Genomic DNA, 123741 nt, shown 5'->3' on the forward strand with positions numbered 1-123741 from the left:
TTTCAAAAAACGATGGGCTATAACCCATGTTTTTTTGTTTTCATTTTTTTCAAAACCTCAAAAATGATGAAAAACGGCGTGCTATAGTATGCCGTACGCTATGGGATATAGCCCATGGTCCAAAATGATGAAAAACGAGGTTAACTTTTTTTTTCAAAAATTAAAAAAACGATGGGCTATAACCCATGTTTTTTGTTTTTGTTAATTTTTTTCAAAACCTCAAAAATGATGAAAAACGGCGTGCTATAGTATGCCGTACGCTATGGGATATAGCCCATGGTCCAAAATGATGAAAAACGAGGTTAACTTTTTTTTTCAAAAATTAAAAAAACGATGGGCTATAACCCATGTTTTTTGTTTTTGTTAATTTTTTTCAAAACCTAAAAAATGATGAAAAACGGCGTGCTATAGTATGCCGTACGGTATGGGCTATAGCCCATGTTCAAAAATGATGAAAAACGAGGTTAACTTTTTTTTTCAAAATTTCAAAAAACGATGGGCTATAACCCATGTTTTATTTTATTTTTTATTTTTTTTCAAAACCTAAAAAATGATGAAAAACTGCGTGCTATAGTATGCCGTATGGTATGGGCTATAGCCAATGTTCAAAAATGATGAAAAACGAGGTTAACTTTTTTTTTTCAAAAATAAAAAAAACGATGGGCTATAACCCATGTTTTTTGTTTTTGTTAATTTTTTTCAAAACCTCAAAAATGATGAAAAACGGCGTGCTATAGTATGCCGTACGGTATGGGCTATAGCCCATGTTCAAAAATGATGAAAAACGAGGTTAACTTTTTTTTTCAAAATTGAAAAAAACGATGGGCTATAACCCATGTTTTTTTTTTGTTTTTTTTTCAAAACCTCAAAAATGATGAAAAACGGCGTGCTATAGTATGCCGTACGCTATGGGATATAGCCCATGGTCCAAAATGATGAAAAACGAGGTTAACTTTTTTTTTCAAAAATTAAAAAAACGATGGGCTATAACCCATGTTTTTTGTTTTTGTTAATTTTTTTCAAAACCTCAAAAATGATGAAAAACGGCGTGCTATAGTATGCCGTACGCTATGGGATATAGCCCATGGTCCAAAATGATGAAAAACGAGGTTAACTTTTTTTTTCAAAAATTTAAAAAACGATGGGCTATAACCCATGTTTTTTGTTTTTGTTAATTTTTTTCAAAACCTAAAAAATGATGAAAAACGGCGTGCTATAGTATGCCGTACGGTATGGGCTATAGCCCATGTTCAAAAATGATGAAAAACGAGGTTAACTTTTTTTTTCAAAATTTCAAAAAACGATGGGCTATAACCCATGTTTTATTTTATTTTTTATTTTTTTTCAAAACCTAAAAAATGATGAAAAACTGCGTGCTATAGTATGCCGTATGGTATGGGCTATAGCCAATGTTCAAAAATGATGAAAAACGAGGTTAACTTTTTTTTTTCAAAAATAAAAAAAACGATGGGCTATAACCCATGTTTTTTTTTTTTTTTTTTTTTTCAAAACCTCAAAAATGATGAAAAACGGCGTTCTATACTATGCCGTACGGTATGGGCTATAGCCCATGTTCAAAAATGATGAAAAACGAGGTTAACTTTTTTTTTCAAAATTTCAAAAAACGATGGGCTATAACCCATGTTTTTTTTTTTTTTTTTTTTTTCAAAACCTCAAAAATGATGAAAAACGGCATGCTATAGTATGCCGTACGCTATGGGATATAGCCCATGGTCCAAAATGATGAAAAACGAGGTTAACTTTTTTTTTCAAAAATTAAAAAAACGATGGGCTATAACCCATGTTTTTTGTTTTTGTTAATTTTTTTCAAAACCTAAAAAATGATGAAAAACGGCGTGCTATAGTATGCCGTACGGTATGGGCTATAGCCCATGTTCAAAAATGATGAAAAACGAGGTTAACTTTTTTTTTCAAAATTTCAAAAAACGATGGGCTATAACCCATGTTTTATTTTATTTTTTATTTTTTTTCAAAACCTAAAAAATGATGAAAAACTGCGTGCTATAGTATGCCGTATGGTATGGGCTATAGCCAATGTTCAAAAATGATGAAAAACGAGGTTAACTTTTTTTTTTCAAAAATAAAAAAAACGATGGGCTATAACCCATGTTTTTTTTTTTGTTTTTTTTTTCAAAACCTCAAAAATGATGAAAAACGGCGTTCTATACTATGCCGTACGGTATGGGCTATAGCCCATGTTCAAAAATGATGAAAAACGAGGTTAACTTTTTTTTTCAAAATTTAAAAAAACGATGGGCTATAACCCATGTTTTTTTTTTTTTTTTTTTTTTTAAACCTCAAAAATGATGAAAAACGGCGTGCTATAGTATGCCGTACGCTATGGGATATAGCCCATGGTCCAAAATGATGAAAAACGAGGTTAACTTCTTTTTTCAAAAATTAAAAAAACGATGGGCTATAACCCATGTTTTTTGTTTTTGTTAATTTTTTTCAAAACCTCAAAAATGATGAAAAACGGCGTGCTATAGTATGCCGTACGGTATGGGCTATAGCCCATGTTCAAAAATGATGAAAAACGAGGTTAACTTTTTTTTTCAAAATTTCAAAAAACGATGGGCTATAACCCATGTTTTTTTTTTTTTTTTTTTTTTTCAAAACCTCAAAAATGATGAAAAACTGCGTGCTATAGTATGCCGTATGGTATGGGCTATAGCCCATGTTCAAAAATGATGAAAAACGAGGTTAACTTTTTTTTTCAAAATTTCAAAAAACGATGGGCTATAACCCATGTTTTTTTGTTTTCATTTTTTTCAAAACCTCAAAAATGATGAAAAACGGCGTGCTATAGTATGCCGTACGCTATGGGATATAGCCCATGGTCCAAAATGATGAAAAACGAGGTTAACTTTTTTTTTCAAAAATTAAAAAAACGATGGGCTATAACCCATGTTTTTTGTTTTTGTTAATTTTTTTCAAAACCTCAAAAATGATGAAAAACGGCGTGCTATAGTATGCCGTACGCTATGGGATATAGCCCATGGTCCAAAATGATGAAAAACGAGGTTAACTTTTTTTTTCAAAAATTAAAAAAACGATGGGCTATAACCCATGTTTTTTGTTTTTGTTAATTTTTTTCAAAACCTAAAAAATGATGAAAAACGGCGTGCTATAGTATGCCGTACGGTATGGGCTATAGCCCATGTTAAAAAATGATGAAAAACGAGGTTAACTTTTTTTTTCAAAATTTCAAAAAACGATGGGCTATAACCCATGTTTTATTTTATTTTTTATTTTTTTTCAAAACCTAAAAAATGATGAAAAACTGCGTGCTATAGTATGCCGTATGGTATGGGCTATAGCCAATGTTCAAAAATGATGAAAAACGAGGTTAACTTTTTTTTTTCAAAAATAAAAAGAACGATGGGCTATAACCCATGTTTTTTTTTTTTTTTTTTTTTTCAAAACCTCAAAAATGATGAAAAACGGCGTTCTATACTATGCCGTACGGTATGGGCTATAGCCCATGTTCAAAAATGATGAAAAACGAGGTTAACTTTTTTTTTCAAAATTTCAAAAAACGATGGGCTATAACCCATGTTTTTTTTTTTTTTTTTTTTTTCAAAACCTCAAAAATGATGAAAAACGGCGTGCTATAGTATGCCGTACGCTATGGGATATAGCCCATGGTCCAAAATGATGAAAAACGAGGTTAACTTCTTTTTTCAAAAATTAAAAAAACGATGGGCTATAACCCATGTTTTTTGTTTTTGTTAATTTTTTTCAAAACCTCAAAAATGATGAAAAACGGCGTGCTATAGTATGCCGTACGGTATGGGCTATAGCCCATGTTCAAAAATGATGAAAAACGAGGTTAACTTTTCTTTTCAAAATTTCAAAAAACGATGGGCTATAACCCATGTTTTTTTTTTTTTTTTTTTTTTTTCAAAACCTCAAAAATGATGAAAAACTGCGTGCTATAGTATGCCGTATGGTATGGGCTATAGCCCATGTTCAAAAATGATGAAAAACGAGGTTAACTTTTTTTTTCAAAATTTCAAAAAACGATGGGCTATAACCCATGTTTTTTTGTTTTCATTTTTTTCAAAACCTCAAAAATGATGAAAAACGGCGTGCTATAGTATGCCGTACGCTATGGGATATAGCCCATGGTCCAAAATGATGAAAAACGAGGTTAACTTTTTTTTTCAAAAATTTAAAAAACGATGGGCTATAACCCATGTTTTTTTTTTTTTTTTTTTTCAAAACCTCAAAAATGATGAAAAACGGCGTGCTATAGTATGCCGTACGGTATGGGCTATAGCCCATGTTCAAAAATGATGAAAAACGAGGTTAACTTTTTTTTTCAAAAATAAAAAAAACGATGGGCTATAACCCATGTTTTTTTGTTTTCATTTTTTTCAAAACCTCAAAAATGATGAAAAACGGCGTGCTATAGTATGCCGTACGGTATGGGCTATAGCCCATGTTCAAAAATGATGAAAAACGAGGTTAACTTTTTTTTTCAAAATTTCAAAAAACGATGGGCTATAACCCATGTTTTTTTGTTTTCATTTTTTTCAAAACCTCAAAAATGATGAAAAACGGCGTGCTATAGTATGCCGTACGGTATGGGCTATAGCCCATGTTCAAAAATGATGAAAAACGAGGTTAACTTTTTTTTTCAAAATTTCAAAAAACGATGGGCTATAACCCATGTTTTTTTTTTTTTTTTTTTTTTTCAAAACCTCAAAAATGATGAAAAACTGCGTGCTATAGTATGCCGTATGGTATGGGCTATAGCCCATGTTCAAAAATGATGAAAAACGAGGTTAACTTTTTTTTTCAAAATTTCAAAAAACGATGGGCTATAACCCATGTTTTTTTGTTTTCATTTTTTTCAAAACCTCAAAAATGATGAAAAACGGCGTGCTATAGTATGCCGTACGCTATGGGATATAGCCCATGGTCCAAAATGATGAAAAACGAGGTTAACTTTTTTTTTCAAAAATTAAAAAAACGATGGGCTATAACCCATGTTTTTTGTTTTTGTTAATTTTTTTCAAAACCTCAAAAATGATGAAAAACGGCGTGCTATAGTATGCCGTACGCTATGGGATATAGCCCATGGTCCAAAATGATGAAAAACGAGGTTAACTTTTTTTTTCAAAAATTAAAAAAACGATGGGCTATAACCCATGTTTTTTGTTTTTGTTAATTTTTTTCAAAACCTAAAAAATGATGAAAAACGGCGTGCTATAGTATGCCGTACGGTATGGGCTATAGCCCATGTTAAAAAATGATGAAAAACGAGGTTAACTTTTTTTTTCAAAATTTCAAAAAACGATGGGCTATAACCCATGTTTTATTTTATTTTTTATTTTTTTTCAAAACCTAAAAAATGATGAAAAACTGCGTGCTATAGTATGCCGTATGGTATGGGCTATAGCCAATGTTCAAAAATGATGAAAAACGAGGTTAACTTTTTTTTTTCAAAAATAAAAAGAACGATGGGCTATAACCCATGTTTTTTTTTTTTTTTTTCTTTTCAAAACCTCAAAAATGATGAAAAACGGCGTTCTATACTATGCCGTACGGTATGGGCTATAGCCCATGTTCAAAAATGATGAAAAACGAGGTTAACTTTTTTTTTCAAAATTTCAAAAAACGATGGGCTATAACCCATGTTTTTTTTTTTTTTTTTTTTTTCAAAACCTCAAAAATGATGAAAAACGGCGTGCTATAGTATGCCGTACGCTATGGGATATAGCCCATGGTCCAAAATGATGAAAAACGAGGTTAACTTCTTTTTTCAAAAATTAAAAAAACGATGGGCTATAACCCATGTTTTTTGTTTTTGTTAATTTTTTTCAAAACCTCAAAAATGATGAAAAACGGCGTGCTATAGTATGCCGTACGGTATGGGCTATAGCCCATGTTCAAAAATGATGAAAAACGAGGTTAACTTTTCTTTTCAAAATTTCAAAAAACGATGGGCTATAACCCATGTTTTTTTTTTTTTTTTTTTTTTTTCAAAACCTCAAAAATGATGAAAAACTGCGTGCTATAGTATGCCGTATGGTATGGGCTATAGCCCATGTTCAAAAATGATGAAAAACGAGGTTAACTTTTTTTTTCAAAATTTCAAAAAACGATGGGCTATAACCCATGTTTTTTTGTTTTCATTTTTTTCAAAACCTCAAAAATGATGAAAAACGGCGTGCTATAGTATGCCGTACGCTATGGGATATAGCCCATGGTCCAAAATGATGAAAAACGAGGTTAACTTTTTTTTTCAAAAATTTAAAAAACGATGGGCTATAACCCATGTTTTTTTTTTTTTTTTTTTTCAAAACCTCAAAAATGATGAAAAACGGCGTGCTATAGTATGCCGTACGCTATGGGATATAGCCCATGGTCCAAAATGATGAAAAACGAGGTTAACTTTTTTTTTCAAAAATAAAAAAAACGATGGGCTATAACCCATGTTTTTTGTTTTTGTTAATTTTTTTCAAAACCTCAAAAATGATGAAAAACGGCATGCTATAGTATGCCGTACGGTATGGGCTATAGCCCATGTTCAAAAATGATGAAAAACGAGGTTAACTTTTTTTTTCAAAATTAAAAAAAACGATGGGCTATAACCCATGTTTTTTTTTTTGTTTTTTTTTTCAAAACCTCAAAAATGATGAAAAACGGCGTTCTATAGTATGCCGTACGGTATGGGCTATAGCCCATGTTCAAAAATGATGAAAAACGAGGTTAACTTTTTTTTTCAAAATTTCAAAAAACGATGGGCTATAACCCATGTTTTTTTTTTGTTTTTTTTTTCAAAACCTCAAAAATTATGAAAAACTGCGTGCTATAGTATGCCGTATGGTATGGGCTATAGCCCATGTTCAAAAATGATGAAAAACGAGGTTAACTTTTTTTTTTCAAAATTGAAAAAAACGATGGGCTATAACCCATGTTTTTTTTTTGTTTTTTTTTCAAAACCTCAAAAATGATGAAAAACGGCGTGCTATAGTATGCCGTACGCTATGGGATATAGCCCATGGTCCAAAATGATGAAAAACGAGGTTAACTTTTTTTTTCAAAAATTAAAAAAACGATGGGCTATAACCCATGTTTTTTGTTTTTGTTAATTTTTTTCAAAACCTCAAAAATGATGAAAAACGGCATGCTATAGTATGCCGTACGGTATGGGCTATAGCCCATGTTCAAAAATGATGAAAAACGAGGTTAACTTTTTTTTTCAAAATTTAAAAAAACGATGGGCTATAACCCATGTTTTTTTTTTGTTTGTTTTTTTCAAAACCTCAAAAATGATGAAAAACGGCGTTCTATAGTATGCCGTACGGTATGGGCTATAGCCCATGTTCAAAAATGATGAAAAACGAGGTTAACTTTTTTTTTCAAAATTTCAAAAAACGATGGGCTATAACCCATGTTTTTTTTTTTTTCATTTTTTTCAAAACCTCAAAAATGATGAAAAACAGCGTGCTATAGTATGCCGTACGGTATGGGCTATAGCCCGTGTTCAAAGATTATGAAAAACGAGGTTAACTTTTTTTTTCAAAATTTCAAAAAACGTTTGGCTATAACCCATGTTTTTTTTTTTTTTTTTTTTCAAAACCTCAAAAATGATGAAAAACGGCGTGCTATAGTATGCCGTACGCTATGGGATATAGCCCATGGTCCAAAATGATGAAAAACGAGGTTAACTTCTTTTTTCAAAAATTAAAAAAACGATGGGCTATAACCCATGTTTTTTGTTTTTGTAAATTTTTTTCAAAACCTCAAAAATGATGAAAAACGGCGTGCTATAGTATGCCGTACGGTATGGGCTATAGCCCATGTTCAAAAATGATGAAAAACGAGGTTAACTTTTTTTTTCAAAATTGAAAAAAACGATGGGCTATAACCCATGTTTTTTTTTTGTTTTTTTTTCAAAACCTCAAAAATGATGAAAAACGGCGTGCTATAGTATGCCGTACGCTATGGGATATAGCCCATGGTCCAAAATGATGAAAAACGAGGTTAACTTTTTTTTTCAAAAATTAAAAAAACGATGGGCTATAACCCATGTTTTTTGTTTTTGTTAATTTTTTTCAAAACCTCAAAAATGATGAAAAACGGCGTGCTATAGTATGCCGTACGCTATGGGATATAGCCCATGGTCCAAAATGATGAAAAACGAGGTTAACTTTTTTTTTCAAAAATTAAAAAAACGATGGGCTATAACCCATGTTTTTTGTTTTTGTTAATTTTTTTCAAAACCTAAAAAATGATGAAAAACGGCGTGCTATAGTATGCCGTACGGTATGGGCTATAGCCCATGTTCAAAAATGATGAAAAACGAGGTTAACTTTTTTTTTCAAAATTTCAAAAAACGATGGGCTATAACCCATGTTTTATTTTATTTTTTATTTTTTTTCAAAACCTAAAAAATGATGAAAAACTGCGTGCTATAGTATGCCGTATGGTATGGGCTATAGCCAATGTTCAAAAATGATGAAAAACGAGGTTAACTTTTTTTTTTCAAAAATAAAAAAAACGATGGGCTATAACCCATGTTTTTTTTTTTTTTTTTTTTTTCAAAACCTCAAAAATGATGAAAAACGGCGTTCTATACTATGCCGTACGGTATGGGCTATAGCCCATGTTCAAAGATTATGAAAAACGAGGTTAACTTTTTTTTTCAAAATTTCAAAAAACGTTTGGCTATAACCCATGTTTTTTTTTTGTTTTTTTTTCAAAACCTCAAAAATGATGAAAAACGGCGTGCTATAGTATGCCGTACGCTATGGGATATAGCCCATGGTCCAAAATGATGAAAAACGAGGTTAACTTCTTTTTTCAAAAATTAAAAAAACGATGGGCTATAACCCATGTTTTTTGTTTTTGTTAATTTTTTTCAAAACCTCAAAAATGATGAAAAACGGCGTGCTATAGTATGCCGTACGGTATGGGCTATAGCCCATGTTCAAAAATGATGAAAAACGAGGTTAACTTTTTTTTTCAAAATTTCAAAAAACGATGGGCTATAACCCATGTTTTTTTTTTTTTTTTTTTTTTCAAAACCTCAAAAATGATGAAAAACTGCGTGCTATAGTATGCCGTATGGTATGGGCTATAGCCCATGTTCAAAAATGATGAAAAACGAGGTTAACTTTTTTTTTCAAAATTTCAAAAAACGATGGGCTATAACCCATGTTTTTTTGTTTTCATTTTTTTCAAAACCTCAAAAATGATGAAAAACGGCGTGCTATAGTATGCCGTACGCTATGGGATATAGCCCATGGTCCAAAATGATGAAAAACGATGTTAACCTTTTTTTTTCAAAAATAAAAAAAACGATGGGCTATAACCCATGTTTTTTGTTTTTGTTATTTGTTTTCAAAACCTCAAAAATGTTGAAAAACGGCGTGCTATAGTATGCCGTACGGTATGGGCTATAGCCCATGTTCAAAAATGATGAAAAACGAGGTTAACTTTTTTTTTCAAAATTTCAAAAAACGATGGGCTATAACCCATGTTTTTTTTTTTTTTTTTTTTTTCAAAACCTCAAAAATGATGAAAAACTGCGTGCTATAGTATGCCGTATGGTATGGGCTATAGCCCATGTTCAAAAATGATGAAAAACGAGGTTAACTTTTTTTTTTCAAAATTTAAAAAAACGATGGGCTATAACGCATGTTCTTTTTTTGGTTTTTTTTCAAAACCTCAAAAATGATGAAAAACGGCGTGCTATAGTATGCCGTACGCTATGGGATATAGCCCATGGTCCAAAATGATGAAAAACGAGGTTAACTTTTTTTTTCAAAAATTAAAAAAACGATGGGCTATAACCCATGTTTTTTGTTTTTGTTAATTTTTTTCAAAACCTCAAAAATGATGAAAAACGGCATGCTATAGTATGCCGTACGGTATGGGCTATAGCCCATGTTCAAAAATGATGAAAAACTAGGTTAACTTTTTTTTTCAAAATTTAAAAAAACGATGGGCTATAACCCATGTTTTTTTTTTTTTTTTTTTCAAAACCTCAAAAATGATGAAAAACTGCGTGCTATAGTATGCCGTATGGTATGGGCTATAGCCCATGTTCAAAAATGATGAAAAACGAGGTTAACTTTTTTTTTCAAAATTTCAAAAAACGATGGGCTATAACCCATGTTTTTTTGTTTTCATTTTTTTCAAAACCTCAAAAATTATGAAAAACGGCGTGCTATAGTATGCCGTACGCTATGGGATATAGCCCATGGTCCAAAATGATGAAAAACGAGGTTAACCTTTTTTTTTCAAAAATAAAAAAAACGATGGGCTATAACCCATGTTTTTTTTTTTTTTTTTTTTTTTTCAAAACCTCAAAAATGATGAAAAACTGCGTGCTATAGTATGCCGTATGGTATGGGCTATAGCCCATGTTCAAAAATGATGAAAAACGAGGTTAACTTTTTTTTTTCAAAATTTAAAAAAACGATGGGCTATAACGCATGTTCTTTTTTTGGTTTTTTTTCAAAACCTCAAAAATGATGAAAAACGGCGTGCTATAGTATGCCGTACGCTATGGGATATAGCCCATGGTCCAAAATGATGAAAAACGAGGTTAACTTTTTTTTTCAAAAATTAAAAAAACGATGGGCTATAACCCATGTTTTTTGTTTTTGTTAATTTTTTTCAAAACCTCAAAAATGATGAAAAACGGCATGCTATAGTATGCCGTACGGTATGGGCTATAGCCCATGTTCAAAAATGATGAAAAACTAGGTTAACTTTTTTTTTCAAAATTTAAAAAAACGATGGGCTATAACCCATGTTTTTTTGTTTTCATTTTTTTCAAAACCTCAAAAATGATGAAAAACGGCGTGCTATAGTATGCCGTACGCTATGGGATATAGCCCATGGTCCAAAATGATGAAAAACGAGGTTAACCTTTTTTTTTCAAAAATAAAAAAAACGATGGGCTATAACCCATGTTTTTTGTTTTTGTTATTTGTTTTCAAAACCTCAAAAATGTTGAAAAACGGCGTGCTATAGTATGCCGTACGGTATGGGCTATAGCCCATGTTCCAAAATGATGAAAAACGAGGTTAACTTTTTTTTTCAAAAATTAAAAAAACGATGGGCTATAACCCATGTTTTTTGTTTTTGTTAATTTTTTTCAAAACCTCAAAAATGATGAAAAACTGCGTGCTATAGTATGCCGTACGGTATGGGCTATAGCCCATGTTCAAAAATGATGAAAAACTAGGTTAACTTTTTTTTTCAAAATTTAAAAAAACGATGGGCTATAACCCATGTTTTTTTGTTTTCATTTTTTTCAAAACCTCAAAAATGATGAAAAACGGCGTGCTATAGTATGCCGTACGCTATGGGATATAGCCCATGGTCCAAAATGATGAAAAACGAGGTTAACCTTTTTTTTTCAAAAATAAAAAAAACGATGGGCTATAACCCATGTTTTTTGTTTTTGTTATTTGTTTTCAAAACCTCAAAAATGTTGAAAAACGGCGTGCTATAGTATGCCGTACGGTATGGGCTATAGCCCATGTTCAAAAATGATGAAAAACGAGGTTAACTTTTTTTTTCAAAATTTAAAAAAACGATGGGCTATAACGCATGTTCTTTTTTTGTTTTTTTTTCAAAACCTCAAAAATGATGAAAAACGGCGTGCTATAGTATGCCGTACGCTATGGGATATAGCCCATGGTCCAAAATGATGAAAAACGAGGTTAACTTTTTTTTTCAAAAATTAAAAAAACGATGGGCTATAACCCATGTTTTTTGTTTTTGTTAATTTTTTTCAAAACCTCAAAAATGATGAAAAACGGCATGCTATAGTATGCCGTACGGTATGGGCTATAGCCCATGTTCAAAAATGATGAAAAACAAGGTTAACTTTTTTTTTCAAAATTTAAAAAAACGATGGGCTATAACCCATGTTTTTTTTTTTTTTTTTTTTTTAACCTAAAAAATGATGAAAAACTGCGTGCTATAGTATGCCGTATGGTATGGGCTATAGCCCATGTTCAAAAATGATGAAAAACGAGGTTAACTTTTTTTTTTCAAAAATTAAAAAAACGATGGGCTATAACCCATGTTTTTTTTTTGTTTTTGTTTTTCAAAACCTCAAAAATGATGAAAAACGGCGTTCTATAGTATGTCGTACGGTATGGGCTATAGCCCATGTTCAAAAATGATGAAAAACGAGGTTAACTTTTTTTTTTTAAGTTTCAAAAAACGATGGGCTATAACCCATGTTTTTTTTTTTTCATTTTTTTCAAAACCTCAAAAATGATGAAAAACAGCGTGCTATAGTATGCCGTGCGGTATGGGCTATAGCCCGTGTTCAAAAATTATGAAAAACGAGGTTAACTTTTTTTTTCAAAATTTCAAAAAACGATGGGCTATAACCCATGTTTTTTTTTCTTTTTTTTTTTTTTTCAAAACCTCAAAAATGTAGAAAAACGGCGTGCTATAGTATGCCGTATGGTATGTGCTATAGCCCATGTTCAAAAATGATGAAAAACGAGGTTAACTTTTTTTTTTTCAAAAATTAAAAAAACGATGGGCTATAACCCATGTTTTTTTTTTGTTTTTTTTTTTTCAAAACCTCAAAAATGATGAAAAACGGCGTTCTATAGTATGCCGTACGGTATGGGCTATAGCCCATGTTCAAAAATGATGAAAAACGAGGTTAACTTTTTTTTTCAAAATTTCAAAAAACGATGGGCTATAACCCATGTTTGTTTTTTTTTCATTTTTTTCAAAACCTCAAAAATGATGAAAAACAGCGTGCTATAGTATGCCGTACGGTATGGGCTATAGCCCGTGTTCAAAAATTATGAAAAACGAGGTTAACTTTTCTTTTCAAAATTTCAAAAAACGATGGGCTATAACCCATGTTCTTTTTTTTTTTTTTTTTTTTTTCAAAACCTCAAAAATGTAGAAAAACGGCGTGCTATAGTATGCCGTATGGTATGTGCTATAGCCCATGTTCAAAAATGATGAAAAACGAGGTTAACTTTTTTTTTCAAAATTTCAAAAAACGATAGGCTATAACCCATGTTTTTTTTTTTTTTTTTTTTTTTCAAAACCTCAAAAATGATGAAAAACGGCGTGCTATAGTATGCCGTACGGTATGGGCTATACCCCATGTTCAAAAATGATGAAAAACGAGGTTAACTTTTTTTTTTCAAAAATAAAAAAACGATGGGCTATAACCCATGTTCTTTTTTTTTTTTTTTTTTTTTTTCAAAACCTCAAAAATGTAGAAAAACGGCGTGCTATAGTATGCCGTATGGTATGTGCTATATAGCCCATGTTCAAAAATGATGAAAAACGAGGTTAACTTTTTTTTTCAAAATTTCAAAAAACGATAGGCTATAACCCATGTTTTTTTTTTTTTTTTTTTTTTTTTTAATCCTCAGAAATGATGAAAAACGGCGTGCTATAGTATGTCGTACGATATGGGCTATAGCCATGGTCCAAAATGATGAAAAACGAGGATTAAAAAAAAATCTAAAATTCAAAAAACGATGGGCTATAACCCATCGTTTTTTTTATTTTTTTCAAATCCTCAAAAATGATGAAAAACGGCGTGCTATAGTATGCCGTACGATATGGGCTTTAGCCCATGGTCAAAATGATGAAAAACGAGGATACATATTTTTTTTAATTCAAAAAACGATGGGCTATAACCCATGTTTTGTTTTTTTTTCATTTTTTTCAAAACCTCAAAAATGATGAAAAACGGCGTGCTATAGTATGCCGTACGGTATGGGCTATAGCCCATGTTCAAAAATGATGAAAAACAAGGTTAACTTTTTTTTTCAAAATTTCAAAAAACGATGGGCTATAACGCATGTTTTTTGTTTTTTTTTTCATTTTTTTCAAAACCTCAAAAATGATGAAAAACGGCGTGCTATAGTATGCTGTACGGTATGGGCTGTAGCCCATGTTCAAAAATGATGAAAAACGAGGTAATTTTCTTTCTCCAAAAATTCAAAAAACGATGGGCTATAACCCATGTTTTTTGAATTTTTGATTTTTTTTTAAATCCTCAAAAATGATGAAAAACGGCGTGCTGTAGTATGCCGTACGATATGGTATAGCCCATATTCCAAAATGATGAAAAACGAGGATTTTCTTTTTTTCAAAAATTCAAAAAACGATGGGCTATAACCCATGTTTTTAATTTTTAATTTTTTTTTCAAATCCTCAAAAATGATGAAAAACGGCGTGCTATAGTATTCCGTACGGTAGGGGCTATAGCCCATGTTCAAAAATGATGAAAAACGAGGTTAAAAACAAATTCAAAAATTCAAAAAACGATGGGCTATAACCCATGTTTTTTTTTGTTTTTTTTTTTTAAATCCTCAAAAATGATGAAAAACGGCGTGCTATAGTATGCCGTACGGTATGGGCTATATCCCATCGTTTTGTTTTTCTTCATTTTTTCATTTTTTTCAAATCCTCAAAAATGATGAAAAACGGCGTGCTATAGTATGCCGTACGATATGGGCTATAGCCCATGGTCCAAAATGATGAAAAACGAGGATCATTTTTGTTTTCAAAAATTCAAAAAACGATGGGCTATAACCCATCGTTTTTTTCATTTTTTTCAAATCCTCAAAAATGATGAAAAACGGCGTGCTATAGTATGCCGTACGATATGGGCTATAGCCCATGGTCAAAATGATGAAAAACGAGGATACATATTTTTTTTTATTCAAAAAACGATGGGCTATAACCCATGTTTTGTTTTTTTTTCATTTTTTTCAAAACCTCAAAAATGATGAAAAACTGCATGCTATAGTATGCCGTACGATATGGTATAGCCCATGGTCCAAAATGATGAAAAACGAGGATTTTCTTTTTTTCTAAAATTCAAAAAACGATGGGCTATAACCCATCGTTTCTTTTAATTATTTCATTTTTTTCAAATCCTCAGAAATGATGAAAAACGGCGTGCTATAGTATGTCGTACGATATGGGCTATAGCCATGGTCCAAAATGATGAAAAACGAGGATAAAAAAAAATCTAAAATTCAAAAAACGATGGGCTATAACCCATCGTTTTTTTAATTATTTCATTTTTTTCAAATCCTCAGAAATGATGAAAAACGGCGTGCTATAGTATGCCGTACGATATGGGCTATAGCCCATGGTCCAAAATGATGAAAAACGAGGATCATTTTTGTTTTCAAAAATTCAAAAAACGATGGGCTATAACCCATCGTTCTTTTTCATTTTTTTCAAATCCTCAAAAATGATGAAAAACGGCATGCTGTAGTATGCCGTACGATATGGGCTATAGCCCATGGTCAAAAATGATGAAAAACGAGGATACATATTTTTTTTAATTCAAAAAACGATGGGCTATAACCCATGTTTTGTTTTTTTTTCATTTTTTTCAAAACCTCAAAAATGATGAAAAACTGCATGCTATAGTATGCCGTACGATATGGTATAGCCCATGGTCCAAAATGATGAAAAACGAGGATTTTCTTTTTTTCTAAAATTCAAAAAACGATGGGCTATAACCCATCGTTTCTTTTAATTATTTCATTTTTTTCAAATCCTCAGAAATGATGAAAAACGGCGTGCTATAGTATGTCGTACGATATGGGCTATAGCCATGGTCCAAAATGATGAAAAACGAGGATAAAAAAAAATCTAAAATTCAAAAAACGATGGGCTATAACCCATCGTTTTTTTTAATTATTTCATTTTTTTCAAATCCTCAGAAATGATGAAAAACGGCGTGCTATAGTATGCCGTACGATATGGGCTATAGCCCATGGTCCAAAATGATGAAAAACGAGGATCATTTTTGTTTTCAAAAATTCAAAAAACGATGGGCTATAACCCATCGTTCTTTTTCATTTTTTTCAAATCCTCAAAAATGATGAAAAACGGCATGCTGTAGTATGCCGTACGATATGGGCTATAGCCCATGGTCAAAAATGATGAAAAACGAGGATACATATTTTTTTTAATTCAAAAAACGATGGGCTATAACCCATGTTTTGTTTTTTTTTCATTTTTTTCAAAACCTCAAAAATGATGAAAAACTGCATGCTATAGTATGCCGTACGATATGGTATAGCCCATGGTCCAAAATGATGAAAAACGAGGATTTTCTTTTTTTCTAAAATTCAAAAAACGATGGGCTATAACCCATCGTTTCTTTTAATTATTTCATTTTTTTCAAATCCTCAGAAATGATGAAAAACGGCGTGCTATAGTATGTCGTACGATATGGGCTATAGCCATGGTCCAAAATGATGAAAAACGAGGATAAAAAAAAATCTAAAATTCAAAAAACGATGGGCTATAACCCATCGTTTTTTTTAATTATTTCATTTTTTTCAAATCCTCAGAAATGATGAAAAACGGCGTGCTATAGTATGCCGTACGATATGGGCTATAGCCCATGGTCCAAAATGATGAAAAACGAGGATCATTTTTGTTTTCAAAAATTCAAAAAACGATGGGCTATAACCCATCGTTCTTTTTCATTTTTTTCAAATCCTCAAAAATGATGAAAAACGGCATGCTGTAGTATGCCGTACGATATGGGCTATAGCCCATGGTCAAAAATGATGAAAAACGAGGATACATATTTTTTTTTATTCAAAAAACGATGGGCTATAACCCATGTTTTTTTAATTTTTGATTATTTTTTTTAAATCCTCAAAAATGATGAAAAACGGCGTGCTATAGTATGCCGTACGATATGGGCTATAGCCCATGGTCCAAAATGATGACGTTCTCTCTACCGCAACATACTTAAAAGTATAGCGGTGTATGAGAATGGGTGTTGGGGAGGATGAGAAACATTAGCATGTTTTGCTACAACAGAGAAGCCTACATACTTACACCTAGCAACCCCATTCTAGCCTACTTAGGTTCATCTTACGGTTGACATGTTTGCCTGAAAAGGAATATTTGAAATGTTTCATAGTTTTAGAAATATAGTGCTTTCAAATTTACTATGGGGCTCAATGGCAGACATTGGCACGTCAAAAATCACTTTCACCTAGAAACTCCATTCACACTTTTTATTATTCAGCTTACTGTGGAGACACATGCTGGAACTATTTTACTTTGAAATGTTTTGTAGTTTCTGAGTTATTTAACTTAAACGCCCAATGCATTCTCTATGGCAATAGCACAAACTTTGGCATGCTACTAGTCCTACATACTTAAACCTACCGACCCCATTCTAGCCTACTTAGGTTCATCTTACGGTGGACATGTTTGTCTGAAAAGGAATCTTTGAAAGGTGTCATAGTTTTAGAAATACCGGTATAGTGCTTTCAAATTTGAGACTTAACATGGGGCTCAATGGCAGATTTTGACACGTCAAAAAATCACTTTCACCTAGAAACTCCATTCACACTTTTTATTATTCAGCTTACTGTGGAGACACATGCTGGAACGTTTTACTTTGAAATGTTTTGTAGTTTCTGAGTTATTTAACTTAAACGCCCAATGCATTCTCTATGGCAATAGCACAAATTTTGGCATGCTACTAGTCCTATACATACTTACACCTAGAAACCCCATTCAAACCTATTTAGGTTCATCTTATGGTGGACAGTTTTGCCTGAAAAGGAATCTTTGAAATGTTTCATAGTTTTAGAAATATAAGGCTTTCAAATTTGAGACATTTATAATGGGGCTCAATGGCAGCTCTATAGGCACGTCAAAACTTTCACCTAGAAACTCCATCCACACTTTTTATAATTCAGTTTACTGAGGGCACACATGCTGGAACCTTTTACTTTGAAACGTTTTGTAGTTTCTGAGTTATTTAACATAAACGCCCAATGCATTCTCTTTGCCATAGAGAAAATAGGAAAAGCGAAAGTCAATATAGCCTTTAACTTTTCCGCGATTTTCACTTTCTTTTCAAATCCTCCGAAATCGTAAAAAACTATGGACTATAGCCTTTCGACACCATGGACTATAGCCTTTTCCTTGATTTTCACCTTTTTTCAAATCCTCAACAACGATGAAGAATCGCGCACTATAGCGCGCCGCTCAATGACCTTGACCAATATCAATGACCTTGAGCATTATAAATGACCTTCATAAGGCTAGTAAATTACCTTGACCAGTATAAATGACCTTGACAAGTATAAATGACCTTGACCAGTATAAATGACCTTGACAAGTATAAATGACCTTGACCAGTATAAATGACCTTCACCAGTATAAATAACCTTGACCAGTATAAATGACCTTGACCAGTATGCGGTCTGTGACCATGGCCTTTCGCTTTTCCGCGATTTTCACCTTTTTTCAAATCCTCAACAATGATGAAGAATCGCGCACTATAGCTCGCCGCTCAATGACCTTGACCAATATCAATGACCTTGAGCAGTATAAATGACCTTCATAAGACTATTAAATGACCTTGACCAGTATAAATGACCTTGACCAGTATAAATGACCTTGACCAGTATGCGACCATGGACTATAGCCTTTCACTTTTCTGAGATTATCACCTTTTTTTCAAATCCTCCGAAATCGTGAAAAACGACATACTATAGTATGCCCTCCGAGACCATGGACTATAGCCTCTCGCTTTTCCGCGATTTCACCTTTTTTTTCAAATCCTCCGAAATCGTAAAAAACGATGGACTATAGCCTTTCGCTTTTCCGCGATTTTCACCTTTTTTTAAATCCTCAACAATGATGAAGAATCGCGCACTATAGCGCGCCACTCAATGACCTCTGAGACCATGGGCCAATGAACCATGTAAATACAACACATTGAGCAGGGCACTGCAGGGAGTTGAACCCCGTTCCGGTAAAGCAGAAGTACGACACCAGTGCCTTAGTTTTTGTGTTGTCATTTACAGGTCCTTTCGTTGTTGTAGCAATTATGCCTGATTAATTATGATATTTATAACCACTAAGAATGAATTGATAATGGTTACAAATACACAACGTCTTCTGGTGTGGCCAGGCAAGATTAATACTTAGTTCTTTGATCATTTGCAGTGTCGCTTGCTTATATCAAACATTAGTACAGTAACACAATCATATAACCATTGATTTCCAACCAATTCTGTTTATTATATCGAGACTGATACAAATGAAATTTACTTTAAAACAACAGGTCGTGTATAACTTGGTATTGAAAGAGGAGAGAGAGATATACAGAATCACAGATGTCATGGACTCGTTCTCTTTGGCCAAAACCACATTAAATCAAAGCACACAGACCTTTAGACGTGGTGTGGTAATGAGTTTGGCAATATGGTGCGTCTCTGGTTCTCCTCTGTGGTTCAAAACTTCTCCGTGTGGTCTTCGGCGGACAGAGCCTTTTCGCTCGCAATAGCAAAATGTCACTTTCCCTTTTCGCTCGCAAAGCAACTCTCTTCAGCGGTCAAAGCCTCTTCACCGGGCGTGGGCAACTTCGCTGGCACAGCAATGTCACTTTTTCTCCTTTCCTTCTCCGGCAAGGCAAATGTCACTTTTCCTAGTTTAGAACAGATGTCACGGTTCTGATCCAGGCTAGCAAATGCCTTAGACTGATTGAAGTGTCGGCGCGCGCGTCTTCCCCGATGGCTCTCCTTGAGCTTCAAGTTTGGTGTTATCAAAGTCAGTTCGATTGGATTGAAACAAAAACACAGAGGCTACTAGCTTTACCTTTCTTCATTAACTCTCGTCAGAGTCTTGGAGTGTAAGTCAACGAGTGCCCTTGGTCTGGTTGATTCAAATGATTTCTTCTGCAATCCCAAATTGCTATTACTAGCATAAATCGAAACAAACAACAAAAAGTAACGAAATACACTGCCTCGGTGAGGTAGGTTTAAAACTTAAAATAATAATTGGTTCAAACTTTACACAAAACAAGTAAAACACTGCTTGGGAGTGAACCCAAATAAAAACTAACTTTCCCGTGGTGGGTATTGCTAGTTAAACCTTCCTGCCCAGTGTAAGCTCCGCCCCCTTTCCGCATGCACTGGTGCTGTCACGTGAGAGGGACAGATATAGAGTGGGGGGGGAAGACAGAAAGAGATATGGTATGAGAGGAGTGGAGGTAGTTAAACAGTAGATTACAGTACACTATATTTTAATAGGTTGAGAATTCCTGTATTCTAGAGTTCCCAGGGTGAAATCACAAGTAATCCCTTTGATGTGATTGTATCTTTACTTTCCCATGTAGATTTTGCAGAGGGACAGAGTTTCTTGTTGTGTGAGTCTCCGCACCTGGTGTTATTCATCACCCTCTTTGAAGCATTGGTCTCCTGTTGACCAGACTAGTGGACGCTAGTAGATCAATTTGTCAGAGGAAGGGAGAAGAGTCAGCTCTTTTCCAAATAACGTTGCTGTAAATGTGCGGGATCAGAGGTCAGATATTACGAGGCCTTTGGGTACAGCTGAGGCCCCTGATTCCTTCCTCTGCCTCAGACTCCACGGCGTCTCTCAGCCGATCCGTCAGAAAATGTTGATGGGTCAGCTATTTCCAGATAACATTGGTGTGTGTGTACACCAAACACGAGGTGAAACTTTCTCAATTTAGAAGTGGTGAAACATCGGTCCCTGGACGATGTCCTTATACGCATATGGACAGAGGTCCAGTCCCCTCAGATGAGTGGAGATATTTGAGGGCATGTCTACTACAAATCCCCCATCGGCAAACTCATGAAAGTTTCCTTTCCTGATTTTGGCGAAACCAAGGACGGCCGAAAAGGTCTACAGTACTTAAATCAATGTCATGCACTTTGATCATATGGTTTATGGCAAAGAGAACATTCTAAACCTTCATGTCTAGCTTCAATAGAGTGAAAGAAAGAGAGAGAATGTGAGGTAGATTATACTGTAAACACGTGACTTTGAGGTAGTGTAAGTACTAAGTGTACGAGGACTAATGGTAAACTTTACTCAATTGGAGACGCAACCATTAAGCTTGATTACATGAAAAGTTGCGCATTTTTAAAATGGAAAGTTATACAGAGGATTTTTATTTTTATATGAAGACACAAGGCCTTTAGTTGTTATGGATCGGTGATGTTTAGGTCTCAGTGACATTGGCATTGGTGGCCTTCAGACGGTTGTCACGGGAGAGGAGGGTCTGATTTTCGACCAACCTTTTTGTGGCTATTCGGAACGTACCGAAACGTCTCACGGCCCAGCAGGTGACAGCAATTACCACTATGTAGCTGAGAATTAGAAGCGCAAACAGCATGGAGTCTGGGGTGGACCATGAGGAGCCCACGAGAGTTAGCACGCTGGTGCTTACGTACGGTGTAGTTTTAAGGGCTTGGTCTAAAGCAGTGAGATCAACCTTTTGGATTCCTGTCTGGACCAATTTGTCAGTGGCTGGATCAATCACTACCTTGTGGTTTTGAAAGAAATCCGACATTTCTATGTCGGAGTCGTAGATATCCTCTGGTAGGTGGTACAGTACCAGATCATCTACTTGAACCAGAGTGTTTTCAGGAATATAGAGCAGAAACGTTTGGTTCGGGAGATCTACTTTTGTGGAGGTGTCGTGCAGTTCATATCGCACTGTGGCCACTAGAGAGGAGGTGTGGATTAACCACTGGTCCCCCAAGATCTCTGCTTGAGTTTCGGAGACTTGGCTCCTCGGGGTGAGTTCTGCTCGGCATTTTGACTGGTCGGGCATAGACTGAAGGCCACAGATCCCGTTAGTTGAGTCGGATATGAATGGTTTTGAGGGACAGAGGTAGTGGGCTTCTTTTGTCAAAGTGCACAGATTCAGATTGGGTGCCAGGTATAGGCCTGGACTTGTGTCATGATATGCCACCACTGGTGGCGTCATGATCCTGACGTGGGTGTCCCCTTCCCAGGAACCAACGTTGACTACATCCTTCATGCGATAGATGTTTTTTTCGTCGATTACGGGGAGTGTGAGGAGAAACACAAGCTCTCCTCTCTGGGGGTCTACTGACAAGGTGATTGCACCACCCAAAGAGTAGGCAAGGTGGCCTTGGAGATCACTTGGTTTTTCTCCGGTGCTTTTCTCGATAATTCTTTTCACCAAGGATAGAGGGGTGAGGTAAGGAGGAATTCTTCCTATAGCTAGGGAGTCTATGGACGAGCTAACCTCTCTAAGGAAATCAGTCATAAGCATGCTGGTTATGCTGGAGTGCGCCATGTCGACTCCCAATAGTTTTTGGTTTGCTAGCATGCCACGGGCGGTCTTATTCAGGAGGTCAGACTGAGAGTTTAGTAAGATTATGGTGTCTCTAAGCGTTGCCCCGACAGTGTGAATTTGATCGCTCTGAAAGTTTACTGCCTGTCTGAGGGCAGGGAGGTCACGTTGAATTTCACCGACTTGTTTTCTCAGGGTCTTGATACTTATTGCATTCATGCTTGTTGCTCCGAGATTGAAAAGAGTACCGAAAATATTTGCTACCGTAAGTAGCGCCCCTACAAAGCGCTTTTTCCGGACGGGAAGTCCCTTTTTCTGTTCTTCGCGAGTGCCAGAGTGTACGGTGTGTCCCGTGAGGTCCTCGCGTGTTACTGTGACCTTTTCCAATTGGGTTAGCATGTGAGTGATGTCTTCGCTAGCGTGTTGTAAGATGTCTTCAATCCAGATTTGTCCTTCCGGTTCCAACTTCTTTTTGAGGGCAACGGTGCTAAGATGTTTTTGGTACAGCATTGTGGCGTTGAGTTGTGTGTAGACTTTCTGGGTGATGGTCTTGCAGTTGGTTATCAGGAGCCCCTGCTGCTCTCGTAAGGCTATTCCCGCGTCGGGGCCTGATTTGAACAGTGGTTGTGCCGTTGTTGTGGTTATGATCATGCACAATATTGCGCATAACAGGTAATCCATCCTGGAACAGACCACAAACGGTTTTGATTAGTGGGTTGTTATATTGTTAAACATAAACACAGAAAAAGATAATAATAATAGACCATTGTTTAATCTACACAATGCTATTATTCACACGTGATTAATGGCTTTCTTAGTGGTTCATGCAATTAAATTGGGTACTTGTGCTGCCCATTAAGAGGTTAATTTCTTTTAATCAGACGGTGATTCTTGCACGTCTGGTTTCTCAAATCTCTTGGGCGGCTTGTGGGGTCGGATTTGGTTTCTATGGACCCATTTGAGTATTTGGTTTTGTCCTCTTTTTATTAGGATCCTATAGGCAACAGGAGAAAGCTTTTCGACTATCTCGTAAGGCCCGGACCAGTGTGGTAGGAATTTCTTTGAAAGTTCCCCCGTTTGGGTTCGCGGGACGAAGATGTAGTACCATACTTTATCTCCTTTCTGCAGTTCGTCGGTCGATGCCTGTTTATCATAGTACGCTTTTCGTCCTATTGCGGTGGCTTGCAGATGTTTTTGCGCAAATGAGAATGCATATTTCAAATGTGCGTTTAGATCCGTTAGGTACTGGTGCGTGGTATATGCCGTAGCTAGATTGAGGTCTCCCGGTTGGTACAGTAGGTGTAGTGGGAGAGTCATTTGTCGCCCAGTCATTAACTCGAAAGGCGATACTCCTGTCGAAGTATGGGGCGTCGCTCTCATTGCCATTAGTACTAATGGGAGTTTGACGTCCCAGTCTTTTTGGTTTTCTGCTACGAACTTTTTTAGGATGGTGATTACACTTTTATTAGCTCGTTCCACTAATCCCGAGCTCTCAGGGTGATAGCTGATATGGAACTTGCATTTAATTCCCAGCAGCTTCCATATCTCTTTCATTATGTCTGCGGTAAAATGGGTTCCTCTATCGCAGTCAATCGAGACTGGGAGGCCAAATCTTGTAAAGAGATGGTTGAGTAAGAGGTGAGCAGTTGTCTGTGCCGTGTTATTTCTTGCTGGAAAGCATTCTATCCATTTGGTGAAGTTGCAAACTACATTAAGAATGTATTTCGAGCCCCTAGACGAGGGAATAAACGTGCCCATCCAATCAATCTGAATGTGTGACCATGGGAACGTGACTCCCCTACTTTGAAGTGGTGCTCTGAAGTTTGGGTTAACGGGTTGGAACTGACAGCAAGTTAAACACCCTTTCACATAGTCGGAAACATCTTTGTGCATTTCAGGCCAGAATACCACTTGTCGTAAGTGATCCAGAGTTGATTTCACCCCCCTGTGGCCTGCTGTTGGTAGATCATGGGCTATTGACATCATTATCCCCCTCTGTGCCCGTGAAACCACGAGACGAGGAGAATGGGAATCATCGGGCACATACACCAGGAGACCATCGACCAGATGCAGGTGGTGTTTAACTGCCACCAACTGGCGCAGGTCGGAGGAAGCCTCCATTTCGTCCGCGGAGACAGGTGGTGCACAGGGATCAGACAGAATGTGACACATTCTGGAAATATCCTTGTCCGCGGCCTGTGCTGAGGTTAAATCCTCGGACAGGACTGATGCGGACGTTGATCGCCGGGCTCGCGGGGGAGGTATTGGAAGATCTGAATCTGTTGCAGTCTTGCGAGCCGTAGCGGCTTGGTGACGCGTTAAAACCGAGATCGTAGGGATCGGAATATCGCCTTGTTGGTCTTCCTGGAATTCCCAGAGACGACCCGTTAGAGCCGCTTCCTTTGCTAGAGAGTCAGCGAGATCGTTATAGGTTTTGTCAGCGCCCGGGAGGCGTGAGTGACCTCTGACCTTCTTCCAGTAAACCTGCATGTCCATGGACATGACCAAACGGTCGCATGCCATAATAAGGTCTTTATGCTTGACTGGTTTGCGTGCTGCTGTTATAAAGTCGTTCTGCTTCCAGACGGGTAGATGGCACGTGAAACTCAAACGTGCATAGTTGGAATCTGTGCACAAAACGAATTCACGCACGTCATGGTTAGCAGCACATTGAAGAGCAATCAAAACCGCAGCTACTTCTGCGTATTGTGAAGTCATGGGGCCCAATTTGTAACCTTGGGGTCCAATTGGGTCGTTCTTAACCCACAACACGCCAGCACCTGCCAGTCGTTGTTCTGGGTGGGAGTAGGAACATCCGTCGACATACGCCATGCGCATGTCTTGACACACATTTTCATCATAATAATGATGGTTCGTGGGGAGGAGGGCTACGGGTACATAGGGAGTGGTGATAACCTCCGTTGGGTCTTGAGTGCATCTTGTGCACGTTGCAAGTCCCGCGCCCAGGAGTGCCCTATTGTTCTGGGCATATTGTACCTCGATGTTGTGGGACTGAAACGCCATGAGCCATGTTGCAATACGTGCGTTTGTAACCACCCCTTCTCGTATACGTTGACTGTTCAAGAAGGAGACAGGTTGATGACATGTTTCTATAATTATTTTCTGTCCACTGACACAGTCGGAAAAATGCGTTACAGCCCAGACCGCCGCGAAAAGCGCTTTCTCGCAGTCCGAGAACTTTTGCTCCGCAGGGCTGAGCATTTTGCTGGCGTAAGCCACCACACGCTTATCCTGATCATAGACCTGGTAGAGACCAGCGCTCAGACAATGGGCTGAGTAGCCTATTTCAAGATAGAAAGTCTTGTCTATGTTAGGATACGCGAGGCAAGGTGCCGAACATAATTGTTTCTTCAAGATTTTTACTGCTTCAGTGTGGACGTCCGTCCATACAAAGGGGGCGTCTTTCTTCAGGAGTTCTGTAAGGGGTCGCGCAATGTCGGCATAGCCCTCAATGAACTGCCTGGAGTAGTTGCATACGCCTAAGAAGCTACGGACCTCGGTGAGGTTGGTTGGGTCCTTGAGACCTTGAATTCCCTGGACCCGCTTGGCCTGAGGCGAGATTCCCCCAGGTCCTATCGTAAGTCCGACGTAGTTGACCTTTTGGCGGAACCATTGTGCCTTTGTAATTGATATCTTGGCCCCCGCGGTTGAGAGCTGAGTCAGTACATAGTCAATCTCGGTCAAGTGGTCTTCTGCAGTCTTTGTTCGTATCAATATGTCGTCCACAAAGATCACTGTTCCACGCGTTGAAGCATCGGGGCAGGCCTTATTCAGGAAGATATTAAATTCCTGAGGGCTATTACAAAATCCGAAAGGAAGTCTGTTCCAAGTGAATTGTCTGTTGCCAAAGGTGAAAGCCAGACGAAACTGGGAACTTTTCTCGACGCAGATTGTCCAGAAACCTTGACTAATATCCAATGCCGTAAAGAATTTTGCATCCCTAACCTTGGGGAGCTCCTGTTCCAGTCGCGTCATTGGCCATCTGGATAACGGTACCTGCTTATTTAAAGCTCGGTAATCTACAGTCAGGCGCCAGCGAGTTTCAGAGCACGAATCTGATGGTGCCTTCTTTACCGGCCATATAGGTGAATTAAAGACTGACTGGCACTGACGAATTATCCCCCTCTCCAAGAGTTCCTCAATAATTTTCCGCACAGGTTCTTGGGAAGCCAGTGGGATCTTATATTGACGGACAAAGGTTGGGGGTGCGTCTGGTTTAGTGGGAATACGGACTGTATGAATGTCCGTTTTCCCACAATCTAAAGAGTCTCGTGCAAAGATCTTGCCATGCTTATAGAGCAAAAGGTGGAAACGGTGCCTGATATCTTCCTTTTCAGCGCCTTCAGTTGAAGAGAGAACTTCCTGCACCTGTGACTCAAAACCCGGGTATGGCTCACTTTCGCCCGGGGGCGGTGTGGCGGTAGGGCTTTGAGGCACAGTAGGGCCTGAGGCATCTAGGCTGTAGATCACCATATGGTCTTTGTCATCTAGCCCGATTCTCCCAACTGATTCTGGTTCAATTGGGAACAGAGAGGCGATAGTTATCAGACCTGTGGGCATGGTATATGCAGCGTCAGGAGTAGTTCTATATGGTTGAAGGAATCGCGGAAGTTTTCCTATAACCGGTATGGTCAATCCTAAGTCACACAGCCTAGTACTGACCAGTGAGCCTAAAGGAGTAGAAGGTGGTATGACAATGTCATCCTGGGTGTAGTTATCTACCAACAGATAGAAAGTTCGGCCAACCACCTCCATAATGGGAATGTCCACTAGGGAAAGACCCAACCCCAGCAGCACATTTGAAGGTTGAAAAGCCACGGTAGGCTGCGCCAGGCATTGTCCTGGAAGGAGAGCAAGTTGGATCGAGACTTCCGTTGTTCTAGCCGGAATGATGACCTCTTTTACGTTCCTGGTTATGCAAACTTCAGGAATAGTCTGTCCCGAAGTCAACTGGCCAATGGAGTATCGGCACGGAGCGGTCTGCCCCTTGGTCCTTGACCAAAGCATCCCATTCAGTGTGTCTAACACTATAGCCATCCTTATGGCGAGATCTGCTCCTATATACAGGTCACACGGGAGGTCTGGCACCACAAGGAAAGCATGCAGGCAGTGCAAACTTTCCCAATCAAAATTGAGGGCGCAGATACCTTCTGCTATAGCCGTGGTTGGTTGTGGCGTTCCTAATTGGAAACGGAAAGACTTTGGAACAAATTCAAGCTCCCATCTCAGGCTCCTCAGTTTTTCGAAGAGTTCCAAGCTAATTGCCGATTTTTCGGACCAAAGTGCAAGGACTACGTTAGTCACTTGTGCCTGGTTGAGTCGTACTCCACCCATGACTGCTGGGCAGTAAGTTTCAGGATGGCCTGTCTGGTTCTCTCCTAACTTGCATAAGTATGATCGGGGAGAATCCAAAGTGTCAGGTGCCTTAGTGGTCCCTACGGGGTCACTGGGTATCCCTGCGCTCATGGGCAGAGAGCCTGGAACATGGAGTGTCTGATGTTTTACCATCAGACAATCAGACGTTACGGGCAAGTCCGTCTCTAAAGGTCTTGGCGTTCGCACCGTCATATACAATTTTAAACCAGGCACATCAATGAGTGGGCCGAAACGGTTTAAAAGGTCTATTCCAAGCAGCAAAGGAACCGTGTTTATCTGGCTGATATAGAAGGGATGATAAACTTCTTCGTTCCCAATTCTCAGGTGGCATATAGCAAACTTCTCGACCTGAGTCACCGTTGTGGCGTAAGCTTGGAGCTTGATGGGTTTTGAACACAACTTGAGTGTACAATCGGCCTGTCTCAAACGGTCTTGGAGGACGTTGAATAAATCCATGGACATTAAACTAATATCCGCCGCGGTGTCTACCAACCCTTCGTGGACCAGGGTGTTTTCAAGTGTGATTTCAAGATAGAGTTTTCTTGCCACGCCTCGGGCTGTCAGGTTGGAAAGCAACTGTACGAACGGAGGAACTGTACCAGGTTCCGGAAAGATTGACTTGCGCTCATTGTCCATTTCCAGGGTCAGGACAGCGCAAGGATTTCCGATGGAAAGAGAGAAAGGAGTGTCTGAAGAGACCAAGTCCCTAGGGTTAAAACAAGCCGACTCAGAGCCTACCATGGTTGGTATATCCAGGACACCATGTGGCAAAGTTGGTTCTGTCTTATTACCAATGGTAGTACATTCAATCGATGGGAACGGTTGTATGTACAGAACGCTTTTTGGATCTTTATCCTTTGAGTCATCGGGTGGATTAAAAGGGGACCTATTTCGTGGGGGTGTCCCAGACTTACCTTTGGTCTTCTTCCATTTCTTTTGAGTCTTTGGTTGAGCGCTTTTCACTGCCTCCGCCGCTTGTCGCATGGTGGTAGCTAATGTAGTTATCTCACCTATCAGGTCGACCACTACTCGCTCCGTCAGGGGCACAGTTCTTTCACCAGTGGTGCGCGCCGTTCCGTCTCTATGGTAGGAACGGGGCGACGGAGATCTACCCCCATAGGGCCGTGACGTCCTGTTATCGTCGTCGAAGCGGATTGTTCTATAAGGAGGTGGTGGCGTGCCACGGTCTTGAGTAGGTGACCGAGAGGAGGAACGAGCATCACTACGTTGTTGGTAGCGGGAATTGGATGGTTCAGCATGTGCCCCCTCAAGCTCCTGAACTGTCAAAACCTCCCTACTTGGGGTTGACGACCTTGGATTGTCGGTCTTATTCTCCAACTGGACGGTATTCGCGATTTCCTTTACCTGGTCGGTCGTAGTGTCCCCTCTGATCCTATTGCGTAACGGCGTTCTTATAGAGGCTAGCATGTTTGTTATAAACAGTTCCCTGTAGGATCTCTCATTTTCCATTCCTTGGTCTAGTCTTTGCCCAAAGTAGACTCCGTGTAAACGATTATAGAAGGCGTTCACGGCTTCACCGGCCTTTTGTTTACAGCTCATGGCCAAGGTTGGGCTTCCAAGGTGGTTCGGGGGAGTATACTCCACAAATATGGCTTGCTTAATTAAAGCATAATCTGCCAGTATGTTGGGGGACAGTCTTAACAAGAATTGCCTAACCTTTGGACTGGCTGTAGCGTTTACTAGGTACAGTCGTTGGCCTACGGTCGCATGTGGATAGTCGGATAACCGGGCATCCAGATCGTGTAAATATAGCTGCGTGTATGGGGACTCCCCTTCTTCTGGAATGAATTTTTCCATCTTTTTCGCTATGGTGTCCAAAATTTGGTTGGTTAATGGTGAGACCGTCTGGTAAGGGAATGCGTAATTCCCTGGCTGGGGGTATGGTGTATACGTTATCACAGGACTGCCATATTGTGGATAGGGACCAGATGGTCCCGGAATACCAACTGGCAGGACAGGTTGCACGGACGGTGGGCGATACCCCACCCCTGTGTACGGCAAACCCGTTTGTGCCTGTGGTGGGTATGGTGTAGAGTATGGTACAGATTCGCGGTGCCGTTGGGCAGCAACCCGTGATTCATGCATAGGACCTCTATTTCCAGCAGGCAGGCGTAATGAAGGTGTCATAACTGGAGCTTGACTTACACCTGGATCTGGAGGCCAAGGCCCACTAACCTGCAGTGACCCAGGTCTCTTTTGGGCGTACGGTGGTTCGACCTTTGGTACATAGGGTGGTTCCCTTACATCAGATCTTGCTCGCAAAGCGACCTTCGGGACTGGGTCTTTCTGCATGTTTCCCACTCTAGACTCAGTTGTGGGACTGCCACGCTGACTTGTCCCCACCGAGGGGTCCTGTTGATAGCTCTGCCCGCCCTCGCGTGCGGGCCGATCGCCCCCTCCTGGTTGATCAGAGGTAGGGGACGGGCTATCATCCGATTCTAGCTGTTCTGCCGGATAGAGCATCAATTTCAACCGAAAAATCTTCTCAGACTGCCTGGAAATTTTGCCCTTTGCCCTTTCCAATAAGGTGGCAGTCCTGGCTTCACGCTCATGGTATGCCGCTAATTCGGCACGGTTATTCAGTATGACTTGAGCGTCTGACTTCATGGTTACCTGCATTTCATCCATAGCGTCTTTTAAGTCAGTATGTTGGGTGTACAAGTCCGCGTATTTAGCAGTCTGTTCATCCAGTTGACTTTGAATTTGACGATTCATGTCTGCCGACATTGTAGCTCGACGTGACTCTTCCGTCAGACTTACCTGGTGTGCATTACACGTCTCCTCCAACTCCTTGGTTTTATTTTCCAAAAAAGATAGACGTGCTGCAGTATGTCTCAGTTGAACCGTGATATCCTCGAGGCTATTACGAGCTGTTGAAAACGCCGTGTCTTGGATTTTACAGAAACGATTCATGCTTAGTAAGAGATGTTGAATAATTTTGTTGACATCTGCCTTCTTTGCGCCAGATGTCAACTGTCCCCTTAAGTTCTTCACCTCTTCTAACAACTGTTCCTCCGTGGCCGCTTTCATCTGGTCACCCTTCGCCTGGTCTAGATCACCAGACAATAGACCAAGAACGGTTTGCATTATATCAAAAGCGTCTGGTTGAGGGTCGACCTCTTCCCCGTCGTCAGACATAGTAGCTCTTGATGGGTTTTAGTTAATTAAAATTTAGAAATTTGTTTAAAATTTCCAAACTTCACTCACCTATTTTAGTCAAGACTGTCTTTATTCAAACAGGGGATGGCTTGTACTGTTATTTTACACCAGTCGTTGGATGTGTGTAATTGAAATTTAAAAGAAAAAAAACTTTATTAAAAAAAAAAAAATTATTTTAATTCAATTGGACATCAATTAAAAAAAAAAAAAACTTTTTTAATCCAAAAAAAAAAAAATTTATTTTAATTTAATTGAACAAATCAAAAAAAAAATTAATTAAAAAAAAAAATTCTTTTATTTCAATTCAATTGATCAAATCAAAAAAAAAAAAAATTAATTAAAAAAAAAATTCATTTTAATTTAATTGATCAACAAAAAAAAAATTATTAATTGGAAAAAAAAAATTTATTGGAAAAAAAAAAAAAAAAAATTATTTAATTGAATCAATAAAATAAATTAAAAATGTAATTCAAATCGTAATCGATCTACTTTATTTAATTTAAATCCAACTGGTAGTTTCCTATTTAGGGTCTGGTGCATACAGTTTTCAAGCTGGCCTTAATTCAGATTTGTAGTAGACATGCCCTCAAATATCTCCACTCATCTGAGGGGACTGGACCTCTGTCCATATGCGTATAAGGACATCGTCCAGGGACCGATGTTTCACCACTTCTAAATTGAGAAAGTTTCACCTCGTGTTTGGTGTACACACACACCAATGTTATCTGGAAATAGCTGACCCATCAACATTTTCTGACGGATCGGCTGAGAGACGCCGTGGAGTCTGAGGCAGAGGAAGGAATCAGGGGCCTCAGCTGTACCCAAAGGCCTCGTAATATCTGACCTCTGATCCCGCACATTTACAGCAACGTTATTTGGAAAAGAGCTGACTCTTCTCCCTTCCTCTGACAAATTGATCTACTAGCGTCCACTAGTCTGGTCAACAGGAGACCAATGCTTCAAAGAGGGTGATGAATAACACCAGGTGCGGAGACTCACACAACAAGAAACTCTGTCCCTCTGCAAAATCTACATGGGAAAGTAAAGATACAATCACATCAAAGGGATTACTTGTGATTTCACCCTGGGAACTCTAGAATACAGGAATTCTCAACCTATTAAAATATAGTGTACTGTAATCTACTGTTTAACTACCTCCACTCCTCTCATACCATATCTCTTTCTGTCTTCCCCCCCCACTCTATATCTGTCCCTCTCACGTGACAGCACCAGTGCATGCGGAAAGGGGGCGGAGCTTACACTGGGCAGGAAGGTTTAACTAGCAATACCCACCACGGGAAAGTTAGTTTTTATTTGGGTTCACTCCCAAGCAGTGTTTTACTTGTTTTGTGTAAAGTTTGAACCAATTATTATTTTAAGTTTTAAACCTACCTCACCGAGGCAGTGTATTTCGTTACTTTTTGTTGTTTGTTTCGATTTATGCTAGTAATAGCAATTTGGGATTGCAGAAGAAATCATTTGAATCAACCAGACCAAGGGCACTCGTTGACTTACACTCCAAGACTCTGACGAGAGTTAATGAAGAAAGGTAAAGCTAGTAGCCTCTGTGTTTTTGTTTCAATCCAATCGAACTGACTTTGATAACACCAAACTTGAAGCTCAAGGAGAGCCATCGGGGAAGACGCGCGCGCCGACACTTCAATCAGTCTAAGGCATTTGCTAGCCTGGATCAGAACCGTGACATCTGTTCTAAACTAGGAAAAGTGACATTTGCCTTGCCGGAGAAGGAAAGGAGAAAAAGTGACATTGCTGTGCCAGCGAAGTTGCCCACGCCCGGTGAAGAGGCTTTGACCGCTGAAGAGAGTTGCTTTGCGAGCGAAAAGGGAAAGTGACATTTTGCTATTGCGAGCGAAAAGGCTCTGTCCGCCGAAGACCACACGGAGAAGTTTTGAACCACAGAGGAGAACCAGAGACGCACCATATTGCCAAACTCATTACCACACCACGTCTAAAGGTCTGTGTGCTTTGATTTAATGTGGTTTTGGCCAAAGAGAACGAGTCCATGACATCTGTGATTCTGTATATCTCTCTCTCCTCTTTCAATACCAAGTTATACACGACCTGTTGTTTTAAAGTAAATTTCATTTGTATCAGTCTCGATATAATAAACAGAATTGGTTGGAAATCAATGGTTATATGATTGTGTTACTGTACTAATGTTTGATATAAGCAAGCGACACTGCAAATGATCAAAGAACTAAGTATTAATCTTGCCTGGCCACACCAGAAGACGTTGTGTATTTGTAACCATTATCAATTCATTCTTAGTGGTTATAAATATCATAATTAATCAGGCATAATTGCTACATTGTAATGTAAATTTTTAGATTTTTTTAATTTACTTTTACTTTACTTTACTTAAACAATTGAGTATTTTTTCCACCACTGGATGTATGTGACAATCCACTCTCTGGAGCAGCATCGAAAACTATTTTAAAATGACATACGTATATTACGTACAACACACACACACACTCCCTGGATGCCAACGATGAACCTCTGCCCAGAACTTCCAGAACGGCCTGTTATAGCGCCACTAGGAGGCCGCCTTGTGCAAAACAAGTTTTTGGACAGTACACCTACAGATTTTGTCCAAACATCACGCGAATTGGTACACAGTCTCTCTAGAGCCATTCAACGAAACAGGTCTTTCATATTTCTCAGACACCATCCTGATTGGCTAAGATTGGCTTCCAAAGTTCGCATTGTGTAATTCCCCAGAAATTGTGCACGCACATTCCCACTAGGCTGAGGAAGAAATGCCACGTGAACATTTTCAACCCAGCCTCATGGTGGCGCTATAACTGGCCGAAAAGTGTATTTACCTCTAACTGCACGGATCTGTGGATAACTTTGTATGCCAACTCCCTAGAGGCCAAGGAAAAACCTTTGCCTGGAATTTTTCACATCTGCTCTTTATTGCGCCACCAGGAGGCCAACATAATTATGTACAGTAAAACACATTTTCTAATATTACTCCTTCAGATTTTAGCCAAATTTCACGCAAATGTTGTTTGTTTGATTTCTCATAATCCACCCTCATTGGCTACAATTGGCTTCTAAACTTTTCAGGAGTAGCCCGCTTTGTACCCGTTTTGTACAAATCGCCACAACTCAACTCAACGCAGCGTCCGATTGTGGTGAAACTGTGCATGCATATTCCCACTAGGCTGAGGAAGAAATTCAAATCAGCCTCATGGTGGCACTACAACAGGCCAAGCCGTGTCACACACACACACACACACACACACACACACACACACACACACACACACACACACACACACACACGTAAACATGTTTTTACTCCTAAACATTTAGCCAAACATCACATACACTCCTATCCTCCTGGTGGAGACCTGTGCCCAGAAGGGCACTTTTTCTAGTTGTCTATGGACCTCTGGGGGTCCATAGATCTCATGTTGAGAACCAATGATATAGACTTGTGTAGTTGTGTACAGAAAGTGTGTAGTGAATGTGTGTGTTAGTAGGTGATGCACACACACGCTTAACGTGTCACAAATGTATGCGTTGTGATTGTGACTGCGAGCTTGTAGATCACCTTATCGTGATTTGTCGTACAATATATAGGGTTTAAGTCTTCCTCCATTTAACAACACTGTGATTTGACGCTCGTCTTCCAGAGAAGTATAGTAGGAAATATAGGCTACGATTCTCAATAATTCTCAATTCTCAATTAACTCAATTTGCCAATGTTTTGTTACTCACATAGACACATGTGTAGATGATTGCATTTTTGCATAATGCCTGAAAGAAACAAACAAACAAAACAAAAAATCTGAATGTCTGAATAAAAGATTGAAAAACAAGTTCTTGATGAGTTTGACATTATCCCTGAATACAGTAGGCACTAGGCAGTGGTAGCTAATTGCCATTGTGGAAAACAGATTTTTTAGAAAGCTGCCTGCATATGTTTACTTTAACATTTTACTGAGCTATAATGAGATATTCTTAGCACGCTCCTAACTATACTGCACATAACCGCAACTGAGATAAAACGGCAACAATGGTCCTCAGCTGCCCCTCGACGTGCTTGTGTATTTGTGTGTGTGTGTGTGTGTGTGTGTGTGTGTGTGTGTGTGTGTGTGTGTGTGTGTGTGTGTGTGTCTGTGTGTATGTGCACTGCAGCATGCTGGTAATATGAAACAATTACCAGCTTGTGCTGGCTGCCAAAATAACCTATCTTTAGCAAGCTGAGTGTGTGTGTGTGTGTGTGTGTGTGTGTGTGTGTGTGTGTGTGTGTGTGTGTGTGTGTGTGTGTGTGTGTGCACGTGCGTGTAGCGGCGAACAGCAGGCTATAAAGATGCTTTATGGTTTTTCCTGAAATACTGACCTTTACCAAAAACCACTGATCTGTTCAAAACAACATGATATACTGTACTATGCACAATTGTGCATGTATGTGTGTAAGTGCATGTGCGTCTGTTTTTTTGGCCGTTGCACACTCATCTGTGACTGTGTCCATGATTGTGTGTGGATGTGTGTGCAATGTGCCTGTGTACTTTAATTTTCACGTGTGCTCGTGTGTGTGTGTGTGTGTGTGTGTGTGTGTGTGTGTGTGTGTGTGTGTGTGTGTGTGTGTGTGTGTGTGTGTGTGTGCCTGTATCCACTCATCTGTGATCATCTCTGTGCCCATGATTGTATGTCATGGGTGTGCTGCATGGGCATGTGGCTGTGTACATGTATACGTCTGTGTGTGTGTGTGTGTGTGTGTGTGTGTGTGTGTGTGTGTGTGTGTGCATACGCGTGGCACACAGTAATATACTGCCAGGCCCATTCTATCCAACCAGCCATCATTAACTCTGATATACAGCCAAATGTCATTAAGTGCGGTTGACTGCATGATGTAGTGTTAGAGATATAATAGAGCAGCTACAGTAATGAAGTCTCCTGCGTTGATGTATGGGCTCCACTGTACAGCAAGAGGTAAACACTATGGTGGAGATGATGGTGATGATGATAGCGATACTCAACCACAACGCTTGTAGATATGCAATTTTGCAATTTCCAATTTAGGCATCTAGCAGACGCTCTTAATCGCGAGCGAGTTAGAGTAAACAAGGTAAACACAAGGTGACACATCAAAACCAAGAACCTTTTTTTTTTTAAATAATGGGATGAATCTAGAGTTGCAATACCCTCCATTGACATCCCAAAGATCCAAATTGCATTTCCGATCTGCTTGTATTAAACAACATTAAACTCATGACCAACATTGCAGCTGTAGGGAAAGCTCTTTCGAACTGAAATGCGTTTGTTTCATAAAATCAGAACCGTCTGAAGTGAGTGGTACTGTACTGTACTGTACTGTACTGTACTGTACTGTACTGTACTGTACAAAGTACAAACCCTCCTCCCTGGCCTGTGTGTGTCTGTGTCTGTGTCTGTGTGTTAGGCTGTGCAACAGTGACACTTGGTGGTGAACAAAGGCTATTTTCGTGCTCGGACACAGGGACAGACCCAGGGACACAGCCACACACATAGCTGTCTATAGGAGTGGTTGCACCACTAAAGAATCCACCATAGATATGTTATCAGATACTTTCTGTCAAGAAATTCTGTGCAGTGTTGGGGTTTGGAAGCGCTTGTCAAAGTCACCGAACGGCCCTGCGTACCACCCGTTTCAGATTTTCACATAATGGAGGAGGCACAGCATGACCCGTTAATAAAAATGAGTGCTTCCAAACTCCAACACTTAAGAAATATCACGGTAGTGAATTTCTTGACAGAAAGTAGCTCGTAACACGTCTATGGTAGGTTTTTTATGAAACAAACGCTTTGCAGTTTGAAAGAGGATAATTCAAGTTGTAGCAACTCATAATGTAATAGCAACTCATAATGTAATAAGGGCTCAAAAAGGCTCATAATGTAATAAGTTAAATGTAATAACTCATAATGTAATAATCAGCTCATAATGTAATAAAATCATGAGCGCATAACGTAATAACAGATTTTTCAAAAAAGACGTGTTACATTATGAGTTGCCTTAATAGGCAGCTCATAATGTAATAAAAGTTCATAATGTAATAATGGCCCATATTGGTGAGAAAAGTCTTACACTGTCATTGTTATTACCTCTGTTGACAAATGTAGACTTTCATATGGCCCATATAGTCTTACACTGTCATTGTTATTACCTCTGTTGACAAATGTAGACTTTCATATGGCCCATATAGTCTTACACTGTCATTGTTATTACTTCTGTTGACAAATGTAGACTTTCTTATGGCCAATATAGTCTTACACTGTCATTGTTATTACCTCTGTTGACAAATGTAGACTTTCATATGGCCCATATAGTCTTACACTGTCATTGTTATTACCTCTGTTGACAAATGTAGACTTTCATATGGCCCATATAGTCTTACACTGTCATTGTTATTACCTCTGTTGACAAATGTAGACTTCCATATGGCCCATATAGTCTTACACTGTTATTGTTATTACCTCTGTTGACAAATGTAGACTTTCATATGGCCCATATAGTCTTACACTGTCATTTGTATTACCTCTGTTGACAAATGTAGACTTTCATATGGCCCATATAGTCTTACACTGTCATTGTTATTACATCTGTTGACAAATGTAGACTTTCATATGGCCCATATAGTCTTACACTGTCATTGTTATTACCTCTGTTGACAAATGTAGACTTCCATATGGCCCATATAGTCTTACACTGTCATTGTTATTACCTCTGTTGATAAATGTAGACTTTCATATCGTCACCTTATTAAACTAATTAAACTACAAATATGAAAAAATATGACTATTGACATACAAATAAAGGTGTATGTCAATCATGTAACATGTAAGGATAAAATGACTTGGGCCAATATCTGAACATGCCATTTTAACTTAGGCAATTATAAACGTTATTTAGGCCAAATTACTTCTGCAGTAAGTGACTTAGGCAAAAAAAAATATTCCAATTATTTTTAATGATCCATGGTTTAGGGTCAGCCACAGAGTGTTTAAAATAATATCAGAGAACAAAGACATTTGACACTGAAGGGGAGTGAATGTGAGTGAATTTGGAGTGAATGGGAGTGAATGGGAGTGAATGGGACTGAATGAGAGGTACTGTTACTATGGGACTGAATGGGACTGAATGGGAGTGAATGGTACTGAATGGGACTGAATGGGAGTGAATGGGAGGTACTGTTACTATGGGACTGATACTATGGGACTGAATGGGAGTGAATGGGACTGAATGGGAGGTACTGTTACTATGGGACTGATACTATGGGAGTGAATGGGACTGAATGGGAGTGACAGTCCCATAGTAACAGTACCTCCCATTCACTCCCTCACTCCCATTCAGTCCCATTCAGTCCCATTCACTCTGAATGGGACTGAATGGGAGTGACAGTCCCATAGTAACAGTACCTACCATTCACTTCCATTCAGTCCCTTTCACTCTGAATGGGAGTGAATGGGAGTGACAGTCCCATAGTAACAGTACCTCCCATTCACTCCCATTCAGTCCCATTCACTCCCATTCACTTTTATTCACTCCCATTCAGTCACATAGTAACAGTACACCCAATTCACTCCCATTCAGTCCCATTCACTTCTATCGTGTCAGTCCCATATAACAGTACCTCCCATTCAGTCACATCCCCTCCCATTCACTCGCATTCACTCCCATAGTATCAGTCTCATAGTAACAATACCTCCCATTCACTCCCATTCACTCCCATGCACTCCCATAGTATCAGTCCCATAGTAACAGTACCTCCCTTTCACTCCCATTCAGTCCTATTCACTCCCATTCAGTCCTATTCACTCCCATAGTATCAGTCCCATAGTAACAGTACCTCCCTTTTTTTTTTTTTTTAAGATATTTTTTTGCGGCTTACGCCTTTTATTGATTTTTGAAGGGACAGACAGTAGGCTGACAGGAAACGGGAGAGAGATGGGGGGATGACATGCAGTAAAGGCCGTGTCGGGCTCGGGAGTCGAACCCGCGGCACACTGCGACTGGATTACCAGTCAGGTGCCCAGACCGTTACGCCACGGCCTGGGCCAACAGTACCTCCCTTGCACTCCCATTCAGTCCCATTCACTCCCATTCTATCAGTCCCATAGTAACAGTACCTCCCATTCAGTCTCATTCACTCCCATTTTGAAAGGTGTGTTAAAATGGCCTAAGTCACATTTTATTATGACTTAGGCAAAATAATATGGCCTAACTCTCCCTCTTGACATAGGCCATTGTTTTAATAGGGTGTAACAGGAAGGCCTTTTAAATTAGGGCTCGGGCGATTTTACCAGAGGTGGCCAGCATCACCAGGTGGTGATTTAGGCAAAAAAAAAAGAATTGGCAAAAAATGACTTAGGCAATTAGTTTAATAAGGTGACGATATGAAAGTCTACATTTGTCAACAGAGGTAATAACAATGACAGTGTAAGACTATATGGGCCATATGAAAGTCTACATTTGTCAACAGAGGTAATAACAATGACAGTGTAAGACTTTTCTCACCAATATGGGCCATTATTACATTATGAACTTTTATTACATTATGAGCTGCCTATTAAGGCAACTGAATAATGTAACACGTCTTTTTTTGAAAAATCTGTTATTACGTTATGCGCTCATGATTTTATTACATTATGAGCTGATTATTACATTATGAGTTTTTATTACATTTAACTTATTACATTATGAGCCTTTTTGAGCCCTTATTACATTATGAGTTGCTACACAAGTTTTCCCTACAGCTGCAATGTTGGTGAGTTTAACATTGTTTAATACAAGCAGATCGGAAATGCAATTTGGATCAATGGGATGTCAATGGAGGGTATTGCAACTCTAGATTCATCTTATTATAAAGTAGTCTAGTGTTGAGAATTGCGTCTAAACAGTATCAAAATATACAAACTAGGATACCAGGGGCCTGTTTCACGAAACTTGGATTAGAGATTAAGCCGGGATTTAACACATATCCTGGCTTAATATATCCTGGATCAGCGATTAACCGGTTTCATGAAAGCTGGTTAATCTTGCCAGATTAATTTAACCAGTTAACCTGGATATGTTGAGGCTTGATTCGGTTTCATGAAAGTGATGCTACATTAGTTAACATGGAAACTAATGCTTTGGATTTAGCCTGCTCCGGACCAGGCTAACAGCCAGGTTTAACCTAATCCTGATGTCTTTACTGTTCATTAAACGCCCAATGCATTCTCAATGGCAATAGCACAAACTTTGGCATGCTACTAGTCCTACATACTTACACCTAGAAACCCCATTCAAACCTATTTAGGTTCATCTTACGGTGGACATGTTTACCTGTAAAGGAATCTTTGAAATGTTTCATAGTTTTAGAAATATAGTGCTTTCAAATTTGAGACATTTATAGGCAGATAGTGGCATGTCAAAAAATCACTTTAACCTAGAAACTCCATTCACACTTTGTAAAATTCAGTTTACTGTGGAGACAGATGCTGGAACATTTTACTTTGAAATGTTTTGTAGTTTCTGAGTTATTTAACTTAAGCAGTCAAACTGATCACAAACCAATGATGTTTTATGTGTTGCCTTATTTGTATCGGTCTGCATTAAAGGACTAATTTAAGCACTATATAAAATCAAATAACCAAAATATATAGGCTGCACATCATCATGACAGCTTGTGAGCTTGTAGATCAGCTGCTTTTGGTGAATGTTCCCCAGAATAGGTTTGATGTTGTGCAAGTGCACGGTTAAGAAGAATTATTATATTATATATATTTTTTTTTTTGTAAAAGTGAAAACCACTAAATATTACCATTACTCATTGTTTTACAACATATTACCATTGTAACGTTTCACCCACTATTGAACCCATGACCCACAGTTCACCAGTCTGGCCCCTGTCTGGACAACAACCCCCTTCCCCAAAGGTAGCTCCCTCAGAGGAGGGAGTTATGGCCAAATATCACAATGCGACAATATCATTATGCTTACAATATTAATAATTCTGTTTTGAGTTAATAGTAGTGGTAAAACTATAAAACTATATTTTTGGGGTAGTTAATCATTAAGTCTATCCACTATTGAGAGTATGTTCTCTCTTTAATTACAGCAGCAGTATTCATTTTAGAAGCTTAAATCCTTGTATCAGTAAGTCTTGAATAGATTAGTAAAGATAATGAGATATACAGAAGGGGGCAGTAATGCAACTATTAAGGATGCAAACTGCCATAATACCGCATGAAGAAGAAGGATCAGTAAATCTGTGTTCTACACACTAAATTACATGTTAACCTTTGCATAAGCCTGCATGATCATCAAGGCTAGGGGAAGTGCTACGGTAAGGGCTTTCCACCTATGACATGCCCAAATAGGGATGTCAGAATTAATCTGGTTAATTTTCATTGAGGAGGGACTGGGAGCCATGGTAAATAGTAAATAATGTGGAGTTGTTGTAGGAAGAGGAGTTGGGGATGGGACGACGTGAACATTTCATGGCACCACGTATACATCATTAAAAAAATGCTTAAAACTTTTTTGTCAACCACCTGTCCTGCACCCCAGCATCCATATTCTGGGAGGAAAACATGAGCCAAAAATAGCATATTTATATAGAGAGACAGTGCAAACGAGAGATTGCTAATTTGCTATGGTCACTTCTATTCCAGAGTAGCCTATATCTCAACTGTTCACCGCACGCACACACACACACACACACACACACACACACACACACACACACACACACACACACAGTGTGCCTGCTTGCTTTTCACTTTTACTGGTGCAATCTGACACTAACTGGTGCAATACTTGATTTTAATGTGCTTCTAAACGTATTTATTTATTTCTGTTTGGCACCGCGCCGATATGCACAGCACTAAAATTGATGTAATTTTAAATGGTGCACAGCACACAAATTCCTCTTTTGGGGAAATAAATAATAATAAAAGTTACTAAACTCTCACCGTCTGTGCGTGGCACACACAACACACAACCACACACACACACACACACACACACACACACACACACACACACACACACACACACACACACACACACACACACACACACACACACACACAAAAAAACAGTCTGTCTCTGCCCCCTAATGGCAGACAGTGCATACTGCAGATGACACTAGAACATGATTACAGGATGGAGTGAGCATTAAGCATGGTCCATTTCTGTGCATGCTAGAACAGCTGGACGTTCCTTTCTTAAAAGGTGAGAACTATTGTCCAAACAGTTTAACTGTTCAGGCAGCAGAAGATTTGCCTGCCCTGAACAGAACACTATCTCATAACTAGCTTTCCTCCACTGTCATGTGTGGATATTCTCAATGTGTCATCTGTCCAACTTGTCATACAGAAAACAACAGATTTCGGTTTAAAAAATAGCTGATCTACAAGCTCACAACATGCTTTCTTTTGGCTATTTGTCATATGAGACGTATCCAGAGCTTAAGTGGTTAACATGTCCGAAACAGTGTCTGTGTGCGTGTGCGCGCGTGCGTGCGTAAGCTGCAATAAAGATGCTATGATAGTGATACTGTGCCCGTGGTAATGCTTGTGGCATCAAATAGTTGTCTTGTGGTAATGCTTGTGGCATCAAATAGTTGTCTTGTGGTAATGCTTGTGGCATCAAATAGTTGGCTTGTGGTAATGCTTGTGGCATCAAATAGTATATGGGCATAGAAGGGACGATGTACAGTACAAAAAAAATGAAATTTGGAGATAAAATGTTTCTGCCTGACAGGGACGATATACTAAAATTCAGTTAATGCATATTTAAATATGTTTTTAGTTCTGCAAAAATCTATATTTTCCAAGGCTAAAATTAAATAAAATACAACACTGATCACAACAGAATGCAATATGTCAATTGTGAAATAATTTAATACAATTTGTACGGAAATCACTAGACTCTTCACATCATAGTTTATATTTGGTTCTCTTCTCCAAGATGTTCATATTGGAAAATATATATATAAAAATGCATTATTCAAAAAGTTATTTTCACTTCACTTCAAATTACACTGCAAGAGCAATTGCAGCATTTTCAACAGAATCACAAGTTCAGTCCTTCATATTTTCCGCAATTTGCAATTTGCTACAAAATACAAACATGTATATTTAGAGAGAGAGAGCGAGAGCGAGAGAGAGAAGAGGGGAGGGGTGGGGTGGGGTGTGGTGGTGCAGAAAACTAATTATATTGGGGGTGTTTCTCATAGTCTTGCATGACTGTCAATGTGTGCACAAACCACTTTTACAATTGCACTTGTTAAGTCACTTTAAAGCCTTGGGAGTGATTTGATGTCTGTGTCCTTGTGCTTACAATTTACTTCATGCATCATGTTCCGTTCAGTGGTTCATTTAACTGCACACGGTTCGCTAAAATAATACAACAATGGACTCGCTGCAGCTGCAACCACACTGGATAACCAAGTTGCTTGAATGCACACAGTGAATGCATGTAGCGAATGCATATAGAGTACACTGCATACATGTACAGTACAGGCATACTGTACATGTTTATGTCTACTGTATGTGTAATTGTTTGCTCAAAAACATGCCAAATCTCCCTGGGGTTACAGTACACTACTGTATATGCATGTTTGTTGGTGCCTCAAATGTCATTGTGCACATTAATTGGGGGTGGGGGGGGTTCTTTCAGGCATACGCCTATGTGGAATGCGCCTGGACCGCTAGGCCAGCAGGCGTCCCCGTGCACATTAATTTGTATGTATAGTATGCATGTGTGCTTGTATGCTTGTAGTGCCTCAAATGTCATTGTGCACACTAATGTGTATGTATGCATGTGTGTGTTTATGCATTACTGCATACTGTAGTGTATGTGCATATAGGCTATCCTTGCTAAGCAAATGCCCGAAGAGCATTGGGGCTGAATCATATGACATTAGATAATTAATAATCCAAAACATTATCGACAGATTAATCTGTTAAGAAAATAAACATTGTAGCCAGCAGTGTGCATGTTCTTGTATTCTCTATGCATGCACATAAAGGTGTTTTCTTAAGTTGTTGTGCCTTCTTTGCAGCCACAGAATGGGAAGGTTCCACAGCAGGGCTGTAGCCAGGGTCTCCATAAGATCTTATCCCAAGACATCTGGCTGGGAACGCTCTGCTGCACGTGTGTGTCACCGTGTGTGTGAGCACTGTCGGACACTTGTACGTCTGTCAGAGTGCGTTCGTGACTCACCACGGCTTCGGCCGTCTGCTTGAGGATCTCGGCGAATCGGGGCTCGGTGTGCGAGGTCAACGAGCGGGACTCGGCGGGGTCGTGGAAGAGGTCAAACACCAGCGGGGGGTTGTGGTGAGTAACGTGGTTGCAATTGCACATCTTGGTGTCATAGCAACCGCCTGCTCCAGGGGGATAGAAGTTGGGGGTGAAGAAGTGAACTTTGAAGACGGAGTCACCTGGAGAAAAACATACAATACAAATTCTCATTCAGTATTTCAAAACAAAGAAAAACATAGTGATCTATAAAGATCACTAAGATGTGTGTGTGTGTGTGTGTGTGTGTGTGTGTGTGTGTGTGTGTGCATGCGTGCTTACTCCCTGGTGGGTGCCAGCGCACTGCATTGAGGTGGACGCCACAGTAGTGGAACATGAACTCGTGTTGCGAGCGCTCTGCCTTCCCCTCTAACAGGGGCATCAGATTGTGGCCATCTAGCAGTCTAAGAGAGAGTAAATGAACACACGAGAAACATGAAGACATGTTACGGTCCAGAAAGCTGACCAAAGAAAACAGACATAAGGAGTTGGCGGAGAGAGAAAGAGAGGGAACATTTCTGCGAAAATAGCCAATCTACAAGCGCACAACACGTCACGATGCATTGTGAGCTTGAGATTTGATGTAGAGGGAGAAAACAATCAGTGGTATAAACCCCTGGGGGACTCCGGTCAAGGAAGTACACAGGTTTTCATTGGTTAACATCTCTACCTGTCTGGCTGTGTGTCCTGGGCCAGGTATTTGAGCGTAGGGTACAGATCCATGAGGCTGGTTGGTTCGTCTACAACCCTCCCAGCTGGCAATCTGCCCGGCCAGCGGAAAATGCCAGGCACCCTGATACCACCCTCCCATCCTCCCATTGCTTTCCCACCTGGAGGAGAGAGTGAGACAGAGAGAGTGAGAACAGGGGAGAAGAGAGATGACATACCATAAATATCTCCATTCCTTTCCCGGTGGGAAAAGGATAGGACTGCAAGACATATAGATATACAATCGTATGGGGACTCAGAGAGACCTACACTTCATCGAAGTAATGACGGTTAAAGTAATCAAACTGTCAAAGTATAGTAATAACGATACTTTGCAGCATTAATACAGTAGCCAGCCTTCCCATACCACCAGAGATATAGTTAGTCTCATCTTAATCTGTTTATGTGGATGGCTGGTGTAAAATGTGGATTCCTGGGAAGGCTTATGAATTTTAAACTTTAGATTACATTTTAATAATGCAATTTTTCTTCAGCATGTAGAGGAGAGGTAGACATTGCATTAAATGATTTGCATTAAATTCTCATCACATTCATACCCTCTCCAGGTAAGAAATTAAATACAATTGTGGGGCATTTCATTAGGGCTGGCGTTTGCTATGAATCTAAACAACTTAAAGTATGCCATGGCAACTTAATTGAGCGTTTTACAGTACTATTTATTATTAGGCATTTTATTTGACTAATTTGAGACCCATGGATTTTTCCTGTTATACTGTACCTTTATAAATGCCATTCCAGCCACCATGGGCATTAGCATCTTCAATGTGACCGCCATGATCCGATGTAAAGTACATCAGAGTGTTGTTGGCTAGTCCAAGGGAGTCCACTGTCTCCATCACTTCCCCTGAAAACACAATTAATGTAACTTTAGAGATCAGAATGATAGTTACAGTAACATGACATTTGGAAAGTGAAGCATCACACTCAGAGTGGCAAGAGTTCTTATTTCTCCATTACAGTATGTCTTATAAATAGACAAACGTTACACAGTAACATAACACGAGGCAATACAATTAATATAATGTGAATATGCAAGAATAGGACACTAATGAGGTTTGGAAATGCTAACAATGTGCAATCAATACTGTACCTCACAGTAAACACAGTGTAAAATGTTAATAGAACACGATTGGAGGTAATGTATACCATCGACCATCGATCTAGGAAATCCCCTTCTTCCTCCCTTCTGACCTACAGACACACTATAGTGCCATCGTCTGCCGACAGAAGATGTATCACAATAATAAAGTGCGGTGAGGACAAGTTCAGCGTGAAAGATAAAGTGGAGGTGAAGCACAGCGGAACGGAAAAACCACTCGAAATGATTCAGAGCCATCCATCAACACTGCAGGTATGGCTGACATTGGACTATGCTAACGGTTCAATCTGAAATGCTAAAATGTAATTTCCCTCTGCTGGTTTCTGTGAGGCGGAGGTAAGAAAAACTATTCCGTCTGTGAATGCATTGGTGAGCCAGTGAATAGATTATTTCTCGATGAGGGACAATTACAAAGTCGCCAACAGAAGGGTATGCTTGCCTGTAGCCATTTCCCCCAAACATTTCACAATGTGATGCATGCATGTTTGCTGCACATTGTTAGTGAACCTTTCCCCATATATAATTGATTTATATGTATATAAATAATTTATGGGAACATTTTTCTGTTTAGTGAGGGGCTCAACACAATATTAGCCCCATGCACCATGTAATGGGCTTATGAACAATATTAGTCACACATACCCAGGGCTTATATTATGGCTCATTCGTTTTTACAGTCCCCACTCACCTATGATCCAGTCCACTTCTTCCATGTTGTCGCCATAGCGACCATGGTGGCTTTTGCCAGCAAAGGCAGGGGTGGTGAAGAGGGGTGTGTGGATGTGTGCCAACGAGAGGAAGAGCAAGAAAGGCTGATCCACATTCCTAAAGAGAGAAGAAAAGAGAGGAGGAGAATATGGAATAGAAAGATGAGTGAGTGGACATGAGCCAGTGACACAAAAGCCCAATTACTACAACAGTACGTGTTGCTTGATAATAAATGGGGGTGCTTTGAGGGGTGCTAGCCCCTCCTATGCACAGCTTTGTGTGTATGTGTGTGTGTGTGTGTGTGTGTGTGTGTGTGTGCGTGTGTGTAGCACGGAATGTGATGAATTTTGATTGACTGAGCACGGAATGTGATAATGTATGATGAGATAAGATAAGACCCTCACTTCATTGTGAGGGGCGTGTGATTTTGTAATACTTTTTTGCACAACTGTACTTTAAAGGACAACTTTAGTTTTTTTCAACCAAGGTTCATGTTTTAGGTTGTTATTAGAGAAAGTAAAAGATGTTAATGTGTTAATTTTTTTTCATTTGCTGCTTTCTTTCGTTTTAGGGCTAAATACGTCTTTTTTTTTACAAAATATTATGGCGATTTCTTTTTTTATTATTTACTATAGTCCTACTAGACCCCAAGAAATTACATCTGGCCACAAAAAATCACGAGATTTACTGAATGTGTCAAACTGATATATTGAGCCTATGACACACATTGTGGCTTCCCCCCAGTAGGCTACCTTCACATTCAGTAGATCCTGTGATCTTTTGTGGCCTTTTCTTGAGGTCTAGTAGGACTATAGTAAATAATAAAAAAATAAATCGCCATAATATTTTGTAAAAACCTAAAACATGAACCTTGGTTGAAAAAAACTAAAGTTGTCCTTTAAGGAAGAATTATGTAACTTTACAATTAGCCCTTCGCTAAACGGTAACCCCAGCCCGCCAAAAGCGATTGTCCAATACCAATCCAAATAGTTTATCAACAATCACTAAGGATTGCAAGCTTTCGTCACCTCAATGCTGTCAGTGTTATTTTGCATGGATGTGTTGTTGTCTTTTGCACACATACACAGCTTAAAGGACCACTTAACCACTTTTCAACCTACCTTCATACAAAAAATTCTCATTTAGGAGGGTTGTGGGCAGTTCAGAAACTCGTCCACCAGTGACATCATCGATGAGGAATCCAAAGCTTATAGAAAGTTTTCTATTCCTGAAAAGTTGCAATGCGAAAATGGAAGCCATATTTCTCACGACAATCTCACGATAATGTCACTGGTGGACGAGTTTCTGAACTGCCCACAGCCCTTCTATGAGACACAGTCTGAGTAGAAATTGAACATATCAGTGAGTTGAAAAGTGGTGAAGTGGTCCTTTAACACGACTGACCCACAGAGTTGAAGGCAATAATACTAATCACCGTAGTCTTACTGTGCATTACATGAAAAATACATGAAAACTACATGAAAACTTGTTAAAGTTGATTGAGTTGGATACTGAAATCTAGATACACTACTCTACCTCTTTATAAAGTTTTGTGCCTCTCCCAGCAGCCTCTGGGGCAGACTCTTGACTGTCATTGGTTGTTCAATAACATCCTGGTTCCTCATGATGATGCAGTTCCAGGTGGCTAGGAATCCCAAGGGCACATACCACACAGCCACTGCTACAATACTGACACAGGTGAGGACTGCCAGGAGCCACATGCTGACCTCAAGCAGGCCACAAACGCGCACACAAACCTGGAAAGCCATAACACACACAGACATGCAAAACATACACATATATATATTTTCCCGGATTTGGCTCATTTTATTTTCCGGGAATTTGCGGACCTTTTCCCGGGCTCCCGCAGGAATTCCCGTCAGAAAAAAAACAAAAAAGAAGGAAAAAAAAGTGCCCACCAAAATGCAATTGGTTTAAAACATTTTATTTGAACGAAATATGAACATATAGCCTGCAATAAAATTATTAAATTAAAATATGAATAATGTTATAGGCCTACTATGCTATTCAGAAAACGTGACACTTAAGGAGTTTGCACTAATGTGACTGTCGAAAAATAAACGACCTCACGTCTTTCTTTCACATTAGCTATAGGTCTTTCACCCTTTGAGCAGTGCTGCTGGGTCCCCTTCTCCACTGCAGAGAATGTGATCATCCCGCTTTGTACTTCATGAAAAGTCCGATTGGGTGTTAAAATAGCCAGCACAGCCAGTGCGCAGCACAGCACACTGATGATTAGTGATTATTATATTGAGATGTGTGCCTCACGTTATTGCTGAGTGACGCACACATGCAGGCAAAAGCAAAAAGGGGTTTAGAAGTGACAATGTCCATCACGGGGAAAGGAAACTCCTCGCTCCGTCGGTAAAACCCTCCTTTTAATACTCTATGGGTAACACACACTTCTCACAGAGACTGATTAGGCTACTAATGATTGACAGGTGCAGCAGCTTTGGGAGTGTGCCTGAAGATGTCCAACACAGTTCTGGAGAGTGACTCGGTGCTTGTCCAGCTCAGACAGGAAATTATACGTTCTCCTCAGACATTCATATTTTGCTAAAGTGTATAATAAGCTCTGTATCTGGTTAATTGCGGGAGGATGCAGGATTCGCGGAGTCCCGCTGATTTTATCTTGACCGCCCGTGCCCGCCCGCAGGTATTTAAATACCGCCCGTGCCGCCAACATTTACGTTGAGTCCCGCTGGCTCCCCCGGAAGTTCCAGACCCACAGGAACACAGCCCTGGTGCCGGCCCGGTTCCGGCGAGCCCCCCGTGTCCGAATCGGTTGAGAAATGACAGAGTTACCGTGTGGGGGTCCCTACTGTACTGTACTGTACTGTACTGTACTGTACTGTACTGTACTGTACTGTACTGTACTGTACTGTACTGTACTGTGAAAACCAACCAAACGCTATTTCGTGCTCAGACAGAGAAACCCAGCCAGGGACCCAGGGACACAGCCACGGACCCAGGGACAAACATAGCTGTCTATAGGAGTGGTTGCACAACTCAAAAAAGAAAGAAAAATAAACCTTAGAGAGCGTTTTGCCAAACCCTAATTTTGTTGGTTTGGGGGAGCTTGTAGAAAACCATGTGTCTCTGGGAAGAGGTCGCAACGTGTGCGGCGTGCGCTATTCCTCCCAGTTTCAGCCCCTGCTGAAAGGGTAGCCTACCCCAACCAACCTGTAGGAGTCGCTAATGCAGCGAGAGAGTACAGTACACACTCCCCTGCCAGCCGTGAACATGTGCAATTGTTTTCATTGAAACACCCAGCCAAGTCGGATGTAACGTGGAGCAAATGAAAATCCCAGTCTCCACAGTGGTGGGCAGGAACTTGACCTCTGCTTAGTAATAAGGGTAAGTGTTACTTACCATTCCAATGTACTGTATTACAGTATATATGATTTTGGAAGAATGGGTACAACTACTGTAAGCTACACATACATACCAGTGTGAGCAGTCCCAGTCCCAGCATCATAGAGAACTTTCGGAGTGTTTGCTGGAGGTCTGCCAAGACTTCTGAACCGTTCCCAGGAACGCATTCATTGAAGAGCGTGAAGGGAAGGCCGTAGAAGTAGCTGAAGCCGTGCTGGTTGGGGTGGTGACAATGGTCCCCTCTGTGTTCACAGTTCACACCCAGGTGCCACTTACCTTCCCACGGACAGACAGAAAGACAGGCGGTTGGACAGATAAGATGGGAATGTATGCAGTAAAAACTTTCAAAGAGTAAAATTTTCTCTCTCAATGCAATAACTCTTGTGTGGTTGTTGTTCGTTCAAATAGATAATGATGATAGTAGAGAGAGAGAGTGTGTGTGTGTGTGTGTGTGTGTGTGTGTGTGTGTGTGTGTGTGTGTGTGTGTGTGTGTGAGACACACTTGCAAGTGTCTTACCCACGAGTCCAGTGGTGTATCCTTGCTGTTGAAGCCTCTTAGCGAAGGTGATCTCATTGGGGGGCAGCCCCCCGGAACCTCCCAGAAACAGTAACACCTGCACACGGCCTGCACTGGCCATCCCTTATGCATGCGTGCACGCACGCACGCACGCATGCATGCACGGACACACACAGTCGCAGACAAAACATAAAACCAAATTTAGCCACAAATGTATCACTATCAAGTATAGCCTATTTGTAAGCAAATTATCATACAAATGAATCTATTGCTAATGACTACGTCAGCTTGCTCATGACAAAAACATATGTTGTGTGTGTGTGTGTGCACACTCCTGTACCTGAGCGCAGTGCGTAGCGCCCCGTCATGAAAGCGGCCCTACTGGGGGTACAGAGGGGAGCGGCTGCGATATGCTGACTCAGCTTCACCCCTTCCACTGCCAGCCTGTCTATGTTAGGAGTCCTGAGAAAATGAATGACAGAGAGGTCAAACAGATCAGCAAACAGATCGTTAGCTTTTCATGTCATTGGATATGCATATGCATACGACAGGTGTGTGTGTGTGTGTGTGTGTGTGTGTGTGTGTGTGTGTGTGTGTGTGTGTGTGTGTGTGTGTGAGAGAGTGAGCGAGAGGGGGGAGAGAGAGAGAAGCATGTGAGACAGTGACAAAGTGATGATGGGGACAGAAGCGAAAAAGAGATGATATAGTATAAAGGGCGGCATGATGGATGGGATAAGGATAATAATGAAAAATGAAAGCATGGCAGGTGGGAAGGAGACAGAGAGAAGAGATGATGAAGGGGGGGAGGCACTGAGAGAGGGGTGGGGGGGTATGGAGAAATCCAAAGGATAAAGTAGAAAAGCACGTTTTAGTTTTAGGTGTAGGGCAGAAGCAAACAATTACATGGAAACGCCTGAGGATGAGCCCCTATATAGGCTTGAAACGTCACCCTACGGTGGTGTAGCCCGGTCCCAGGCTTACTTATCTGCGAAAAGAAAAGCCTGGTCACAACGTAAGGCAGAGAAGCTATCGGCAGATGTATCCTCCGGAACATTCGTCAAATGTATTTCCCCCGGATACGATATTTTCCCGACAAATCACAACACTTGTTTCATTCGCGGAGAATGTAAACTGATTTGTAAAGCATCAACATCATTTCCCTGGGCAATACTTCCGCTAAAATCCTGCAACTTCCACTGATAGTCTTTTCAGCGTAGGTCTTGCCCAGGGTGACGGTGGTGAAACAAAGGCAAACCTTTCATCAGAAAGCATAACAGCAAAGTAAGTGAACGATAAAGGTAATCGGGACAAATGAAAGCTAGATTGGAGTAGTTCTAAGAGAAGTTGCATCATAAAAACACTGATACGTTGGTTGGGGGTTACCTGATGGTGTCATTGCCGTAGCAACCTACGTCGCCGATGCCCAGGTCGTCCACCATCATCAGGACAAAATTGGGCCTCCTCTCTTCCTCTGCCGCAGTGATGTCGTGTCCTGATATCAGCAGTGGGGATAACAGGAGAAGGGCCAACGGGAGGGACCTAAAGGTTAGAGTTCACAAAAATAACATCACCAATCCAATGCCTGTTCATGAGCCTAATAGATCTCATGAATAGATTAATACTATATATAACCAACAGTAACTAACTGTAAGTCTCAGAGACTCTCCATAGTACTCTTTTTGATTTATTTATTTATTTATTTTTTACTTACATTTTTTATCCCACAATTTTGTAACCCAGTTTTCTTTTCACCCAGTGCCAATTATCTAATGTAATCCTGGGCGCTACACTTCCTCTGCCAACCTGGGGGGGCAGTGGACTGACCTCATGCCTCCTTCTATGCATGAGGAGTCCAAGCTGCTTCTTTTCACCTGACAGGGGGGAATTTCCCCGGCCGGACGTAGCGCGTGGAAGGGACACGTTATTCCGACCAGTTCCTTTCCCCTCCATCAGGCTCCCCGGCTGGCCAGGGGGAGGTAGTTTTAGAGACCAGGATTACTGCATGTTTTTGTGAGGGTATCTACCCTAGGGGACACGGGGAGAACATGCAAACTCCACACAGAAAGGCCCTTTCGCCAACCCCCGCCTCGGGTATGGGCACTGATGACGCAGAGGGAACACGCCGCCAGTGCCCACAGCGTCCCCAGCGGGAATCGAACCCAGAACCTTCTAGCTGTGAGGCGACAGCACTACCAACTGTGCCACCGTGCCCCTGATTTATTTATTTATATATTGATAGGTTCAAGTGAAGACAGACAGGAAAGAGAGAGAAAGACAGGGAGAGACATGCACAGGACTCGAACACGCTGTCAGGCCAGGGCCTACTATAATATGGCATGCGCCTGGACCGCTAGGCCAGCAGGTGCCCCAGACTGTCCATACTGTAGACCCTGGTGTCATGTTAACCCTCTAACACCCGCATTAATTTCTACTTGCAAAAAATAGATTTCAACCTTACTACTACTTTGTACTACTAGGACTAAGACTAAAAAAGATGTTAAAAAAAATAAAAATAAAAAGTTTGATGAAACATTTATAATTATATAATAATATAATAAATTAATAATTTACATTTTGGGGATATCTTTCACAATAACGAATAAAACATTAGACGGCACCTAGAAGTGAGGCCTGGCTTCCCACGTATCTACAGCCTTCAATATATTTGCAGCGAATTTACATTGACGACAGCTGGGATCTCCATAAATGGGCATTGTCTGCACGCGCACACACATTCATTTAACAACTAGCAATGTTTCTTAACTTTCGTCCCATCTTGGTCTTCTTCAGGTTAAAAGAATTAACAGTATGTCATCCCCTTACAGTATATGCTAAAGCCTACAAACTGGTTATGAGCCCCACCTGGTGGTCAGGGACGGTACCATGCATTACACATAGCTGAGCCATGTCCATCCTGGCTCGTTTCTTGTAGCCTGGATAATAAACCAGACGCGAATCAGCTGTGATTTGAGTCTGGCTTATTAGCCAGGCTACGTTTCTTGTACGAAACAAAATTATTACTTAAAAGACGTATTTATATCAGCCAGATGATGTTGTCATTTACTGCACTTTTAAAAAGAAAACTAAACAAAGTTAACACACATTACAAGTCCATAGACTTGGCTGCCACATGGCATCATTTCGGAATATGTTTTTCTCTTCATGTATCACTGTGTAAATAGTGTAGTTTGCTAGCTGATGGCCAACAAGAACTATATGCATACATCCCAGAGGAACTGTGCCTGGAGTCATGGGATGGCAATGCCAACCAGGTGGACTCCGCAACCACTACCACCACCAACTGAGCTGCTCAGGACTCAACTTCAAGGAGAACAGGTATAAATAACGTTTAGTAACCTGTTCTTTAGGCAATCTTTTTGAATTAATAAACTAGTTTATATTATCGATTACAATTATATTTCTCTTCCCTAGGATATGACCGGAATAACCTCACCAGAGAAACCGGTATGTGCTTACACAAGTTAGGCATACCAAAAGTTATTGCATTCGAAATAATAATAATAACCAGTAAAGACGCCCTGAGGGCGAGAAGTGACCTCGCCCCAAAGGGCAAGGTTGCGTGCACGCATATGCCTGGGTGACGGCAGACTGCTGGGCGAGCGCTGGTGCTTTGGCATGGGGGGTCAGATCAACATATAAAATGAATTCTGTACTGGCCGTATATGGAGCGTGTCTTGAGTGTACAGGGTTTGATGAGGTCAGATCAATATATGGAATGTCAGAACAGGAAGGACGGGTGGAGAAGGATCAACATATGGAATGTCAGAACAGGTCAGCTCCATATATGGAGATCTAAGGGTTTGAAGGTCAGATGTAGATTTGCTGGCCGGCTCCGTATGCAGATGGTGATGATCCAGTCTTCTCCATGTATGGTTATCCAGGGTTAGATGAGGTCAGTGTTGTGATCTTCATTCATGGAGATGGCCATATATGGTGGCATGACGTGTCACGAGGCATGACCATATATGTAGGTGTGACTAACGGGAGATGCAGGTTTTCATAGTAAATGTGCCCTATGGTCGCAATGAAATTTAAAAAAAGCTATGTAAAAGAGACATTATATTTTGTAATAATTTCAACACTGCAATGATGAGAAAGAATGGCATGTTCTTTATATTTTAATAACACAGCAGCACTGAGCACCCTATAATACAAATATTTCACAACATAATGGTAATAAATAATATATAAAGAACAAGACAATTGTAAACAGAACAATTTTGTAGAGCATACATTTGGCCTGGACTGGTTTGTTTTGAAGTAGCCTAATCAAACATGTAGGTAAGTTATAAATGTTAGTATAGATTTTCCTAACCATTTGTAAAGAACTCCTTGCCTTCCACATGTCTCCTCCTGTGTCTCAATGTGACAGCTGTCCAACTCGTCATCATACAGTGTCTGTTAATATAGCTATAAACTCCCTCATGGATCACACAAGGAAAGTACTAAATAGTACAGTATTAACATTGTTACATTTAAACATGCATGTTCATGTGTTCATATGTGAGTCTCAGCTTTTGTCAGATGTGATAACGATTTCTGCATTTGTACAGAGAGAAAAACATTGATAAACTGTATGTAAATCAAAACTTTGGAAAACAAGTATAGGCTTGCATCAAGATTCAAGACTAACTATTTTAGTCTGACTTACTTTCGTAGATAAATGTCAAAATCAATCAAATACATCAATGATTATCTTGATCCAATTAAGAGCCAATAAGGTTATTAGACAAAATGCAATTTTAATCACTCATCAAGTTCATATAGCTACTACAATTCCCAGCAATTGTTTTAACCAGATATTGACCAGAGTGAAAATAGCTCAGAAAAAAATGCGCATGGTTCTCTTCTCTCCCTCTACTATGCGCCGTTAGACACTCCTCACTGACTGGCACGCACGCACAAGCACGAGCGCGCGCATCACCTGATTGAGTGAGTGAGCAGAAAACTTTCCATGCGCGTGCATGTAAAAAAAGAAAGCATGTTGTGTTTATTAGCATAGAAGTGACTAGTGACTGTGTGAGTCAGGTTGTTTGCATTTTCAACATTATGGTAGCAGCACGAGCATTTCATGGCCAAAGTCTGATCACAATCAAGACAGTCAAGACAGTAAAATCACTGCACAATAATACTCTGTACAACTAAAGTCAATACATTATTTCCCTATTTGTGATTTGTGAATCATAATAGAAAAGCAACATGATTCAGATTCTGTAAACCTGCAGTGCCACACTGCCACATCGACTCACCTCTGCCACCTCATGACTGCAGTAACAGTTACAGTAAAGCGATCCATAAAGAGCTGAGAAATATTATAGTTCCACAGCTGCTTCCACTTCCCTGCATTTCGCGCAACGGTGTAAATTGCAGACCTAAAAGCTCACAACGCGTAGCATCCTCGGTGCACGGTGAGCTTGTAGGCCTGCTATTTTCAGTGTGCGACACCGTCCTGCGACGGGCTTTTCTTCTTCTTGGCATCGGTTGGCATCCTGTTGGCACATTGTTGCATTACCGCCACCTTCTGTGTGGAAAGCATGGTGACGAGAGGTTACTTCTGTTCTGAGTAGGTTCAAGGCTATGGTTCAAGGTCCAGCTGGTCCTTTATTGTTACATCTTGTGCTTGTACCATAGAGTAATAAAAGGAGGGCTTGTACTTATCTTTTTGTTGGGCTTCCTTCAGACAACAATAACAGCATAGATTATTATTATTATTATTAATAATAATAATAATAATAATAATAATAATAATAATAACAATGGGCAGTGGGGAAGAGAGAGAGAAAAAAATTGGTTTTTATAAAAGTATATATACCAAAACAAAAGCAATAGGTCAGCGTATGTGCATGGCTGCCGTGGTGGCATACATACACCATCAGCATTTGTAGCTGCCACAGTAGCTGTACAAGTAGGCCTCTAACAGTTTAGGTAGAAACAAAACAGTCAAATGTATTATGGTGCAAAGAAAGATGACCTAGTGTAACTCGGAGCACTTTTTAAATGTCACTTATCTCAGCTCCTCACCTTTTCCCTTTGGTAATGGTACGTTATACCATACCACACAATAAAAAATAATAACATGTTCCTACAGACTCCTCTTCCAGCTGGCAATGGTCACATGGCCCTGCAGGTGTTTCACAATTAAATGAAGTGTTTAGGATGCGCATGCCCAGCTCCCTCTTGCTTTCAATAATAGACCTGTATATTCTCATATTTTCTTTTCTTTATGTGTTTTCAATGGTGCTTGGCTGATCAGTTGCTGAAAATGTGCTCAGCATTACCTATAAAAGAGAGAAGTCCCTCTAAAACCATATGACTGAAGTATGAATGCATGAATGCAAGCGTATGCAAATGATTAATGCACAAGTTAACTATATTTTACAATTATTATTCAATAGCATTAATAAACTTGTCACGGCATGTTTTTGCCCATGGCAGTAAAACAACAACAGAACAAAATGTGACATTTAATAAAATGTTCTGTGATTCACTCGTTATGAGTCATCTAACCCCCACCCCACACAGATCTAGACAGCTGATGAGTTTCAGCCAATTGAACTAATTATATGAGAACCAAATCACATTCCGCAGTGAGTCATCATCAGGTGATGCTACAATCTGGTCTGGTTTTAATTAATTACGGCGTTTGCACTTTGTTAGTGAGAGTGGAATGAAAGTGAAAGTTTGCGGTGTATGGACATAGGCTGTACATGCATGCATGCGTGTGTGTGTATGTGTGAAGATTTTCTGGACAGGTTCTCACACATTTTTACCTGTGAAGCCCCAGGTCTTGTTTTATGAACCTGTCACCATTCATCACTCCCACACAAACCAATGTGTTTATATGCATCGCCACATCCAAACAACAAATACCTATCATAGTGCACAATTCAGGGCATGTCTTATGATGCATTAGTCACAGCTATGGTTTTTTATTTTTATTTTACGGTCATAACATTTCAACCAACCTATTGGTGTGTAACATGAAGTATAACTTGCACGTTTTTGTTAGAATTTTCTCAAAATATTCCGCAAGAAACCTTTAATTATAGGCACACTATTTGACATTATGGTCCCTGAGAACGTATTATTTATTTAATATAATCATGGGATAAATTCTGGATGTATATGAACCTTAAATGAACATACATTTCCTTGCTGTTATTTCTTTCTTCTTTTCATTTTAACTGTTATGTTTCTTGGACTGGCTATTTGTAAGGTTTGCAATGTTGATGCTGCTTTGTACTGAACCTAGATCTTGTACGATTTTGAAAAACAAATACAAATTTGAATTATAAAAAAAATATATATGTATATAATCTACAATTGACAAGCATACTGGAAGTAGTATAGTAACTGAGCATAATTACAAACTGGACCAGTTTGATAGAAATAATACTTTATAATAATATTTTGTTAGCGGTAGTATAAGCAAACAACATAATGTGACATTATGTGAAACAAACAGACAGCCTGGGCAGTGACCCCCTCAGAAACTCTTTTATTAACTCCTCCAACATTATTTACATAGTTTGAAAAGAAAAATAAACTAAATAAGTGTCTGTGATAAAAATTAAAGACAGTTTTAAAACAAAACAAAACAAAACAAAACAAAAATCATGAAAATGACAGACAGAATCATTAAATAAAAAGGAAGAATCCTAAATGAAGTCAGCTTGGAGAATATAAATGTATTTAATGAATCAAGATGTATACAGGATAGGAAAGTGCATCTTCCAAAGAGATTGTGTTATCAAATCACCTGCAAAACATCTGCATTGTTGTTGTAATTGTTATTTTCCTTTTGGAAACATTTGAGAGGCAGCATAACGCAGGATTGAGCAGTGCCATGGATGATATCATAGCAGGAAGTGCACTTGGGGAGCCAACAAGTCTCAGATTCCTTCGGCTACATTCTGGTATGAAGGCAGTTCTACAATGCTTTATAGTGTTGTTTCTTTGTTTGAAGGGAATCGGACTGATTGTCTCTGTTGGCTCTCTGTTGGTTTGGAAATTAAAGGAAGGACTAGACAATGAGTTCACAAACTGGATTTATGATAATATACTACTTCATTGTACAGCTGTGTCATTTGCCGAAAAGAACAGATTTTTTTCTCCTCCACGAAAAATGTGTTATTTTGTCCAAGTGACACAGATGCACGACAAAGTATAAATTAGGCATTACTGCTGTGCATATCCGCTACATACAGAATGTAAGATAATAATATATGCAACCAGATTGGTAACATATCTCACTGTGCATATTCCTTCCTTTACTGATGGAATTAATCCACCATTCTACGTTTCCTTGACTAGGAATCAGTCCTTTTGGCCCCTAGCAAGGATTCTACCTGTGCGGGTGTACTGAAGGCATTTGGAGACCTGGGTAAATGTTCTGTTTCGGTTTTCTTTCAGTAGAGTTCGGCTTGACTGGATATGTTAACAGTCAGGGTTTGCCTTTAAATGGCTGTGTCCATGTTTTGAAAGACAATTTGCTAGACATTTGGATTGTACTATAGTTTGGAACATTTTTTTACTAAGTACTGCATAAAGTTTTTTGTCTATTATTTTTTTCCCATTACATGTTACATACTGTGCTGTATGATTATTTGGTTTGGTCTAAGGAATAAGGCAAACTCTACTACAGCATATGGGACATGAAAGGAATTAGCAGTTTTAACCCAGGGTCCAGCCTACAGCATATACAGTAGAATGTAGCAATATATGACATCACAGACTATTAATTTCATTCAATTTGAGGCTAGGCTGCTAGAAACAGTCTCTGTCCTGTTTTTACAGCTATACGGTGCTTTGCAAGGTACACATTCTGTGCATGGCTGCACTTCACATACTGTGGCACTGTATAATCTCAACAACCCTATTTCACACTTTAAAGGGGGAGGAGCAAGTACAGAACTATAAGGCATAAAATAATAAGGCAACAGAAACACATTCCTACAGTTTGTTACTATAATTGTGCTATGGGAGTGAAATAGGGTTATCTTGGCAGATTATCTTTGAGAAACCGCAACGTTTGAGCCATTTTACATTCGTGCAGACGACAACCACTAAATACCTCTTTGTTTGTAGACTGTCAGTGTCAGCTTTGAGGCACCGCTGCTGTTATGTAACCGACATGTAAATGGCTAGTATAAAAAAATCACAGGTGAATAATATTTGTAATGTGGAGATATGAAGAATTAAAAAAAACACAGTGACAGCAACCAGCCTGCAGCTCAACAATTCCGAACAGATGCACAGCAAAAACAGAGGAGTTGTACCAATGTAATCTATCAAGGCTCAAAGAGTTCCAAGCACTCTTTTTTTCTTTCTTTCTTTCTTTTTCTTCTTTTTAATATCTAGAACATTCAACATCTGTTTGATTAGGACAGCACTTAAATGGCACAACTCTTCCATCTTTGGGGTGGAGGCAGGCCAGGCAGTGTCAGTGTAAGGCACTATAGAGGAGAAATTACTGCATCACAACTAGATTGACACACACTACTGTAGGTCAGAACAATGTCTAATATTCTACTACATGTCACTGTAAGTCTGTAAATTACAGATTAACCTAACTGTAGACAGACAGTATCCGGGTTGAACCTCACTACAGCTCACTTCAGTGAATTCAGGAATAGGATCTATTTTAAATAAAAAAAGAGTCCTTGTTGAAGTAAGTTAATTGGTGGATTTTGGTAGCAAAGTGATTGATATTGATGAGCGTGAGTCTATTGAAGGCCCTGAACACTCATACAGGTGTTTTCAGTTACTCTGTTTGATTACACCTCTTCTCAGGGCCGTGTGGGCGTGTACAAACTATGTTTGATCGCTAGCTCCCTCATACTCCTGTTAGATTAGCTGCACCTCAAAGGGCAGGCTAATATACAGTACCTTCTTCATCGACCTGACTAGAAGTGTAATAAGCAAGGGTAACTGAAAACCCACGTAAGAGTGTTCAGGGCCTTTAAAACATCAATGTAGTATCTTAGTAGTCAAAATGATCAAATATAATTTACTTCCTGAAGTGACTGAGAGAAAGCAGCAGTGACCCAGGAGGATTTAAAACTAAGCCCCATCACCAATTAAAACACACAGAGTGACATCATTTGTCCACTAGACTTGGACTGGACCAATTAAAACAGCATCTCTAGATTTGATTCCAGGTACCGTAGTACAGTTGTAGTCATTGTAGAACTTCCATGCTGCACCACTGGCCATTAATGACAACTCTTTATATATATATATATATATATATATATATATATATATATATTGAGACTGTAAAATAAAATTGACATACTATAATCGAACTGTCTGCTGTGAGAATTGGTTGTACGCTTTATTAGTGGTTGAGAAAGTAACATAGTTCCCAACAAATTCTTCTGGAAGCAGGGACAGCAGTGCAGCATGAAATAGTGGAACTTCTATAATGGCTGTACAAGTCTGTCATTGGTTTAAGAATGTTCCACCTCACGACTACATGTGTTAACGTTACACATTTTGACATACATTCACATTGTATGATTATAATAAATTGATTGATTGTAGAAAAGAAAAAAAAATCATGAGTATTTCTGTTATTCTGTAATTTATCATAGATAAATTATAATCATAGCGCTTATGGTCACAATGAAAAAATAGGAGGTTAAAGCCCTGTGTGGATAATATGGGGAGAGTATGATAGTGTTGCTTCCAGTTAGAACACAGAAAATGTGACCCATCAATGTATTTAATGTATTCCAACATTCTAACAATAACCTAATCCCTATTCATCATAAACACTTACTCCCTCCTTCTCACCTACCTTTTTCCACAAACACAAACACAAACACAGATACAGTACACACACACACACACACACACACACACACACACACACACACACACACACACACACACACACACGCTTGCACACATGCATGCATACGCACACACTAATGCGCAAACACCTGCACGCTCTCACACACACATACACGGACACACACACACACACACACACACACACACACACACACACACACACACACACACACACGCACACGCACACGCACACGCACAGCCCTACAGCGGGGCATCAACAGTGCTATAGCTCCATTGTGGGCCTAGCTTAACAGTGAGTTCTCCGCTTTGCTTGACTGTGATTGGTCCGGTTGGTCATGTGTTTCTTGATGGTCTATGAAGAGTTGAGCAGGTTACTGAGGACTGGAAACAGAAAAGGGGTCAAGTACTAAATATGGAAGAGACTGTAATTTTGGGTATTATTTGATTGATAGATTGATTGATTGACTGAATATGAAACCAACGTGGTAAAGTAAATATTTAGGCTAAAAGGATATTAGAAAAAAGTCCTTGGGACTTGTTTCCATTGTGGTCCTAATATATGCTATTGTGCATGTGTACTGTGAGGTATAAAGCAGGAGGGAACATGATGGTCTTTATTATGCTGATGAATTTTACAGCTGCAATAAAGCGCTCAAAAAGTAGAAAAGACATGTGTGGCAGTAAGCATTAAGCAGTGAGCATTAAGGAGCTCTGTGTGTTTGTTTTTCATACCCTGGGGATCTGACTGCGCCTCTGCTGCGTCAGCTTTGCGGGCTGCTTCTGGATCGGCTGCTAACGAGAGAGAGAGAGATGAGAGATCAGATCATTATAAGTAAGTATATATATATATATTATATATATATATATATATATATATATATATATAGCGCGTGTATAAATAATGTAAGCTGTTGTTTTTGGTGAACAGATTTGTGGCAGACAGGGAAAAAGAAGGGGTCCTAGTATAGAGCCCTAGGGGACCCTGGTCAATGAAGCGTATAGGGTTTAAATGATGTGGTAAAACTTCAATGGTTAAATGGTAAATGTACTGTATTAAATAAGCTAATATAGCTAATAGACAGATCCTCTCCCCAATTGCAAACAATGACAGAAGAATGTGTTCCATTTCCAACCGGTGCCGCTGTACCCATGTGTACAGTATCTCCACTGAGAGCTAATTAAAGATGACGGTGGAAAAGCTCCCAGGAGGATTATATATGGACACAGGTTTTTTTGTGCACGAGAGGGCTGGGGGTAAGGGTAGATTTGCTATCATTACTATGAAATAGAGCTTGTTTGAGGGTAAACATCAGAAAACAATCCTTCTGTGAGTCTAGAAGTCTCACTCATTCTCTTCATTGCCAAAGGAGAAGTTTCCAGACTGTACATGCTAATTACAGATTTGAGTTTCAGCTTTCTGCTTTGTGGCTACAACAGCGAACCGAACTGTCAGTGGAGAGAGAGAAAAGTATATTTGAGTTTTCATTTAATGATATATAGCGCTCGTTGTCAGAGCATTGACAGCTACCGTACAGTCAGTGCATGCATGCAGACATTTCTTTACATTGCCATATTCTAAATCTGTATTTTCTCAGAGGTTTCCCCCAGGCTGAACATGCTACATCCTATTGTTTGGTTGGCTCCATGTTGACTGTAAATGAAAACTTGCTGAATCAGCAGTATCAGTGGACAGGATGTGTGCGACTTGTTGCACTTCATAGTGGTACCTAACCTTTATTTAACCAGGTAGGCTGAAAACATTATTCTTATTGACACTATTGACAATACTCTAAGAGTAACAGCTGACGTGGCTATGTCACAGGGGAAGGGCTGATGATTATTCTGTAGACTTGTGGCTTCCTGGCAAGAAATGTATACTGCGCCCTAGTGAGACAAATTCTCAGAGGCACTGGCTTCGTCTGGAGTATGAGATTGAGCTGCTGTTTAAGTGTCAACCATTTCAACTGCTTCAGGAGGACTCTGACCCTGCCAAGCTGTTACATAACCTACAGCTGTAGTGAAGGGAGTTGGTGTTAATGTGTGATGATATGAGAGTGATGTACCCCTCCACAGTCTAGACCAGATGATAGAAAGTATTTATAGAGACAAAAATGTGACATGGCATTTAGTCTCCGTTTGTAGTATAAAACATAATATGGCTGCTTATTGTTTCCACCTAATAGAACTAGGACCATGATTGATGACACATTTTGGGTCCTCTGCCAATTAATGGGGTGCAGGGTATAAGTATAAGTCCATTGTTTTGACCAGGATATGGTACTGTAGTTATTATTTAATAAAAAACGTAACATAAATTAGGATCATTTAGCTGTCTGGCTAGTTAGTTATTGTGATCAGTTAGTCAGCAATATACTTACGCTGTCTGTTTTTGAAGCACAGCTTCTTCTTCTGGTAGGTGAAGTATCCTGCGACTGCAGCCACTATGGCCGCACCCAATGCACAAAGGATGCCAGCCACAGAGCTAGAGTTGCTTGCTGAAAAGAACAAACAACGATTAATAATCCTTTGGCGTCATAGGCTAACTGCAGCCCCCAAACTCACGTTTCTGTTAGAACTCAGAACAGATGTTTGAATGTTGTAATCCTGAAAACTACCACTAGATGGCATTTTGCTGTAGGAATGCCTCTCGTGACATGTACAGTATGTGGTGAAAGGTTGTTTAAACAGCTATCCCAGGACCCATAATTAGGCCCCTCGGCAATCGCTTCCATAAGCACCTGTGGCAAAGTTAATATGACAACTGGTCTTTGTCATCCCAGCATAGTATTGGTGCTGTGTCATAGCATAGAGCAGATTCCATACATATGAGTCAAAATGGACACACCCATGCACGAAGTTCAATATTTCCTAAAGTAAAAACATATTTGGGAAAAGTGGAGGTATTTCTGTGGCCTGCTGGCAGTGTGTGCAATACATTTAACACTGATCGACACTGAAGGACACACATACTCTCATATGGATGGCTGGACTAATGCGGAGCCGTCAAAATGTTTAGGTTAAAGGAGCTAAACTGTACGATGAAGTATATAAATGAGCCATTTAACCTACATAGACTGCTGTAAAGTTGCATACTGGACAGTTGGTATTAAAATGATGGCTACAATAGTAGTACCCCCCCCCCCCCCCCTATCATTTCAAATTATAGGAATCAGATGTTAACTTCCACTTTACATTGTAAACCACTTATTTGCTTAGAAGGGCTGTCTGAAATTGTTTGAAATTGTCTGAAATTTTATGAAGTCACTGAATATGGTTGCGTTAAACCAACTGAGCAAATTTACTTGCACGTCTAAAACCAACAATGCCATCGGCTACAGCATTGTACAAGTCGTGCACTGATTTACTTATGGTAAACTAATATAATGGTTTTCGATGTGGGGTCTGGGGACCACCAGGGGTCCTTGAGGGGTTTCTAGGGGGTCCCCAGGGAAACTATTGATATTTAGGAGGAACCAAATGGATCCTTAAACTAAAGTTCTGTAATGGTGGTCCGTGGCCTTGTAATGCATTACTGGGAGTCCTTGAAATAAAAGTTTGAAAACCAATATATTTTCCAGGTAGACCTATAGTCTCATATCAGAGATGTCTTAGAGAGACATGTTTGTTGTTTACAAACATTACTGGGTGAGTACGCATTCACATTCAAGGGGCAAACCTGTATCGACTAAAACGCTCACAGCTGATTAACAGCTGTGTGTGATTAGAGTCAGCTAGAGCAGCGAGCTGCAATGCGTGATCACATGACCTCAAGTACAACAAGTACTCAAACTAGAAAGATGGGTTCCAGATACAGTATGCTGTAAACTAAAGAGTGCTGCGTTCTGCCCCCTAGTTCTGCAGAAATGCATCTATGAAACGGCATTGAGCTTTCATAATCGTGTTTATGTTAAGAGAAAAGGCTGTTATTCATCTGTTATTCGTGCAGCTGTAGCAGTGAAATTAAAGGGGAAATAAATCACAGACTAATGGGTTGACTTTAAAGCTAGTAGGCCTACTAACTTCAGTCCATTGTTTAAAAGGCAACACAGCCAAAAATACTACCACATTATTGTCCCAATGCAATATGCATGTGAATGTACAGTACAAAATAGAATTCGATTATACTGAGCATGTCTGGCATACATGGCTTATGGCACAATAAGATTGTACACAGCAGTGCACTACTATATTATGCAGTGTTCTCTCAGAGTCTGAGTAGATCAACAGGCGACAGGGATCAACAGTCAAGTTTATTATTGAAATAAAGGGCACCCAAGTCATTTTGGTCACAGAAGTTAGTATCATATTTTGATGTATGAGTAAAATACTGTCGTTGCCAAAGATTCACTTACAAAATCAATTTTGGCTTTGGAGAAACTTCAGAATGAAGTATACTGGAAGTCCCAACTGAAAGATTTTGAATGCTACCGGTAGTACTACCCTGTGCAAGTCAAGATCAGTAATGTATCATTACATTGAGTGTACTGTATGCTGTTTTAACCACTTAAGCCCTATAGACAGGTTTAGGGAACAGCTATATGGGCAGAACACGGCACTCTTTACAGGATAATCTGGAACGCATCCTCCATAGTTTAAGAAAGACTTGCACTTGAGGTCATGTGATCGCGCACTGGCTCGTGCTAGAGCTCGCTGCTCTAGTCTAGCTGACTCTTAATGACGCACAGCCGATTAGAGTCTAATCAACTGCGTGTTTCAGTCAAAGCAGATTTGTGCCCTGAATGCACAAACACACACACCCAGTAATGTTTGTAAGCAAGAAACCTGTCTATACTGCGTGCTGTACGACGAATGGCGAAAATAGAGAGTTCACATCGCGTAACTCACACCAGACCACAACAAGATATTTTGTTTATTTTCTATTATAACATTAAACAATAGTAGTAGTAGTAGTTAATACACCACAGTGTCCTTTATATGTCTTCTAATAGGTACTTTATCACTGTGTCCCGGCAGCGGACTCACTCAACACGCAGTAATAATGACAGGATGTAGCGGCAGGGGGAGGCATGGAGGAAGTCAGGAGTTGGAGGAGGATGGAAGGAATGAATGAAAAGGTACAATAAATCACTATGATTTGAAGGGGGAGGGAGACACAACGCGAGAAAACGTGAGAGAACGTGGGGTACGAAAACAAGAAGTCTGTCTTATCGGGGGGGGGAATGAGTCACCGATACTTGAAGAAAATAAACAGACCGGGACGGTGAGTCAGAAAAAGAAGAAGAGGAATTTCTGTAGGCACTGTAAGGCAGGTGCAAACGCACACGAACACAGTGAGACAGACAAAGACACCCACACAGATAATGTACACAAACGTTGGAGAGCACTCCCGTCTGTGCGGTATAGAACATGAAGTGACAGGTATGGCATTCTGCCCCTATAACTGTATCCTGTACCTAATGTATGGAAACGCATGGGAACGGCATGTACTTAGCAGCCACCACCCCTGCACACCAAAACTGACAGTGTTCATTTAACTCTTTTTACACTCCCAAAGTTCATTTGAAACTCTTGTTTTTTGTGTGGACCATGTATGGAGCCAAAAACTGGTTTCTCTAATAGCTTTTTTCCTTCATACTTTTAATTAATAACCGTATACCTGTTTGGGGGCAAACTAGGCTAAGAGATAAGAGACAGATAAAATAATAATAATTAAGAAATATAGTATGAAAGACTCACCTTGTGCTTCAGTTGTCCCTGCTGTTTAAAGTAGATAACACACACACACACAAACACACACACGCACGCAGTTAGTGACATTACGTAACACCAATTTGATCTTATTTTCATGCCTCATGTGCGCTCAGAGCACAACCCTACAGAGCGTGTTTAGATGTTCCCCGCCAAATCTAACTGCCTATTATGTGATCAACATGGGAACCAGACCAAAAGGTGTGAAACGAGACAGGCATCACAACATCTGGCACGCTATCCGTTTCACGAGGAGCTGGAAAACGATCTGGGGAAAATGCTGCTTTAAACTGCACTTTTTTCCCCTCCTCAAAGTAATGCGGCGTGCCTATGCTTGGCAAGTAAAGGACCCAAAGGACAGCTTTTTGAAGTAAGAATGCCAATTTTCGATGTTTTTTAACCAAACAATGAGGGAGAGAGAGAGAGAGAGAGGAGAGGGTAAATTTCTGAAGCATCTTGTATCCTGTTTGTATTGTCAGAGGCACGCCACTAATATCCTGTCCAACAACGCACCTCTGTCTGGTTCCACTTATTGTCTGACAGTTGCCTTTGTGCTTTTGACTCGTGATAGTGAGATGACACCTTGTATGTCAATTTTATTTGATTATTAGTTAGCTATTGTGGACAAAAGAGCAATGTCCTCACCTTCTCCTGTGGCCTCGGATACTTGTCCTGAAGAGAGAAAGACAGAGCGGGAGATATCGTTAGCACTACAGGTTTAACGGACAAACGAGCAAGAACGACATAATTGCAGCATTACGCAAGAGCTGTCAGAAATGGACAGTGATTGACAGAAAGAAAGATAAAAAAAGGGAAAGGGGAGAGAGAGAGAGAGAGAGAGAGAGAGAGGAGAGAGAGAGAGAGAGAGAGAGAGAGAGAGAGAGAGAGAGAGAGAGAGAGAGAGAGTGAGAGGGAGTGAGAGGGAGAGCGAGGGAGATCAGAAACAAAGAGAAAAAGAGGTTATTCTCTTTGTAGTAGTTTATACCCTGAGGACATTATAGTTCTAAAGTTTCTGTCCCAACCGGTCTGGAGGCCCGCAAACGCACACAGTTCTATACACACACACACTCACTCACGCACGCACGCACGCACGCACGCACGCACGCACACACATATACACACACACACACACACACACACACACACACACACACACACACACACACACACACACACACACACACACACACACACACACACACACACACACACACTATAATTGTATACATACTAATAATAAATAATACTGTATACAAAATGCTCATGAACACACACATGCACACAAACATGCACATACTATTATACAGTACTATATACTGTCCCATATCCCACTCTGTCACACACACATACTCTGTGTGTTATGTGCTCTATCCCCCCTTGCCTCTCTCTGATCCCTATGCAAACAGCTTTGGTCTACCGTAATTGTCAGTCTACCTGTATCTGCCTGTCACATGTTGTTGCTAAGCTGCTAATTACAGAGCACTGCATGGAGCAGAAGGCCTTTCCCTGCATCATAATAAGTATAATGACCTTTATGAGTCGGTCTCCAGCAGAGGAATGAACGTTAAATTATAAGACAAGTTGTTTAAGTAAAACTTTGTTTTCCCGCTAAACAGACAAATTATGTTAAAAGGTCCCTTAAGGCAGTCCTAAACCAAGCAAATTTAGTCTCTCTCGCCCTGGGAACCAGGCTCATTAAAGCATAATAGCCATCTTGTCATGATGGTATCTGCCTGTACTAGATAGCACGCCTGCGCCCTGCGCCTTTTCCTTTTACGTTTGAACCCATAGTTTAAGAAGTTATGCAACCTAAGGAATTGGCCACTTAGTAATGTGTACTAGTACTGCCAGTGCAGTGGTTCCCAAACGTTTTAGCTCAAGATTCAAAAGTTTGATTCTTTTTTTGATTTATGCATGAAAGAATAATTGGATTTGTCTTTAATTCATGAAAATGTTTGCTTTTTTGGGGGGATGTTTTTGAAATAATAATAATTGAAAACAAAATGTAGGAAACAAAAAATAAAGGGACACATGAAAATGTGTCCACGACCCAATTATGGGTCCTGACTGTAATGTTAACGTAATGAAGTAATGATCAATTATTATTGTCACCTGAATACTGTCACCTCCTTCTGTAAACCTCAATTCCACACACTGATGAAGGCTGGATAGCCAAATCCTGACCTTTCACCAAATGTAGTGTCAGAATCTAACCATTTCACTTCCATTTAATTCTTATTTATCTTGATTTGGCCATTCGTGACTCTTACCTGCACCTCTCCTGTGTTTCACTCTTACTGCTGTTGCTATGACACCTGACACTCCCCCGGGATCAATAAACCTTATCTTATCTTATCTTATCTCCTGCCTTTGTCGGTCAGTTGTAGATAAAGGCTTTATTTACCTTTCTCATAATCATAACCCACCCTATAGTGCAGAGAATATAAACATAAACATTTGCTGTTGCCAGGTGAGGAGGCAGAAGAAGCAGAGCATAGGTTAATACAGTGGTTCCAAAAGTTTTCAGGTCGAGACCCAAAAGATAGATTTGCCCAGGACCCAAACTAGTGAAAATAGCAGATCTGCAAGTTCACAATGCATGCTTGTAGATCAGCTATTTCCACTACTTCTTATTTATTTTTTACTTACATCTAATTTCTTAGATGTGTGTTTGTTCATTCGTTTTAAAACGTATACAATTATTAAAATAAATAAAAAATAAATAAACATTTTGAAATATATAAGTCTATATAGGAAAATAAATTTGTTTTTTTTTTATATAAGAAACAGTGGGTTAATAGACAGATTAAGCTGCCATTACCTATTGCATTAGAGTTATCCGCTTGGACTTCTTCTGCCGCCTCTGCTGGAATTAAGTTCTCCTCAATAGCATCCTCCAAGTCCAATCCTCTTCCTGGAAGAGACATTACAGTACATTAATAGACCATACCAGTGGTTTCCAATGATGTTTCTTGGGGACCAGTGCTACTGCTAAGTTTGAGAATCACTGGGATATACTGTAATACCAGTGTTATTTGTGGTCCCTACAAGCAGGACTGGGTTTGGGAACAACTGGTAAATTACATAAATACATTACTTTGAATTCCGAATTAGCCTAGTGTCGGTCATCATGTGGAAAATACCCTATCACAGAAGGGATATTGAATGGCTAGAAAGTACATTATGTAGCTTGTCAACATTAGTGAAGCAAACTCCATATTGAACACAAATGTTCATTATGTTCATGAACAAATGTTCATGCACTGTTGACGTTTAAACAGGGATGTGAGAATGAGTCGTACGAATATGCATACAATGATTTTAATATGTAGCTTAGGCAGGAATGGTAGTCTGTTTCTTGACAAAATGTAAGACATTAATCCCAACATGTCAATCATTGAAGAACTCTCTCCACCAGAATGACTCATCAAATATGTACTACTCAAACTGTGAAAAAAAGTCCTGGGTTGGGCAGTGAAAGGTAGTATCAAGAAATTAATGTATGGCTGACAAAACATCAGGGGACCAGTGAGTCACTCGCTCACTACAAAGCAACCCTCATGAAACTAGATAATATACTGTTGAATCATATATCACACAATCTACACAGTACAGAGTATATAACTTACTGTAAGAAAGACAATCCCTATTTTAAATGGGAACCAAGTATAGAGCTGGAGTATCAAGTTCAAGTTTCACCTGTGATACGCTTAAAAAAGTACATTTCTGTGCTCATCTTCAGCTATTCGTTTAGAAACTCTTTATTTATGACTATCATTTCCTCTCTTTCTTCCTTCTTTTTCCTCTTTTCTTGACTTTTTTGCCTGCCTTCTCTTCAGCCTATTCTAATGGAATGCGAGGATGTTCCCTTGTCAGTCAGCATATTTAAACAAAAAAGACCTTAGAGATCTTATCCTTAACGCCAATACAACCCCCCACCCCCAACAGCGAAAACGTTGCTAAGGAAGCAGCCGATGACTGATAGGACATAGAACTGGAATAGTTCTTGAGTGACGAAAAGCAGCACATCCTGTTGTAAGGCGGGAGTCATTATGGTATAGAGTAGAACAACAACACAGAACATAATGTTCCTTTAGCAGGCTGATGGCGGATAGAGTATGTAGAAGAAAGTAGATGTCGTATTAATGTACAGGCTGTAATACATTTTCAACTGAAAAACGTGATTTTCGTCAAGCAAATCCAGTATGTACAGTATTATTAATACAAGAGAGACAGCCAAATAGGAAAATATACACATAGTACATTGGAGTTCAACATCTTATTTTCTTTCAAACAGATGTGAGGTGAAACTCTACAGATGAAAGTACAACATCATACATTTTATCAATGTTGTGCAACCAATCAAACTTTAACGATTTCACAGATTTTAAACTTAGTTAATGATGAATTAGTTCAAGAAATCTACCCAATTTATCAAACGTTTAATTTCATTTCACTTAATGATTAATAATATATTAACACCCTCAAAATGTTCAGTTAATTAAATTAATCCTTTTACTACAACTATCTTAACCTCATCATCGAGATGTAATTTATTGACTTTACAATCAAAACTGTTTCCTCAAAGCAGTCTAGAATTTCATGGATACATATTGTACGCTAGACTTCTCATACAATAATACAACTGTATGGGACTGCTGTGATTGTCAAACAATCACAACCAATGCGGTTGAGGGTTTTGTTGTTTTACTTCAAGTACGCCTTGACACTGAAGTGGAGAACCGCTGAGTTACAGCTTGCCTGACCACAACTGTTTAGAGGAGTCATTTAGAGGATGTTTTAAGGGCGACTAGAGATCAAAAGAAAGGTTGTATTACCTGCGGGTAACTCGGCCTCTGGCTCATCGACAGCTCCTGGCAAAGACAAACAGAATCATAGTTATAGTGAGCTGCAGAATAAAATGTCCCCGGTTTGGCCTTAAACAGCAATTCCTTCATTGTATTAAACTAGTTATCAAATATGAGACACACGGGACCGATTGTTATAGTAACTTAATCCATCAGGAAAGGCATTCAGCTCCTAAATAATTCTATTTGCCCTGTAAACTTAGTCGCCCTTTGTTTCTCTATTTTGTGCCATTCCAAAAATGATGTATAAGTGACTTAACTGCATCTAACTTGCCAAATGCCCCTGCTCATCAACACTGGAGACATTTTAAAATACATGTGAAGCGCAAATCTCCGCCAGGATGTATGTATGCAGTTACATTTATACTTACAGCCATGACAGTAGTGAGGCATGTGATTACCAGTTACAATAAAAATCAGACTTATAGATATTTTATGGATACTCAAAGACTAATTAGATAAACAGAACAATTAACAACTTTATTAAGGCAAAGGACATGAACCTTTACATATAGATTAGTTTTCTCTATGGATCAGCACAGATATTTATTTTTGCTCTCCTTTGTGATCACGAACAATACCTTAACAAAGCCTTCATTTTTTACAAACAAGGAAACATGTCAATTGGAATTTGAGCAATTTGATAATTGTCCAAATAGAATGCCAAGCATGACTCCGAGAATGATAAGAGCCATCTTCCTTATTTACTGTAGGTCAAGTTACAGCATGTGTGGTATCTAGAGTGACTTTCATAATTGAAACCGCCTACTTAATTATCTTGTTTCCTGATATAATTTCTGATAGCCTAACAAAAAGTACATTTTCTCAGGAAGTAAAAAATATGTTTACTGCTGTGGGCTTGGAAAATAGGGGAGCGCCCTATACAGTATGTTTCTGTTTCTATACAGACTTTTGTTGCTATGTTGTCTCTCTTCACCATGGCCACATGAAGCATGTTTGATGACATACCACACATCACCCGTATCTCTACTGTGACTCATACATGACAAAACATGTACAGAATGTACTGTTCTAATGCACGTTGCAGTTTTTAGATCCACAAGTTGGGAGACTTTTTTTCATAAGCACGAGAAAATAATGAGCCACTGCCACACATTCAGTATATATTTATACATTATTTTATAGGGAATTGTTTGCCTCTATTTTTGAGAGACAGGAAATGAAAGCGTAATGCTCAGCCAGGAATCGAACCAGGGACTCACTGATCAGGGCATTTTGCAGACATAATTGCGAACGCAGTGAGCCACTTAGTATGACAGCAAGGGCTGAATGTCTGTGTGTCACGCTGTTACACCACCCGCCCGCCACCAGAGGGCGCAGCTAGACAGCAAGGGCTGACGCAGCTAGACAGCAAGGGCTGAATGTCTGTGTGTCCCGCTGTTACACCACCCGCCGCTGCTTAACAACGACACTGTCTGTAACTTGCTCGCTGTTACACCACCCGCCGCTGCTTAACAACGACACTGTCTGTAACTTGCTGTACTAGGCCCAACATAAAAATAATACTGTCACAACGACACTGTCTGTAACTAGGCTATGTGTACTAGTGTGTGCATATGGGCTAACGTTAGCTAAGCAGTCACAGTCCTGTTTACTGCTGCTCAACAACGACACACCAGAGGGCGCAGCTAGACAGCAAGGGCTGAATGTCTGTGTGTCCCGCTGTTACACCACCCGCCGCTGCTTAACAACGACACTGAATGTCTGTGTGTCCCGCTGTTACACCACCCGCCGCTGCTTAACAACGACACTGTCTGTAACTTGCTCGCTGTTACACCACCCGCCGCTGCTTAACAACGACACTGTCTGTAACTTGCTGTACATATATATATATATATATATATATATATATATATATATTATGGGGTTAGCGGTGCTGAGCCTTCTCGTGGCGGCCCTGTTTTCACTAATTTCACAGTACCACACACTTCTCACTAATTCGTAATTTATTCTAATTGTTATTGCAATTTACGATCTGCGTTCGCTTCCCGCGTTCTCGCGTCTTACTTGTATGGTAACTATGCATATAAACTCTCTGCTATCAAGGGTTGGGATCCTTTAGGATTTTTAAGATTCTGGTTCCTTAACAATTTCTTTCCCTTTAATGGTTCCTACAGGCGGTTCTAAATGGACCCTTAGAAGTATTGTAATTGTATGGCAGACTTGGGGCTCCATTTTTGTTCGAGCATTCCAAATACACTATTTGGGGATTTAGCAGAGGGGAAGGGGCGTTCCCGCACTAAAGTGGCTTTTTTTGGTCACCTGTCTAAATCCCTAAAACACCTCCGCTACCCGTTACATTATGCATAGGTGTGGTTTAGGCGTTACAATAATACAACCACATGCCATTGCCTTTAAGAGATCCCTTATCCGTTGCCCGTTATGCCCAGTGCTATATTGCTTCATAGCCTTACGGTCTATGGCTATGCTCATAGCCCATGGAAGAGTTATGCGTTGCTGACTTGAAGTCTCACTTGTGGTGCTTAGATCACGCTCAATTTTAACATTTCAAAGTGCTGCGTGATCTACGAAATTCGAGCTTTCATTATAGATTGTGCGTGTAGGCCGTCTCTAGGTAACGGTAACAAGCGAAAATGAAATGTCGGGAAATCGGATTAAACCCCATTTGCTGCGCTGTGATGAAACTGAACGAGCAAATGGAATCGCGCACAATGGCTGGCACAAGTCAAATAACTTCTTTGACTAGACAATTATAAAAACACAATGGACACAAAGAAGTGACAGGTCACAGCAGGCACTCACTTCTGCTGATTATAAGAAAATTACAAAGAGATGCGTAGGAGAATAAGGAGAGATGAAGCAGCCTGACTCTGCGGACATCTCCATTGTGCTCTATACCAAACTAATTTGGCATACGGCTTACGGCTGCTTTTAAACTCCACTATGCGCCTTCCCAAATGTGTGTGACCAAAACTGCAATTTAGGGGAAAGGGTATACATCCTTTATGCTGCCCTACAATATGTAAAAGTGTGTGTGTGTGTGTGTGTGTGTGTGTGTGTGTGTGTGTGTGTGTGTGTGTGTGTGTGTGTGTGTGTGTGTGTGTTTTCTCACCAGGAATTTCGGCCTCCGGCTCTACAGCAGCCTGTAGAGAAGATATTTTTTTATCATGAGGGTGCATTATAAAACTAAACTAAGTGTGACGCCTCCTAAATACTGCCTGAACGGTTAACCATATTGATATTTATTATTCATGGCACATGTAAATAAAAAACCAGGTAAACAAATCTGACTCAGATTCTGTGACGCTATGACATTATTTGTTATGTATACGGATAGGATACACCTTGGTAAGTAACGAACATTAAAAAAAGCATTGATTGGACAGAAATATTAAGTGTATATCATGCAAATATGTTATTTTCTTTATGTTTCTCTTTTATTAAAAGGACCATGCAGATCAAATCCTGTCATGCCAAGACTCTCATTATGCTGCATATCAATTTAGTCACCTGATGTTTAATGCTCAATATTCTTTAAAGCCAGATTAAATTGTATAATGTTGTAAATTAATATTTAACAATTTAGAAATATTACAGAATTATTCAGAATGGATCTTACAGTATATACTTCTCCTTATAGACTTTGCTGTACGACCAATAGCCAAAATAGCCAAAGCTACAAAATATCTGTATTATATTTCCACAGATAATGACATGAACAAAATTTCGTTTCGTTTAAAGTTACTAAAAAAGAAAACTATTCCACCTCAATTCTCCAGTGCTACAGTACTAACCTCTTCCTCAGTAGCTGGTGCCTCAGCCTCAACATCAGCAGCTCCCTCTGCAACGATTGCTGGCTCTTCAACCACTGCATCATCAGGCACTAGATCGTCTGTTGCCTCCTCTGAATAGGAGAAATGTAAAATGATGATGATAACATGTCTTATTCCCTCTCTACCCTCAGTTTCCTTTCTCCATGCTGCCCTAGAAAATGTAAATGCAGAAAACAAGATGTATCGATATTTTTACATGTCTGAAACTAGCACCAACCCTAACCCTTGACCTTGACTGTGACCACGAGCTTGCCCGTAACCAGACAGTTATCTATTCTGGGCAGCCTGTTCACGATTCCCACCAAGTTTCATGAAAATCCGCCCAACTTGTGTTATTTTCTCATATTATTTAGCTAAGACAGACCATGACCTTGATTGTAACCTTGACCTTTGACCCAAAGGTCATCTATTCGGGACACCTATTGTTTATTCCCACAAAGTTTCATGAACATCCACCCATATATTCTCATTCATACAAAATGATGCAAATACATAATCCTTGTCTAACGTTGTTGGCAGAGATAATACACAGGTTTGCCAGCCATGACACTTGCTAATGTCTACTTTGCATAATACATGTTTTCGGATGTTCATTATTAATACTACTACTACTACTACTACTACTAGGAAAATGGTTCAGTGCTTCAGTTAAGGCCCTTTTTCCATTAGAGTTGAACTGGTTCGGTTCCCGACTAATATTGAACCAGTTCAGGGTGTTTTACTGAAAATGAATTGGTTAAATCAGAACCCTAAAAGTTGGTATACTCTGGAACCAAAAAATGTCCGTTGGTTCCGTGAAAGCACCAAGGTAACAAGGTTCCAAACATCTAGAACGAAACCAAATCTAAAACCAGTTCTTTTGGTGGAAAAGGTGATTTGGTGTTTCCTTCTTACCTTCCTCTGGTTCAGCTTCAGCTTCTGGGAGAACTTCAACCTCTGCGTCAGCTTCTGGTTCAGCCTCACCTTCTGGTTCAGCTTCCGGTTCGGCTTCAGCGTCCGGCACAACTTCAACATCAGCTTCAGCCTCTGGCTCGGCTTCAGCTTCTGGTTCAGCTTCAGCCTCCGCGGCAGCATCAGCCTCTGGTTCAGCCTCAGCTTCTGGTTCAGCTTCCGGTTCGGCTTCAGCGTCCGGCACAACTTCAACATCAGCTTCAGCCTCTGGCTCGGCATCAGCTTCTGGTTCAGCCTCAGCCTCCGCGGCAGCTTCGGCTTCTGGTTCAGCCTCAGCCTCTGGTTCAGCCTCTGGTTCGGCTTCAACTTCCGGTTCAGCTTCAGCCTCCGCGGCAGCATCAGCCTCTGGTTCAGCTTCCGGTTCGGCGTCAGTGTCCGGCACAGCTTCAACTTCAACTTCTGACACAGGTTCGGATATGGCAGGAACTTCAACAGGTTCGGCTACAGCAGGAACTTCAACTGCTACCTCCTCATCTGTTGAGAAGAAATTACATCAGTACTTGGCAACCCCAAGGTTTTTGTGAACACATTATGACGCATTAGTGAAACAGGGGCTGGTTGCTTCTCAGTCAGTCACAGAAATGAAATAAAAGAAACACCACAGACAAACACCAACATATATTAGTGTACTGTTTAAATGTAAGACAAAATTGTTAACTATGTACTGTAGCCATTTTGACCATGGATATTCTCTAAACGTGTGAAAACCCCCTTTTTTACTTATTTTTGCAAGTCTCAAGTTTTTGAGTCTATAATCGATGTGAAGCTAGTCCAGTAGTCCTCTAGTCCTGTAGTTCAGCTGGTATTCTCATTGGCTGATGTATGTGCGCACCGCAAATACGTCCGGGCGGAAACAAATGACTCAGAACACAATAGTTCCGCCTTAGAGAATTTTGTCTCCTACTTAAACTACTGCGCTGAAACTGGCAGTTATAGCGCACCCCCGCAGATAATAACAATGCAGCTGGTAATTAATTGATATAATCAATTTGGGCTTTGTCACACATCAAAAATTGCAGATCTGCAAGCTCACAACATGTTGCAGTGCAGGAATTGTGCACAATTCCTAACAAAAAAAAATCCTTGCTCTCTCTGCTGCTCACTATATTATGGTGAAATGCTATGTATAATGCAGAATAAATCTGCCATAAATATAAGACGTAAAAAAAGAAGAATCCACCAGTAAAAGTGGTAGTGATTAGTTTCACAGTTGATAATCTAATGCACATTGGAATCCATCTGCTACGGTTTAAAAACATGTTTCTGAATGGTTGTAAAGATGTTGTGTTCGACACATTCCCCCTTTACATGAATACCTCAACCCCCACCCCTCCACAGCCACACCCTGACCTGATGCCTGATTGGTCCCTGATGTTTGCATTTGAGCTGCAATAGGATCGCGGGGTATATCAATCACCTTTAACGCACCTTAATCTCACATGAACCCTAGACCTCAGCACTGGCATCACAACTAGGCACTAATGAGAAAATAGAAAGTGTGTCTTGTCTTGCGTGGGTGCATGTGTGTGTGTGTGTGTGTGTGTGTGTGTGTGTGTGTGTGTGTGTGTGTGTGTGTGTGTGTGTGCATGTGTGCGTGTGTGTGTGTGTGTGTGTGTGTGTGTGAGGGTGTGTGTGTGTGTGTGTGTGTGTGTGACACTGCTGTGACATTCCCCTGTAGTCTGTGAGAAGCTGAAACAGCAAAGCAGTGTTCTGACTTGACAGGTTTTCGCTGCTGATTTCAGCATGGCCCAGTGCTATGTTAATCTAAAGCAATGCACCATTCCTCAAAACCTATTAACAATTAACTAAGAGACATAACAATAGTCTGAAGACATGCGCTGATCTCTGTCCTTCATGTAAAGAACTTGAAACAATTCCGGAATGATTCGAGAAAAGAAATGTGTCCTGCATGCATATAGACAGCACAGTCTCTAATCAGTTTTCAAACTGTATATGCCAAAGGCACACCAAAGGGCAAGTCAAAATCTCAACCTGTATTTATATTGAAGCAAAATAGCCTCTATAACATGTATTATCACTCTTGAGTCTCTTCATATTCATATATTTAATAATTCATACTGAAGATGATATTAACATATGTTATTATTTAATAAAGGTGCATAATAAAGGTGCATAAAGTACCATTATAGTAAATTAAAATAATATTCATAACAATTTGTATACTATATTGCAATAATAATGTGAGGTTATCACAAAATCACAGGACAGGACAGGACTTGTCTTATGGCACGACAGTATGCACCGGCACTGTTTTGGAACCACTGTTCCATAAATATGGTATGTGCAAAACATTATTTTGAATAGAAAAGGCTCCTGTTCACTTTATTCACTGTACTCGCTTCATCAGCGTTCCCAGAAAATACATCTTTAATTTGTGAGTTAATTACTTGCAGCCAAGCCAAAGTTTTATTCAAAAATGACAGGGTTTAGCTTGTTGAGTGTGAGATTAAATCAGAATCAGTGAAGCCTTAAGGAAGAGAGCTGAGAAAAGGAGATATGGGAATAATTTCCATCACACTATAAATCTATTGGAGCTGACTGAGTGGAGGGGGAATGCGCTGTCTTCCTTAAAACTCAAACTTGCACATGCACACGTTCGCATGCACATCACTCACTGTGGTACATATACAAATGTACGTGCAGACAGATAGACACAGAGATGGAAAAGGAGAGAGACGGGGGTCGAGAGAGAGATAAGGACAAGGACATGCTTGCACAGGCAGACATGCAAACTCCCTCTCTCTCACTACTCTCTCTACCCAAGGCGTCTCTTTATCAGATGTCACTCTACCAGTATATCTTCCAGGGAAAATACCGAAACGACTCATTTGAGAATCACTGTCATTCTTAGACAAACAAGGCTGTCTTTACGTGATCTATGGCTGTCTAGTAGTCTAGTGTGTGTTCCACTTTTTCTGTAAGCATCAGAACTGATGGAAATCAGTTAAGGTAGAAAGAAATGCCGTTGGTGTTAATGCCAATGTGGTAATTATCTTGAATCGGGTGCTGTCACGACTGACTGGTGTGGTGTTTCACAAATTAGATTTATAGGTACGTCACCGTAAGCATGGCACCAAAATGGGCCTTGTTGTAATTCATGTGAATGAATGAGTGTGACTAGTTTTCTGATATACAATGTGGGGAAAATAAATAAATAAAAGAGAAAATTTACTTCAGGTGTGTCATATATTGGGGAAAAACGCAACATGGCAAAGGTTACAATGCAATTTTAGCATACTGCTTAAGGTTTACACTTTACACGCACCACCAATTACAGTGGCTAGCGCACAGTGTTCGTGCATTAGTGTTCCTGTTTGATATGTTTACATGTACGTATACTGTATGACTGGCATGTGGACGGTTTGTCACGTGTACACACGTGCATCCATGAAAGCGCCATCGGCACTTATGTGGCACTCCTATGGCTCCTCTATAGTAGCTCCTTGTGTATGTGTCAGTGTATGTGTCAGTGTGTGTGTGTGTGTGTGTGTGTGTGTGTGTGTGTGTGTGTGTGTGTGTGTGTGCGCGTGTGTGTTTCTCTTATAGCTATTCTAGTTGTGAGTGTTAACCCTCACCCTCACCCCCCTCCCCCACCCCCCAAACTCTCTCTCTCTCTCCCTGTTGCCACTCTGTACATTCTGTTCCAGCCATTCTGTTTGCCACTTCCTACTCGCTAACTACCTCCACAACACACACACACGCACGCGCGCGCACACACACACACACACACACACACACACACACACACACACACACACACACACACACACACACACACACACACACACACACACACACACACACCCATATACATACATACAGTCTGTGTATGTATGTATGTATGTACACAGACTATACTATTACACACACGCACACACACACACACACACACCACACACTCCCGCACGCACACATCTTGCACACATCATGTGTACAAGCTTGTAAAATAAGTTTGCCCAATCCCCACCTCTCACAGTTGAAAACACACACACACACACACACACACACACAGTCTTTCTTCCTCACTCCCTCTCTCTCTCTTATATACACACCCACACCCACCCACCCACACACACACACACACACACACACACACACACACACACACACACAGTCTTTCTTCCTCACTCCGTCTCTCTCTTATATACACACACCCACCCACACACACACACACACACCCACCCACCCACACACACACACACACACACACACACACACACACACACACACACACACACACACACACACACACACACACACACACACAAGCGTGCAAGAGTCAGAGGTGTCCTGGTTTGTATTAGTGTAGCAGTAAAGCAAATGACTGCACATCCCTCCCCCTTCCTTCACTCTTCACTGGTTTCGGACTCCCACCCCCCTATTTTCAGTCTCCCCCATCAAACTCCCTTTCTCTCACTCAACCCCCCCCCCCCCCCCCCCCCCCCCTCACACACACACACTCCTCTCAAGAGTCCGATGAGTCATCATCTCCATGTCTCTGACATGGTTGCAACATGTCAGCGGGTGGAACGGTACGGCATGTACAGTGTTAAACCTCTAGCAGGTCCCACAGGGAAGCGCTTGAGTTGAACCGCAACTTCAATAATATGGGGGGAAGTACAATACAGATGGCTATACTGTGTTCTTCACTCTAACGGTTGGGTGGGTGGACCAGTGGATGTGTGGGATAGATACTGTAGAACAGACGGAGACAGACAGACAGAAACACAGATAAACTGATAGCTATGCTGACTAGTGACTACACCTTTGACCTATTATATTACTCTCATGCACTGCAAAATCGTGGGTGTTATTTAACTCTAAGAGTGTAAAATTGACCCTGGGACAATTCTTATTCTCTCAAGAGTTATAGCAACATTTACAGTGATATACTCAGAGTACTGAGGGGTTTATGGCTCTTATGTGTACTTACGTAGCTGTCTTACTGAAACATGACAGCGCACATTATTCATACAGTAAGGTCTGTCAAATCACTGTAATTTACTCACTAATGAATAAAGCATGTTATGAATCATGATGTAATATGCCATGCACTACAACAAGAAGCAGTTGTTTGCATGATGGGAATGAAACGACAATACATGTCATAATTGTTACATATAGTCAAACAAATGCCAAGTATTGGGACTGAAGTTAGTACTTGAAAGTGGGTCAAAGATGTACTGTGTCTGGGTGTTTTTTGTGTGTCTCTTTTTCAGCTTTTGACGTGACAGACATGTGAGACTCAAAAAAACACCATAGTTCTTAGGTCACTAGCTGTCCCCAGTGCATATTCTCAGCAGCACATCGTTATCACATACCGGTGCAACAGGGGGAGGCATGCCCGTGTATGTTTAATAGAGCTGAACATACATGTGCGTATGCACTATAACATCACAACGGTATGTTCACACTGGTGCGTTTAGTTCAATCAAATACGCAGGGAGTGGTATGTTGTGTTCATGCATGTTTCATGGGCCTACAGTTGTGCTCGTTCAACATTACGGCATGTATTGCGTACTGCGTTGTGATGTGGTGAGTCTGCTATTGATACTCAACTCTCCGATTCATTTTGGCAGCAGCAGGCAGCTGTGAGATTGCGTGAGAGTGTCTACGTGAGGTTGAGTGACTAATACAATGTTGTGTGTTTGTTTGTGTGTGAGGTCACGAGAAATAACCAAGCCTTCTCCTGTAACAGTAGTCCAAGAATTGCGTGAATTTCTGTATGTGTGTGTGTGTGTGTACTGTGTTTGTATGACAGGTGATATGCTAGGACCTCTACCCCCTATTGTTCTCATAGGTATAGTTCTATTGTGTGTTTGTGGGACAGAAACTGCTCTGTTTACCCCAATCATACACACCTTCTAACTGCCCCCATAGGTACCCTGTAGACAGTAAGAACAATAGGAATGTGTGCCCCAAGCCAGAGAAAAAGGAAGTCAAGTGTGCATGTAATGTGTGTGCATATGTGTGTGGATTTCACTCATATCCACCATGTATGTGTTTGTTTGTAGTTAAGGGGTGTAAACACTGACAGACTGAGCACGCGCACACCCTCACACGCACCCCCCCCCCCCCCCCCCCCCCCCACACACACACACACACACACACACACCACCTGGCACACATCACACAGCTCTTTGGTCTTTCATATGCCAGTAATGCCACTAAAACTATCATGCATGCACACACAAGCACACGCACGCACGCACGCACGCACACACGCACACACGCACACACACACACACACACACACACACACACACACACACACACACACACACACACACACACACACACACCCTTTGTGTGCACTAAATCTTAATTCTGATACACAAATTTAATAAAGAGCATCCCTCCACCCTCACATACATAAAAGTTAAAGAACCCACACCCACCCGCATGCTACACAGACACACGCACGCACACAGTGGGCCCTGGGGGAGAGAAAGGCTCTGAAACTGGTTGTGTTGCTGGGTGTTGTCTGCAGCTGGAGTTGGATCTGGTTACTGAGACACTCCCTACCCTTCAGTTCTATAATACAGTGTCTCTCTCTCTCTCTCTCTCTCTCTCACACACACACACACACACACACACACACACACACACTCATGCATGCAAACTTTCCGTGCACCCTATAAGACAGACACACAGACAGACAGACAGACAGACAGACAGACAGACAGACAGACAGACAGACAGACACACACACACACACACACACACACACACACACACACACACACACACGTGCGCACCTACACACACACAAGTGTGTGCTCTGCTTGCCCAAACACATCCAGTGCAGAACTCCTGAGCTGCATCCCTCAGCATCCATTAAGAGTGGGAATTACAGTACAGCGTTGTGTGTGAGAAGGACAGACATTACGGTACATTTAATGAAAAACAGAAATGGAGTCCGTCTCTGTACAGGTGTGTGTGTGTGTGTGGGTGGGTATCATTGTGCTGCCGTTGATTGGTTCCTCTCAGTTTGGTTTTCCTGGTAATAACCAGTGAACCGGTAGAGTGAGATTTACACCAGGGCACATCCTAGCTTGCCATCGTTAACTTAACCCCCATGTTTGCATAAAGGATGGTGGGTTTTGATGTGGGATTGCTATCAAGGCCTCCACGCTCCTGTGCGTGTAAATGGCGATGGCAGTCTCTCATTCCCCTCTCTTCACGCATGTCAGTCTCTTCCCACATCTTTAGTCTTATACGTCTCTCACTTTGTCCCTGTGCCCGCCTCTCCTCTATCGCCTATCGGTGTCGTCCCTGTTATTTTTATTCCCCGACCGCCATTATTCCTTTGCATCAACTGACTTTTATTTTTGCCCTCATATCTCCTGCTGCATCTTGTCTTCCTCCACCCTCCGGCTTTCTGCATGAATACATGTCTCTGTCTGTTGGCTTCATCTCTCTCTATCTCTCTCTCTCCCCCTCAGTCTCTCTTCTCCATCTCTCTGATTTTATTGCATAGTTCTACATTCTGGAGTCATTGCATGTGCCGCGGGGAAGGGCAGGGGCCTAGACTGTGTAGGCCCTCTGAACAGGAGGAAAAAAGAGAGGGAGAATAGCTTGAACTAAATAAAGAATAACCAAGGGAAGGAGGCACATTCAGATTAAAAAGAGAGGGAGTATACAGACAGAAGAGAGAAAGGGTGGTGTAGATGAGAGCAAGTGAGATAATTACTTTATATGTAGGGTCAATGAGTCCACCACACCCCTGTGGGTCTTAACTCTTGTACAGTAGGGAATAATGCAACTTGCGCACGCACGCACGCGCGCTCGCGCACACACACACACACACACACACACACACACACACACACACACACACACACACACACACACACACACACACACACACATCCCAGAGATAATAGATAGGTGAACAATCGCAGTAAGCCTGTTCATGTCTTAAGAGTTGGACATTTATCTGTTCAATCAAGCAGAACTGAGCACCTAAATGTCAGATTACCTGGTGCATTTGACAGACAGCCAAAGTGGCAAAGAAACGGACAAAGAGAGACTGCCAGAGAGAAAGCAAGGGAGAGAAGGGAATGAAAGAGAGAATTGCATCATGATAAATGGACACAAAGAGGGATTTACAGACAGTGGGATGGAGGGGCAGGCGGACTCGACGCGGACAATTCTAAATTTCATGTCACAGATTGGATGAGGTTTGAAGTGAACTGAAAGCTTACCTTGTGCCTTGGTGCCCCCAATGAGCAGGCTTCCTAATAGCAGAATCCACAGGTATGACATCATGGGAACACGGTGTTCTGGCTGCGAATGAACTGGACTGAATTGGACTGTGTCCCGGCCGTCAAACAGAAAACCACTTGAAAAACCTTACAGGTATTATTATGCGGGGCGGCGTGCGTGTCCACGTCTGCGCGCTGGAGAGACTAGACTGCCTTTATGCGCGTCGTTATGAAAATGCTTGCGTCTCCTAAAGGTGAGGATGCTCTGTGTGGTGTGCGCGCGCCTCCGCAGATCTCGCGTCCGTCTCCTATTGTCTGGATTGGAAACGAAAAGTCTGGGCTATATTAAGGGGGCGGATCTTTTTTTCCTCCACAGACAGACAGGCAGGCCGGCCGTCCTATTAGTTAGATCGGCTCGTCAAGTAAAATCCCTATCCCTACAATGTAAGGGAAGTTTAACATATCTTAACGTTAATGATGCAAGCGAGAGCATGGGATAGGCCGAGATTTGTATCGCCGTGGGACTGACATTGTACCCAAACACGATATGCACATGCTTAAGCCATGTGGAGTCGATCTTCCAAATGTCCTGTACAAGTTGGAAAGGATTTCCTGGCGATTCCTCCGAGAGAAGATTCCAACCAAGTTGAACCAACATACATAATGTAGCCTGTTTACAGGGCAGTTAACTTGTAACTCGTAATCAGCCTTTATCAAGTGGGCTGGTATCGTGGTATGGTTGACTTAAGACAAATAGTCATAGTCTAAATTAGTAATTCAAGTTCGTATAACTTTGGAGAAGTTTAGTTCGTGCGATGTAAAACCTGTAAACTTCAGGTCACCCACCCACCACGACTAGTCTAGATCTGTACCAGTCTGATGCGTGTAAAGGCTTTACACCTGCTGTGTTCAGGATACCATTGTATTCGCAATTTCGCATAGCCTACTTGAGCTATATCAATCAATGCAATGAGGGGAATACAGACAGTCAGAGCAGGTGCAGTATACACAGTAGAGCTTCAGATTCCACATTTAGTGCAACACTGATTGACAGTGATTGTCTTTACGTTCGCCTATAATTTATGAGAAAACCCTCAAGGCAGAGCTCGGCACACCTGCCGAGGCGGAACACATGACTGTACAATATGATTTTTATCCTGTGGTATGCCAGTAGGTGGCACAATCATTTTATAATTACAAGCTCTCTACATGGAAGATATTTTGTCGAAATACATTAAAACAGCACAGTTATGGTACCGTTTAAAATACTGTAATAGATTGGACTTGGTGCCATATATAGACAGAGCTGACTTAGACCATCTCATCACTTGAAGTTTAACTAGTACATTTTTTCACGTTTTAAAAGCACATGAACAGACATAAGATCATTCTGCGAAACCAATTGATATATTAAGATAACCATTACATTTAAAATGTACAAAAGCCATTTCCTGGAGGTTTTGCAAGTTGTTGAAAATATTGCCAGGTGGTTTCATCATGGGTATCATTATCAGGTTCTGAGGTTCACAAACTAAGTTGTTATAGGCTACTCCATTTCTCCTCTCCTTCCACCAGATCAGTGATTTTCAAACTTTTTTTTATTAAAAGGAAACCCTGTTTGATATGCATTATGCGACAGAGCCCTTGCAACAATATTTTCTTTCTGGGACCCTTAGTGTTAAAGAATCATTTAGCTGGGAACCCACAGAGTATTACCCCCTGGGCTTCCTCACGCTGAGAACCAGTGCATTAGGCCTACTAGACATCCACCCAAAATAAAAATAAAACTAGAAGCAGAAATTCCTTGGTGTAATGTAAAAGAGGAAAACAGTGTTTATTAGTGTCTTGGCACAGAAACATTAAAAGAAAAAGAAAAATATTCTCATGTTCATTATATATATAATATATATATATAAAAAAAAGAAAAGAAAAACATCTCAAAGCCCCAATCCAAGAGGAGTATATGGATTATGAATATTTACATAGAAGAATGTGTGGGTGGGTAATAAACTCTGTATAACTTTCAAGATACATACCACTACACTGTAAGTCAATCCATTTACACAACTTTCACTTATAAGCCTCTAATCTTTCTGCTTGAAAGAAAAAAGTATCACCAGGTCCGTATAGGGCACAACACATTTGCAGTGCCAATGATCAACAATGTGGTCAACCTTTTTCATTCAAAGTGGTTAAAACATGTCACTTGTGTTATTTGCCCATATGACATGCTGTGATCAAAACGTGCTCCCCTGGACCTAGGAAATCTGGCACGGCACTAAGACGGTGAACACGAGCACATAATAATTTTAATAATAATTAAAAACTTTAAGGCAATTGACATTTACAGAATAGACTCAAACAATCTGCATTCACATTCTCCCAACATGGCTCATAGCTGGAAACTCATCAAAACTGCCTCCATTGTGAGGTTCAAATGAACCAGGCTCTACTGCATTTACAAGATGTGAGGTCAGGTCTCAAGTGACTGGGATGTGTCTCGCATGTAAGACTAAGAGTGTGTAGGCGTTTGGAGAGGAGAATAAAAACACACTACCAACAGACCTGCGGCATACTGGCAGTGGTTCTACAACTCCTCCCCACTAACCCATGGGCTGTACAACACAAGGAGTTGCAGTCAAGTCATAACAACTTTGGCACCCGCTCTTAACCCAATTTATACTTACTTAGTTGGATGCCAGTAAAATAGCACACCCATGCACAACTCAGGGTTAACTTAATACCAGCGAAATCAATCAACCATCTCACAACTTGGTTTTGAGAGGGGGGGGGGGTACATTTTCATGAAATTGTAATTCTCATTTGAAACCTAAGCTGGAAATATTTTAGGGGAGCCTTTGGTTTTGAGTCCTGAGAGAATGAATTCCAAACAGCTGGACTTCTCCCTGCATACTTAAACACGCATGTCTGTCATGGCTGGGAGATCTAGGAACTGTGGCACAAATCTGCAGGTCCGTGAGAACTCTCACAGACTACAAGCAAGTACATAACTCTGCAGCCTGTAAGCATTAGGATGGACCGTAATTTTAACTGAAAATGACAAGGCCTGTGTTTGAAATCCTTTTTCTGTTTATCTAGCAATACCAAAACATTGGGACTGCGCCAGCCCTTTTACAAGATCTGTGATTTAAAATGAGCTGTGTAGGATTTCCTCTGAATACATAGTGTTATTATGAGTAGTGATAATGACCATCGTCAATTTAACCTGAATGAAAGCAGCATTCTGATCTGGTTTCTTTTTTAAACTAAATTATATTATAGATATTTTCAGTGAAAATATGCACTAATTTCACTGTGAAATTAATGTGGAACTCTACAGTACATGTATAGCCTTTTTGAAAAAAGAAAAATAAAGTTTCAGCTTTTCTGAAATAATACAATTTGAAAGAGGGGTAGAACTGACCCACTGACTGAAGTACATTACTTCTTAATAGCCAATATAAATGTGAAATAATAAGGACAATGGTGTACTATATTTTCACAACACCATATGTTCAACAACAGCAATCTAGGTCTTGATCAAGCCTCAAAAACAATGAATCTTGGGGATGCAGTAACTGTGCAACCACAGTGGGAAAAAAAATTGTAAACAGAGGAACAGGTACCCTTACTGCAGGCAGCCGTGTGTTGTGCATGGTGAGTGGCATTGAAAAACAATGTAAATGAAAGAGGCAGAAATCAGCTCCACATTTTTTTTAAATGGATTTGACCTGGAATCATTGTGTGAGTGTCTCACTCTCAGTTAACTTACAATCAGCAAAGTGTACAAATTGAAGACAAAATCTGGGCCCCAATGATGCACCTCTACAGGACTCTGACTGTGGCTGGAAAAGTGGCTGACAGAGTCTAGTCAAAAGAAAGCTGATTGGTATTGACAGTTTGTTGAGCATCGGAAAGACTGATTGGCTCACATCTTGTTAAAACACTCCTTGGCATTGGACCAAACCTGGATTCCCTGTGAGAGTAAAGAGTGTGAGGAATAAAGTGAGTGACAGAGAGATGCACCAATACATAACAACCCAGAGGCTGAAACAATTCCTGAGGCGTGAGATTTCATTAAACTTCACCCTTTTTGCAAAAAAATATATGTTAATGTTTAGAATATTTAGAACTTTCCGGGGGTCTTTGTGTGTAATATGTGGTTTTAGATATTTTAGATTTTAGCAATGTCCATGATGTCATGGATACTGGGCTCACTTACTTCCTGGACTATGGCCCTCATTTATCAACCGTGCGTACGCCAAAATATGGGTGCACGCCGAAATTACCGAAATCTTCGGCATTTACCATTTCCGCCAAAGCTTGAAATTGAACTGGAGTAGGACAAAAAGTCACGTCTGGTCGGGAGCTGTCGTATGCTTTGTCCTGTTTTTCTGTCGTACACAAGCAGAGCAGCATTGTCTGAACTGCTGACACGCAGTCACAGGCATCTAAGCATATGTTTTCACTCCTAAAATGTTAATATAAAACTATGTATATACATGTAAAATTTAGATTAGAGATTTCCAACTTTACAAGTAATTAAATTCGCGCAATTAAAAACAATATAACATGTTTACAATGTATTAGTTTGTGCTTAATCTAACAGTGCTTTACTGGCCTTGTTATGCGAGCGCACTTGTGAGATGATTTGGGAGCGCATGCGGCATGACATCAGATGCCTATATCACTGTACTGTCTGTGATATTATAAAAAAAAAAGGCATAAATGGACTGCACGCCTTTATTTCCAAGTGACAATGACAAGCATACAGCTTGCCTATTTGCAATTGTAGCAGGCTATAGGCGTAAGGGGCTTAATCATTCACCATTTAAATAAGTGCTTTGACAGTTCAGATAAAAGCGAGATCATTTTAGGGGGTCGGGAGGACGGGAACGCGGCGTGCGTCGCCAACACCTACCAGCTGCAGCACACATGCAAGCGGCAAGCCTTCATCCATATGTTTATGATTCGTTCATCAATGATCAAATCACTACAACGTTGATTATGACTGCCTTGACGACATGATAGCCTATCTCTCATGCAGGCATCACTCACCCACAGGACTTATCACAGCAGTGCGCAGTCTCACGCCTTCGCCGTGCAATGTGCACAAATGGGTAAAATTAATATAAGCCAGCCTACAAACGTAATCCATTAATGGCGATGCGATGTCGATGTGTCATGCAGGTGCGTGCGTGCATGACAGCAAGGCAAGCGAGGTGAGAGGGAAACAGACAGGGTAGGCCTACAACTTTATTTAATTCATGCAGGTGTTCGTTCTTTATTTATTTAACCCATTCTGACCCGAGATCAGATTCATACGAGGTTTCCGCCGGACACAGACTGGTCTGATGAACCCATTCTGACCTGAGATCAGATTCTAAAAATGTCAGTCGTTCTTCGATTTTTTCAAAAATAGCAGACCTACAAGCTCGTATCGCGCCACTCGGTGGCGCGATATGAGCTTGTAGATCTGCTATTTTTAAATAGCTAAAGCATAACATGATGCTAACACCAAAATGGGTGCCCGGTCAGAATGGGTTAACAACACACCAGTTAGTTGGGCTTGCAAGTTGCGTGTGCGTCTGTGTGTGTGTATGAGAGAGGGGGGTGAGGCGACCATGGTTTCCAGGTCGTATTTGCAGTTGTTCATGTCGCAAAAACGATGGCGAGGCTTGATTTCATAGGGCGTGTCAGATAGATTTCAGCCGTCACATTTATTAACGTCAGAACGAAATTAAGGAAGGATCAGCTGTTTGCGATCACTTTATAAATGCCGTGGCAACTTGGGTGTACTACGAAACCCACACTCGAATTTGGGGCAGATTTTACACTCAATTGATAAATGAGGGCCTATGTCTAGGAAGAATAAAGAGGAAGGTGCACAGAGGTGTGGCCCGGTCTCCTGCGGGAGGTTTGCACATGCTCAGTGTAAACAGGAACTGTGATGATGGAGTGTTCCAGCAGAGGTACTAGAGGTGCATGAGAGTTGCTGACCCTGAACTGAAATAATAAAAAGGATATAAAAAAAAAGAGAATAGTACAAAGTTGATTTTGTTTTAAAAAGTATATCAATTTTATAACTGTGGAAAAAAATGTGTATAACAGACTGAAAGATAAATGACAAGTACATTTACTTAATGTTTTTGTATATTTTCCTTTCCATGTTCCATGTGTCAAACTTTTATTTTTGTGAAATGACAAAGGAACATGGATACTGTTCATTCAAGTGCTGTGGATGATATAAAACATTTGAAAAGGGAAGGGTGACTGCTGTTTAATTCTCAACTGTTCTGGATCTCATTATTTACATGACAAGTTATGAGCTTTCTATCTAGCACCTCTGCTGGAACACTCCATTGTCGCAGTTCCTGTTTACACTGAGCATGTGCAAACCTCCTGCAGGAGTCCGGGCCACACCTCCGTGCTCTATCCTCTTTATTTGTCCTAGGACTATGTCTAGGAAAAATAAAGAGGAAGGTGCACAGAGGTGTGGCCCGGTCTGCTGCGGGAGGTTTGCACATGTGCAGTGTAAAAATAATGAGATCCAGAACAGTTGAGAATTTAACAGCAGTCACCCTTCCCTTTTCAAATGTTTTATAGGTTGGCTCAGTGTTGAGGACAGAGTTAAACAACTGAAAATGGGACTAGCATTCAAGATTGTAAATGCAGCTCTGCCGTCCATACCCACAGTGCCCATTTACTTGACTGATTACCTCAAAAAGGTGAGCAACTCCCACAGCCATAATACTAGAGGGAGTGTAAATAATGATCTGGTGCCACCCATTTTCAGAACAAATATGGGTAAATTCACATTTCACAGCACTGCCACTCAAGTGTGGAATGCCCTGCCCCCTTCCCTCAAAACAAGCAGATCACTGGTTTCCTTTAAAAAGGGTCTGAAAGGGTGCTGTCCTTTTGGACCAATGCTGTGCTTGACTGTACCCTGTACTGTTTGCATCTAATTGTCTAATAAAATTATCAATCAATCAATCAATCAATCCACAGCACTTGAATGAACAGTATCCATGTTCCTTTGTCATTTCACAAAAATAAAAGTTTAACACATGTACTACAATCAAAGCAAACATCAAAAGAAAAATATACAAAAACATTAACATTTAGTAAATGTACTTGTCCTTTGTCTTCCAGTCTGTTATACACAATGTTCTTTCCACACAGTTATGAAATTGATATTTCTTTCCACACAGTTATGAAATTGATAAAAACATCAACATTGTACTATTCTCTTTTTTTGATATATTTTTTATTATTTCATTTCCGGGTCAGCAACTCTCATGCACCTCTTCTGGAACACTCCATCATCGCAGTTCCCGTTTACACTGAGCATGTGCAAACCTCCCGCAGGAGACTGGGCCACACCTCTGTGCACCTTCCTCTTTATTTTTCCTAGGACTATGTTTCTCAGTAAAGCTGTAGCCACATCTACCAGAGAGCTGCAGACGTTTTCTCTGTCGGCCAGCTTCTTTTCCGGTTCTTTAAACAGCTGGTGGATGGAAATTAAGCTCCACCCCCAGCGTTTCAAGGAATCTGGCCGTCGTGGCAACCTGCCGTGTGGGTGGAGTTTAATTTCCATCCACCAGCTGTCTAAAAAGCCGGAAAAGAAGCTGACCGACAGAAAACATCCGAGGTTGTCGGCTCACCCCATCTACAAGGATAGGGGGGACCAAAGCATTATGGGAATTGTGCACCAAAGCATTATGGGAATTGTAGTCCAGGAAGGAAGTGAGCCCAGTGCCCATGACATCATGGACACTGGTAAAATCTAAAACCCACATATTACACACAAAGACCCCAGTAAGTGTTCTAAATCTTGTTCTAAATCTATTGTTTGTGTCCCTTTAAGTGGCTTATGGCCAGACTAATTAACAGTGGATTGTGCCTTCTGCCTGCACTATTCATATGTTTAATTTGTCATTTTAATGCCAATATAAAAATCTGTGATATACACACTACATCTCATTCTCACACGACAATCCTATAGTATTAGACACTCAGCCCTGTTGGTGGCAGTAAAGTCACCATTATGCCGATTTTTACCAAATAGAGCCACTGAAGTTATTTAGCTCTACATGTCATACTCAACTGGGGGTGGGAAAGAAATTACATAAGAGCAAAAGGCCCCCTTGTGAATATGGTCAATTACACAGACAGCCAGAACACACAGATGCACACACATGCCGTACCTTCTTACACATGCTGATCTGCATAATGGCATAGCTGATTAGTGCCTCTCTCAAATCACCGTCCTTCTGTTCTTTGAAGCGCTCTATGTCCTCCCAGGCTGTTCGCACAAACTCCCTGAAGAAACAAAAAACACAGTGTCACTGTTTGCTTATTTCAGTTGAATATGAATAGAAGCATGTAACCTACATTATCTGGCCTAAACTGAAATTAAAACAATAATCCTAATTTATTCATAGGCTTGTGCTATCTCTTTTCTATTTCCATACCAGTATTATGATTTGCGGCCTTTAAAGGACAACTTTAGTTTTTTTTCAACCAAGGTTCATGTTTTAGGTTGTTATTAGAGAAAGGAAAGGTGAGTGTTTTATTTTCATTTGCAGCTTTCTTTCGTTTTAGGGATTTAGCTGTTTTTCACAGGGGGGCATTCGAACATGAGGTTAAATATGTATTTTTATGTATTTTTATGTATTTGAAGCAACAGATGTTTTCTAATGGTCAGGTTGTTCTGGAATTGCTGCCCCAACCCTGTGGAATGCAGTATGCACTCCCCAAAACGCTCTCATTCCACCGTTTTCATTGATTTTATTCCTTCGTCTAGTGTTCCCCCTAATAAAGTTGGTTTTATTTGTTTTCTCATGCCACCCATGTAAAGCACATTTGAGTATTCATATAGACTACCTGCAGTGCTGCACTTGTTTTAAACGAGGAAGTTGTGATGTAATTTGCATCACAGCTGACACAAAGATGACACACACAGACAAGACTCTGATGAAACTGTTTTACAGTGCCTACAGTACATCGAGTCCGTCATTTCTTTCTCCATTATCTGTTGGTATGGTAATCTCTGCATCAGAGACAAAAAATCCCTAGGGAGAATTGTAAAAGTGGCCTCAAAAATCATTTTGCTCACAAATGAACGGCCTAGACCAGATCTTTAAGAAACAGGTACTTAACAAAGCCCTGTGTATCCGATCTGATGCTGCTCACCCACTATACGGAGAGTACATCCTTCTCCCATCCGGCCTTCGCTTGCGAGCCCCCTGTGCCACAAAAAACAGGCACAAACATTCCTTTGTCCCGGTCTCTATTCACACACTGAATGCTGCTGTGCGTAGATCGAGGATATAACCTTATGATGAGCACTTTTACTTTTTACTGTATTATCTTGTGCCTATGTCTATGCACACGCACTTTTATGACCTATCGCATAGCACTTTAAACGCCTGCACTTTAATGGTTGTGTGCACCTTTTACTCTGGTATCCGCTATGTGAACTGTTTGTTGTCTGTACTGTTTCATTCATTGTTTAATGTACTGTCTATGCTGCAACCCAATTTGCCCTTCGGGGACACTAAATAAACTTGAACCGCGAAATGTTGTGTGTCTGACAAAAGTTATATTTGTACAGTAAATATGGCAGTTGTGGGGAAGCGATGTAGTGCATATGGATTCGGTAAATGGTGCATTTATATAGTAAATGGTGCATTTATATAGTGCCTTTATCCAAGGCGCTTTACAGAGATTGTGCATTACATTCACCCATTCACACACACATTCATACACCGATGGCAGCGGAAACCATGCAAGGCACCAACTAGCACATCGGAAGCAATTAGGGGTTCAGTGTCTTGCTCAAGGACACTTCGACAGTAACTCTGGGGGAGCCCGGGTTCGAACTGGCAACCTTACGGTTACCATCCAGGCACTCTACCCCTGAGCCACCGCCGCCACGGGTGGCGTGCAGGATGTTTTGTGCATGGAGAGACGTGTGCTAACGGAGTGGTTTGGTAGGAGAAGGAGCACGGATAAACGGCCATGTGCTTGTGTACCCCCTGTCTATTAGGGTAGAAGGATGTGTGCATGTTAAAATTGTGTTTTGAGTCGGAGGCGTTGGGTCCCAAAACGGAACTCGGTCAAGTCAATGGACTCATGTACGACTTGGGCCATATGTGTACCAAAGTGTCTTGTTTCCAGCAAGCCGTTCTCGTCTCAAAATATTTAACTTTGGGCGATTAGATAACAAGGCCAGACGTGAACACGCAGCTCAGAATAGACACTCAGCACCTGGTCACACTGTTGATGTTTCCTGCATAGTGTAAATACTGGGTGCTCGGATTGAAAACAATGTAGGCTGTAGTGATGTGCGGGCCGGCCCGCTGCCCGCAGGCCAAGGTCAAGATTTCAGCAATTATCGTGGGGTGGGCAGAGTGGGTCAACAGTCAACACATGGGAAAATAAAATAAAAAGCATTCTGGTACTTTCTCCCTCTCCTGTTTTCTCTCTCTCTCGTAGCGCCACATAAGCATATGAACAATTAACAATAGTATATAAATTATATACAAAATATTTGGTTATTTTATTGTATTTGAGGTCTCCTACATCTGCGGACATCGAGTAGGCTAGAAAGATAATGACACCAGCCATCTTGCAACTGACTGTGCTTAATGGTTGATCAGAGGATAACATTTGTTTATAATTAATATGGTTTGATTTCTTTGAAAAAGCATCAGCATTTAAGGATTTTCACAAGAAAGTCCAGGAACTTATTTCCATTGATGAAGACTGTGAGACAGGGAAGCGTTTCTTTTGATCGCATCCTCTTTGATCATAATTGTATGCTTATGTGACGCTGAAAAATAAATATGATCGATACAATCCTCGCGATTATTTGTAAGAGACACAAGTAGTAAAAGCCTAGGCCTACTATGGCATACACCCCCTGACCAAGAACAGTGGATTTAGTTTAGTTAGCCATATGAAATGTAGGCTATAGTGTGTGTGTGTGTGTGTGTGTGTGTATGTATGTATATCACCCATTCTTGAGATAAGGGACAAAACTTTTTTCAAACTAGATTTTTTTTTTTTTTTAGGATACATTCAAATCAAATCGATGTATTTGTAGACACAGGTCTCAACTACCAATCTTGAGAAGGAACAGGTTTTTCGCATGACATTTCTTTCTAAAATGGGACATTTATGCACTTAATACCTGATTCATGTGAACTCCGTCAGACACACTAAAATCCCTTTTAATTGAATTTGATAATTTCAACAATAATATAAAGTCCTCAGTTATCTTATAATGGCTTTCAGAAATCAAGTTAAGTAATACAATTCTTTTAATATTGTTTTGTTCCAATATCACACTATTATGAAATTTCCAATTTCTCAAATCCGTCATTTCAACCTTTATTTTCAATATTATAACATGCAAACCATGTAAAAAAAAATCATCATTACGTATCATTTCAGTTGGTGTTTCAATACATAAGCACAAAAGATTTAACATCGAATTTTCTATTTCTTTGGAAATTAACAAAAACATCACGGGACGAACGTCTGACGGAGTTGACGAACATCTGACGGAGTTGACAAGTTTAACTGATTTAGGTTCTAGACCACCTAGGATCTTGATTCTGGTGACTAATCCCACATTTTCAAGGATGAGGAATACAGTGGTACTATTTATATTGGCCCTGTGACCATGGCAGCCATTTTCAAAATGGCCGCCACCTGCTGTTATTTTACAATAACTCAAGTTCTACATCACCTAGGATCTTGATTCTGGTGACTAATCATACATTTTCAAGGATGTGGGATACATTGGTACTATTTAGATTTGTCCTGTGACCATGGTAGACATTCTTCAAAATGGCCGCCAACTTTCTGTTATCTCTCTATTTCCCAATAACTCAAGTTCTACACCACCTAGGATCTTGATTCTGGTGACTAATCCTACATTTTCAAGGAGGAGGAATACAGTTGTACTATTTAGATTTATCCTGTGACAATGGAAAATAGCAAGTGTCTACCCTAGGCCCAGAGGGAGACACAGAACTTAGATGCTGCTCACATGTTGCACGACTCCTCAACAAGCTGCCACCAGAGATGAGAGCTGAATTCTGCCGCACAATGCTCTGCGGCCCAGGAGCAACCAACAACATGTTGGAGTTCTGAGTGGTTGAAGCACGAGTCCTAGCCATATAGCCTGTGCAAAGGCAAACACCTTGAAGACCTGCTTGAGGTGAACAGTGAGCAGTGAACAGTGAGCGAAAGACTGAAGACAGAAGATCTGCCTTCAGGACTTTCAGGCAGGATGTGCAGACACTGAAGGCATCAGTGTCGTTCTGTGTCCCTAGCATGTCAACCAAAGCAATGTTATCAAATCAAAGGAGCCTTCACCTCAAGTCACCTGGGGCTGGGTGAGCAATCGTATCCTGTATCTAGCCTCACAACTAAATACAGACACTTGGCCATACTGCCGTTTGAAAGGGTCAAAACCTTCATCCTGATTGGGGAAGACCACCCCACCTAATCACACCAACCGAACAAGTGAGGTTGGGGCCTCCAGGTGGGCCAGCAGCCATCTGCACAAGACTGGGCTGGACCCTGCAGGAAAGCAATCTCCAGCTAAGACAATGTAAGTTGACTATAACAGAGCCCCAGAACACAGAGCTCATGAGAAGGATGGAGAAACAATGGCAGGAGGCCACCAAGATACAACGCCACACTGCAGTGGCCAGTGAAGTCAAACTGTGCGTCTGTACCTGAAAGGGACAAGTCAAAGGCCAGAAAGCCCACCTCCTTTTAATGTCCTGTCAGTAGCAACTCAACCTGCACCTGCAGTGACGGATTAACCGCTCTCAAGGCCCTGGCACTTCACCAAATCAAAAGGCCCCTACTGATTCAGCCAATTAATTAATGAATTAACATGCATGCGTTTAGCGCATATCCACTACTGCCTGCGCTGCCCGCTGACACACAAGACACAGTAGGAACTGCCGCACTGGGCACAGCCTTTCCAACTTCAGTCTCTGCTAAACTAACTGCAATTTTCCCGAAAAATAATTAGCCTATATCTACAAGCTCCATTAGCAGGCAGCAGTATGTTTTGTCTAAATTGTCTTTGTGGCCAACAAATGTAGCTACATTTGCAAACAGTGCTGTTGACCATGTTGTTACATGGTCCATATAACGTGTGCACCAACAGACAATGCCATAATATGTGTGCCATATTATGCTATATTAATATTAGAACGTTTTAAAAACAGATTAATTATTGACGACAATGCAACCTGTGGGTGCAACGTCACTGAAAACTTTCATAATAGCAATTAAATTAATTTACTCACGAGTGCTGGAATCGTGAAATGGACGATGTAAGAACACACTTTTGTTGCATTAGAGCAGGGTAAATATTAAGTTTTGCGCCAAGGTCTTGTTTATATTCCTCTTACATAGGCTGTATGTTATTGTCGCAACAACACACGTTGGTCGGTCTGAGTGAGGGGGGCCTTCCTGATTGAGGGGGCTTCTGACGGCATCGCTTACTCGCTTCCCCTCGAGGAGGAAGCAACGCGCAGCCGTCGGGAACCCCCCCAAACAGACTGCTCCCCCCCCTCCCCCTCCCGAAAACTGCTACAGAAACTGTCAGACGAGAAGACCAAAAACACTAGCGGGGGTTCTTATGTTGCGTTATATTTTTCGAAAGAAGCAACAGCTGTACCTATAGTCTCGTACCAGGCCCTGCAAGCTTCGGGCCCTGGCGCTCCACATAGTTCCATTGTTAGTCCGGCTCTGTGCACCTGAAATAAGCCCTGACCCCTCCCAGAGAAAGTTCATCCTTGAAAATGTAATGATTAGTCAGAATCCAGAATCAAGATCCTAGGTGGTCTAAAACTTGAGTTATTGTAAAATAACAGCAGGTGGCGGCCATTTTGAAAAACAATGGCTGCCATGGTTACAGGACAAATCTAAATAGTACCAATGTATCCCACATCCTTGAAAATGTATGATTAGTCACCAGAATCAAGATCCTAGGTGGTGTAGAACTTGAGTTATTGTAAAATGACATCAGGTGGCGGCAATTTTGGAAAATGGCTGCCATGGTCACCACGAGACAAATCTGTGATGGCCCTATAGCCAAAAATGTTCCTTAAAGGACAACTTTAGTTTTTTTCAACCAAGGTTCATGTTTTAGCTTGTTATTAGAGAAACTAAAATATGAGTGTTATTTTATTTCCATTTGCTGCTTTCTTTCGTTTTAGGGATTTTAGCTGTTTTTGACAGGGGGGCGGGGGCATTCGAGCATGGGGCTAAATATGTATTTTTTTACAACATTTTATAGCGATTTCTTTTTTAATTATTTACTATAGTCCATAAACCCCTGTAAATTTCATCTGGCCACAAAACATCACGAGATCTACTGAATGTGTCAAACTGACATTGAGCCTATGACACACAGTGTGGCTTCCCCCCAGTAGGCTACCTTCACATTCAGTAGATCCTGTGATTTATTTGTGTCCAGATGTAATTTCTTGGAGTTTATTAGGGCTATAGTAATTAATAAAAAAATAAATCTCCATAATATGTTGTAAAAAAATACATATTTAGCCCCATGCTCGAATGCCCCCGCCCCCCCTGTCAAAAACAGCTAAAATCCCTAAAACGAAAGAAAGCAGCAAATGGAAAAAAATTAACACTCATCTTTTACTTTCTCTAATAACAACCTAAAACATGAACCTTGGTTGAAAAAAACTTGTCCTTTAAGGCAAAAAGTTGTCCTTTAAGGCATGCTCTAACTGTGTGTCAAATTAGAATACGTCCCATTATTCAAAAACTATAACTTTATTGTTTTAGGAACACTTTTGTCAACTCCGTCAGATACATGTCAACTCCGTCAGACACAAAACCTGACGGAGTTGACGTCTGACGGAGTTGACAAAATTTCATTTGTTTTAATCTTAACCCTCTGTAGTACAATGTAGCCATTATGTTTTTGCTTCATTTGTTAGCTAAACCTAACCCTAAACTAAAATAATAAACATTATTTTGGAATTCTTAACAAAGATCATAATAATGTCCTGACGGAGTTGACATGTAAAAGCTGTGACCTCATTGATATCAACATTGTTTGTTTAAAATATCAAACAATTGAATGCTTGTCAGACCAGGTGCTCCACTGTTGCAACAAATATAAACGGGACTTGGAAAAGGAGTCTGCAGGCTAAATCTGTCGACAATATTTTCTGATTAATTTAAGACTTTTAAAAAACCTGACGGAGTTAACGGGAGACGTGGGACACACATTTGATATGAGATATCTAATGGAAAATATAAATTAAAATTAACTGTGTATATTGTGTGCTATGTTGTTGACAATCTACTTTAATTTAGTATTTATATTTATGTGATTGTGACAGTATTAGAAACTTTTTTAGCAGTTTGAAATTGTGACCACTTGCTGGGGACAGGCTAAATACAGGCGTTTTGGGGTACAGTGCCTGCTTTTAACTAATTCAGATGGTATATGAAAACAATTATAATGAAATTAATGGCATAATAATACACAACTGTATTACATTTAACTTTGCAAGTGCTTTTATTTTTATGAATTAATTTATTTTTAACATAAATCAGGCTCTTATGTGTGGGACATGTTTTTTCCACTTTTGTCCCTCATCTCAAGAATGAGTGATGAACAGGTTGAGTCAGGTTTTGTGTCTGACGGAGTTGACATGTATCTGACGGAGTTGACAAAAGTGTTCCTAAAACAATAAAATGATAGTTTTTGAATAATGGGACGTATTCTAATTTGGCACACATTTAGAGCATGCCTTAAGGAACATTTTTGGCTATAGGGCCATCACAGATTTGTCTCGTGGTGACCATGGCAGCCATTTTCCAAAATTGCCGCCACCTGATGTTATTTTACAATAACTCAAGTTCTACACCACCTAGGATCTTGATTCTGGTGACTAAGACTACATTTTCAAGGATGAGGGATACAGTGGTACAATTTAGATTTTCCCTTTGACCATGGCAGACATTTTTCAAAATGGCCGCCACCTGCTGTTATTTTACAATAACTCAAGTTTTAGACCACCTAGGATCTTGATTCTGGCAACTAATACATTTTAAAAGATGAGGAATACAGTGGTACTATTTAGATTTGTCCTGTGACCATGGCAGCCATTGTTTTTCAAAATGACCACCAACCTGCTGTTATTTTACCAATAACTCAAGTTTTAGACCACCAAGGATCTTGATTCTGGTGACTAATCATTACATTTTCAAGGATGAACTTTCTCTGGGAGGGGTCAGGGCTTATTTCAGGTGCAGGTTGAGTTGCTACTGACAGGACATTAAAAGGAGGTGGGCTTTCTGGCCTTTGACTTGTCCCTTTCAGGTACAGACGCAGAGTTTGACTTCACTGGCCACTGCAGTGTGGCGTTGTATCTTGGTGGCCTCCTGCCAGTGTTTCTCCATCCTTCTCATGAGCTCTGTGTTCTGGGGCTCTGTTATAGTCAACTTACATTGTCTTGGCTGGAGATTGCTTTCCTGCAGGGTCCAGCTTGAGGTGAAGGCTCCTTTGATTTGGTAACATTGCTTTGGTTAACATGCTGGGGACACAGAACGACACTGATGCCTTCAGTGTCTGCACATCCAGCCTGATAGTCCTGAAGGCAGATCTTCTGTCTTCAGTCTTTTGCTCACTGCTCACTGTTCAGCAGGTCTTCAAGGTGTTTGCCTTTGCACAGGCTATATGGCTAGTACTCGTGCTTCAACCACTCAGAGAACTCCAACATGGTGTTGGTTGCTCCTGGGCCGCAGAGCATTGTGCGGCAGAATTCAGCTCTCAGCTCTGGTGGCAGCTTGTTGAAGAGTCGTGCAACATGTGAGCCGCATCTAAGTTCTGTGTCTCCCTCTGGGCCTAGGGTAGACACTTGCTATTTTCCATAACACTAATTGGTGGGGCTGTCCAAACTTGTTGTTTAGGTGTCAATCGGGTCTCTGTTGGTGAAGTCGGGTCTAGGTGGTCTAGAAGATGATTTAGTCAGGGGATATTAATACAATCTGGTAATAAATTCCTTATCAAGAATTTTCTTCACCAATGTGTTTGGAAGGGTGTCTACTAACATATCCCACATTGCTTTATATTCAACCACCCTAGGGGAACTTTTGACAGCTGCTGAAAGTTGGGGTACCATCAACAACCTATATAAGGCAAAATGTTCATTATGCTTTAAGTTAGGCTTACCATACGTCCTCTTTTGCCCGGACAAGTCCTCTTTTGGGAGGCTGTCCGGGCTGTCCGGGGGGGTTTTGTAAATTCCTGCAAACGTCCAGGGTTTTAACTTTTGAGGGTAGCGTGTATTTACAATGCTCGTTCGTGTTGGGGCACGTTCGGAAATAGCGCACTGAGCGCACTGTGCAATGCAAACTGATAGGCGAGTGTGCTCTGGTGCGATATTTCCGAACGCGCCCGAACAAAGCACTCTGAGAGGCGGAGTGCATGCGCAGATCTAAACAAACTAACTGGAGGCGAGCGCATGCATGCAGTCACTGTGTGTGTGTGTGTGTGTGTGTGTGTGTGTGTGTCACTCAGTGCACAGAGAGAGAGAGAGAGAGAGAGAGAAAGAAAGAGAAAGAGAAAGATGCCAAAACGAAAATGCAACTTCACAGATGATTTGCGGAAAAAGTATCTGTTTTCGTCCTGGCCGTGACAAATCTGAAGCAGAATGCACTGTGTGCAAAGCAGGAACGTATGTATCTGTGGCAAATAAAGGTGCCAGCGATCTACGAGCCCATATCGAAACTACAAAGCACAAAACAGCTGTACGGGGTGAGAGCTCGTCTGCTAAATTGAGTACTGTACCTTGATAGACTGTTGTGTTGTCTGCTCTCCGTGAGGAAAGCTTGAAATGCCAAAGAACTATCTCATCATTGACATGCAGAAAAAGTATATAGGCTACTGTTTTCTTAGCTTTGTGACTGACCAATGAGAAGCAGATTGTATTGTCTGCAAAGGAACTATGTGTCTGTCACAAATACAAGTTCTGTCCTGCAAGCCCATGCCATCAACACAGACAAGGCTGTGCGCGAGGCGAGTCCTGCAAATTAAATTGACCCAATATTATTTTGTACAACCTAGAAAAGCAAAAGATAATGGTTTGGAGAATAGGCTGGTCTCTCTTTTTACAAGAGATAAGCCATTGCATACAGGTTCTCAAACTTTAATTTCAAGGACCCCCATAACTCCCAGAGTAAAACCAAATGGACCCATAAGAGTCCTGTAAGGGTCCATTTGGTTCCATTTGTACACTCTCAGAGTTACAGACCTATAATGGGTCCATTTGGAACCCCCTCAAGGAACCATGAGGGTCCCTGGGTCACACCTTTGAGAGCCACTGCTTTAAATAAATACATAACTAATATAGATCAATTTTGATCAAATTTAGGAGCATAACTTTTTTGTTATAGATTATTTTGACATCTGAATTTAATTCAAACAGAACTGTGCATGCACGACACATGCACGACGTGCACGCGCACATGCACACGCACATGTGTCCTCTTTTTGGTAATTCAGAATATGGTATGCCTAGTTAAGTAGCATGTGACATGTCAAACTAGGGAGTTTTCATGATTCTGAATGCATTCCAAACATTAGCTATGCACGAAGAACACTCCTTGGGCTGAAAACGGCCATAGCCGTCATCACAAAATGAGGTCAGCATGGGCAAGTGGATATATGGCCGAATTTAGCCCAAGGGGTTTGACCCCTAGTTTGGCCATAGACTCCCTAGTTTGGCCATAGCCACTTGGTATGGTACCCAACTTTCAGCAGCTGTCAAAAATGCCCCTAGGGTGGTTCAATAGAAACCAATGTGGGATATGTTAGTAGACACCTTTACAAACACATTGGTGAAAAAATTCTTGGTAAGAAATGTATTCACAGATTTGACATTATTCTGATAATATTCCCTGACTAAATTGGTAAATTTTTTTGAAAATGGCTGCCATTGTCACAGGATAAATCTAAATAGTACAACTGTATTCCTCCTCCTTGAAAATGTAGGATTAGTCACCAGAATCAAGATCCTAGGTGGTGTAGAACTTGAGTTATTGGGAAATAACCATAGACTGTAAAAAATATGGACAAAGCGTTCCCCGGGTCTAACATGAACGTAAAATGAAGCCTGAAATCCCTTGCATTCTAATGCACTGTAAGTCGCCATCTTTCTAGATCCGTTTTGGACCAGCTGGCCATTGGCTGGCTCCCTTTTGGACCAGCTGGCCATTGGCTGGCCCAGACAACGAGGCGGGACTTCCCCCCTTCTTCTCCGTTGGTTTTTATTTTGACTCGAGTGGGAGGGGAATCCCGATCATAGACTGTAACGGTAGCCACGCCCCTCAGAACATGCGCGACTTTATGGTAATTTTTTTAAATAAATGGGACCATAATTAGAAATGAGACTTTAAACTAGTGACTGGAAGCAGAAAGTATTCATGACCATGTTTATTAAGGTAATACAGTCTAGGTGAAGTTGGGCCAAAATACATGGGCCTCTATGGAGCTATGGGGCTTTTTGGGTCCAGTCCAGCGCCACAACAGGCCATTATATGAACTACCGATTTCAAATGAGGCTTCACGAAATATCTGGCTGACTGCCCCCCTGGAAATAACAGAAAGTTGGCGGCCATTTTGAAAAATGTCTACCATGGTCACAGAACAAATCTAAATAGTACCAATGTATCCCACATCCTTGAAAATGTATGATTAGTCACCAGAACCAAGATCCTAGGTGGTGTAGAACTTGAGTTATTGTAAAATAACAGCAGGTGGCGGCCATTTTGAAAATGGCTGCCATGGTCACAGGGCCAATATAAATAGTACCACTGTATTCCTCATCCTTGAAAATGTGGGATTAGTCACCAGAATCAAGATCCTAGGTGGTCTAGAACCTAAATCAGTTAAACTTGTCAACTCTGTCAGATGTTCGTCAACTCCGTCAGACGTTCGTCCCGTGATGTTTTTGTTAATTTCCAAAGAAATAGAAAATTCGATGTTAAATCTTTTGTGCATGGTTTTTTACATGGTTTTCATGTTATAATATTGAAAATAAAGGTTGAAATGACGGATTTGAGAAAATGGATATTTCATAATAGTGTGATATTGGAACAAAACAATATTAAAAGAATTGTATTACTTAACTTGATTACTGAAAGCCATTATAAGATAACTGAGGACTTTATATTATTGTTGAAATTATCAAATTCAATTAAAAGGGATTTTAGTGTGTCTGACGGAGTTGACATGAATCAGGTATTAAGTGCATAAATGTCCCATTTTAGAAAGAAATGTTATGCGAAAAACCTGTTCCTTCTCAAGATTGGTAGTTGAGACCTGTGTCTACAAAAACATCTATTTGATTTGAATGTATCTTAAAAAAAAAAAAAATCTAGTTTGAAAAAAGTTTTGTCCCTTATCTCAAGAATGGGTGACATATATATATACAGTATATATATATATATATATATATATATATTATTGTTTTAGTTAAACTGGTAGGTGACGATCCTTTGATCATTTCGTTGTAGATTAGAAGTAGTACATTGTAGATTAGAAGTAGTAGAATAGTAGTAGTATTGACTGAACCTACTGTATGGCTTGGCATGAGAGGCATTGAACATGAACTTGGATTTTGAACCTGAGATAATTCCAAGAGGATCATGGCATGAGTAACAACGGAAAATTAGCAGCTGTGATGATGAAAATTGTTGGGAAAAACAGCCGTTTGTTGAAAAGCTGGTCATTAGGCTACGTTTTTGCGGGTTGCAAGACAGGACGGGACGGGTCGTTGATTTATATATAAAAACCTGACGTGCATCACTAGCAAGCTGTATATTCCTGTAGCCTACATGCAAGGCAAGAGGGGGGAACTGATATTGTCCATATCATTGACTTTTGCAATACAGTATATCCCACATCTATAGAGCGTCGCAGTCCCGCCCCCTTTCATGACGACGCCAGGCCCAGGAAATAATTCCCAATGCATTTTCCCTATAGACATTTCAAAAAGTATTTATTTAAAGCCTTTTAAGCGTCGTACGAAGCCAACTCGAGTCGTGACAAATCATGACAACAAACACAATATTTTGGATCAAACAAATAATTACAAAGAAGAAAAACAAAAAAGTGTTTTTTTCCTTCTAATTATTTGTTCGGCCCAAAACATTGTGTTTATTGTCATGATTTGTCACGACAAGAGTTGGCTTTGTCCGTGGCGTAAACGTCTTTAAATAAATACTTTTTGAAAAGTTTATGAGGAAAATGAACGGGGAATTATTTTCCGGGTCTCTCGAGGGGGTGGGACTGCGACGCTCTATACAACGATGACGATATATCGTTCAGACCTACTTGATGTACAATTACACTCCCCTGGACATGACGTGAGCATGTGGCAGGGACTTACTCCCAATCCAACCCTTGATTCTGAGTGACGGGCACGAGGGAATTGGTATAATCTTTGATATGAACCCCAACTTACCAATCGTAGGGCAGATATTGTTACCACAAGGCCACTGAGCTGTAGGGGCTCCATTTTCGTCACCGCTAAACCCCTTATCCCTAAACTTCTTTGCCTTTTTTTACTATTTTGAAAAACAGTTCAACTAGCCAATCTACATTGACACGTTGTGAGCTTGTAGACTGGCCATTTTAACTATTCAAAATGTTTAGCAAAATAGTAAAAAAAAAAATCACACCCGTGTGAACTGAGTGGTGCAACTCCCCTCCCCCCCCCCCCCCCCCCTCCTCTCCTCTCTCTTTCTCTCATTAGCAGGCAACAGTGCAGCACTATCTCTCTCTCTCTCTGTTTCTGGCACATCGCCCCTACTGGTACTCATAGTCATACTGGTTCTCATAGCCACATAGGTAGGTAGGTAGGTTAACGTCACATAGGTGAACAAGGACATTGCTGTTCCTTGGAGTGGTTGCACCACTCAAAAAGGCAAAGAAGTTTAGGGATAAGGGGTTTAGCGGTGACGAAAATGGAGCCCTAGGTCTACTGTGTGTGTCTTACTGGGACTCAATGTTCTTCTCTTTGAGGGCCTCCTCTCCCTCCTGGATGCCTTGTTCCAGGGCTGCAACCCTGCACTCCCTCTGCTCTTGGCTCTCCTGGCCAAAGATCTTACTGGTCATCCCCTTTAGAGAGAACACACGTACCGTCTACACACAAACGTGTGCACACACGCACGCACAAAGAGAGTTAAGATACCGAACACTATCAAAATCTTAACCAACTGTGAACATTGCATGTTCAGGTACATTTACTAAATGTGTGTGAAATATGAGTGTGTGTACGCGTAAAGGAGAGTGTCTCCCTGTGTCTCACCCCGGTCACCAGTTCCTCTCTCTGTTGTTTCTTGCTGACCAGGTCCTGAGCTACCGTTTCCAGCTCATACTGGATCAACTCATGCTTCCTACAAACCGACCTGTACACAAACACACCTTGTCTGAAGTGTTTTGGTTACGTGGGAATTAATCTACCCATCTATAGCACATACTGTAGCTCTCTTTCATGCCTATGAGCAGGTGATCGTTTTTGGCTTGGATTAATAATGGTAAAGGTATGTTCACCAAACAGACACACACACCTGAGTGAGTCGGTGTAGAAGAGATATTCTTTCAGTTGGTCAGCATAGTGTTCCTCTTCCTCCAGGATGTCATCTACTGATGCAGCATATCTGAACACAAACAGACACAATGCTTAAAGCAGTGTCTGTGTATACACGTGAACGCAATCACAATCACAACACATAAAGCAGTGTCTGTGTATAGTGCACACACAGAATCCTTTTTGCACAAAAGGCAACAGATTATTAATGTACAGTAGTGTGAAACTTGCATGCACATCCCCACTAGGCCAAGGAAGAACTACCACCCATCATTTTCCAAATCTCGTTTAATAACATAAATGGCATCATAATCTGCTCAGCTCACCCACAGTAGGCAGCCTACACAGATTGATGCAACCCAGGGTACTGGCTGGCCATAGGTTAGTACACATATTTTTATTAAGGAAGTCAATCAACGCAGACTGCGTAAGGTTCACTGTCGAGAACAGCACGGACATCACTGACACACAGATAGTGTCTGGTAGGTTTAAGTTAGGTCATGTAGCCAGCCTGGGGAAAAGGAGGCTGTAAACCTTATGGGAAACATCTCTGATTGCCCATTTTCCTCTGAAGTTGTGTAGTTATAGTATGTCACACATGTTGTTCTTTGTATCCCAATCTGTGCATAATGGATTGCTTGGATTGCACAGTTGCTTGCATTTTGAATGATTTAGCTGCTGTAGAATTTGAATTAAAAGTTTACATGCAATTTCATAGCTGTACTTCTTTGTGAAATGGTCGCAAACTAAGCTATGCTTTTGTGCGTTTAATTTTCAATTTGTGCGTGTGTGTGTGCGTCCTTACGTGTCCATATGGTGACCTGCACTCTGCAGTCCATCTCCCATCTCCTTCTCTATAGCGCTCCACTCACTGGTTAAAAAAGACAAATTGTACAGAACACAGCTAACTGGTTAACAAACTATTATAATAGTAAAGTCAGCCATGGTAGACTGTAACACAGCTAGAATTTTGCTCATAACTTGAAATGACCAACTAACACAAAATGATCTGGCAATGCAAGACTAGCTATGTTGTGGTATGTTTCCTACCTGAAGACACGGCCGTAGTTGCCATGGACCTTGTAAACACCATACATCCTGTCTGCTACTCTCTGGGACAGACAGAAACCAGTAGCTAAGCATAGGGATCCTACATAGCCTTTGTTACTCTCATAGAGACATTACAAAAAGCGATTATAAACACACATCTCTGTAGTCTATTTGTGCTATTCTTCAGTAATGTGTGTTTGCATGATCCACATTTGTATAGGACAAACAACCAAGACGAGATGCAAATTTACTAAACAGGCAGTAAGCAGTAAAGTTAGAGTGTGTACTGTAGTGTATAGTATGAGTGTCCTTAGTACTCACCGCTCGCACCCGGAGTAGCTGGGCAATGACGGTGTTCATTTCATCACTATATTGTTTTAGGTCTGTGAATCGCCTGAAAAAGAGAAAAAAAAAGAACACACACACACACACACACACACACACACACACAAAAGTAAAATAAAATATATACACACGCACACACACACTAGTGTGTATGTGTTTGCAGCAGTTCTTATATTTACAGTTTTTACTGTACTAAAACTCTAATAATTTTACATTAACCCTAACTTATAATGGCACTTTATACTGTAGCAAGACTGGTTCCATTTCATATAATTATCAAATAAATTACACACAACTCATACTAATAACAATTTCATAACTACGCTCTTACGATAATGCTGAACTCTATGGCTAATCTCCCTCCCTGTCTGTAATGTGCATTAAATCAACCCTTTGATCATATTAAGCTACAATCTAATAACCAAAACGAGATGATAATTAAGTCAATCTGATGTTTGAAGGGAGGAAATGAAATCATCTTGTTAGTGGGTGTACAGTAGGGTATGCTGTTCACATACTTGTCCGGGTTCTTGACTCTGAACATGGCATTTAGAGACTTTAGCCTGGAGTCAACCTGTTAAGAGAAAACATGTGCACGCACACACACGCACACGAACACACACAGTGTTGGTTTCATTTTGCAAACAGTCTACAGTTGAACTGCATCTCTAAACACCAATATGGGCCAAAGACCAGATTTTAACTAAATAAACAGCCCTTGGTTTAGTTCAAACCTAATTACGGAATTGTTTTGAATGAATTCTGAATGGTGGTTAACCTTAACCATCTACCCGCCAGGATTTATTAATAACTTTGATATAATTCACGCCAGCATTTCCCCCCCATTCAACCCTTATTTTGAAGACCACCGCGTCAGCCGGGGAATAAATCTTGTTTTGACCAGAAATACCATCTGGGACAAGGAATTGGAGATAAATGCGATTGAAAGAAACAGATAGAATGGGAGCGGACTGCGGTTGCACGAGAAATTCAAGGTGGCGCACTCCAGTCTTGTTGACATCATCAGCTAGCAACCCAATGCTAACATGAGTAGCATTACACTTGATCAATACAAGCACTATAAAAGACCAATTGCCATTGATCTACAGCAATGGTGCTAAGTGTAGTATTTATTAATATGAACAGTTCCGTAGTTTCAGTTACTACTGAAAATGAATAGAGACACAAGTATATAAGGCGTTAGTAGTTACATCTAGAACATAATCCATATCTGTGAAACTGGCAGGTTTATATAAATGTGAAAAACGTGTAGAGGTAAAGTACTACCGATCAAATACCTTGTCTTGAAAGCCTGTCTCCAGAACTGCATCTCTCCATTCCTTTTCCTGCTTGGAGATAAGACAGGATGTCAAATTGTGTTTGGCATATGTTTTTGTTGCCAATATGGTTTACATCAGTGATTTATTTAAAAGTTTAATGGCAGGCCATTGACCAACCATTTGATAATATGATAACATTTGTATTTCTGGGACTATAATTTATCCTCAGTCTTATTTATGGTATATAAATGGAACCAAATGGACCTGCTAAGGTCCAGACTTAGAAGGGTCCATTTGGTTCCTAACTATCAATCGTGTGTGTGTGTGTGTGTGTGTGTGTGTGTGTGTGTGTGTGTGTGTGTGTGTGTGTGTGCGTGCGTGCGTGTGTGCGTGTGTGTGTTGCCCAAATACTAACCTCTGTGAGAAAGAGGAAGAAGATCTTGTCATTGGAGAGAACATTATGTGATGCAACGCGCAGCAGGAAGTTCTCCAGGCCAACTCTGCGTCGCTCCACAAAGTCAGGATCCAGGTTGTCAGCCGACAGCTTGTGCCACACAAACTCTGCCTACAGAAAATATGAACCGGGAAGTTAAAAAAGGAAAGGAGACTCACCTCATCTAAAGCCCAGGCTCGTACCACAGCAAAAAGTCTGCGTTAGCCCACTGCCATCCTTGTTCGGTGGGATTTATTAAAACCAGCATGATAGGAGACAGCTGGGAAAAGAGGAGTAGATAAATGCCCCTATGCAAATGCAAATATAGTTAATAAACAGCAGGGTTTCAGACTAAATGCTAAACAGCAAGTAGCCTCCGAGTAGCCTCGGAAGACGGAAACCCAGACGATTTTATTTCCAGGGAGAAAAAAAAAGCCAGGGTCCAAGTCCACTTCAATTTGGCATAGAGTAGTGCAAACATCGCTCACTCTCTGCTGATTTCTGATCGTCTGCACCTTTGTTAAATTGACACACACGCACACATGTACACACACACGCTCCTCTCTCTCTCTCTGTCGCTCTAAGTAATTAGTCTCATGTCGCACAGCTGCGCATAGTTTCTCCCGGCGGATTCTGCCGGGAGCTGCCTATGCCATAAAAAGCATAGGTGAGTTCCAGGCTAGCCCCCAAGTGACATGAGCCGGACTACTAAAACGACGTGCCTAGACACGTCCAGTTGCGTTCCCATTGAAACTTCAATCTTACTTTCAAGGTTGTTTCGCATGCAAAACCAAATCTAATCTTGAGCGTCATAATCATGGTCATGACGCTTGTAACATGTAGTTACACGCCTTTCCTTGAACAAAAGCACAACAAAACACATCTGAAGATGCCAAAAAGCTCATTTTAAAAGGTTCATTCATAACCTTAATCTGCCATCCCATTTTACATCTCACCCTTTTCTCTGGCAGTGGTGGGACCACTATGTAGGGATATGTGACTAGCAGGTACGTTCTAAGAAGCTCAAACTCGCTGTAGCGTCTCCACAGTGAGTCTGGGGCAGCAGGGGTCCCCCCCTCTGGGACAGCTTCAGCTGGCCTGCAGACGATGACAAAGAAAAACGACTTTAGTGACTTTCAGTTTCAGTTATAATAGCTGTTGTCACGCCTCCTTGATGTTGATATTCGTATCCAGAGCTACTTCAAACAGAGGAAACACCACAGAAAGTAACAGTTTCTGTTTCTGAATTCCACAGCAAAACATGACAACATTATCAATCCACAGTATACTTTTGTTTACAGAGCTGTCATCTATGCATGTATGCATGATTGTAAAGTACACCATCAAACTATTATTTAATTCCAATCAAAATGATGCAAAATCAAGTGTACAGCACCGTAAAGTAGGTGCATATGGAAATATAGGAATAAATTGTGTAAAAATTCAGGTGAACAATAAAAATAGAAACACCAAGATAAAAAGACCAGTTGAGTTTCATCTGGCACCGTTTGAAATTGCCACAATCTCAGAGTATTAAGATAGGCTTATATAAACAACACTGTTTATATTAGCTTATCTATCTTAATGTCCATCTTAATACTGAAATAACACTTTTGTTTATATAGCAAATATACACTTACAGCCACATTAACCTCACCCGGAAACTGCCCCTGCATTACTGTTGCAGTAAGGTCTTAGTAGTCCATCTGTGACGGAATAACAGCTCAACATGCGGGCTTTGGTACAGTGACTTTCAATGCTTGAGACCTTTGACTGACAGTAGCTCTGACCAATTGCGTCAAAGAGAAAATGTTTCAACCCGCCCCCCTGGAAATGAAATCCAAGCTGAGCCTCCCCAGACTAATATCCCGCGGTCCGTGCGATATTAGTCTGGTTTATTAACCAGGCTAGCTGTATAGGTCCTTCCTGACCCACCGTGTTTCTATGAGGTAGACTGTGTAGGTTTCCTGCATGTTAACGGTGTTCTTTCCGGTTCTCTTCTCTGCCTCTGCCACGTTTATCTCCATCTTTCTCAGCAGGGCTGTCCCACGCTCCACCATCTATGCAGGTCAAAGAACAAACAAGTGGTGAAGGCTGGTGGTGAGACAGACAAGACAGACTGTAAGAAATGCAACAGAGAATCAACCAGAAGGAGAGAGACATGGATATCAGCAGGAATATAGAATCAGGCGGTCAGTAAGACAAAAAAGGTAAAAGAACAAAGTACAAGAACATATACAGGATCGAGTCAACCTAGCCGCAATTTGCAACACACATTTTTTAAAATAATAATCTAGAGTTGCAATAGACTCCGTTGACAGCCCATCCAAACCGAATTTCCGATTGCTTGTATTAAACTCACCAACATTGCAGCTGTAGGGCAAGCTTGAATTATCCTCTTTCAATCTACAAAGCGTGTTTTATAAAAATTCAATGTAGACATGTTATGATTATTATCATTATATTAAGTATTGGAATTTGGATGCACTCGGTTTTTATTAATGGGTCGTGCATTATGTGCAAATTCGAAACAGGTGGTACGCAGGGCCGTTCAGTGACTTTGATGAGTAAAGGGCAGTCCATACTCTCTCCGACCACCGAACTTTTCGTCGGAAAGATCAGACTTAATTTTTTTCTCAGAAGTAGAGTTCGGAGAGTCACAACATCTGGGAGTGCAGCTTTCAGAACAAAAATTCGGAGGAATGCTTTTCAGAAGTTGCGAGTGACGTCATGTTGTAGTTGTACCGGAGCTTTCCGACGAAAAGTTTGGTGGTCGGAGAGAGTATGGACTGCCCTTTACATTTTTTCTCCGAAGTAGAGTTCGGCGAGTCACAACATCTGGGAGTGCAGCTTTCAGAACAAAAATTCTGAGGAATGCGTTTCAGAAGTTGCGAGTGACATCATGTTGTAGTTGTACCGGACTTTCAGACGAAAAGTTCGATGGTCGGAGTCAGTATGGACTGCCCTTAACTCAAAACTCCAACACTTCTTGACAGAAAGTATCTAATGACATGTCTACGGTGTATTTTTATGAAACAAGCGCTTTGCAGATTGAAAGGATAATTCAAGCTTTCCCTACAGCTGCAATGTCTGTGAGTGTAATGCTGTTAAATACATGCAGATCAGAAATTCTATTTGGATCTTCTTGTAGTTTCCAGCAGACTGCCTTCCACAGGTTGGGATATCTCCTTTGGTGTTCTCCTCAGTGAGAAATATTTACAGTGCCCTCCCGGATTATCCCTTTACTGGCATTTCCATTCTATTACTCAGCCATACTTGGCTGAGTTGGTACAATTGAAAACCTCAAAGTGTTGTCCAGCTCTTCAGCACTTCACCTCCTAGCTGCGTCAAGCACCATCTTAATCTTCGTATTTGGCACAGTTCACCACCATAGCTATGAAAGCCAGAAAACTCATTTTGTCCATGGTCCTCGCATCTCCATTCCTCCTCCCCACTGGTTCCTTTTGCTCTGCCACTCGTTCTTCCCCCTCCAGTCTTATTTGGATCAATGGGCTGTCAATGGAGGGTACTGCAAGTCTGCAACTCTAGATTCATCCCCAAAAACAAATTGTGTTGCAAATTGCGGCTGGTCAACCATGTAAATAAATATACACAGACAGTGACACTTATGCTTAATTTAAGCGTCTGCTAAATGCCCTGCCTACATTGTTTGTAATGTGTATGCAACTATGCATGAGTTTGATGTGGCATGTGCTGGGGTCACAAGACAATACATTGCTACAAGCAGGTCAGCAGCCAGGAACTGCACTGATCTGTCAAAGTTGCATACTCAGCAATCTCATGAATCTATGTGGAAGAAAATAAGAATGCTTATGTCTGATATGAACGTTGGGCTCTTGCAGCGCCAGGACATATTATGTCCAATAATGCTGACGAGCAAGGAAGTATAATTTGCATTCAGCTGTTATAACGTTTACAAATAAGTATTAACCAAGTACTATACGGTTAACAAATGTCACTGTAGATAACGTACGTTGTGCGTTTGATCGTGTAGGAATTAAAGTTTAAAGTTAAAATGATGTAGAAAAGTTTCAATCGGGTTTGGAGGCTGTAGCTATGGTTTCGAGTCTGACTGACTGTAACGTTAGCTCCGTTAGCCAGCTAGCTGGGCCTGGCTTAGCTTGTGGAAGTTTGGTGTCACTAAAAGCAGGTTTAAAACATCTGCCCTCGAAGTTTACAGACGAAAATAACAAAACCGCTATACCGTGTTTATGATGTTGTTCTCTGATTCCGTTGGCGTGATGTCAGTGTTGCCGATCACGGCCACTTCTGCACTTCCAGAGTCTGTCATCATCTTTTTACCTTCTGTGTTGTTGTCAGCTGGCACTGCTGACTGCATGTCTACGCATGCGCAGTGCGCACTCATCCTCGAACGAACCAACCATACTTCGTGGTACGACGGTGTCGACCAGGTGTTGTAGTGTTTCTGTGGTAACAAGACAACTCACCCTTTTTCCATCTCCAACTGAGTTGTCCGGACATCTCACCCCGAGAGTCCAGACAACTAAAGGCCTATTCATAGTCTGGATTCTCGGTGGTGAGGTGACCACCGCTCCGGTGGTGAGCTGACCACCGGAGCTGAAATAACGTTGAGCGGTGGTGAGTAAAAACAGAGAGAAGGGCTGGAGCAGTGGCGGTGGTTTGCTCTTCACCGCGGCTCGTGACGTCATGTTGTAGTTCGGTGGTCACCCCACCACCGAAAATCCAGACTATGTATGAGCCTTCACCAGACATCTCACCCCGGTGAGATATGTCTTCACTTTCGGGGTGAGTTGTCTCTGGGTGAGAGTTGAGTGTTTGGCTGTTTGCGCAAAGAGTGCACAGGGTATGGGCACATCTAAGATTCCATGCGCGGCCAAAGGAAGCTGACTCCCGGGGTCCCTTCCGGCATTTTAGAGAGCTGGTGGATGGAAATGAAGGTCCACCCACGCGGCAGATTGGCGCGTCGGCCAGATTCCAAGGACTATCTAAAGAGGACGAGAAGCAAAGACCGTACGGTGGATGCCATGTTGCTCCATGGAAGGAAAGAAACATCTGCAGTTGAGACCAGGAAGTTGTACATGCACAATTATGTTTTTAGAAAAACATCAGTTTGTACAAAATAAATAGAAAAAAGTTGTCATATCTACAAAAAATATAGAAACAATTAATGTACATAGCTGCACAACACGTACTGTTTCAGTGATAGAAGAAAACTTGTGTACAAAAAATGTAGAAAGAAGTTGTCATAGCTGCAGTGTAGGCCTAAATAGTTTATTTCGATCCTTCAGAGAGACATTCAGAGAGAATGTCACTGTATATTATGTTTCTTTTCCCTTTTTGCTTCCTCTATGATGAATTCCTGTTCTGTTCTTTAACTATATAGAAGTGTCTATTTGTACGTCTCTAAATGTTTTGATGAATTGAACATGGTGGACCCTGTTGTAAACAAGTGTAATGCTTAATTGGGTCGTCCACTCACAGTTAACAGTCTTTGTATTGAGTTTGTGCTTGAAATGTACTGTAATTCTGCAAACTGTTAATAAATATTTCAATCAATCAATCACATTACACATAAAACAGTTTTTTTTAAGGTGATCGAAAAGGCATAGACAGAAGCTTATAGCTTCATGTCCTATTTTGGTCACTGGGACATTCAATTCAGAAGCCATCATTAGCATCTCCACACTGGGCCATTCACTTCAGAAGCAATTGTTAGCATCTCCATGGTCAGATTGTTCCTTTCCAAGTCCTTCCATAACTGGACACACACACACACACACACACACACACACACACACACACACAGACACAGAGCCGGTTCTAGGCATAAGCAATATAAGCGGTAGCTTAGGGCCACAACCACTGAGGGGGCCACATCACAGGGAGAAGATTTTGTATTTTTTTAAATGTATCCCCTATCCCATACATGAGCTACTGGCGGCCACATGTGGCCCCCACCTTCACTTAATGCGACCTTCAGGTTAATATCAACTGGCGGCCTAATGCGGCCCGCAGGTTAATATCGACTAGCGGCCTGGGGGCCACATGTGGCCCACACCTTCACTTAATGCAGCCCGCAGGTTAAAAACTCCAGGATAGTGTTTTTAAAAACACCAGGATAGTTCGTGGTAGTGTTTTTAAAAACACTATCCTGGAATTTTTAACCTGCGGGCTGCACTAGGATAGTGTTTTTAAAAACACTAGCATAGTGTTTTTTTAAAACACCAGGATAGTGTTTTTAAAAACACCAGGATAGTGTTTATATACACTAGGATAGTGTTTTAAAACACTAGGATAGTGTTTTACAAACACTAGGATAGTGTTTATATACACTAGGATAGTGTTTTAAAACACTAGGATAGTGTTTTACAAACACTAGGATAGTGTTTTAAAACACTAGGATAGTGTTTTAAAAAAACACCAGGATAGTGTTTATATACACTAGGATAGTGTTTTAAAAAAACACTAGGATATAGTAAAGAATAATAATAATAATAAATAAAAATATCATAAAGATATTTTTATATGATTTATTTCATGATTTTGTGTATGATTTTTATATGATTTTTATGTGATTTGTTATGTGATTTTTTCAAATTATTTGTATGCGATTTTTTATGATTTTACATGATTTTTAATGATTTTTTTAATGTGATTTTTTGTATGATGACTGATGATAAATGATAAATGATGAATGATAAATGATGATAAATGATAAATGATAAAATAATAAATTATAAATGATGATGATAAATGGTAAATGATGATGAATGATAAATGATGATAAATGATGAATGATAAATGTTGAATGATGATAAATGATGATGAATGATAAATGATGATAATATGGAAAATCACGGGGTGCGAACTTCACGGACCTTGTGAGCTTATATCAGCTGTACTGTTGCGCTTTGAAGTATAAATGTCTCATATGGCCCTTTTTTAAACCAGTCCCTTAATTGACTTGAAGTGCTATCGGAAGGTCAGGAAGTGCCCCTCCAGCAGTCCCTTGATTATAGGGTGCTGGGTATAAAAAACTGTTATACACTCGCCCTCCTTGTGCAGAAACAGGAAACAGACACCATTCGTTGCCATGGTTACCATCATTCAATTGTGTTACCTGTTATTTTGTTTGTACAGTTATATTGCATTGCATCGTTTAGCCTATTATTGCATAGTGATATTGTTGGGAATTGATTACATGAAACAGTCACCCGTGCGTTGAACATCCCCATCTAGTGTTTAAAAAGTAACTTGCAGCTTCTGTTTGGGACAAGGACCAATCCATTATCTCACATGGTCTTTAAAAGCCCTTATGGTTGTTGAAGCTGGATTCATATAGGGGCATCTTCAACAACGAAAATGAAGAAGAAGAAAAAACGTAGGATTCATTGATTTAAGTATTTATTAACAGTTAGCCGAATAACATTACATTTGTAGCACAACTAGACAATAAGACATGTTCTCCTCTGTTGGGCAGAAACCTGGAGATGCAGGTGTTGAAGTCATCACATTTACTTTATTTCTTTAACAAATGAATCATCTTGGCAAAACAGTCAACAATCAGTGATGAATTAGCTCTACAATGTCATGACATCATGGTCCAGTCCTTCTCTTATTGGTTTTGGATGGTTGCGGGTCTACTTCTGAATGAGAGGGATGCGGTGTGCCTCAGGCCAGTAAACAGCACAGAAACACGGCCTTTTAGTTCCTGTGGTTGCATTGCTGCACAGCGTTTAATGTTTAAAGAGAAGGGTGGAGCCGCGTTTTTAGTAAAGGAAGCATTTTATATAGATGCCATGGCACTGGGCATGGAGTGATGGTGTTAAAATGAGAGACAGAATGACAGGGAACGGGCAGGAGAGAGAGAGAGAGAGAGAGAGAGAGAGAGATGGAACAAGCGATGCTTGAGATAACACAATTAAGGCCTGAGAAGGATAAGGTGGAAAGATTCTAATGGATGGGTGGAAGGATGGGGTGATGGAGATGAAAAGAGGGACGGACGCATAAATACATATGCAGATGAATGCATGGATGGATAGACGTAGGGATGAATGAATGGATAAATGGATGGACAGAGGGATGCGGTTGCGGGTCGCGGTATGCCGGGAAACCCGAGACCTGCGTTGTGACCAACTGTAGTCACGGCAACAGCATAGTTACCATTCCTTCCTGCCACTGACCTCAGACCAGCCACTGCCACTTCCTGTCCACACGCGCAGGCACACACACACACACACACACACACACACACACACACACACACACACACACACACACACACACACACACACACACACACACACACACACACACCTCTAACTTGGCAGGATGGCAACTACCATTTGACAACTCTGTAGTCTGACCAGCTAATTTAAAGTGTGTGTGTGTGTGTGTGTGTGTGTGTGTGTGTGTGTGTGTGTGTGTGTGTGTGCGTGTGAGTGTGTGCATGCATGTGTGCGTGCGTGCATGTACATGCATTCGTACAGTATATTTCTTTCGCGTCTTGTCTATGTTTGGAAATTCTGACCCACGTCTGTCAAATAACTGTAACTGTGCCGCCCTCGTTATGTTGGACCAAGAAAAATGGGTATGGGAACATAAGGGCAGGCTGAAGACAGAACAGGGACAGTGCAGGTGTCTTCAGGTGGGAGGCCTAGAGGCTGGGAGGGGACAGAACAGGCCACTTCAGGGGGGGCGGCCTGGACGATGGACCAGGAATGAGCAGGTCATGTCTGGCGGAGGGCCGGGAGGTCGAGATGAGATGGAGGAGAAGGTGCCGTCTGGAGGGCGGCCGGTGGGCGGAGACGAGACGGAGGAGGCGTGGTCTGGGGGACGGCCAGGAGGCCGAGACGAGGCAGAAAATGCGTCGTCTGGCGGACAGTCTGGAGGCCGAGACGAGGCAGCAGCAGAGACGTCAGGGGGACGGCCAGGAGGCCGAGACGAGGCAGCAGCAGAGCCGTCAAGTGGACGGCCAGGAGGCCGAGACGAGGCAGCAGCAGAGCCGTCAAGTGGACGGCCAGGAGGCCGAGACGAGGCAGCAGCAGTGTCGTCAGGGGGACAGCCAGGTGGACACTCAGACCCCCATGCTGCATAGGAGAGGGGTCTGGAGAATGACCAGACGGAGCCACAACGAAAGCGAGCTGGAGCGACAGGGCCTCAGTCGATGAGCTGCAGCAGTGAAGCCTCAGTGGGGACCTGCAGTGGCGGGACCGTAGACGTGAGCTGCAGCGGCGAGACCTCAGGCGAGAGCTGCAGTGGAGGAGACGTAGAGGAGAGCTGCCGCGTTGAAACTTCAGATGAGAGCTGCAGCGTTGAAACCTCAGAGGAGAGCTGCAGTGGAGGAGACGTAGAGGAGAGCTGCCGTGTTGAAACCTCAGAGGAGAGCTGCAGTGGAGGAGACGTAGAGGAGAGCTGCCGCGTTGAAACCTCAGATGAGAGCTGCAGCGGCAAGGTGTCAGGCGGGAACTGCGGCGGCAAAACCATAGACGTGGAGGGCTGCAGCAGGGAAACCATAGATGTGGTGGGCTGCAGCGTCTAAACCATAGATGTGGTGGGCTGCAGCGTCGAAACCATAGATGTGGTGGGCTGCAGCGTCGAAACCATAGACGTGGAGGGCTGCAGCAGGGAAACCATAGATGTGGTGGGCCGCCTCCGAGGCGGGTTGCAGCGGCGAAGCCTCAGAGGCGGACTGAAGCGGCGGAGCCTCCGAGGCGGGTTGCAGCGGCGAAGCCTCAGAGGCGGGCTGCAGCGGCGAAGCCTCAGAGGCGGGTTGCAGCGGCAAAGCCTCAGAGGCGGGCTGCAGCGGCGGAGCCTCCGAGGCGGGCTGCAGCGGCGGAGCCTCAGAGAGGCGGACACATGATGTGTGTCACATGACAAAACTGAAAGCCTACTTCCTGTATTTCTTAAAGACACACTACTTGCCATAGGAAACAATGCATTCACATAATGAAATCACATATTTTCAAAATAAAACACAAAACATGAAATAAACAACCGTAACAGAACAGTAAATTAGATGGGTATGCTCAAATTATAGCCCGAATTTGACAGTGAAGTCAAACTGTCATTGGAGGGAAGTATTGAGAGATAATACATAATTTGTCTCAATGATTAGGATATCAACAATTTTGGATATAAACCAATGACCAAATTCAAATTGAATGTTTGAAGATTAAATACACCCTCAATTCAAGATAATTGCATAAAACTAGGTTGTAACGTTCAATTCGGTGGCCTCACCTGCGTAGGCAAGCCCTAATCGTGATGTAATATGTTGTGCTACATCAAGAATGAATGTGCCAACGGTTAACCACATCACATCCAAGACGGAAATAGCAAGACGCGCAATCTCAGGTTTACTTCCCGTTTCTTTGTGACGTGGGCACATACCTTTTTAGGAGACGGGAAGCAGATTGAAGTCAGTTCATTTAAATGGGAGAATGAACATGAAATTGAGTCCAAACATTCTACAGGTGCTGAACAAAAGATTTGTACAATGAAAAAGGCAGTCGGCACACTGTACTTTAGCTCCCAGGCTACTTTCTATAAAGTAACCTGGGAGCTCAAGCACAGTATGCAGACTGCCTTCCTTTTTCAGAATGAAGGTGAACACAGCTTCTTCTCCACTGCTCTGTAAAGCACTTTGAGCTGCATTTCATGTCATGAAAGGTGCTATACAAATAAAGTTTTATTATTATTATTATTATTATTATTGGTGGAAAGGGTGTGTGGTCAGGTGTGGCTTGTGACTTGTCTCTAATGTCAGTGATGAGATAAGAGAACATAGTACATCTCATGTTTTAATTACATTATTTACTTCATTATCTGTTGGCCATTGTCACTAATAGCTGAAATTCCTTTTTCAGTTCAATGCACACTTGTCGCCGGTTACCATTTGAGTGGTGACCAGGAGAGGGAAGCAAAATCCATCAAACACAGTGCTGACACACGCTGGAGTCTGTCTTGTTCTGTTAGACCCTACAATTAAACTTGAAAAGAGAAATTAAATGTCACTTATCATCTCCTCCTGTTGGTTGGGGCTGAGTGTCTGTATTGTTGGCTCATTGCTTGCCACCTATCAGATCCCAGTGACAATAACAATGTACAAGGCAATAACAATGTACAAGGCAATAACAATGTACAAGGCACACAATCACCTGCTCCTGAGCTGTATCCAAGAGCTGTTCTAGAGAGAGCTGTTATAACTTAATGGACACTGCCATATTCAAACAAACAAACGCTAGAATAAACACCAAAGAGAGGTGCATATCGGTTAGAAGGGTCAAGCTGTGGAATGGATTGGATGACGAACAAAATAATTGTAGTACAATAAAATAAACACATTAAAAAAATGATATAGATCAAAAATAGTAAATAGTAGATACATATATTATAGAAGATATGATGTTTTGTTTGTTTTGTTTTATGTTGTTTTTGTTCTTTTTTGTTCTGTCTTGTGCCTGTTTTGGTTCTTTTTAGTTTCTTTCGTCCTGTCTTTCTTTGGGGTTTTTTCTTCTTTTGTTGTGTTTTTTTATTTGTTTGTTTGTTTGTTTTTTCTTTCTGTTCTTATGCTTTGTTGTATTATATCACCTATATGAAAGCCATTTATATGTTGAAGCTTAGGCTTCAGCCTACACCTTTTTGGTCAATGTTTCTTTTGCAAAAAACAAAGCAGGCACTGTATTAATCTGTATTTAATGACCAAAATAAATAAACTGAACTGAACAATGCATTTACTGTCAATATTATCAGAATAATAATGTAATATTATTTGTATGCCCCACCCTCCCTCCCTCCCTCCCTCCCTCCCTCCCTCCCTCTCTCTCTCTCTCTCTCTCACTCTCTCTCTCTCTCTCTCTCTATATATATACATATATATACATATATATATATATATATATTCTGTTGCCTTGTGTGTGTGTGTGTGTGTGTGTGTGTGTGTGTGTGTGTGTGTGTGTGTGTGTGTGTGTGTGTGTGTGTGTGTGTGTGTGTGTGTGTGTGTGTGTGTGCGCGTACGTAGGTGCATGTGTGTGCATGTTTGTGTTTTGTTGGAAAACTCTTGTGGGCATGCCTGCTTGCGTACATGAATGCATTTTGTGTGCATGCATGCGTTTGTGTGTGAGTTTGTGTGTGTGTGTGTGTGTGTGTGTGTGTGTGTGTGTGTGTGTGTGTGTGTGCTGTAATGAAGTGAAACCCTAGGTTTGGTTTGGTTTGTTGGCTGGTGTGTATTTTTACCTTGTTATGAGAATGTCCATCACCCGCTGGGCCATTCTGGGTAATGTGGTGGAATATTATGTGGCCAACCTTGCCCTTATCCCATTGCTCCAGACATAACCTAATCCTGACCTTTGATATACCCAGATTAACTCTTGGTTTTGGTTTAGTTGAAGTGTGGCAATTACACAAATGGGTAATCTGTATTATTATTATATTTTGTAAAATTGCTAAAGTTATGAGTTTAGACGCAATTGTAAAATGAGTTGGCTTGGATTGAGTATAGAGAGAGGAGAGCGCAGTTCTTAGGACCTCATTGTATTGTGATGTTGTTTTGTTCAAAATGTGTCTGCTCATTTCTTTGTGTCCTCACTTCAAATTTAACTTATTCTGTATCTATCCTGATTGGATAAAATTGTTATCCCACCCTGAAGAGCTGGAAAGACCCCAGTTATACCGGAAAAAAACAGTAGCAATGAGAACTATTAGAATATAGAGCTGTTTAACACTTATTATAACCAAAGAAAATCACTTAGTCTACCTTTAAAGAGAAACGATTCTTACACCAGTATTATCCGACCACACAGAACAAGTGATTATATTTTATACACACTATCGCTTTATCGAGAAAGGCAGATGCACACTCAAAAGGTTGGTGACAGTGTGTGTGTGTGTGTGTATATATATATATATATATATATATATATATATATATATATATACACACACTGTCACTGATTTGCCCTTTCACACAGCTTTAACAATGCAAACTGCTCAGTGGCCAATTGTATAAGACTGATGTTGTACTGGGCAGCTCCAACATTAAAAATACAAACAATATTTATATCAACTTTACAGTATATGAAGGTTCCTCTGCTT

At 40.6% G+C, this 123741-nt stretch overlaps 3 protein-coding genes across 7 annotated transcripts; all 3 read right to left on the reverse strand.

Annotated features, from left to right (window-relative positions):
• Positions 1-42972: 42972 nt before the first annotated feature.
• On the reverse strand, positions 42973-55837 carry arsh (arylsulfatase H). The gene is made up of 11 exons (XM_083776531.1): positions 55723-55837; positions 51836-51991; positions 50793-50914; positions 50453-50575; positions 50009-50211; positions 48076-48296; positions 46520-46656; positions 45451-45576; positions 44674-44833; positions 44286-44407; positions 42973-44146 (listed from the first exon to the last, which is right to left on the reverse strand). The coding sequence occupies exons 1-11, from the start codon at positions 55767-55769 to the stop codon at positions 43743-43745; spliced, it is 1821 nt and encodes a 606-aa protein (XP_083632657.1). The 5' UTR covers positions 55770-55837; the 3' UTR covers positions 42973-43742.
• A 2117-nt stretch (positions 55838-57954) lies between these two features.
• Positions 57955-85177, reverse strand: LOC310867231 (uncharacterized protein). Of its 3 annotated transcripts, none has more exons than XM_083777122.1 (11): positions 84863-85177; positions 76578-77108; positions 75645-75754; positions 74963-74993; positions 71839-71874; positions 69822-69914; positions 67646-67672; positions 66989-67006; positions 63670-63786; positions 62024-62083; positions 57955-61672 (listed from the first exon to the last, which is right to left on the reverse strand). In XM_083777122.1, the coding sequence occupies exons 1-11, from the start codon at positions 84924-84926 to the stop codon at positions 61644-61646; spliced, it is 1116 nt and encodes a 371-aa protein (XP_083633248.1). In that variant the 5' UTR covers positions 84927-85177; the 3' UTR covers positions 57955-61643. The 3 variants fall into 3 exon arrangements, with proteins under 3 accessions (XP_083633248.1, XP_083633247.1, XP_083633246.1); XM_083777121.1 differs by having other exon boundaries at positions 62024-62080; positions 66989-67009; XM_083777120.1 differs by having other exon boundaries at positions 66989-67009.
• A 1485-nt stretch (positions 85178-86662) lies between these two features.
• Positions 86663-114988, reverse strand: snx4 (sorting nexin 4). Of its 3 annotated transcripts, none has more exons than XM_083777257.1 (14): positions 114869-114988; positions 112579-112703; positions 111600-111741; positions 110626-110775; positions 110229-110276; positions 109449-109504; positions 108907-108979; positions 108586-108647; positions 108341-108406; positions 107516-107605; positions 107254-107353; positions 106942-107087; positions 93073-93187; positions 86663-88838 (listed from the first exon to the last, which is right to left on the reverse strand). In XM_083777257.1, the coding sequence occupies exons 1-14, from the start codon at positions 114956-114958 to the stop codon at positions 88791-88793; spliced, it is 1311 nt and encodes a 436-aa protein (XP_083633383.1). In that variant the 5' UTR covers positions 114959-114988; the 3' UTR covers positions 86663-88790. The 3 variants fall into 3 exon arrangements, with proteins under 3 accessions (XP_083633383.1, XP_083633384.1, XP_083633382.1); XM_083777258.1 differs by having other exon boundaries at positions 93081-93187; positions 110229-110279; XM_083777256.1 differs by having other exon boundaries at positions 110229-110279.
• Positions 114989-123741: the final 8753 nt, after the last annotated feature.

Source organism: Protomyctophum parallelum, assembly GCF_964188405.1.
Source record: "Protomyctophum parallelum genome assembly, chromosome: 11".
Lineage (NCBI taxonomy): Eukaryota > Metazoa > Chordata > Actinopteri > Myctophiformes > Myctophidae > Protomyctophum > Protomyctophum parallelum.

Excerpts from the sequence above, each read along its gene's own strand:
- arsh (XM_083776531.1), bottom strand. The coding sequence starts at position 55,769 with ATGGATCGCTTTACTGTAACTGTTACTGCAGTCATGAGGTGGCAGAG. Across the intron at positions 46,657-48,075 it reads GCACAAAACTTTATAAAGAG|GAATGTGGATCAGCCTTTCT; the intron begins GTAGAGTAGTGT and ends TTCTCTCTTTAG. Across the intron at positions 44,408-44,673 it reads CAGGACACACAGCCAGACAG|ACTGCTAGATGGCCACAATC; the intron begins GTAGAGATGTTA and ends ACTCTCTCTTAG.
- LOC310867231 (XM_083777120.1), bottom strand. The coding sequence starts at position 84,926 with ATGATGTCATACCTGTGGATTCTGCTATTAGGAAGCCTGCTCATTGGG. Across the intron at positions 71,875-74,962 it reads GCCGGAGGCCGAAATTCCTG|GAGCTGTCGATGAGCCAGAG; the intron begins GTGAGAAAACAC and ends TGTCTTTGCCAG. Across the intron at positions 67,673-69,821 it reads GGATAACTCTAATGCAATAG|GACAAGTATCCGAGGCCACA; the intron begins GTAATGGCAGCT and ends TTCTCTCTTCAG.
- snx4 (XM_083777256.1), bottom strand. The coding sequence starts at position 114,958 with ATGATGACAGACTCTGGAAGTGCAGAAGTGGCCGTGATCGGCAACACT. Across the intron at positions 109,505-110,228 it reads AGACAGGCTTTCAAGACAAG|GTTGACTCCAGGCTAAAGTC; the intron begins GTATTTGATCGG and ends TTCTCTTAACAG. Across the intron at positions 93,188-106,941 it reads GAGAAGAACATTGAGTCCCA|GGAGTTTGTGCGAACAGCCT; the intron begins GTAAGACACACA and ends TTGTTTCTTCAG.